General features: G+C 38.4%; 1 long non-coding RNA gene across 1 annotated transcript; it reads right to left on the bottom strand.

Annotated features, from left to right (window-relative positions):
- Nucleotides 1–52,962: 52,962 nt before the first annotated feature.
- Nucleotides 52,963–98,395, bottom strand: LOC125126477 (uncharacterized). The gene is made up of 2 exons (XR_007134644.1): nucleotides 98,300–98,395; nucleotides 52,963–54,071 (listed from the first exon to the last, which is right to left on the bottom strand). It is a non-coding gene; the product is annotated as an uncharacterized LOC125126477 (long non-coding RNA).
- Between the last annotated feature and the right edge of the window lie 35,656 nt (nucleotides 98,396–134,051).

Here is a 134,051-nt window from a genome sequence, read left to right on the forward strand (position 1 = left end):
CCATATTTTAGATTCCACATGTAAGTGATATCATACAGTATTTGTCTTTTTCTTTCTGACTTCACTTAGTATGATAATCTTGAGTTTCTTCTGTATTGCTGCGAATGGCATTATTTCATTCTTCTCTATGGCTGAATAGCCATATATAGTTGTCTCAAGGTATTTTTTTCATTTCCTTTTTGACTTCCTCATTGACCCATTGATTTTTTAGTAGTACATTCTTTAGTCTCCATGTAGTCATTTTTTCTCATTTCCTTTCCTGTGGTTGATTTCTCATTTTGAAGCAGGAGATAGATGGATCCCAGGCTGAGCAACTGTAATGTGTTCCCTGTGGACCAGATACTTCAAGATAAAGCTTATGGTAGGAGCAAGGGGGAGTTGCCTCTTGCTTGGATAAAAGATAGAGACCATCTATTTCTCATTCTTGAGGTCAAAGAGACCTCCAGAACCACACAGTCATAGAGAGCTTCCTTGGGTGTCAGAGAAAGGAGGGGCACCAGACCATAGTATATCCTGCCAACTTCCCAGAAACCCTGGTGGTAGAATCCATCCTGGCTGTAAGATGTGCAATCACACAGGGCCAAATGTGGGCTCAAGGCCAGATGAAGCAAGATGATTGGCTAGCGGAAGCCTGGAAGGACTGCTCCCTTGCAGGTGATTTAAACAATCTCTAAAACATGGGTTGCTCTCTTCCTCTCCTTCTGTTTCTGTATTTCTCTCTCCCTCTCCTGTTCCCCCCTCCCCACCAGAGCCTGCCTGTGCCTTCTCCACTCCTATCTTCTTTCTCTTCTTTCTTAATAAACACTTATTTGCCTCACTATCCTCAGTTTCTTTGCTGAATCCTTTCTCCAATGGCACAAGTTTCTGGGGACTTATATCAAGTAGTTAGGGTCTAGCGTTCTCACCCCACAGACACCTGAGATCAGTTTTATTCTGTTCTGCTCTGAGAGGATGCTTGAAATAATTTCTATATACTTAAATTTGTTGCAGTTAGTTTTGTGCCCTGGTATGTCAGTAAACTGTGTTTTAACAAGTATTGCAGTTGCTGCTGATGCTCATCAGCATTTGAGAATCACCACTCAGGCAGATTTCCAGCAATGGAAGGGCCGTGTACACATGGTGCAGTGAGAGGCCACTGCCATAGCAGCTGGGGAATGAGGAGGCTGGAGCTCTTGCCAGTTGCAATTAATTAGCAGTGTGACCTTGGAGAAGGAACTTGGCTAATCACCTGGATCTGGTTTCCTTAGCCTCAAAGAGAAAAGTGTGTAAGTTCCTTAAAGTTCTAAAAATGTAGTTTGTGGGGGTCTGGGTGGTTTATTGAGTGCCCAGTAGGCAATTTAGTTATTATGTAGATATCACAGCACATATAATAATAGGCAAAATGTATTTTGATTAAATATAAGATATGAACACAACACAACTGTGATTTTTTTAATAACAATTTGGAAATATCAGATATGAATGCTATAGAACTGTGATTCAGCATTACTGCCACATGTGCTCTGAGGTCTGGGCTGAAAAAAGCTGATCCATCCAACTCAGCTAACTCTTGGTTAATAAGGTGCAGAGAGTTTATTTAGTATATTTTCACATCATTTACTTCTTACCATTTACATTTGTTAATCTCCCATTTTTATTTGTTGCAATTACACTATATTATAATCACAATTCATAGAAATGATTCAATGGCTCATAAGTGGTTCACTGATGCATAAAAGTGCCAATGCAATCACTACATAAATGCTATTCCAGAATAACCCTGTGGATATAACGAACAGCACTTGGGGGTGAATGTAGAATTTGAACCTGATGATAAAGGGACAAGTGAATCTTCAATATAAGGATTTTGCTCAGGGAGTAGAAAGGCAGGGAATATGAGCTAAAAAGATAACCTAAATATTTTATTTTAGTCTTCACTATGTTGTCTGTTAAGAAACTTTTGAGACTATGCTTTTTTTTTTTTTTTTGGTCTTTTTGTCTTTTTAGGGCTGCACCCACAGCATATGGAAGTTCCCAGGCTCGGGGTCCAATCAGAACGATAGCCTCCAGTCTCTACCACAGCCACAGCAATGTGGGTTTTGAGCTGCATCTGCAACCTACACCACAGCTCCTGGCAACGCTGGATCCTTAACCCACTGAGCAAGGCTAGGGGTTGAACCTGTGTCCTCATGGATGCTAGTCGGGTTCACTAATCACTGAGCCACAGCGGGAACTCCGAGAATATGCTTTTATGTTTGTTGTTTTCCTTGATGCTCCAAAGGGTTAATACCATATTTTATCTAATAAGCTGGTAAATACAACATGAATTACATATAATATCTGGGTGGAAAGGAGGAAAAACTCTTGGCAGATTCCTTTATGACAGTGCTGGACAACAGCACAATCCGAGTACTGTCCTTAGTAGAAGAGCAACCATACATGCTTATGCTCAGTTGGATGGAATTACTAAAATGCAAAATATGAATCTCCTTTGTGCACACACACAGTTACTGCATCTAGGAGGAAGGAGTGCTTGATGGCTTTTAATTATGCTTTCCACCTGTCACCCATGCCATCTGAGAAGACATTTGTCATTCAGCCAAAGCTCATCTTGCTTGCCAGATGTAGACTGGAAAAGGTACCCTGTGGTCAGCAGTGATGTGACAGCAGCAATGTAAGAGCCAGAAAGGGCACTGCTCTGAAAATGGAAGAGGGCCAGGCTGCACACGGCTTCCTTCGTGGGGAGGAACTAACATTCAACAATGTGCCTTGTGATCATGATTCAGCACTGATGGCTAAAATAACAATTGTGAATAGGATTAAATTCTGGCGAGTGAGTGAATGCAGATTCAGTGGGAGGAGAAATAGCAATGAGCTCAAAACTGTTTTTTCCACATTTAATTACTTTGGTTATCCACCGCCAAAGTGCTTGTGTGAATTGTTTGAAGTTATTTTTATTGAGGTATAATTTACATACTCTCATATAAGTGCCACTGCAATCACAATAAAGAACATTTCCATGACTCTTTAAAGTTCTCTGTGCCCTTCTGTGTTCAATTCTTCCCTCTCAACCTTTCAGTTCCTGACAACCACTGATCTCTTTACTGACTCTAGTTTTGCTTCTTCCAGCCTATCACACAATATGCATCTTGAGAGACCTCGCTTCTTCTCAACAGTATGTGGAGTTTGGGCTGAAGAATGAGATAAAATACCATTTGTAAAAGGCAATAGGATTTATTTCTTTGATTTCATGTGGTATGCCCAAGAACAAAATCTCAGTAGGCTATTTATATCTCTAACACTTAAGTGCCTCACTTCATAGCCAAACAATGGGATTTATAAAGTCAACCAAGTTGCCTTGGTTGAGAAGACTGACTCTTTTCTTGAAATTAGTTGTTTTTTCACTTTTTGAAAAGTAAATCAATGATCTCACTGGCTATTAAACATACACACGCATGTGCACACATAGACAAACACAGGAACAAATGATACAAAGTGTATTAAAAATGTTTTCCAGAGCCCCTCAAAACAACAAGAGAGAGAATTAAAAACATGTTAGTTCTCATCTTTTAGGTTACTTATTTAATCTTAGAGATTTTGCATTTGATGTGCATGTGACGATACAGTATCAATGGTCTTCTATAAAAATGCTGCACATAATTTCACGGTCCATTTATGTTCAGTGAGAATATCTAAAACTGTTTAAGCTCCAAATCACTTGCCACCATTTTTACCTGAATTTTCATATTCATATTTAATCCATAGTTTATAAAACTTACTCATCTGTTTAGTTTTTCTTTCATTTATATTCATATCATCATGATTATTTTATTATCCAGTGTGGCAGAAAGATTTTGTATAATTAGCAAGGCCCACAATGTTTTTCACAGAAACCAAGGATTTCTTTATAATTTGAGGCTGTTCTTCTGTTTCCCTTTTTCTAAATAAATGAAAACCCTCAGTTGGGATTTTCAGGAAAGCACCCAACTATAGACTGAGCCAATGAGTTGCCATGAGAAATTGAATATGCAAATCATTTTTACATGCACATTTGTGTAGGAAAAACACCTGCACATCTGGGTTCCCAGCAGTCCCTGTTGATTAATATGCATGTAACCCAGAACTGCCCATCGCCGGGTAATAGGAATTTTAAATGCATTTTGGCACATTTTCAAGTAAATCCTGGGTCTTCAATACAGCAATTAAATGTGCCAGGTTAGGTGCTCATTTTACATTGTCAACTTCCTACCCTATAAAAGAAGCTCCACTTTTGTATTCAACATGTATTTTTTTCTTTATTTTGGGAAAAAAAATGACTCAAGTTAACAGCAAACAATGGTCTTTACAATAGGAAGAAAACCATCTGGTATACTAGAATGTTTTACAGTGATTAAAAAAAAGTAGAGGATATGGCTCTTGCCCAGCAACAGCTGACAGCCTAAATGTAACTGAAAAATACAAGCCAGCTGGCCAGGTTGCCACCAATGAGTGGTACCTCCTTTTTGTGTGGAGTTACTTACAAAATTCAAATTATACGTGTATTATTTCATTTGGACATTGACGAAAACTTGGGGTTAGGTAGCAACAAGTAGGTTATATTTTGAGGTGGAGAAATTGAGACTCAGCATCGCAGTGTCCAAATCAAGACCTTTCAAGCAAGTGGAAATAAAGGTCAGAAGGAGAGTTCATTGTAACTCACTGCCTTTGTCAGTCCTCTGCCACCATTCCTGCTCATTCTGTGTAGGCAGTGCTCAGACTTAGGTTTGTAGATCATTTATTCTACCTTCACTAGAAATGAAAACTTAAACATATAACCTTTTATTTAAATAAAATAATTTACATTGTCCATTTTCTTTTAAACAGGTCTCTAGGTAGAAAATCTCCAGGAATTAATTACTTACTACCATCAGACTCTGAAAAGTAATGAACTGATTGATGTTATTCACAGGAAGGGGTTACCAAATAAAAGTCTAAGAAATAATGAATAGCTTATGACACTTAGGACATTCCTCCTAAAAGCATAGTTATTGAGATTATTTTAAGAAATTATTCTTTTTATGTCTCATGAATACTATTTATAATCTATCATTAAAATCTTATATTAATATGAGATGATACTGATAGAACTTCTTTTCAACTAATGTGCATGGAGGGGTTTATATAAGTTCTTTTCATAGATCAAGCGTTACTTGATTACTTAATATAATCCTTAAAGCAAATTAATAGTATTGTTTTAATTTTACACATGAGATAAGTAAGACCTAGAAAGAGTAGTGCTTTGTTTTTTTGGCCACACCCATGGCATGCAAAAGTTCCCAGGCAAGGGATGAACCCAAGCCACAACAATGCCAAATCCTAACCTCTAGCCCTCCAGGCAACTCCAATACCTCGAAAGTGTCTGAACCAGGGTAACTTTTTCAGTCCGACTCAGCTTGTACTGCCCCTCCTGAACCAGCCAAAAAGCAACTTCCTTCCCCCATCCCTTTTTCCAAAATTTCATCTCCTATTTACTTAAATATCCTACTTCTGTTCTTCTGGATACAAAAGAGTATGTAATATAGTGTAGGAAAATTAGTAAAGTGAAGCAGTCAATATATAGTTCAAAAAATAAGCGGTCTAGTTAAAGAATATGAAAAGAGATGACAAGATCAATAAAATGTTCTAAAGATGTGATTGCGGTTTTTGAATTTTTGCTCTACTAGTTTTTGTTTTTTTTTTAACATCTCCACTAATTTTTGGAGTTACAGGCTTTATAGCATGTCAGCTACTCCATTATAACCATACTCTCACACTTGAGACATTTTCTCACTTTTGACACTGTCAACTCAGACATTCTCAGGTCACAAACTCCTTTTCTTCCAATTCTCTCCATTCTTCTAATTCTCTCCATTCTTCCCAAGAGTTCAGCTGTTTCTTCTGCATTGAGACCCAGAATACTTTCTAGACACCACCCACCCCCCGCCGCAACCTCCTTCTTAATTTCTTTAACTATTCATTCTCTAGCTTAGAATCTATTTCCCTTCAAACTAACTTGTAAATATCCTTAGTCACCTTAATCTCTTGTCCTTCTCTTACATTTGACTGACCAAAACTCTATCCACACTTGGGTGAGTCCCAGAGTCCACCTTCTCCATACCCAAATCACTGTCAAGTGCTGGATAAAACTGTCCAAACTGGGTCCAATATACGTTTGTGGTCACTAGCCTCAAACGGCTTGTTTATTTTCTCCAACAATCTTATTTTTATTTTGAGTCCGTTCATGCCCATGGTCTATAGCATCAAATGCTCTCCACTCTAGGGTTCCTGCTGTGGCACAAAGGAATCAGCAGCATCTCTACAGCACCAGGATGAGGTTTCATCCCCAGCTTATCACAGTAGGTTAAAGGATCTTGCATTGCATGTAGTTTGCAGCTGTGGCTTGGATCTGATACTTGGCCTGCGAACTCCATATGCCATGGAGTGACCAAAAAAAGAAAAAAAACAAAAACCAAAAAACAAACAAACAAAAAACATCTCCACTCTTGTCAAGTCTTCAATTCCCTATCTCATCGTCATTTTATCCTATGTGATTCTTTATATTCCAGTATTGCATTGTCTTGGGGTTTTCTGAAAACAAAAGTGTGAGGTATAACATTTAAATTCTTATGCTTTAAGGAAAGTGCAGTCCCAGGAAAGCTGGAATGAGGAAAAAGGGATGTGAGAAAAGGAAGGATGGAAATAAAACCCAAAACAATGCATCACTCAGTTGCCTAATTCTTCATGAGATGGGCAGAGAGCCAGTCACTTACCCAATGGGATGTCTCTTCAAAGGCCATATAGAATACAGGTTTTCTAGAATAGTCTGATAGAATGAGAAATGAAAAGGGACTTTCTTCATGGTTCCCATTCATCTCTTGTCTTTAACTGGCCAACATTTGTTTCATCTCCACACTTCTCTTATGGCCCTTTGCACCTTCTCAAAATTTTTCAAATTTTCTAACCTCTCCTGTGGCTGCCTGAAATTTCCCACAGTTTACTGATACCTCTCTAAATTTTTATAGCTGTTATTGCTCTGATTTATTTTGGGTAATTTCTATTTCTATGTCTTCAAGTCCCCTGACCTTTCCTTCTGCAATGTCCAATCTGTAATTATTTCACTATCCTGTGCATTTTTAATCTCAGACATTAAAGTTTTCATTTCTAGGAGTTTTATTTGGGTATTTTATAATCTGTTCTTAACACAATCAATCTTTCCTCTAGCTTTGTGAACATATGGAAGTTAAACAACTATTTTAATGGCATTTTCGAGTCTTTATCTTTGTGTAATTTCTAGATGAGTACTGATTTTGCTCATCATTATGAATTACATTTTTCTGCTTTTTTGAAAGGTTGGTAACTCACTCTTCAGCATCTATCCAGAGAAAACCATGACTCGAAAAGATACATGTACTGCAAAGTTCATTGCAGCACTATATACAATAGCCAAGACGTGGAAGCAATCTAAATGTCCATCAACAGAGGAGTGGATAAAGAAGATATGGTGCATATACACAATGGAATTTTACTCAGCCATAAAAAGGAAAGAAATAATGGCATTTGCAGCAACATGGATGGACATAGAAATGATCATGCTAAGTGAAGTTAGACAGTGAGACACCAGCATCATATGCTATCACTTATGTGTAGAATCTAAAAAAAAAAGGACACAATGAACTTCTTTGCAGAACAGATACTGACTCAGAGACTTTGAAAAACTTATGGTTTCCAAAGGAGATGGGGGTGGGGGGGATGATGGATTAGGGGTTTGGGATGGAAATGCTATAAATTTGGTTGTGATGATTATTGTACAATTATAAATGTAATAAAATGCATTGAGTTAATAAAAGAAAGGTTGGTAATTTTTTATTGGATGCCAGATATTGCAATTTTTAACTTGCTAAATGCTGGATTTTTATTTCTTTGAAATTATTCTTTGACTTAGTTTTGAGACATGGTTAAATTGCTTTGAAACTGTGATACCACACTAACTGATCCTTTTAATTCCATGTCCTCACATTCCCTCACAAAAGATATATTAGGACTAGGTTAGGACCTGTGTCTAGAGTCCCCAAACCACCCCAGGGTTCTATGATTTGCTAAGAGAACTAGGAGCATATGTCATACCCACAGGTAAGATTGATTGTGGCAGAAAGATAGAAATCAAAGTCAACAAAAGGAAAAGGGATGTGGGGCATGGGGTAAAGTCAGGAAGAAACCAAGTACAAGATTCTAAGGATCTTCTCTTAGTAGAGTCACAGAGAACATGCTTAATTCTCCCAGTAACAACTTGTGACACTACCTGTGAAATGTCCTCTACCAGGAAGGTCACTAGAGACTAAATGCCCAGAGTTTGTGTGGAGGCTGGTCACATAGATAGCCTTTATCTGGAAGTACCAGGAGTCAAGAATCTCAGAAGAAAAAAAGCCAGTGTTCAGTATAAACCACATCATTTAGACGAGGGGTTCAGGCACAATGAGTCAAACTTCTCAGGGAATGGTGGGAACTCCCCTGAGATCCAAGAGCCAATCTTGTAGGCAGGAATTTTAAGACCAAATGGTCTCAGATCTGCTATATTAACTCATCTGCACAGTGCTGGACCTTTAAATTTCCATAGCATCTTGTACTCCTCCTATAAACCTACTTGTGCAAAAGCATGTCTCCCACAGAGTGTAAACTCTGTGAGCAAAGAAGAAAGGTAGAATGTGAGCTCTGTGATAAAAGAAGAAACTTTCTATTTTGTTCAGTATTTTGTCTCCTGTGCCTAGCATGAAGCTTAGCATAAAGTAGATATTCAATAAATCCTTGGTAAATGAAGACAAAGGGTTGATACTGTGAGAATATTTGAAACTCTTAAAACTATAAAGAAAAATGGGAAAATCATGGACATAAGTAGATATTACTAGTAAGCAAATACGTTTACATTTAAAAATTGATAGTTCTTTTATGTATTCAAGTGATAAAGTTAAATGTTTATACACAAATTTAAGAACGTGAATAAGTAGTAACTGTCATACATTGGTGACAAGAATATGTACAGTATATAAATGAACAATTTAGTAATATGTCAAGAGTGAGTGTTAAAATGTCCATAATCATGTCTCAGAAAATTCCATTTATGGTAATTTATCATAAGAAACTAAACAAGAGATTAAAAAGACAATTAAAATGTTAATTTCCAAATTATTTACAACAGCAAATATTTGCAAACACCATAAATGTCTAATGAGAAGGAAGGTTAAATAAATTATGGTATATAAACACAATGGGATATTAATAAGTCAACTATATATTTCTTTCAATAATTTTTTTTTCTTTTTAGGGCCAGACCCATGGCATATGGAAGTTCCCAGGTCAGGGGTCGAATTGGAGCTGAAGCTGCTAGCGTATGCCACCACCACAGCAATGCCAGATCCAAGCCATGCCTGCAACCTATACCATACCGCACAGCAATGCTGGATTCTTAACCCACTGAGCAAGGCCAGGGATAGAACCTGCATCCTTATGGATACTAGTTGGGTTAGTTACCACTGAGCCATTACAGGAACTCAATAAATATTTTTTTACATGGATAAACACTGAGGGTTTTAAGTGAAAAACTAAGAATTCCAACAGTGAATACATTTTGATCCAAATTCTGTTTATGTATATGTGTATTTAAATATATAAATGTATTTTATTAAAAATATAATGAATTTGAGTTAGGTAGCCTAAAATACTAATAATTATTACTTCTGAAGAGTTTACTTATAGTATCACTGGTATTTTTTCTTTTATTTTTATGTACTTTATAAAATGGGAATATTTTGTAATTAGGATGTATACACACTTGCATGAATATACGTCCATACAGATAAATACGTGTGTCCTAAATTGTCTTATAATTGATCATTAACCAATAATTGCTGTTGGGAGAAGGATTTCATATTAGACATCTTATATGAAGAACCTAATGAAAATAAAGTATAAATGTAAACATGAGAGGACTAATTCTAAGTACATATGGGTAACTCACAGATTCTCAGTTGGAACTAATCCAGTATTACTTACCACTATCAATATTTTATTCAAAGATGTACTTTTGACAGTGTAATTGTTTTATTTCAGTAATTAAATATTTTTTCTATCTCTTCTTTTTATTCCCTTCCTTTATGATCTTAGGGTTCTTTATGTCTATTTCTGAAGCCTGGTATATTAAGGTATTCATAATATATTTTATATTGCCTTTGTGGTTTTGAATTTACTATCTTTCATGTTTTAAATTTTAAAGTATTTGCTTTCAAAATGTGAGTGGAATGTGCAGTCATCAGAGGTTAATTAAATTTCTCCAATCTGAAAATCTGAATATTCTGAATATTTACAGAGGATTAAAGGATTTGGGGACACATACACAAACTTGTAATTCTAGCTTCAAAAGCCTCATAAGGATGGCTATGCAACTTGATGACAAATGATTTATTAAAAAGAATCTTTCCCGACAAGTTGCATTCTCTGCGACATCTGTCATTTTCTTATCTGATTATAATTTGATTCAAACCATTACAGACCAGGGATATGTGGATTAGTGAAGCTGGGGTGGTGAATTGTCTCTCAAGCCTGGCTTCCTCTGTCTTGATTTGGGTTCCTCCTAAAACAATCCCTGAGGTGAGGATTTGGGTGCAAGGAAATTATTTGGGAGGGAATTCTGAGAGCCACGATAGGCACTGGCGAGTAAGATAAAGAAGTAAGTGTTAATGATCAGGCTACTTTGAGGGCAACCAGAGCTCATTCTTGCTGGAGACCCTGAGATTTGTGCAGAATGCGCCACAGAAATGCCCCACTGAAGGACAAGGGAGCTGGGTATGAATTCTGTCTACCCATGAACCCCTCTCTGTCACTGCTTGAAGGTCACCCCAGGGACATTAACTTTCAGGCATTTCCAGCCATCCCTGAAGCAGGCTGAAGATGGCCTAAGGCAGAGAGAAGCAAAAGATGCTCTGTGGATGGGAGCTGTCTGCCAAGGACAGATGCACTGACCACACTCTTTGGATTAAGATGGGGTGCAGGAGAAGTTAATGCTTTGGCTACTTCTCTTTTACAGGAGTTTTATGGCCAAAGTCCCTAGCTCTGTCTGCAGTCTCAACACTAAGGAGCCTTGTGAGTTGAGCCGGTTACTGAACCTCATCAAACTTCATTTCTCTCCTCTGGACTAGGGTTTTGTTAAGAAAAGTATGTGAAACTTAGAAACAGACAAAAAGAGCATTAAATGTTCCTTCGGTGCAGTTCTGAGCTTGATTTTCTATTGACTGGGCTATTTTACCATTTTGGAGGGACAGAGGGAGTTTTAAAATCTTGTTTTAGCTGTGAAATTCCACTGTCTAAGTTGGCAGAGTTGCCATTTGTGAAATAGATATTTGTGCAGGGAGTGGGACACAGACATGCCCACCTCCAAGCCTCTTAAAGCAAGTAGCGTGTTTGCCTTTCTTCTTCTCCTCCTCCCCCTCCCGCCTTCTTCCATCTCCTCCTCTTCTTCTCCTTCTTCTCCTCCACCTCCTTCCCCTCCTCTTCCTCTTCTTTCTTCTTCCTCCTCCCCTCCACCCTCTCCTCCTCCTCTTTTTTTTTCTTCCTCCTCCTCCCCCTCCTCCTCCTCTTCTTCTTTCTTTTTAACACTGCACCAGCAGCATATGAAGTTCCCAGGCTAGGGGTTGAATCAGAGCTGCAGCTGCTGTGACTACTCCACAGCTTGCAGCAATGCCAGATCCTTAACCCACTGAGCGAGGCCAGGTATTGAACCCACATTCTCACAGAGACAACATTGGGTCCTTAACCTGCTAAGCCACAATGGAAACTCCATGTGTCTTTCTGATGTTCCAAGTGCTCTTCTGAGTGATCCTTATGCCCCTTCTGGCTTTTTTTTGCTTCCCAAATAGAATAGAAAACTAGAAACAAACAGAGACCACCCAAATGAAGAAGCAAAGGCTGTTTCTTCAGAACATGCTTCTAAAGGGAGTCTTCTACCATCACTTGAGTTTGGCGGAAACCAAAAGGCAGGCAAAAGAGTGGTAAAGTTTCATAGTGGAGGAAGGGAAGCCTTCAGATGTGCTCTGACTGGAGACTGTTGGCCTGGTGATGCTGAAGGCAGTCTAATGTGAAGGAAACAGGGCATGCCTACATGATTGTTTTGGGGAGCATGTTTGGCTTCCTCCTTTTGGTCCTAACTGGGAAGTGGAGGCAGATGTTAGAGAATCTGAGGAAATACTCTCATTTATGAAGTACTGACTATGTTGGACTGATTGCTATAGAAAATGTGGTTTGTCTTCTTATACCAGTTGCTGCAGACTTTGGATCAGAATTCTATTTTATATATAGTCCAGCATTGTCCATTTGTTTATTCAATCTCTTAAAACTGAGGCTTAAGCATATTAAATTGTTTGAGGTTCCACATATAGTGGATAAGGTAAACCTCTGTATATTCTATGAAGTCCAGCTTTAGATTCGCTGTAAAAAGATAAAATTTCTTTGGTTAGGAAGTAATACAGAGCTCCAATGTTCAGACCAGCTACCAGCAAGTAGCAACCACCAAGGAGGACTTGGCCGAAATACTGGAGAGGGCAGCATGAGAAATTCAAGGCCTTCCACAAATTGAAACTTCAAAAAGGCAGTAAGAAAAACTGAGAGGGTGCTGGAAGTGGGCAAAAGTTGTGGTATTTATGTGACCTCAACAATGCCAGGCTAGCAGAACCCATAAGAATAAAGGTTACAGCAACATTTATACTTGGATACTTGATTGGATACGCCATGTTCCTTCCCGAAGAATGTGAAAACAGCCCTGCACATCAGAGCTCGGCTTCTTCCCTTATCTGAGAACAGTGTTACAAGCAGAACTAAAGTAGCTATTGCCATGGGGATGGACTGAAAGACTCTCTGATCAGTCATCCCACTCCCGTGAGTTTATCCCTAAACCAGGGATGGTAATGAAAGTAATCTAACATACATCTATAATTAATTTGTTACAATTCCCCTGCTGCTGGCAAATCATACTATTTTAGAAAAGTTCATAGAATTAATCTCCCAGAACAGAGATGAGATGGAAAGCCTGCAGAAATAAATGGATTTGTTTACTTCCAAACATGTGAGTTTTAAGAGCCAATTTTGGTGATAGTTCAGGGTTAATTTAGTGTTTCAAATTTGTCTTTTAGAAAACTGTATAAAAGCAAAGATCTTCCTTTCAGATTACAGGGGGACTAAAGTAAAAAAAAAAATTTTTTTTCTTCTCAAATGGTTCCTATGCTCTAGTAAGGGAGTAAAAATTATATATATATTTTAAACATAAAGACAATATGTAGCTAAGATATGTTACAAAAATACATTCTTTATTCAATTGTATCTTGAGGATAAAGAGAATATCATGCATCCCTGGTACCAGATGTTACTTAAGTAGCTTAGGAAACAAAGACATGTTCATTACATTTAAAAGTGACCAAAATTTGGTCACACTGTGAAGTTAGATGGTCAGCTTATGCTGGCTTGTCTAAGACTTTCCTGGTTTAGCACTAAAATTCTTGTGTCCTAAGAAACTCCTGTAGTCTGGGGCAAACTGGGATGATTTGTCAGCCTATCTAAGATTTCAGAGGATTTTTTTTTTTAAGGGCTGTACCTGCGGTATATAGAAGTTCCCAGGCCAGGGGTTGAAACTGTAGCTGTAGGCCTACGCCATAGCCACAGTAATGCCAGATTTGAGCTGTATCTGTGAGCTATGCTGCAGCTTGCAGCAACACTGGATCCTTAACCCACCCTGAATGAGACCAGGGATCGAACCACCATCCTCATGGATACCAGTTGGGTTCTTAACCCGCTGAGCCACAGTGGGAACTCCATATTTCAGAAGATTTGAGTTTAAACAGATTCAGTTTTGAAAAGTGAGGAATGGTATAATATGGAATTGAGTCAGGGCTACTCCTAGGCTATGTCCTTAAGAATAGAAAATAGGTTTCCAAGATATGGGATAGAAAAAAATTGACTAGAGATAGAGGAATTGGAGAGATTGCAAACTGCACAACATTCTCAGAAGTGGAAACATGAAAAATCATTTAAGAGTAACTTCTCATTTAATGTCTATCTAGAAATCCAAGACAAGCCATGACTTAGATTCTATAACCCTCTTTTCTGCTTATTCCATCCCACTGCATTTGTTTATTTGTTTGTTTCTAAGAACACCTAAAGCATTGGATCTCCAAGTGTGTTGCCTTGGATCAGCACCAATAGCATCACTTGGACATTTAGAAATGCAAATTCTCAGGTCTCAGAGTTACTGAAACTGAAACTCTGGGGAAGCAGCAGAAATTTTCATTTTGCCAAGCCCTCCAGGTTATTCTGATAAATGTTAAATGTCGAAAACCACAGACCAAGAGAGCAAGCCTTCCTGCATAAAACATGACCATTTAATATAGCATATGGGGCAAATGGATGGGACTACTTTCTCTGTGCCTGTGATCAGGCATTCGGGGATCCTATTTTTGGTACACTAGATGGAAATTAAATAGATGGCTACATCTATTTTCCCCACATACCTGTCACTCTTTCCCACTTATTAGACTGGCCAATCACCAGCAACTAGTAACAAGTAACCAGTAAGAGACTCTTCCCTGTTTCTAATGCTGGTCAGAATTCTAGTAAGCAAATGACTTCAAAATTCTCTTGTGCAGACAAACCATAAAAACGAAGGCAACTTAAATAATAGATATTAACCTCAACCTTATTACCAGAAACAGACATCCTAAATCCCAGGGCATCCTGGGAATGAATATAGGTCAAGGGACAGTGAAGAATGGACCAGGAGAACAGTTGAGTCATATCCCGGTTTTGAGTGATATCATATAGCATCACATCCTTTTCTGTTTCATCTAATAGATTCTCTGTTGTGTTTTAAAGAAAAGAGTTTGAGTTTCTCATCTTTTTCAGCAGCCAAAGAAAACTTGGCCCCAAGCATCTGAGAGGAGGCATCTTACTCATGAACAAAGCTCGATCTTGATCCCACTGACAACTAGAGACCAAGGCAGAAGTCTGGGAGTGAGACCTCAATGACCAGAAGGGCAGTAGAATTGGGACACAGCTCAATAGGACCCTTAATTCCTCGTTTTAAGGATCTCAGTTTCATGGAGGAATAAATTATTTGAATGAACTAATTTATGATTGAGGATGGATGATGCCAATATGTGTAGAGGAGCTGTGTCAAAAAATACTTAGCTTTAAACTAAAAAATTTATATATTCCCACACTGAAGAGTATCTAGAAATATATGTACAATTCCAACAAGTTTACTGACTTCTTCCAGAGAGGATCAAGTTTATTTAGCACATGGCTTTGTGAAGATGTTTATATCTCAGCAACAAAATGGAAACTTTCCTCAATTTGAAGATGTATTTTGGGCTATTTGAAATCATGTGGCTATGAGCTAAATTAGACAAAGAATGTCTATCCTATTAGGAACAACTTCCGAAGCATTTCTTTTCAAATCATCAAAACAATATTTTCAAAGTCTCAACAGAGCACGTGCATCTTCTATAGAGTATGCACAGAGTTTCATCATTCAGGCTAATTCAGTTGTGAGATAACTGCTTCCATAACTCTTGCCTTTTCAAATTAAGGAGGCGTAGTCATTGCCTTGGAGTGGCCCTAACATTGAAGACTTCATAGAAGGTCAAAGAAGTAGGTATACAGGTGCAAAAATAGATCAATTTCCACAAAAGAGCTGAATTCAACTCTGTGTTCAACATATGGTCTTCAGCTAGTATTTTTCTTACTTGGTGGTATTTTTAAATGAATGCAGTGTTGATAAAGAATACCTTTGGTAGAAATGTGGTTTTATTTCAAATAATACCTCTAGGATAGAGAAATTAATAAGCCTGTGGAACTCAAACACAACTTTACTTCAACCTTGTCTCCTTGAAATAAGCAAGAGAGCAACAGCCAGCAAATGCTATGCTCTACAGAATTCCTCCTACACACATTGCCAGGTGTGTATGCCTGCCTGGTATGGATTGGAGGGGCTCTAAGAATACTTTCTGCCTTCTCTTTACTGACTACATCTGTTTTTTTTGTTTTGTTTTGTTTTGTTTTACTCTGTCTGTCTGTTTGTGTGTGTGCGCATGTCAGGGGGGTGGAGAGGGGAGGGGAGGGAAAGAAAGAGAAAGAGAAAGGAAGAGGGAGGTAGAGAGAGAAGAGCAGGAGAAGGAACTGGGGAGCAGCTCTCTAAAATCAGTTGCTCTTTCCAAATGCAAAAATGCCTGGGAGGATTTTTACTTAAAGTAATCTAAAATAAAGTATGGTCAGCTTATTAGAGTTGACCTCCTTTCTGAGAGAGAGACCACAGTTAAAGAAAAAGGCCTCCATTAAAGGAGGGAGGAAAGGGGATCAAAATGCCAACTTCTTCATTTTGTTTGGGGTCTGAACTAACTAGGTACCTTCAACATAGCAGAAGCTGTGAGATGTTTTCACAAGGCAGTTTATGCAAGTAATATGACAACTACAATGCTGATGATTGGTGATGCAACTTTGATAGCATTAAATGTTTACTAAGCATGGATTATGTACCAGGAAATACACTGATTCATTGCTCATTTCAATCTTACAACTCTCCAAAACAGATTCTTATGGCTGCAATTGAAAGATCAGGAAACAGAGATTTAGAAGCAATAAATACACCACATACATGAGAAGTCCTTGGCAAAACTAAAAAATGACTTGGTGCTTTGCATGAATGAAACTATACGCTCCACCTAAACGCCAAGACCTACCAGTCCCCTGAGCTGTGGATCCTACTCAGGGAGAATGAACTGACTGGCTGAGGTGTTAAGAGAAAATTTCAAAGACCCACAGTTAACAGGAGCTGGTTTTCCTTTGAGTCAGAACATACCCCAAATTGGGGGGAGGGTTTTTCCTCACATGGGGAGGCCTCTGTTCTCCTAAAAAATCCCAAACGACTCATAAAGCCCTTGATTCAATCCAGAGCTCAAGAGAGTTTGCTCTGTGCCTTTGGCCCTCTTCCAAGAAGCTATTTACTGGTTCTTCAGATCTGACCTAATTTGGAAACAGGCAGCTCGGTTCCCTGGAATGGTTACCTCTGAGGTGGGCCTTCAGAAAGAGCTCCTTTTGCACCTCTCTCAGACAATCACAAAGCAAGGTCTCTTACTCACAGACATTCAGATAGCATTTTACCAAGGAGAGTAAAATGAATAGTTGAAGCAATGTCTGAAAACAGCTTAGGCAGAAAATTCAGATGGATGATCTGGCGTTCTCATTTTCCAAGTAACTGTCCAACTCTTGACTTTTTTATGTCTTGACAAATTAAAAAAAAAATTGAATCCAAGGGGAGAGTTTCCACCTTCGGAAAAAATGTAAACAACACAGGGTGTTATGTCTCGGAAAAGAAATGTCAGTGCCCTAATCGAGAGTCCTGACTATTGGGGGCCTGAATAAAGAGCATCCTCAATCCCAGCTGGCCATAGTCAGATGTATTTTCTTTAGATCTTTGAAGGAGAATCTCATTATTGGATGCAAGTGGCAAGCAAAAAATCCCTACGTTTCTTTTAACCCTGAGCTCTCCATCATTTGAGGGTTAGAGCCATCTGGGGATTCTTGGAAGTTGGGATGGAAGAGGTGCAGAAAGGCTCCAATGCCTGGTTCAAGGTTGACACTCCTCCCTCTGAATGAACCCAATACTTTTCCCCACAAGCGTGCTGGGAAGAATAACTAATGAGCAATCATAAACCACCCAGACAACTTAGAGTGCAGCATAAGTGATGAATCCTATTTTTCTCTCGTGGCTTTCTTTCCATTTTATGAGGAGCACTGAAAGCCTGTGTTTTTATATCTGCACTCTGTGGTGTGATCCCTGCAGCATTTTGCAGGTAACAAATGCCCCTCCTCAGCTAATGCACACATGGGGGCCCATAGGCCTGTGTTCTGTGGAGAATGCATTTATAGATGAGGTGTGTGATTCCACCTCCTGTGGTAATGACCTTGTAACTTCCGAACATGTGAAGAATGAGCTAATGAGAATCAGGGCCCCAATATGTCTCTCTGCTCCGTAGAAATAGCCACTAAGCACAATCAAATCCAGAACAGTTTTGAATTAGGTGTCTGTCACTGTCAGAGTCAAGGCCAAGGTTTCTCCAGAATCCATTTGGAGGGAAAGAGAATACTGCTTGGGGCTAACTACCTTGTTAAACAACAGGAGAGTCTCAGAATATCATATACACATAAATTCACTCAGTCTTCTGTGGAGGAAAGTACAAAGTATGGTAAATGAGACCCAGAAGCCATTTGCTGGGGACTCGGTAAACAACCATCTGTGTAACCTCAGGGTTACAACCTTCACAGTGGGAAGGAAAGGTAATAGGGTCATTTTCCTGAGTAGCTGATTGTTAACAGGAGCCCCAACGAATGGATGAATCAACCCTTTGTTTCAGTTTCCAGGAGTTTATTTCAAATTGGAAAGAGGCCATGGGAGGGATGAGGGTCCTTGAGTGTCTCTTCAATGCTATGAAACTCATTCCAGCTCTGTAGCAATTTATGAGGATTTTATTCAAGTCTATATCATTACTTTTGGTTTCAGTTTAGACATGTGAAGAATATGGGAAGCAACACTCTAGTTACGACAAGAAGAAAAACATGGGCAAGCTGAAAATCAGTGATTTTTGCTAGACCCATCAGAGTACCAATTTGCAAGGTAAACTTCCGTTCCAAAATATGGAGAGATCAGGCCACTCAGAAGGGGCATAGGTGAGATTGACTTCTCTGGAGCAGAAGCTGCTGGAACCATAAACTAAGAATTTTTCAATGGAAAGTGTGATGAGTTGCTGGAGGCTGGGTGTAGACTAGAGTGAGAGCAAGAAACTCCTGGGCACCACAGTCTTGGAGGGCTCAAATACTGTATTGAATTTTATATCTAGAGATTTACCAGGCCCTCACAGTGAAGAACTAAAAAAGATATCCTTCTGACACTGGAAGGGGTAGAGGAAGAGTCATCTTTGTGCAATATGCCCAGAGCCTTCCACATAACAAACAAAGGCCTGCAATCCACAGGAAAAGATTGGTCAGAGTTTTATTCCAGCTGGGATATGGGCCTTTTTTGTCAAGCCTCTTCAGCTGTCCTGTCTCCCCTAAAGAGGAAATATAAAGTCAACACTGGTCAGGGTTTAAAGAAACAAAATGGAAACATTTCAGCCAGGGAAGAAAATAGGAGGCCGGAGGCAAAAAGCTGTGGCACAGGAGAAACAGTAGTGGGAGCCACAGCCCAAGTGGCAGCCCGGTGAAATTTATTGGAAAGTTACAGAATTTTTGCCCTCCCCACACCAGACCACTACAGTAACAAAGCTCTAGAGTAATAGTTATGGATTATGATTCAAGGTTGTGAGACAAGGATTTTTTTCTCTGAGTAGGAGAACTTCTAGAAGCCCAAGGTCAAGAGAGGAGACTCAGATAAGGACATAGAGGAATTTGGAAGTTTCTGGCATAGATAAGTACATCAAACTTTAAACATAGCCTAATTCCTGGCCAGAGGAACATACATCCTTATACATTAAAGGCTAATTTACATCAGTTCTCACTACCTGATACAACAGGTCCAGCTTTCAACAAGACTTATAAGGCATTTCAGAAGGCAAACCAAACAAATAAAAAAGAAACCAAAAAGGTCACAGTCTGAAGAGACAAATGACGACTTAGAACCAGACTCACATCTGACATACATGTTGGAATTATCAAACAGGAATATAAAATAACTAGGATTAAAATGTTAAGGGTACTAATGGAAAAGGAGACAATATGCAACGGCATATGTGTAATATAAGAAAAGAGATGGAAACTCTAGGAAAGAGCCAAAAGGAAAGTTAGAAATCAAAACCACTGTAATTAAAATGAAAAATGTCTTTCAGGAGTTTACAAAAAATTCAGTAACAATGAAGATAGGTCAAGAGAATATTCCTAAATAGAGAGAGAGAGACTGAAAGAGAGATAGAGAAAGTGAGAAAAGAAGAAAACATACCATCTAGCAAGTATGGGGCAATGGCAAAAGTTGTAACACCAGAGGGTGTTTGTAATGCCAGAAGGGGAAAAAAAAAGAGACAATGGAGAAGAAGAAATACTTGATGTTCTAATGGTTGAGAACTTTTCAAAATTAAAGACAGATACAAAATTATAGATCCAAGAAGCTCAGAGGTCACAAAGCAATATTGAAATAAAAAATAAATAAGAAACAGACCAAATTCCGCACAAAATCCACAGCGAGGCAGATCATATTTAATGAATATGAATATTGGATGCAGAAATTTAAAGACAAAGATAAAATCCTAAAAGAAGCCAGGATTTTTTTTAAAAAAAAGAACCGCACAAAGAGGAACAAGGATAAGAATTACAGTAGAATTCTCAGCAGAAATCATGAGAACAAGAAGAGAATGGGGTGGAATTCTTAAAGCATTTGTTATGGGCTGAATATGTTTCCCCAAAATTCTTATGTTGAAGGCCACCAGTGAGGCTGTATTTGGAGATGGGGCCTCCAAGGAAGAACTTAAGGTTAAATGAGGTCAGAGTGAGGCCCTGAGGTCCTGTAAGAAGAGACAACAGATCACTTCACTCACTCACATTCACTTGCTTTCTTTCATTCCCCTTCCCTCTCCCTCTGCCTCTCCCTCTCTCTCCCTTTGTTCATGTGTATGCACCTAGGAAAGGCCATGAGGACATAAAGAGAAGGTGGCCATCTGAAAACCAGGAAAAGAACTCTCACCAAAAAGTGAATTGACCAGAATCCTGTTCTTAGGGTTCTAACATACAGAGCTGTGACAAAATTAATTTCTGTTGTTCAACCCATGAGATCTATGGTATTTTGTTAAGGCAGTCAGAGCATACTAAGACAGTGTTGACATTAAATAGACACCAGTCTATGGAGTTCCCATTATGGTTCAGCAGTAACGAATTCATCTAGTATCTATGAGGACATAGGTTCAATCCCTGGCCCTGCTCAGTGGGTTAAGGATCTGGCATTGCCATGAGCTGTGGTGTAGGTCACAGGCACAGCTTGGATCCTACATAGCTGTGGCTGTGATGCAGGTTGGCAGCTGCAGCTCCAATTCAACCCCTTGCCTGGGAACCTCCATATGCCATTAGTGCAGTCCTAAAAAGCAAACAAACAAAAAACCCCATCAGTCTAGAATTCTATATCTAGTGAAATCATCTCTCATAAGTGAAAGAGAAATGCTTTATCAGACAAATCTAAGGGAATTCACTAAATGGTGTGCCCCTGTAGGCAATGTCAAAAAAAGTTCTCCAGGTAGAGGAAAAATGATATAGGTCAGAAAACTGAAACTACATAAAATAAGGAATAGCATTAAATAAGGAATAAATTAAGGCAAAATAAAATATATTTGTTTTTAATTTGATAGAAAAGATAACTGTGAGTTTAAAGTAATATAGCAACAATGTATTGGGTGATTATAATAGATGGATATGTGAAATGATTGATAGCAATGTCACAAGAGAAGGGAGAGAGAGATTGGCAGTATTCTGTTATTACGTATTTGCACTACATGCGATGTGGTTTAGTGTTATTTGAAAATGGACTTATATTCACTAAAAATATATATTGTAAATGTAAGTCAACCATTAAAAAATTTAAAAAGAAGTATTTTTCATATTTCCAAGAAAGGTGATAAAGTTGAATCATAAAAAATATTTTTTATGTCATTTATATTTCTTTTTTTTTATAATTTTTAAAATTTTCCCACTGTACAGCAAGGGGGTCAGGTTATCCTTACATGTATACATTACAATTACATTTTTTCCCCCACCCTTTCTTCTGTTGCAACATGAGTATCTAGACAAAGTTCTCAATGCTATTCAGCAGGATCTCCTTGTAAATCTATTCTAAGTTGTGTCTGATAAGCCCAAGCTCCCGATCCCTCCCACTCCCTCCCCCTCCCATCAGGCAGCCACAAGTCTCTTCTCCAAGTCCATGATTTTCTTTTCTGAGGAGATGTTCATTTGTGCTGGATATTAGATTCCAGTTATAAGTGATATCATATGGTATTTGTCTTTGTCTTTCTGGCTCATTTCACTCAGTTGAATCATAAAAAATATTTAATTAAATCCAGAGAAAGCAGGAAAATAGGAGGGAAAAAAATAAATGCAATGAATAGATAGATATTAATCCAACCACAGTCAGAATTGCTTTAAGTCTAAATGGTCCATAAACACCAATTAAAAACAGGAACTGTCTTGGAGTTCCTGCTGCAACTCGGTGGGTTACGAACATGACCAGAATCCATCAGGATGTGAGTTTGATCCTTGGTCTTGCTCAGTGGGTTAAGGATCAGGTGTTGCTGTGGCTGTGGCATAGGCAGTCAGCTGCAGCTCCCATTTGACCCCTAGCCTGGGAATTTTCATATGCTACAGATGTGGCCCTAAAGACCAAAAAACAAAAAACAAAACAAAACAAAACAAAAAAACAAAAAACAAACAAACAAAAACAGGGATTGTCCTGTTAGGAGAATAATCCTAAAAGTTCTCATCACAAGTTCTCATGACATTGCTATTAATGTTTTTTTATTCCTTTTCTTTTTCTCTTTTTCTTTTATCTATACGACATGATGGATGTTCACTAAACCTAATTTTTTCCACAATATGTGTAAATCAACTGCTATATACTTTAAACTTATAAAGTGATGTATGGCAATTATTTATTAATAAAACTGGGGTGGAAAACCCAGAGATTGTGGCAGTAGATATAAAAACACATTGCAAGTATATGCTGTTTATTAGACACCAATTTTACATCTAAAAACTCACATTAAAAGAAAAGGATGGAGAAAGACATACCAAAGTAATACTAATCAAAAGAAAGTCATTGTGGCTAAATTAATTTCAGACAAGGCATACTTGAGAACAAGAATAATTATCAGAGATAAAGAAAGGTGTTACATAATTATAAAAGGGACAATTCTCCAGGAAGACATGACAATATTAAATGTATATGCACCTATGAAGAGCTCATTAAAATATATGGGACAAAGCCTCAAAAGAACTCTAGGGAAAAACAGATAAATCACAATTACAGTTGGAGACTCTAAAACCTCTGTCTGTAAGTGACCAACCAAATAGGCAGAAAATCATGAGGATACAATCTCAACAACACCATCAATAAACTTGGTCTAATTGGTATTTATAGAATTATCCTTCCAACAACAGCAGAATGGACATCCTTCTCAAGCACACATGGAGCACTGACCAAGATCAGCTATATTTTGGGGCATAAAACACATATTCACAAATTTAAAATGATAGAATTTATACAAAATATTTTCTCATATATCAATGGAATTAAACTAAGAATCAATAACAGGAAGATATCTGAAAAATTCCTGAATATCTGAAAATTAAACACATTTTAATTTATATTTTTATTTTTTATTGAGGTAACATTATTTATAACATTATTTAAACTGCATGTGTACATTCTCTTTCTACTTTTGTAGAGCCTATAACATGCTCACCACCATATCCCCAGCCCTTCCCCTCTGATAAACACTAGTCTATTACTTGTATCTGTGTGTCTTAAGCAACACATTTTAAGATCAATGATAGGTCACTCAAGAGAAATCTTAAAAGCTTGGGGTTAATAAATGCAGACTATTGCCTTTGGAATGGATTAGCAATGAGATCCTGCTGTGTAGCATTGGGAACTATGTCTGGTCACTTATAATGGAGCATAATAATGTGAGAAAAAAGAATGTATACATGTATGTGTAACTGGGTCACTATGCTGTACAGGAGAAAATTGACAGAATACTGCAAACCTGCTATAATAGAAAAAAATAAAAATCATTATATAAAAAAACTATTTTGAAGTGAAAGAAAATTAAAATAAAAATTATCAAAACATGCGGGATACAGTGAAAGTAGTTCTAGAGGGATATTTCTAGCATTAAATGCATGTACTAGAAAAGGAGACTCTATATCTACAACCTAAAGTTCAGCCATAGAAAACTAGAGAAAGAAGTGCAGTTTAAATCTAAAGCAAGTGGAAGAGAAGAAATAATAAAAATTAGAGCAATAATCAATGAGAGTGAAAACACAAAACAATAGAGAAAAATCAATGAAATTAAAAGCTAGTTCTTTGAAAAAAATCAATAAAATTGATAAACCTCTAGCCAGGCTAACTAAGAAAAAGTAGGAGATAAGACACAAATTACAACATCAGAGATGAGAAAAGATACATCACTCTTGACCTCCTGGACATTTACAAGGTAATAAAGAAATAAATGCAGTGAACAAATCTATGACCAAAAATTTATTAACTTAGATGAGACAGACCAATTTCTTAAAAGATACAAACTACCAAAATGTACATAGACAAATAGATAACCAGAATACTATTAATAATACTTATCTATTAAATAATTTGAATAATTAATAGCCTTCTAAAAAAAGAAAGCTAGACTCAGATGAGTTTACTAGTAAATTCTATCAAATATTTAATGTAAAAAACACCAATCCTCTACAATCTCTTCCAGAAAACAGAGGCAGAGGGAATGCTTTTGAGATATTTTGAGTCTAGCATTGCCATAATACCAAACCCAGGTAAGGACATTAACTAAGAAAGGCAAACTACAGACCAATATCTCTAAAAATACTGAGATGTAAAATCCTCAACAAAATAAATTCAATACGTACTTATAAATACATATAGGTACAAAAACATACTATAAAATCATAAAGTTGCATTTATTCCAGATATGCAAAGGTAGTTCAACATTCAAAGTCAATCAATCTAACGCATTATATCAACACACTAAAGAGGAAAAATCCTATGATCATATCAATTGAGCTGAAAAAGCATGTGACAAAATGGAACATCAAATCATCATAAAATAACTCTTAGCAAACTAGTTTTAGAGAGGAACTTCAACTTAATCAGTAACATTTTCAGAAAAGCTAATACTTAATAGAGATTGTACATATTACCTCCAAGATTAGCAACAAAGCAAGGATGTCCTCTCCCACTCCTATCTAACATCACACTAGAAGTCCTACCTAGTTCAATAAGAAATAAAATGTGTACAGACTGGAAAGGAAAAAATAAAGTTTGTCTATATGTGAAGAAGGCATGATTATCTACAGATAATCTGAAGGAATCAACAAAAATTAATGGAACTAATGAGCAAGTATGGTAAGGTTACATGACAAAATGTCAACACAAAATCAATTGTTGCCTTATATACCTGTAAGGAACACTTGGAATTTGAAAATTTTAAAATACCACTCACAATTTTATAAAAATTCACGCACACACTCTCAAAGAAAAATATTTAAATATAAATTTAAGAAGATATTTACAAGATCTAAATGCAAAATACTACAAAATTCTGATGAAAGAAATTAGAGAAGAAATAAATAAGTAGAGAGGTATTTCATGTTCTTGGAGTATAAGATTTAGTATTACAAAAATACGATACCTTTTAAAATTGCACCTCACAAAATCAAATACCTCGGAATACACCTGACCAAGGAGGTAAAGGACCTATATGCCGAGAACTATAAAACTTTAATCAAAGAAATCAAAGAAGATGTAAAGAAATGGAAAGATATTCCATGCTCCTGGGTTGGAAAAATCAATATTGTAAAAATGGCCATACTACCCAAAGCAATCTACAGATTCAATGCAATCCCTATCAAATTACCCAGGACATTTTTCACAGAACTAGAACAAACAATCCAAACATTTATATGGAACCACAAAAGACCCAGAATCGCCAAAGCAATCCTGAGAAACAAAAACCAAGCAGGAGGCATCACTCTCCCAGACTTCAAGAAATACGACAAAGCCACAGTCATCAAAACAGTGTGGTACTGGTATCAAAACAGACAGACAGACCAATGGAACAGAATAGAGAATCCGGAAATAAACCCTGACACCTATGGTCAATTAATCTTTGACAAGGGAGGCAAGAACATAAAATGGGAAAAAGAAAGTCTATTCAGCAAGCATTGCTGGGAAACCTGGACAGCTGCATGCAAAGCAATGAAACTAGAACACACCCTCACACCATGCACAAAAATAAACTCAAAATGGCTGAAAGACTTAAATATACGACAGGACACCATCAAACTCCTAGAAGAAAACATAGGCAAAACACTCTCTGACATCAACCTCATGAATATTTTCTCAGGTCAGTCTCCCAAAGCAATAGAAATTAGAGCAAAAATAAACCCATGGGACCTCATCAAACTGAAAAGCTTTTGCACAGCAAAGGAAACCCAAAAGAAAACAAAAAGACAACTTACAGAATGGGAGAAAATAGTTTCAAATGATGCAACTGACAAGGGCTTAATCTCTAGAATATATAAACAACTTATACAACCCAACAGCAAAAAGCCAATCAATCAATGGAAAAATGGGCAAAAGACCTGAATAGACATTTCTCCAAAGAAGATATACAGATGGCCAACAAACACATGAAAAAATGCTCAACATCGCTGGTTATAAGAGAAATGCAAATCAAAACTACCATGAGATATCACCTCACACCAGTCAGAATGGCCATCATTAATAAATCCACAAATAACAAGTGCTGGAGGGGGTGTGGAGAAAAGAGAACCCTCCTGCACTGTTGGTGGGAATGTAAACTGGTACAGCCACTATGGAGAACAGTTTGGAGATACCTTAGAAATCTATACATAGAACTTCCATATGACCCTGCAATCCCACTCTTGAGCATCTATCTGGACAAAACTCTACTTAAAAGAGACACGTGCACCTGCATGTTCATTGCAGCACTCTTCTCAATAGCCAGGACATGGAAACAACCCAAATGTCCATGGACAGATGATTGGATTCGGAAGAAGTGGTATATATACACAATGGAATACTACTCAGCCATAAAAAAGAATGACATAATGCCATTTGCAGCAACATGGATGGAGCTAGAGACTCTCATACTGAGTGAAATGAGCCAGAAAGACAAAGACAAATACCATATGATATCACTTATAACTGGAATCTAATATCCAGCACAAATGAACATCTCCTCAGAAAAGAAAATCATGGACTTGGAGAAAAGACTTGTGGTTGCCTGATGGGAGGGGGAGGGAGTGGAAGGGATCGGGAGCTTGGGCTTATCAGACACAATTTAGAATAGATTTACAAGGAGATCCTGCTGAATAGCATTGAGAACTTTGTCTAGATACTCATGTTGCAACAGAAGAAAGGGTGGGGGAAAAAATGTAATTGTAATGTATACATGTAAGGATAACCTGACCCCCTTGCTGTATAGTGGGAAAATTAAAACAAAACAAAACAAAACAAAAACAAACAAAAAAAAACCAACAAACAAAAAAAAGATTTAGTATTAATAAAAGGGTAAGACTTCCCAACTTGATCTATTCATTCAACATAATTTCAAACAAAATCCAAGCAAGAAATTCTGTATATACTAACAAAATGATTTTAAAGCTTATATGAAAAAGGAAGAGATCTAGAATAGTCGAAACAATAGTGAAAAAGAACAAAATTGGAAGATTCGCAATCTAAGACTTATTAAAGAAGTTAAAGAAATCAATACAATGTGATAGTCTTAAAAAAGTAGACACAGATCAGGGAAACATAAATAGGCCTACACAAATATTATCAATTGATCTTTGACAAAGTCACAAAGGTAATTTAATGGAGAAAAAACCCAGCATGGTGATTAGTCTTTAGATACAACAATAGAACACCATACATGGAAGAAAAAGTGATCAATTAACTTTATTAAAATTAAAAACCTCTGTTCTGAAAGAGTAACTGTTAATAGATTGAAAACACAAGCCATACCTTAGGAGATAATATTTGAAAATGCATATCTGATGTTGGAGTTAATACATAAAATATGTAGTAAAACTCAACAATAAGAAACAAGCAATTCAAAGAAAAAATAGGCAAATGATCTGAACAGGCACCTCACCAAGAAAGATATACAAACTTCAAATAAACATATGAAAATATGTAAAACATCATTTATCATCAGGGAAATACAAATTAAAACGACAATGAGATACCACTACCTACCTACTAGAATGACTTAAATTAAAAAAATCAACAATATCAATTTTGCTGGCAAGGATGCAGAGCAATAGAAAATCTAATTTATTGCTAAGGTGAATGCAAGATAGTATAGTCATTTTGGAAGAGATTGGCAGTTTCTTACAAAGCTAAAATAGGCTTACTATATGATCCAACAATCTTGCTTCTAGGTATTTACCAAACCAATATGAAACACATATCCACGAAAAAACCCAGCATGTGTGAATGTTTTTAGATGCTTTATTTCTAATCACCACGAACAGACAATGACCAAGATTTCCTTCAATAGGTGAATGGATAAACAAACTGTTACATCCACATAATGGAATACTGTTCAGTAAAAATGAACGAGTTCTTACGTCACTAACAGTTGGAGAGAATTAGGCAGGGGTAGAATTTTCTGTTTTAGAGCTGAGATGTCCTGTATGGAAGCCACTAGCCACTATAGTCATTCAATACTAAAAGATGGTTCATATGATTGAGGAACTGAATTTTTAATTTCATTCTCTTCTTTCTTTCCCTTCCTTCCTTCCCTCCCTCCCGTCTTTTCTTCCTTCCTTCCCTTTCCCTTTCTTCTTTTCTTTCTTTCTTTCTTTCTTTCTTTCTTTCTTTCTTTCTTTCTTTCTTTCTTTCTTTCTTTCTTTCTTTCTTTCTTCTCTTCTTTCTTTCTTTCTTCTTTCTTTCTTCTTTCTTTCTTTCTTTCTTCTTTCTTCTTTCTTCTTTCTTTCTTTCTTCTTTCTTTCTTTCTTTCTTTCTTTCTTCTTCTTTCTTTCTTTCTTTCTTTCTTTCTTTCTTTCTTTCCTTTTCCTTTCTTCCTTCCTTCCTTCCTTCGCTTCTCTTCCTTTTCCCTTCTCCTTCCTTCCTTCCTTCCTTCCTTTCCTTCCTTTCCTTTCTTTCCTTTCTTCCTTTCTTTCTTTCTTTCCTCTCTCTCTCTCTCTCTTTCTTTCTCCCCACAGCCACAGCTACAACAATGCTGGATCCTTTAACCCACTATGCCAGCCTGTGGATTGAATCCACACCTCCAGAGAAACCCAAGCCGCTGCTGCAGTAACTTTTTTTTTTTTTTTTTGGCTTCCCAGTGGCATATGGAGATCCTGGACCAGGGATAAGATCTGAGCCACAACTATGACCTTAAGGCACAGCTGCAGCAATGCCAGATCCTTAACCCATTATGCCAGGCTGGGGATCAAACCTGTGTCGCAGCACTCCCAAGACACCCCCGAAATTCTATTGTGCCACAGCAGGAACTCCTACAGTAAGATTCTTAACCCACTGCACCACAGTGGGAACTCCATAATTTAATTTTTAATTTAATCTAAATTAATTTAAATACTCACACATGTCTAGTGGAGCCATATTAGATATAAAACATCAAATTCTGCTCTCAATCCTCCCTTCAAACCCCAAGTCTAGTGGCTTTCCCCCTTCTCTCACTATTCCTTATTATGAGGGTCAATTTAGTTTTTCTTCTTACTTGATGATCTGTCACAGCAGAGGGTGGGGGGGGGTGGGACATGGAGAGTGGGGATAAATAGAAAAGTTGACTGAACAAAGACACTTCCCTGTTTGTTTGCTTGTTTTTTATAGAGTGTCAGATACTGTTCTAAGCATTCTAGGAGGGTTATTTTACTTAATTCACATAAAATTCCTTCAAATAAGTACCATTATCATTTCTACTTTTTACATGCAGCACCTGAACCACAGAGAGCCTTGCAATGGGCAAAGAGCTAGAACAGGACAGAACTGGGCCAAGTTCACATTGTAAACCACTGTGCCATAGTGTCCCCTGGTATCATCTATCTTTTTCAGCTGAGGGACTTGAGATGTCATTAGTTTCCTTCCAATGCTTGAGAGCTGGAAGCAGGTGCTTCTGGAATTTGGGGATTATTAATAAAAAAGAATGAAATAATGCCATTTGCAGCAACATAGATTGACCTAGAGATGAACATACTAAGTGAGGTAAGTCAGACAAAGACAAATACCATATGATATCACTTATATGTAGAGTCTAATAAAAATGGGATAAAATAACTTATTTATAGAACAGAAACAGACTCAACAGATCTCAAAATCAAACGTATGGTTACCAAAGTGGAAATGTGTCAGGGGAGATTAATTAGCAAATTGGGATTAACCTATGTACACTACTATGTATAAAATAGATAACTAACAAAAACCTACCATATAGCACAGGGAAATCTACTCAATATTCTATAACAACCTATATGGGAAACAAATCTGAAAAAGAATGGATATATGTATAATCGATTCATTTTGCTATATTCCTGAAACTAACACAACATGCTAAGTCGAATATACGCCAATGAAATTAAAAAAATTATTGAGTGCCTTTGTTCAAATAAGCATGTCAATTCTCTGCCTTACATCAGGATCCTGAGGGAGTAGAGCGCGGAACAGCAAAGTGTTGATGTGCACTGGAGAAAAGTGAAGAAATCCAAGGGTTGCAAATATTTTCAATGACCATGTCATTTTCTAGGTCAAAAACCTTCAGTGGTTCTGAGTAGTCTCTGCATCAAATGGAAACTCCCAGCCTGAAATCTGTGTCCAACTTACCACTGTGACTTCATCTTCCACTCCTTGGGTGCCTAAACCCTTTGTTTCACATGTTTCTAATATCCACTAGTCTCTGAGTTATTCTTATACCTGTCTCCCTGCCTTCTTAACTTGTGATTGAAGCATCTTTCCCACTAGGACATAGGGTGTTCACTCTTTATTCATCTTTCCAATCCTCCCTCTCCCTTAAGCCTGGACAGAAGATACCAACCTAGTAGAGTGTGAGTGATCTTTCTATCTCACCGGTACTGAGCTGGCTTATATCCACTTTACCCAGACCACCACAGTCCCTTAACTGCTTCTTCCCTATAACACACCTTCAAAAATTCTTCCCATAGCTTCTAGCTTGATTTTCTTAGCAAAGCTTAGCAGCTCAAGTTTTTTACACTTTCCCCGCTACATGGTAATAGCAATGTTTCGTGACTTTCTTGATCCATGGTCTTCCTGCCTTTTCCCAAGCAAATTGGGTGCTTCTTTCCCCGAGACTTTGCAAGACTGGCCTGTAAAATGCCTGGGATTCTCCGACTCCAGGTGTTTTCAGTGGCTGGCTCCTGCACTGCAGGAAAGTTTGTGCTCAAATGTCTCCCTCTTAGAGAGGCCTCCCATGAGCAGCCTATTTAATCTAGCTCCTCTTTAGTCCATTTTCCCTTACTTTGCTTTATTTTCCTTTGAAGCATTTATCATTACCTAACATTATATAGCTATTTTGTTTGTAATTGCTTATTAGAATGTAATTTAGCCCATTATTATTTATTTTATTCACTACTGTCCCCAGCACCTAGAACCATGTCTAGGCACCCAATAAACATTTGTGCTTTTTTTGTCGTTTTTTTTTTGTCTTTTTGCCATTTCTTGGGCCGCTCCCACAGCATATGGAGGTTCCCAGGCTAGGGGTCGAAACGGAGCCTATGCCAGAGCCACAGCAACACGGGATCCGAGCCGCGTCTGCAACCTATACTACAGCTCACGGCAACGCCGGATCCTTAACCCACTGAGCAAGGCCAGGGATTGAACCCACAACCTCATGGTTCCTAGTCGGATTCGTTAATCACTGAGCCACGACGGGAACTCCCCCAATAAACATTTGTTAAATGAATGGGAAAATGTGAAAAAGAAACGAGAATAGCTTTATTAATCTAACAGCACAGTTATAAGAGACAGAATCTTAGGATGGCAAAAATTTATTTGTAAGTAGAAACACCATATATACTTTACGAGTGTTGTTTCTATGGAGTTGTATTTCCCAAAATGTGCTCTATTCATTGTGCAAAATATCATGCAGACAAAAAAGATTAGTAAATGTTGCATTCTGTATCCATTTCATGGGGATTCACTCTGCACTCTACCCATATGAAGGTTCTGAGCAGTCCTGCAGTAAGTGAACTGGATTAGTTTACTTTAAAAATATCTTAAATGTATATCAGAACAGAATCCCTTCTGCTAAGAGCCCCTTAGTTGGGATAGTCACCTGACATGCAAAAATTCCACCCCACTTTCTTCTGATACAGACTCTGTGTATTCTGGGACAGGAGTAGGCAGGCTTGTGACCCATGCTGGACCTATCTTAGTGGCTCAGGATTTGTACAGAGAGTAGACACATGAACCAAGCCTGGTCAATCAGGACATCCGTGAGAATTAAAGGCTGAAACTAGGAGACAGACTTCACTTGTCTCTTAGTTCATGGATCTAATGTTTTAACTTTTAAGCAGCCTGTTCTATTCTGTTAGCTATATGAAAAATCCTGTGTGTGGCAGGAGAGAAGACAATTCAAAGACAAATCTATGTGTGAGATGTAGGGAAAGAGAGGAGGACAGAGCAAATACTAACCATAGGTCATTTATGCCTTTAAATCCACTCATCCCTGAAGCAAGGGATGTTTCTTATGTTTTGTTATATAAGAAAATGTATCCCCCAACCCCCAGTCTTTTTTGACTGATTCACTAATACACATCCAATACCATTTTTTTTTTTTGGCTGAATATGCTTTGGGAAATCCTGCCCTGTGGCAACCTCAGCAATAAACCTGAGCTGTTGACCAATGTACTCAAAATTAAAGGACAACAAATAACCAACTAATGAACCAGAACAAATGACACCCTTGTTTCTGAATAATATACAGATCTTATAAACATAGATCTACTTCCTGAATGAAAACTGCATAGACTCTTAGCTTCAAGTTGGAACACGTTGTTCAGACATGCATGATATTGTGCAAAGATCAGAGCAAGCATTACGCACATTTTGTAGTACACAATTCCTAGGGATGGCGAGGTGATGTCACAGGATGGGGTGGGTGCTGTTCACAGCAGTCTCTGGAGTCATTTTAGTCTGGCAAACCTGGCTATGCGGCTTCTCCATACCTCTGTTATCTTCTACCCAGGAAAGCAAGACACTTGCCTAACACCTCTTCATGTCCTCCAACAGTGCCTCACCCAGAGAGGGAGTTTAATTCATGTTTGTGGATTGAATGAAACTCAGACTGAGTCCTGTTCCTTATTAACGTGGTTATAGTCCAGGCTGACTTAAGGAATTCTTAATAAAATTTATTTTCAGCACATTACTTCATGAATGCTATCCTTGTAGATTCATATATATTCAGTGGACGCTTTTGAGAAATCTAAAAATACCGTCCCTTGGCGTTGGCCCTAGAACAGTGTGCTGCCTTGACATAGCCATAACAGTCCCACCATATGGGCGGAAACCTGGGTACTTTCAAACACACTCTTCTTTTAGGATCAAGTCTGCTGTCGTTGCTTGGGCTTGCAGCCTCCTGAACCTCTTTATTTAGGTTCCAAGTTCCACAGCTATTATTTCATAGGTAGAGGGATTTTTAAACAGCTTGTAGTTTTGGCTTTTCACCACTAGAGTTCAATCTTGCTCTTATCTAGACTGCCATAGCTGAAAAATAAAACAGCAACCCCCAACACAAAACATACAAAAAATTTTCAAAGTGCTTTCTCTAATTCAAATCCTGACCTTTGGCTTCTGAGAGCTGACTTTATTAATGTCCCTTTTCTTTATGACACACTTAAGATTTCCTGGCTGGTATTGTCATCAAGTATAAAATTCTTGAATGCCTTTGTTACAAGTAAATTTTCAATGCTTGATAAATAATTTCCTTTTCGATTCAGTTTGCTTATTTCTAAATACAATCTTCAGCTGTAATTACCTGGCTGACTTATGGGAGATTATGCTTCTGGTCAGTGGAACTTGGAGACTCATGGCAGGGGAATGAGAGCTACAGTAAACACAATTGCTCTTCTGGGTCTCAAAGTAATCATTCATTTTTAAAAGAATTTTTCAAAAAAATTTTTTGATTTTTCCATGAGCCAAGTTTTTCGAACTTCAAAAAATATTACTGCAGTTTTTCCCCTCCTTGGTACCCATCATCTTCAGATATATTTCTGATGAGGCTCAAATCCCAAACTTTGCTTCCTATATAAGCAGTGTCTACAAAAACTTTCATATATGCCTGGATCACCTCAATCAAATGAATTGAGAACATGCAGTCTTATGGGATGCAGGCACATATGTATCATTATTCTAGTTTCTTAGGTCCCTCCTCTTTTTCTTTCCTTTCCTTTCCCCTTCTCCCTCCCTCCCTCCTTTCTTTTCTTTTCTTTTCCTTTTCTTTTCCTTCCTTTCCTTTCCTTTCCTTTCCTTTCCTTTCCTTTCCTTTCCTTTCCTTTCCTTTCCTTTCCTTTCCTTTCCTTTCCTTTCCTTTCTTTCCTTCCTTCCTTCCTTCCTTCCTTCCTTCCTTCCTTCCTTCCTTCCTTCCTTCCTTCCTTTTCTTTGTCACACCTGCAGCATATGAAAGTTCCCAGGGTAGGGATTGAATCAGAGCTGCAGCTGCCAGCCTACACCACTGCTACAGCAATGTAGGATTTGAATTGCATCTGCATCCTACACCACAGTTTGCAGCAATGCTGGATCCTTACCCCACTGTGGAAGGCCAGGGATTGAACCTGAATCCTCATGGATGCTAGTCAGGCTTCTAAGCCTCTAAGCCACAACAGGAACTCCTAGGCCTTGACTCAACTCTTCAAGTTATCTCTTATGTATCACAGATAACACTTGAAGGATACCTTGAAATGAGTTCATCTTCACTGTAGAGAGAGTTTTCCCTGAGGCTGGACCTTGTTAGGCTGAGAGAAAACTATACTGACATACATAATATTTGTTTTTGGACAAAAGGATGAGAAAAAAATGGAAAATGATGTCTCATAATACAGATTTTGTTTTATAAACAATCCAGTCCCATTTTACAAATTAAAATATAAACAAACAAGAAGTATGATTTTCCATCATTTATCTTTTGAGGGGAGGTGGGTGGTAAGGAAATAACTTCAGTGGAAAGAAGAACATTGACAATAGAGTAGCCAAAGACACAATTTTGCATAATTTTGATAAGAGCCAAGCTAAAACTCCCAGGACTTCTAAAAATGATGCTGTGCCAAATTAGGGCTATATGTAGTAACTAATATTTACTGACATATGCTGTATGCTTGGCACTTTTTGTGGTTTATTTCTTCACAACAGCCTTCTGATTCATAGTTGCTTCTCAGTCCCAATTTACAGATGAATAAAGACTAATAGGTAGAAGTATTTGATAAAGGACACCTAGATGGCGAATGGTGGAGCAGAGAGTCAGACCCAGGTGCTCACCTGAACAATGTGATGGATAAGAGCTTTACCTTCACATGGCCTGAGCTTTGTGAAGTGACACATGAAGAGAATATTAACCACTCTGATATAGAAGAATGGCCATTTATAGGCAGAAGAGCAAAAAAAATGCAAGAGAAAACCAGCAGAAATTAGATGATAAAACAAGATGTACTAATGGTAAGTTTTATCATTAAGTGGGGTTTTGTAAGAGACACAGACATGCTACTCAAATAACTTAAGTATCTAGGCTCTTCTACCTCCAAAACAGGGAGCATGGTCAGGTGGTGAGAATTTCTCTCAGTCACTTGCCTAAAGTTTACATCATTTTTTTTTAAAGGAAAATCTTTGGGGTTAGTAGATGCAAACTATTACATTCAGAATGGAGAAGCAATGAGTTCCTACTGTATAGCACAGGGAACTATATCCAGTCACTAGGGATAGACCATGATGGAAAATAATATAACAAAAGGAATGTATGTGTATATACATGAGTCACCTTTCTGTACAGCAGAAATTGTCAGAGCATTAAAAATCAAATATACTTTAGTAAAATAAATAAATTAAAAATAAAGGAGAATCTTGAAATTGATCTTCAAAACTCACATTTGGTATTTGCCGTTGAGACATAATTATGCTCAGATTGGCTCTATGATGAATCATCTGCATTCTCATTCCACATAGTTTGGGCAGTGCCATCTAACCTTTTTGGTATCATTTATAGATTCCAGGTTAAACGATCCTGCCTCCCAGCAAAAAATACTGCAGGAGTTACCCATAATGAACTACCCATTCATTTCTTTATCCATCAAATATTTATTAAGAACCTACTACATATGAGGCATTACTAGGTGCTGAGAAGATGGAACAAAACCAAAGAAAAAAATTTAAAAATAAAAATCTCTGCCCACATTCTAGGAAAGGAGATGAAAAATTAATAAACAAATGAGCCAAATGTATATTATATATGATGGGGATAACTTCTATGGAGAAAAATTAAATTGGAAAAGGGAGATAAGGAGTGCAGTTTTGCTTTGTTTGATTGTCTTGCAATTTTAAACAGGATAGTCAGGGAAGGATACTAGTAGTAATAATAATTGTAGTTCTTATTATTTATCCTTAGAGGCATTGGTGCCACCATCATTTGTTGAATGCTTACTGTATATGAGGCCCCCTTAATTTAGACCTTACTTAATTGTAATTACCACTCTTTCTTACAGACAAGGAAAAAATAACAAGAAAAAAAAATCACACACCTTGTTCAAATCACACAGCCAATAAGAAAAAGGTGCAGACATTCTGAATCTTAACCCAAGTTTTTAAGTCCACCAGAATACTTCTCTTTGGTTACTCCTATTAAATACGTAGATGCCGACACGGGAGACTACACTAAGTAAACTAGGCTAACCTGATTTTCCAGTTCTGGTTTATTTCATCATGGCAATATAAGGAAAAACTGCTTATTTTCCAATAATAACACCTCAAATACTTGGCTACATATTTCCTAGCAGCTAAGACAAAGATAAAAACCACAATAAATTACATAATATTCATTCTTTTTAGACAAAAGGCAGAAAAGTTCTCTGATAGAAACTTTTTCTTGCAACTGAATCCTTTTAAAAAGTTCATGGTCTAAGAGGGAAGACATACCTTCAACTTTGTAGGAGGCACAGACTCCTGCAGGAATCATTTAACCAACCTTCTATAATAAATAAGAGCATAAATGCAGTTGGCATTTCTGGGGGGAAATAGCAGAGGTATTCTGTGTCCTGCATACAACATTTAACATTGGAGTAAAGAATGGAAAAATGGATAGTTAACATTTCCATAAATTCTTCCTCAAAATATTAATTGCAGTAATTAAATTTTGACAGGTGTTATATTAAAATCAGTTTCATGACTGGAAAAATTATAATAAGACTAATAAAATAATAACAGCTACCTTAAAATGACAGTAGCTGGGAATCAAGAATTGTGCTAAGTATTTTATGTTTTATAAGCATTGTTTCATTGAAAGTTTCCTATGACTCCCTAAGTTAAGTTCTGTTATATTTCCTTTTTCTTTTGGCTTTTTGGGGCCACATCTGTGGCAAATGGAAGTTTCCAGGCTAGGAATCAGATTGGAGCTGCAGCTGCTGGTCTATGCCACAGCCAAAGCAATGCTGTATCTGAGCCATGTTTGCATCCTACACCATAGCTCATGGCAATGCCAGATCCTCAACCCACTGAGCAAGGCCAGGGATCAAACCCAAATCCCCATGGATACTGCTTGGGTTTATAACCTGCTGTGCCACAACCTGAACTCCCATATTTTCATTTGTAAGGATGAGAAAAATAGACTCTGAGAAGTTAGACAAGTCTTCAAATGTTTGCCAGCTTGTAAATATTAAAGAGCTCAGATTCAGACATGGTCAGACTTATTCCAAAGCTCGTGTTTTTAAGTACTACTGTAGGATTACTCTTCTATATTCCATGGTAATTATTCCATATTTTTATTAGACAATTATAGCCTAGAGCCACAAGACCTAAATATCAGGATCAGAATGCATAAAGAGAAAAGTTCATATGTTCTCAACTTCCTAGATCAAAATAACAAGTGTAAGGAAACTTAAATAACTGGAAGTATTACATGAAATAAACTGTACTGTCAATCAAGATAGAAAAAAATAAACAAGGAACAACTCTTGGACTGGTATAGCTCAGACCAGAATCCCTCTTCAGGTCCCAGGATAATGAGAAACAGCAGTGACTCGTGGCTGATTGCTATTTCAGAACCAAGGACAGAGGCAGATATCCCCTCCACTAGAGGGCAGGGTGATCATTGCATTGAGAATGTTCATGAGCTGAACTTGATTCACAGGCAGAAGGCTAGCTCAAATTTCATAGCTTCAGAGTGACCATACTGGGGGACAAAAGCCCTTAATTGCTCCATATAACAATTTAGGACCTCTTTAAGTAGTTTTTCAGTGGACACCTCAGGTTTTGTACTTGGTAGCCACAGTGTCAAAAAGCTAGAAAAAGTATAAAATAGCAAATATTAGAAGATAGTTTTTGGACAATGTGAATTTTAAACTTCCTTTCTAGGCCTTGTACTAATGTTAGCCGATTTCATACTTACCTGTTGACAGAGAGCAATAAATGTCTTTTGTAGGAATTTTTTGGAACTATTAAGAGATGAAGAGGGTGAAGTTCTGGGAGGGATCTAATAAAATGGTTAAAAACATGGGCTTTAGAGTCAGATAGATCTAGATTTAAACTTGACTCCATCACTTACTCTCTACCTGACTTTGGATATGTGATAATATCTCTGCACCTTAATTTTGTCCACTATGAAATAGGAAAAAAAATATACATCTTTCAGACTGGTGTGACCACAATGGAGAACAATACAGAGGTTCCTTTAAAAACTAAATTTAGAACTACCACATGATCTAGCAATCCAACTCCTGGGAATATATCTGGAGAAAATCATAGTGCAAAAAATACATGCACCCCCATATTTATTGCAGCACCATTTACAATAGCCAGGACATGGAAACATCCTAAATGTCCATCTACAGAGGAGTGAATAAAGAAGATGTGGTACATATATACACAGTGGAATATTACTCATCCATAAAAATAAATGAAATAATGCCATTTTCAGGAACAAGGATGGCATAGAAATTATCATACGAAGTGAAGTAAGTCAGACAGAGAAAGATAAACATCATATGATATCACTTATATGTAGAATCTAATAAAAATGATTAAAGGAACTTAACAAAACAGAAACAGACTCAGTGATTTCAAAACCAAACTTATGGTTACCAAAGGGGAAACATGGTGGAGGGGAGTGATAAATTAGGTTGGGTTGCAGAGGCGTATACTTTATTCACTACTATGCTGGACTGAAAAATCAGAACCTCTGGATGATAATACAGGCTGTGGCACTCACTAGGGAAAATGTGAACACATCACTTATTTTTTTAAGCTCCACTTGCCGCATTGGTAAAACCAGTGGCACAGGTTAGATCATAACTGGTCACTTCCAATTCTAAGACTGTATGTTTTTAAAGTACATTTGAGAACTTCATTGCCCTCTTGAGGATACTCCAGTTCTGAAAAGTATTAGGCTATTGGCATGATTATAAATGAAGAGCTATTGTATCACTAAAAGCAGCCCAGATTGCATCAAATTCTGTGGCAGGCCCTGTTGGGCTCCCATCTCTTTCTCCTTGGGCATTACCACTGAAGCACCCTTTTAAATTCCAATGGCTGAGGGCTTTCTATGGTGGCCAGAGCTTATTCTGCCCCACTGAAAAGGCTAGAAACCAGACAAACAATGTTCCTTGGAAGAGGTCATCAACAAGGAGTGTTACTGGTTGGTATATAAATGCCGAAGTTGCCTTCTCTCCAGACAGGATAATCCTGGGACTGGAGACCCTCACAGTTCCCCAGCAGGATTAAATTCTCATTACTCACAGTGATATCAGATCTAATAATACACATTTTATTGTCTGCCTTCCCCTTCCTGCTTTACTCCTTACCCATCTAGTGGGGGTTTCTGGATTCACTGTCCAAATAAAGCACTGCGCATGAATCCTTATCTCAGGATCTGCTTCGAGGGACCCCTAAAAAAATGCAAGCACATGGGTGAATGTATTTCTACATTCTTTTATCAACTATTTCTGTAACTGTTACTAATTTACTCACATGGGTGCAAGTAAAAATACATTTTGATTAATTAAACTGACTCTGAACCCTAATCATTATTTGTGTGTCCCTATTCCTTCCATTTTCTCAGGAGGCTGACATAATCTAGGAAACTTGGAGAAAGACCTTTGGCCTTTGTGCACCGCGGTGGTCAGCTAAGTGCCACTGTCTAGACCTTCATGATGACTCAAGGGTGAGGAACTCTACTTCCTTCCCCTATGCTAACCTGGGGCATGGAAAAATGTGCAGTTGTTCGCAAATATGTGGAACGTGGTGGTCGTACCACTTCCTGGGCCCTCTCGAAACCCATCCTTTCTTTTTTCTGTAGAAGCCCTGTTCTGGTCAAGGCCCTCAATGCTGTTCCCCTTTAAATTTCTAGTGCTGTTACCCAGTTCCTCTGACTTTGGGGTAATCCAGCCTCCTCTTCCACAGGGTCAGAAACACAAAAACTATTTCCTTCATATCTGAGTTTGTAGTGGGTATGGTGTGTGTGTACGACAAAGTGAGAAACAGAGAGAGACACACAGAGACACAGAGACTGAAAGATTAAGTTCTCTACAAGGATAACTTAATTCTCCTAAAAACCCAGCGATGACCTCTCTTTCTCAGAGAGGACAAATAAAATGTCTTATACCTGATAGTCTACAGTCTCCCCAAAGAAAGTAATTAGTGCTGAGGTGTTTGTGGCTGTTAAAATAACTCATCATATTACTTTGTAAAAGTATGAAGCCCTTCATGCACCTAGGAGTTGGCAGGAATAGAGAAAACGGAAATGGGAAAGAGGCATGATCTCCTCTTAGGGTAGAATAGGTGTCTTCTAAATATGCCTTTTTCATAAGAGAGCTCAAATCTTCAAGAAGTTGCACTCCCATGGGCATTTAAATCACGAGTAGGTTGTCTATTTCTTTGTACAACAATCTTGGGAGAGTTAACCACTGATATAGTGACAGTGGTTAGAGGTAAAATGGAACAGGTGCTTTTGATGACTATGCGACTCTCTGAGAATAAGTGTTTTTAAAGTAGGTATAACTAGGATTTCAGGCCTTAACCTCAGTAACTGATACATCCATTTTAATAAATGCACTGAATACTGCTTCCCTTCATGAGGATGAAAAGAAGACTTCTTACAGGAAAAAAGAGTTCTAGTATAGGGATTTCATTCCTCTATTTTCGTTTTCAACTAAGCAACCTCTTTTCTCTATGCTCTGTAACACACAGATTCAGTGCAGACCTGAACAGTTAAGTAGCTGAAAAAAGGGTAAATGTAAATGCCTGAATAAGAATAAGGACAGTCATTTTCTGTAACGAAACCAGGCTGCTAATGATGTCAGAGTACAAATTTGATCTCTACCAAATTTATCAATTTCCAGGTGACCTCATTCTCTCATATCAATCCCTTGCTGCCTATCTCCCTAATGTTTTCCAAGAGGGGACTAGTTATGTTTTTAGTTATAAATTCAAATATCATCACCCAAGAAAAGGAAAAAATCAAAACAAAACTCTTAACAAATTCAGCTAAGGACGGAGTGGAATAGGAAATAAGCGAATAGCTAAAATATATTATTATTTTTTATTGAGAAGATGAGGTTATAAGTGATTTACTTGCTAGTAGGGCAATTCATGTGATTCTGCCGAGTTATTATGAACATAATCTGATTCTAGTTGTTATGGCAACATAAAAGAAAAAAAGTGGAAAGAGTTTATGATTAAATTTTTTTGAAATGATCCAAAATATTAACTGCAAGTATGAGAATTCTCTAGAAAACATTATTTAAACTCTTTCTCAGAGCTGCGGCTGGGTTGCAAAGGATCTCTGCCTGCAGCTGTTCAGGCCTTATAATCCCCTCTGAGAGGAGGGCAGAAAAGCGATGAACATTTGAAGAAAAATAGAAGTCTTGCTTTGCCCTCAGGACATCTCTTTCTAACTCCCCTCTCTATTAATATGCAAGGCGTGAAAACTTAAATGTCACATCCATGTCATACTCTAATGCCTATGCACTGTGGAATCCAACTGTAGAATTCTTTTGCCAACATGATTTGGGCTGAAAAATAAAATCCCATTAACCAGAAGAAAAGGTCAAAAGCATAATTCTTAGTTTTCCTTCAAATTTTCCACCAAAATGAGGACAAATTGGGGAAAAAAATTCCCAGACTTTTAAGACATCATTTTCTCAGTCTTCTAGTGGAAAGTAGTGCCCTGAATGAAAAGGTCACAGAAAACCATCAAACTCCCTTTTATCATACCTGAATAAAATCCTACAGCTTCATCCAGGAAAAGAAACTCATAAAACCTTTCAGCAAGAGAGGCCACAATTCTGGCTTCCTTTAAAATATGTTTTTATTGTTACTGTTTTTCAGAGAGAGGTCTGATATTTTTCTCACCATCATGCACTTAACAATGGTACTAAGAAAGAAAGAAAATGAATTGTCGATCACCCTTTCCATCCCCAGCAAAACAGAACTCATTCTGTCAATGATGGACCGCCAGTCTCTAATTCTCCAACTCTCTTGCACATGACTCTCAAATCTCTCTTGTTTGCATTGATGAGAATTCAATTGGCTTGAGTGACAGAGAGTTTATGGGGGAATTTGAACCAGGCTAATTTTCTCAGGGGCTTACTAAAAACTGCCTGCAACCATCAGCATTCCTCTGTGCAGGTTGCTAGGAGGGATTAACATATTCTTCTTTCCACTTCTCAGTGGATAAAAGTTATCATGGTCACCCAAGAAATACTCCTATTCCAACGAGATTACTATATAGGCTTTGGTGTAAGGACTTAAGTGACACTAGGGTTGGAGGTGATGGTTTGTGCTGGTGGGATATGTGAGCACAAATATTCCAGTTTGTTGTAAGAGAGACACCTTTCTGATTAGCTTTCCTCTTGTCTGTTATTACATAATTCATCCATATGAATATGTTATTACATATTTCTCCTCTTGTCCTCTCTAATGTGGAAAGAATTCACTCTTCAAATTCCACACTGGTGGTTTCCATCTCTCTGTGTGTGCAGCATGCTTTCAAATGCAAATATTTGAGCCATATTCCTGAAGTCAGGAATAATTGCAACCTGAGTCTTCGTACAGTAAGACGTTCTGTGGCTTCAGTAAATGTATCCATGACATGGCATTTTTCTCATGGTCACCCTCAGAGCTTGTCTTTTAAGTCGAACTGTTTATTGCTCTGATTGATTAGAGAATCTGACCTTGGGAATGCAGTAGGGTAAAAAATAGACATGGTCCCTGTCCTAGTGGAGTTTATGTCCTAGTGATAGAGACAGGTATTGAGCAGATAATTATACAAACTGTGTCTTTAGCTGCATGGTGAGCAGTTTAATGTGGAAACTAGCAAAACCAGTGGCAAACTTAAATACTATTACAGATAAACATTTTCTTTTTCCCTCTTCCTTCTCTTCCTCCTTCAAAGAGCATGGGGGGACGTGATCAGTATATTCTGTTCACATCACTAATCAGCAGCTGCTAAAAACCCTGACAACACCAGATGTCAACTCCAAGGTGAATGACATCTGGTCTAGTGCATGAGAAAGAGCACATGCACAAGCAGACTTGGGCTCTTAAACGTGCTCTGAAACATATTGGAGGATCTTGGGGAATTTTAGGACAAGATGACTGAGTGGTACTCCATCAACTAGTGCCCTGTGGGAATTTCCTATGGTGTCAAAATGCCCATAGAGATATTGCTTCCTCTCCTAGCCACTATCAACTCAGAGCGTTCACCAAAGCCAGCATGGTGCCCTTATTACCAACGTATGCTGCTGATTTTCTTGGTAAGGAAAAAACTGGAAATGATATTTGAAGCCCTTGCCACTGTGCAAAGATCTGTGAGCTCTGGGGAGGGAAAAAAAAAAGCAACTTTCAAGAGTCAGGAAAAAAGCACTGAATCGAGAATCAGATGTGGTTGTTTTCCTCGCTCAATTGCTAAAAACTTTCTCTGAAAGGGTGGGTAGACTCTTCCTCATAAGGGGATTAAATAAACTCTAAGAAAGATAGGTTAATCAAGTAACCAACCTAATAGACTAGGGAGAGGCAAATGTCTATTTACATCATTTTTCTCCAGTTTTATTGGATAGGTAACTCAGAAGGGTTACTTAGTCCTGCTAAACCTCGTTTTCTTTTCTATAGAATGGAGATGATCATACCATCTACCTCTTAGGGTTGTTTAAGGATAAAATTAAATAAAGGAAATAAAGGTTTATCACAGTGCCTATGTGGGCTATTATTTCTTACAGGTTTTTAAAAATTATATAATTGCATTGTAATTAAGGCAAGTGAGTATTAACATAACTTTTCATGAACGAGGTAGCCATAATAATGACATTGAAAAATTCTACTTGCCATTTCTTTTTACGTGTTTATACTCTTAAGGGCTGTGTGTGTGTGTGTGTGTGTGTGTGTGTGTGTGTGGAAATGCATGCATAGGTAAAGACATTTATTTATTTAATAAGTGTTTACATAGCATTTAATATGAAAATAATACTCTGCTAGTGCTGTTACCATGGAGATACAAGCACAATATAACTTTCACTGCTTAAAGTATAATTGGAGAGTACATAAGATAAACCCTCACAAAATAACTGAATCTAAAGAAATAAAAAATCAGCCACAAAATTAGAGGAAAATTTTCAAATACTATGGGATATATACAAAAACACATTTCACTATTGCTTTCCTTGTTTTAGAAGAGTATAAATCAATAAATTTGGACTTTTTCTAAAAAGGATTAATCAAAAGTATTGAAGGGCATCTATTAGAGAACGTGGCTTGTAAAATAGACCTCTGTTCCTAATTTAAGGAACTCTCCTGACTCTAAGTAAAGTATATGCCTTTCTTCAAAAAGTGTTATGTTATAAAAGGATAGAAAATGAATTATTAAAACGTTTTAAATTACATAGTGTATCTTGATTTATAAAATCAAGGGCTTTAAGGGCTTCTGTCAAATAAGATTGCTTTGTTTGTGGTTTCATGAGTTGATTAGTAAAAACAAGTGTCTCGGAGATATGTATTGGTCTCTATACGTAGGAGAAATGTTTATTACTGTTTGGAAATATACAGATGGTATGATTTCTTCCTGAACCAGTAGTCTTGGTTATGAAATGTGATTGATTTTATGCCTTTTTATACCCACATTATGACCTTAATGATACAAAGCTAGCATCCGGATTTGATTCCCCTATAAATTGCATATTGGTTTATACACATGTACCGTGATGAGTGATGCCATTCGCCTCCTGTATGTTTCTCACTGACAAACACAGCTCAGGGTTGTCAATCAGTCAAGCCAGTGGATACTGAAAAGGCCATTGCCATCCGTACAGTACCTCATCCTCCAAACCTCACGGGAATCTTGGTTCTAATACATCTTTCCACTAGGTCCCAATGGGTAATCTCCCAGACCACTGCCTCGGTGAAACTTCATTCCCTATAAGCCTGATTTTTCCAAGAAGTGCAGCTGTCATGTTTACTGCAGATGCCATCTTGTCACAAGATTTCATCTGCCATCACGTGGAGATGCAACTACTTCACTTGATAAATGTTACCTCCCGCCCCTTAAAAAAAAAGAAATAATATTCCTTAAAATATCAGTTACTGATTACTGTTCAAACAGAACAATAGCACTTTAATTCATTTTAATTCCTTCACATGCACTTTTAATTTTACCTTCTCCAGGATAAGTGCATAGCTGATTCCCATACGTAGAGGGGCAGATAGCACCTGAGTTCTGGATCAGGCTACTGCTGTCTTCAAGGAGCTTACATGATTGTCAGCTGTTTACTTCTTACTACAGCATATTTCTGGGCATTTAGTAAGTTCCAGGCATCCTTACATGGATGATTTTATATAATCCCCATGGGAATCCACAAGGTGAGTACTTCATGACTCCTGTTTTTCGGATGGGGAATGAAAGGCTCTAAAAGGTGAAGACACTTGTCACAGGAATCTCGCTAGGAAGTTCTGGCCCTGAAGCCCAGATCTTTAGCTACTTTACTGCAAATTTTCTAACTCATAGTTATACAAGCAGCCCTGCACTGGATGATCACCCTGCATTGAAATAGTTTTCCTAACTACTGTGCAGCTTATGGAGTAGGGGTCAGTGATTAAGAGAACTGGAGCTGGAGTCAGATCACCCAGCTTTTAATTTTCACCCTCTCTCTTCTATCCATATGGCCTTGGGCAAGTTACTGAACCTCTCTGACCTCAGTTTCTCCCTGTTCCAAAATGAGAAAAATAAGAGAATATTTTTCCAATGATGTTTGTGAAGATTAAACATGATAAAAACAGACCACATACTTAGTAGAGGGCCATGTGCCAAACCCTCAAACCATATTACTAATTGTCAAGTGTTCTTATTCAATAAGATGAAGATTCGACATTCACTTGTCTAATAATGATGGACTTGTTGGAGGAAGGTTGTGGAGAGAAAACCCAGAGAGAGTGCAGTATGTTGAAAAGAAAAAGGTAAAGCTGTGTGAGGGGTCCAGCCCAGATGGATGCTGTAAGCACTTGGAAGCAGGTGCTTGCAGCATCAGTCTGGGCTGGACCCCTTACACAGCTTCCATCCCAGTGGAATTTTATGTTTTTCCTTTCCTATTAGGGATTCACATCTGGATTTAAAGTTCAAATACAGACTTTGTCACAACAAGGGCTCACAGGAGCTACTTCTGCAGATACCCTGGCTGCTGTTCACAGTGCCCGCGTTTTATGTCTCTTGTTTTCCCCTGAATTATTTATCCTGAGCATCTGTGTTACATTATCTTTATGTAATGTCACAACAGAAATGGGAGAAGGGATGCTCCCTTCTCATCTGCCCAATGACAGCGAGTGTGCCTGCAGCTTCCAGGTGTTTTTCCTGCCTTTCTTTACTCACTTTTCCAGCCATCTCCCTGTCAAGTGGGGCACATGCTTTCTCCTGGGGGCTGAGAGAAGCCAGCCTCCAGCCAGCTCAGGGATGACAGACGGTCCCAGCTCCACTTAAAGATAAGGCCAATCGATCTCTTCCAAGAGCCCCACAGCAACTCTGATTGCATAAGGAATCTGTACTGCAGACTGCATGGTGCTTTTTCAGCCACCAAAATACAGATGTCCTCTGTACATTGGTTGGAATCTCACAAAGACTGAATCAGAATTTCATAAACATCTATTTGGTTAGCATTTCAGAAGTTCTCATCTAGAGCTCTACAATGAATCTAGGAACAGGAAGGACAACTCAGCAACTGTTATTATTTATCAGGCACTTAATGTATGCTAGTAACTAAATCACATGCTTTATATGAACACAAACTTTACCACAACCCTCTGAGATAAGTCACTTATCATCATTATAAACAAATGGAAGAAAACAAGGTTCAGAGAAACTAAGTGATTTGTCCACATTCACTGCCAAGTAGGCACCAGAGCTAAAATTTAATGCCGAGTTGTGGCCCATGCTCTTCCCTACTATGTTTTTTTATCAGTGTTTGCATGGTATGTCTTTTGCCATCTTTTGAATTTTGACTGGTCTGGGTCTTTATACTTAAAGTAGTTTTCTAATAAGCGCATGTAGTAAGGTATCATGATTTATGCAGTTTAACAAGCTGAGTTTTAATGAGATTGTCTAGAATATTTATATTTAATGCAGCTATCAACATGTTTGGATTTTAATCCACCGCTTTACTATTTATTTCAATCTATCTGGTCTGTTCTTTGTTCTTTGTATTACTTTTCTTCCTTTGCACTAACTGTTGTTTATTATTTCATCTTATCTCCACTATTGCCTTATTTGATTCTTCCTCTTTATTTTTTTTAGTGGTTGCTCTAAAATTCCTAATAAATATGTATCACAGTCTACCTTCAAATAATTATTAATATATTGCATTAGAAAATATACATTCTGGAGTTCCCGTCGTGGTGTAGTGGAAACGAATCTGACTAGGAACCATGGGGTTGAGGGTTAGATCCCTGGCCTCGCTCAGTGGGTTAAGGATCCAGCGCTGCCATGAGCTGTGGTATAGGTTGCAGACACAGCTTGGATCTGGTGTTGCTGTGGCTCTGGTATAGGCAGGCAGCTACAGCTCCTATTGGACCCCTATCCTGGGAACCTCCACATGCTGCGAGTGAGCCCTAAAAAAAGACAAAAGACAAAAAAAAGGAATAGAAAATATACATTTTTCCTTCTAATCTTTTGTCCTAATATTATATATTTTATTTCTTCATACTCTATAAGCCCCATGTTATTATTTCTGCTTTAAATAGTCAAGTATCTTTTAATGACTTAAAAATTAGAAAAAAATCTTTTATATTTACCCACATATTTCCTAGTTTTATATTTCCATTTTTTTGTACAGTTCCAAACTTCTACCTGGTATTGATTTTCTTCCCTCTGACAGAAGAACTTAAGTATTATAGTAAAAGACATGTGGCTCCATGGTCTGCTTGTTGCTGTTGCTATGAAGAAATTGAGTTCCCATGTCAGCATTAGAGGTCACTATGTGGTGGGTGGTGGACCATGTTGCAGCAGGCAGCTGGGCCACTTCCACAAAAGTGCCCACCCACACCCTTAAACTGGGAACTTTGGCCAAATTCTGGGGTGGGGTCCTGGAGAGGTCTCCATTGGGAAGCCCAGTTCAGTACCTCTGGGTCTTCTTGTCCTTGAACAGTCATTGGTTAAGACTAAGCTCAGACTGTAATACAATTTCAGGAGTGCCTTCCTATCCCACCTATATCTTAATGCCTTTCATGAACAAATGATTGAAAAGTGTGAGCCTCTAGCTGTGTCTTTACATCAGTTAGAGGCCCAAAGACTGAGGATGCATCTTCTACAAAGGAGCTGCCTGTCAGTCTTCCAAGGACCAGGAAGCCACTCAGTCTTAGGAAGTCTGTTCAGTGGTGATCACACTGCATGGCAAACTGGGCTGGAGCCAGGCACTGCCATGGCCTACCTCTAAGATCTAGTGATGATTATGATGGATAATAATAATAACACTAAACAACACTAATTGAGGATTTTTGTCTTTCTTTCTTTCTTTCTTTTTTTAAATGGCTGTCCCTGTGATATATGGAAGTTCCTGGTCAAGGGGCTTAATTAGAACTGCAGCTGCAGGTCTATGCCATAGCCACAGCAACATGGGATCTGAGCTGCATCTGTTACCTATGCTGCAGCTTGTGGCAGTGCTGTATCCTTAACCCACTGAGTGAGGCCAGGGATCAAACCCTTATCCTTACGGATACTATGTTGGGTTCTTACCCCACTGAGCCATAGTGAAAAATCCGTGATTATGATGTATAATAATTATTACACTAATTGAGGATTTGGTAAGAACCAAGCACTAATCTCAGAGCTTTACAGACATGGATTCATTTAATCCTGATAATAACCTTATAAAGTAGATCCTATTATTTGTTATTATCCCCACTTCCAGGACACAGAGAACTTAAATACCTTGTATAAGTTATATGGTTTTCAAGTGGCAGAAATGGAATTTCAACCATGGAAGTTTGCCTTAGGGCCTACACTCTTAAGTACTACTCTAGAATTCTAAGCAATGTGGAGTTTCCCACTTTGCCCAAAACCAGTTTGCTTCCTTCTTCACAAACCCCAGTATCTTGGGTTTTTCTCCTACCAACTCATAAAAAGCAGTGGTTCATTTAGTTCCACCTGGTCTGAAAGGATCTCATTGAACTGGAGGAAGATGAAGCCCCCTGAGGTTTAATGCTTCAAGGTCTCAGTTTTGGGTTCTCTATGCTGGATAAGACTTTTTAGACCTCTCTTTCTCTGGGGACATGTAGGGGTAAGGGAAAAGGTGAACCTGGAGTTCATGTTTCTTGTGCTTCTCCAGAAGCTAGACCAGGGCATGCAAACTGTGAAGATTCTGATTCAGGTAGGCCTTCAGGGTCCAGCAGCTGAGCCCTCTGGAGGACACATCCCTCAAAATAAATGATAGTTGCAAAGAAAGGTGCATAAAAACAGGTACAACTTGTAGGGCTGAGTTTTTGCAGAAGGCAGAAGGCACAAAAAGATATGGCCCTTGTGGATCTTGGGGCCAGGTGAAATAGGCTGTAATTTTCATTGGCATAGAATTGTTAGAGAGGATTGAGGTATCATTCTTAAAAAAGAGGCAGATCTACCTCCCTTATAGCAGTTTAGTGGTCATGGAGGCCTTTTGAAACATGATATGCAGAACCAGAGGGGGATGTGTTGGGATATGGACTACTTTCAAGCAAATAGGATAGAAATCCCAGTTGTTAATAGGTCCTTGACTTGGTAAAGTCTTGGAGTCTGGACCATGGAGACTAGGGCCAGGACTTTCTTCTGGACCCTACATGTAAAAGAGAGAGGGATGCTGGGATACCATTTCCCTTTAGTTGCTGAAAGTCTTCACTCTTCTTGGGGACTGCCTACAATGCAACTATATAATACCCCAATCCAAATCTTGCCAGCCACAAAATGCTGCTTGTAATGTCAGGCAACAAGGTGATCCTCAAGGTGTCTGGCCTGGTCTAGAGGATTCACGGGAAAGGAGAAAAAGTGCGTCATTTAGAAAGCTGTTAATACTGGCAATTTTGCTGCTCAACAGCCAGTATTTTTATTCTAGAACTTCTGTCCCAGGTACTGAATTAGGATTCAATCTCCTTTTCCAGCAATGAGAGGGGACAGCATTTACAAATAATAAGTTATTTGACTTTAGGTGTGAGTTCCAGCAGGTGTTATCAACCAACCACCTTACTATCTATGAATCACCTTCCTGAGACAGTGGGTAAGGAAAAGGGGAAATATATGTGAGGACATTTATTCTGCCAGGCTTAGCCCCCAAGGCTGTCTATGGCCCCTAAAATAATTTTGTTGATTGGGGTGCTGTGACACTGATATAATCCCTCCTCTATCATAACAAAGATTTCTTTTTAATGACAGAAATATGATGCAGGTGACCAATAATCTTGACTGGTGACCAAGAGAAACCAGTAAGGACATTGGACCTGACTGGGACCAAATCAATAAGAGGAACAAATAAAGCCTTGGACTTGGACAAGAAGGACCCCAGCCCTGAGCCTCATGTTAGTGGCATTTCTTCTCAAAATACCAACAAAAATTATTTTATTGAAGAACATGGGGGTCTTCTGTCACTCAGGATCCAGCCTCCCACATCAATGCCACATGATCTATAACCTTAACCATTCACTGCTGTAGCTGACATGTCTAGGAAAAGGCTTCTTTTCACTTCCTGTGAATTTAAAACAAAAAGTGATGGCTTCCAAGCATTGTAAAGATATGTAGGTAGTTGCTATGGACTGTGGGGAGGTTTTGAGTGGTAGAAGAGCTCTAGGTAAAATATAAGACATGTTAACTCCTACAAATCCTTCTCTAAGATTGTGAGAATCCAACTGGTTTTTGCACAAAAAAGTACCATTTAAAAGGTAAATGAAAATATGCTCACCAATTATTATGGAAATGCAGATCAAAGCCACAATGACATATCACCTCACAACTGTCTGAACCACTGTTATCAAAAAGATAAGAAATAACAAATGTTAGTAAGGATGTGGGAGAAAGCATATGCACTACTCGTGGGGAAGTAAATTGGGGTAGCCACTATGGAACACAGTGTGGAGATTCTTCAAAATTCTGTTCTATTAAAAATAGAATTACCATATGATTCAGTAATTCTAATTCTGGGTAATTACTTGAAGGAAACAAAAATGCTACCTTGAAAAGTATATGGAGCCCCACCTTCATCACAGCATTATTTACAACAGCCAGAACATGGAAACAATATAAATAAATAAAGAAAATGTGGAGTATTACTTGACCACAAAAAGAAGGAACTCTTGCTAAATGGAACAATGTGATGAATATTGAGGGCATTACGCTAAGTGAAATAAGTCAGACATAGAAAGACAAATGCTGTATAACCTCAGTTATATGTGATATCTAAAGCAAAAACCAAACAAACTAAAAAATAAACTCAGGGTTACAGAGAACAGATCAGTGGTTGCCAGAGGTGGGAAGTGGAGGGTTGACAAAATGGGTGAAGGTAGTCAAAAGCTTCGAACTACCAGTTATAAAATAAATAAGTCCTGGGTATATACTATATAGAATGATGACTACAGTTAATACTGAAATATAGATTTGAGAATTGCTAAAAAATAGTTATCACAAGTTCTCATCCCAAGGAAAAAATTTCATAACTGTGTGTCCTTGGATGTTAACTAGACTTATTGCGCTGGTTGTTTCACAAGATACATAAATATAGAATCATTATGTTATATATCTGAAACTAATATGCTATATGTCAATTAAATCTCAATAAAAAATGAAGGGAGAGCTATAATTTGAAAAAAAAAAGGTATCATCTTCCACTAGGGTTAAACGCTATTACGGTTTTCCAGTTGATGGTTCTGGAGATATATGTAAATTAGCATGGCAGTCAAAGCAATTGCACATAAAGCATATTTTATAATATTAAAATATCCATTTTATTTCTAAATGCATATGTGTGTTGGTCTACCCTAAGTATATCATGCATGAACTGTGTCATTGATACTTTATATTGGCAATTAGGTGAATACTGAAGCCAAGCAGTGTGAATATTATTTTTACAAGTGTAGACAAGATAATTTAATTGAAATAATACATTACATGACTTTAGTTTTAAAAAATAGCTTGTGACTTAACTTATAATTACTATTAATACTTTGACTCTATTTTTATTAATACTTCTGGCTAATTAAGAAAAATAACTTCTGAATGCACTTGAAAATGATTTTAAGTTCAAATTTTTACATTTAATTTGTATTCCTGATAAAATATATTTAAAATGTAAGCAGAATAAATTTCATTTTTTAATTCTTTAGTCTATGATTGTCACCAGAATATAAAATAAGTGAAAATTATAACAACATAACTAGTAATTTTGTGGAAATGAAGGCCAGAAAAATAATTTTTGCAATAGATATATAATCATTTAAAAATCTTGTCTTTATTACTCAAACTTATATCATTATCTCAATAACAGAACACCCAGAACAGTACTCAAAAATAATTAAATTCAGTTGCCTTTGATATTCCACAAACTATCCAACTTATAAAAAGATACCTTTCACACATTATTTTTTGGCCATGCTCACAGCATGCAGAAGTTCCTAGGCTGGGGATTGAACCCAAGGCACAGTAGCAAAGCAAGCCACAGAAGTCACAACACTGAGCCCTTGATCAGTAGGCCACCAGGGAACTCCCTTCACACATTTTTGATTTTGCATAATGAAGACTCATTTACCAAGGTAGCAGAATAGATTATGTTTCATTAGACTGATTTACAACTTTTAAACATTTAGACCTATTGTATGTGGGCTTCCATTTATTCTCTTGCCCCAGTTAGACTTCACAAATGTTAGGATCGTAAGTGAGAAAGACAAGAATTTTTTCCAAAGTCACAGTTTATGATATGTGTCTCTTGAGAAGTGACCATGACCACTCTCTGAAGGAACTATGGCAGTGCTGTCTTCTAGGCACACTTTCAGCCAAAAACTTTCACTTAACATGAGCAGCTCCATTTTTATAGCTAAAGAGTTGTGAATACTCACTCACTCTTCAATTAACTTTGACAAACTAAAAGGATTTTAGGGTTTCAAGAATTTAAGACTTTTCTCTACAAACACTGAGGATGAATCCAATTCACAACCTCTTTCATGATCTTGCCCAGCCTCAGGGATCTGCTGTGTTTTTGTCCAGACCAAATGGGGTCTCTAGCCCTTTACAGAGCCCCCTACATCTCCCTTAATTTCTTACTCTGAAGCTTTCTTTACCTTGACTTCTCACCATCAACATTACCGTGCTGTTTTCATTCTTCCTTGACTTGCTCTCTTCTTGGTCTCAAGGCCTTGAGTGATCTCATTAAGTTTCTCGCCATGGAAAGGAGAAAGGTGAGAGCAGCAGAGGAGGCTTGTCACATTTCTTGGAGTAGAAAGATGCTAGAAACTCCAGATTCGAGGAAGGAAGTACCCTAAGTAAAAAGTGTAGAGATTCCAACTAGGCGTACTTCCTTACATTAAGTCATTGGGGTCCCTGTAATAAAGCAGCATGCAATTACACGAGTGGCAGGAAAATTTATTTATATATCAGTTTGTGTTTATTTTCATTGTAGTTTTCCCTCTATCCATCCTGAACAAATAACCAGTCTTTGTATTCTTCCTGCTAAGAAATTTGATAGAGCAGTGAAAAATGGCAGGAAATTGATTCTTTTTTGTGAGAGCTTGAGCTTAGGGAAAAATAGGATAGTAGGTGTTTCTAAGAAGTGGGAGTCTTTGAGGAGAGCAAGAAAAGAGAGTTTATTTTTTTTCACTCCTCCTGGGAAGTGGATGGAAGTTAGGAGGCCCAATGAGTAGTTTCTTACAGTAGTTTCTTACTGAAGCCTTAAGGGCATGACTTTCAGGTACACTTAAGAAAAAATGAACCCTAGGTCTGGGATTCTCATTCTTGCCTGTGCTCCCCACACATGACGAGACAGTTGTTGATTTTAAGCAACTTTGTGGGTGTAGACAATGACGGCATCAGTAATAACTTCTGTAGATTAAAAAAAAAAAAAAAACAACTGATGCCTTGAGGGTACCAGAAGCTTCAGCAATGACAAGGACTGAATTTCCAGCCAGGCCAATAGAATGAGGGCTATGGTTGCATGTACATTATTGTTTTTTTAATTATTATTTTGAAATACTTTACACTTACAGAAAAATTGCAAATACAATATAGAGAGTTCCCATGTATACCTCACCACTTCCCTATTGCTGCCATCTTACATTTACAAGGAACATGTGTCAATACTAAGAAAAAGATACTAATACATTACTACTGTCTAAACCATTATTTGGGTTTCACCAGTTTTTTCTATTTAAGTGCCCTTTTAGTTCCAGAATCCAGTCCAGGGGACCACACTGCATTAAGTTGTCATGTCTTCTCTTTTTTTTTTAAATTGTAGTTGATTTGCAATGTTGTGCCAGTGTCTGCTTGACAGCAAAGTGATCCAGTCATACATATATATAATTCTTTTTCTCATGTTATCGTCCATCATGGCATGTCTCAAGAGATTGAATATAGTTCCCCATATTACAGAGTAGGACTTTATTTTTGATCTATTCTAAATGTAATATTTTGCATCTACTAACCCCTAACTCCCAGTCCATTCTATTCTGTCTTCCCTCTTCCTTGGCATCCACAAGTCTGTTCTTCATGTCCATGAGTCTGTTTCTATTTTGTAGATATGTTCAATTGTGCCATATTTAAATTCCACATATGAGTGATTTCATATGGTATTTGTCTTTCTTCTGAATTATTCCACTTAGTATGAGAATCTCTAGTAGTATTCATGCTGCTTTAAATGGCATTATTTCACTCTTTTTTATGGATGAGTAGTATTCCATTGCCTTTGGTCTCATCTGATCTGTGAATTTCTCATTCCTTCCTTGTTTTTCATGATCTTAATAGTTTTGAGCAGTCCTGCTCAGGTACTTCATAGGAATTCCCTCAATGCGTTTTTTCTGATGTTTTTCTTATGATGAGATTAGGATTATGTGTTTTGGAACAAATACCAGAGAATTAAAGTGACCTTCTCACAACGTCATGTCAGGGGAGTAAAGTTATTCTTTTTTTTTTTTTTTTAAGAAAATGAATGCTTCTTATACATCAGAATTTGTAGATGAAAATCCATTGCTATTTATATAATCATATATAAAAGGAGTTTAGACCACCATCTAAGAGAATCACTGCTCTAGTCCTTACAACTGAAGAAGAATACAACAGCTCCGGCAGTTCTAGTTTGAGAAGCATTTTTTTTTTTTTGTCTTTTTGCTATTTCTTTGGGCCGCTTCCGCAGCACATGGAGGTTCCCAGGCTAGGGGTCGAATCGGAGCTGTAGCCCCCCGCCTACGCCAGAGCCACAGCAACGCGGGATCTGAGCCGCGTCTGCAACCTACACCACAGCTCACAGCAACGCGGATTGTTAACCCACTGAGCAAGGGCAGGGACCGAACCCGTAACCTCATGGTTCCTAGTCGGATTCGTTAACCACTGCGCCACACGGGAACTCCTTGATAAACATTTTTATCAAAACCCCTAACAGACCTTCTTACTGTTCAGCAGTGATTCAGGAACATTTAGATAAGAATATCTTAAGTATTTGAGGAAGCCTGTTAAAATCTCATCAAAATCAACTTCCTTGCTTTCTATGTGGCTCTTTTGACCAAATGAAGTCAGTTTTGTTTGAATCTTCAGGAAAAAGGAAAAAAAAGTACATAAACTCCAAACATACTATGTATCAGAGGCTCAAAACCTCATTATCTCATTGTGGTTTCCACGATACAGGAGCTCATAATAATTAATCTAGACTGAGTTTTAATATTGTGGAATAATCTTAGAATTCCTGATAAGAGCCACAAGAAGACAATGACCAAGGTTATTTAAAAAAGCAATTATTTCTTACCTCCTTTCACCACAACTTTCAGCCCTGGGCTTAATCCAGGTCACCATGTAGGCATTAATCAAAATGTTTCCTCTAGCCTTGCTGTAAATTCTGACCCATGGATAATGATGGATGGTCCCTTCTCAGGGATTGGATAGCTGTCTCCCAGAGAGGCTGAACATCTGACCGGGGCAGAGCACATCCACAAGACTGAGCAACTGTTCAGCAAGAGGAGCACATCTGTGCTGTCAGGAAGACATCCCTCCTTTTTTTGTCAGACTACCTTACTGTTAAAAAAGAGTTTCTGGATGTTGATATACATCTCTTTTACTGGAGGTACAGAAATCTAGAGACTTAACTGAGTAGGAGTTGGTCTTAATTATTACTTTATTGTTATTTTAAGTAGAAGTGTTCTGCTCACCAAGAAACACTAAGATGGATAGTCTTTAAACAGACAAGTTGTGGTGGGTACTAATGGAGTCATTAGAGTAAGAGAGAGGGTTCAAGAGGTTGCAGATATCCGTAGTTAATGCTGTCCCAGTGAGTGATGATTTAGTACACTGTTGGTTAGCTTGGGAGAAAGGGTACCATCTTTTATTTTTCTCTGCCCAATAAACACTTATACAACAAGCTGCTCTCTCCTCCACTGGGGATAGGGAAACTCTGCCATCAATATCTTTCCCTCAGGTTATCTTTCCATTTACAAAGAATAGTTGGATTATATATTTTTTAAAGGAGAAAAAAATTAAGGGATATATGCAATGGGTGATGTCAAATGCAAATTTCACTGCAGTGAATGAGTGTCAGTTCAATGTCAGTCAGGCGAGGCCTAAACAGAGATACAAAGAGAATACATCCTAAGGATAGGGAAGCGATAACTATACCAGTAAATCAATCCCTCATCCTGTGCTGATTTTAGATAATGAATCAGTTAGCCTCTCATTTCCACAAATGCAAAACCTATACTAAATGAGGCTGGCTTATATTAATGGGCCTGCCATGTGCAATTTAGGAAAAGCCACTAATAGAAAAATAGATGAAAATGCATGTTTCATTTTGTTCTCTAAATAAGTGGAAAGAATGGTCTGGTTCAAGCTAATGCACAAGTGATGTCTGTTCATGGTAGTGCTTTGATTAACATGGGTCAGTGGAACTGGAATGTAACATCCATGCAGCATCAGCAGTGCAGACCAAAAAGTCTCCTAGAAGATAGGATCACTATGTGTTGGCATCAATGTTTTCCTCCTCACGAACTTTGTACCTGTGGAGGTTTTCAGGATGACTCCCTACACGCTAAGGAGACAGAAATGGTGTCAAGATCCAAGTCAGTTCTCCCAAGTTCCTCTTTTTTAAAAAAAAAATATATATGTTCAAGAACACAAAAGGATATATTATTGTTCGCGAAGACAAAATGGCAAGCTGATCAGAGAAGTAGTTTAAGGTGAAATGATTGTGGAGATAAATGTCTATTTACAACTTAAAGTATATAATACTTGCAGGTAACTTTACAAAATACTTACTAGGGGCCAGTTTCTACTCCGATGTACTGTATATAAATTACTTTGAATCCTTTCAACAATCAATAAGGGACATTTTATAGACAATGAAACTAAGGTGTAGAGAGGTGGAATCACTTGTCCAAAGTCACACAGTCAGAAGTGGTAAAGTAAGAAGTCACACCTGGGCAGTCTGACACCAACATCCATGTGTTTACCATGCATACTCCTCCCTTTCTCTTCTGTCCTGTAGATCACTAAGCTAAAATGTTTGAGATAAAATTACATGGAAATCATTAGTAGTAAAGAAAACCAATCCCTACCAACCAGATATTAAGAAACTGGGCCATAAAATATCTGACCAGAACTGAGTAGTAATAGAATTCTTTTGGTCTGCTTGACTTTAGCCACGACTTGAAATTAATCATTCTACTTAATCATATTTGTAGATTTGGTCCCCAATGTATTGTAAAAAATGTTACTTTCAGAGCAACTATGCTAGGCGCTCAGTCTCAACTTTGGTTAATGGAAATACCAATAACTCTAGGAGCTAGTGGAACTACAGCTAAAACTGACAAAAAGAGAAATGACTTCAGCTCCTGAGCTGGCTTTTATCTTTGTGGGAGGACTGGGATGGGGGGGTGGGGGAAGACATGTATTTGCCATTCTCTCACTTGTCTCCTTCAAAATTTATTAATTCTTGCCTTTTCTCCAGAATTGTGATTTCTTTGCATACTCTCTGGCTGGCCCAGCCACTTCACTTTCACCTTCTGCCTGGAGCGCAGAAGACTTTTCTGAAACACCTCAATTTCCATCCATCCATCTTGCACTATTAAGTGAGACCAAATGAATGAAAGTGATTTTTTAAAAATTTTGCATATATTATTTATTTTAAAATTGTAGTTGATTGACAGTGTTGTGCCAATTTCTGCTGTACAGCAAAATGATCCAGTACAGACACACACACACGTATGTACTGTGTGTGTGTGTGTGTGTGTGTGTGTGTGTGTATATATGTGTGTGTGTGTGTATATGTGTGTGTGTGTGTAAACATATGCACTGGGTCACTTTTCTGTACAGCAGAAATGGGTATATATATGTGTGTGTGTGTGTGTGTGTGTGTGTATATATACATTCTTTTTCTCATACTCTCTTCCATCATATTCTATCTCATGAGAATGGCTATTGTTCCCTGTGATATACAGTAGGACTTCATTGCCCATCCATTCTAAATGTAATAGTTTTCATCTATTAACCCCAAACTCCCCATTCATCCCACCCCCTTCCCCCTCCCTCTTGGCAACCACAAGTCTGATCCCTCTGTCTATGTGTCTATTTCTGTTTTGTAGGTCATTTCATTTGCGCCATGTTTTAGATTCCACATATAAGTGATATCATGGTATTTGTCTTTCTGTTTCTGACTTCACTTAGTGTGAGAATCTCTAGCTTATCCATGTTGTTGAATGTCATTATGGCATTATTTTGTTCTTTTTATGGCTTAGTAGTATTCCATTGTGTATATGTACCACAACTTTTTTTTTTTTTTTTTTTGCATTTTAGGGCCTCATGTACAGTATATGGAAGTTCTCAGGTGAGGAATTTAATCAGAGCTTCAGCTGCAGGCCTATGCCACAGCCGCAGAAACATAGGATCAGAGCCACATCTGTGACCTACACCACAGCTCACGGTGGCACCAGATCCTTAACCCACTGAGGAAGGCCAGGGATCAAAACCACATCCTTACGGATACTAGTCAGTTTCATTTCCACAGAGCCACAACAGGGACTCCCCAAACTTCGTTATTCTTTTTGTCTTTTTAGGGCCACTCCCACAGCATATGGAAGTTCCCAGGCTAGGGGTTGAATCAGAGCTGTAGCTGCCCACCTATGCAGGATCTACTGAGCAGGGCCAGGGATCAAATCCACGTCTTCATGGATACTAGTCTGGTTCGTTACCACTGAGCTACAGTGGGAACTCCTGTACCACAACTTCTTAATCCATTCATCTGTGTATGTGTGTATATATATATATATATATATATATATATATATATATATATATGCATTTAGGTTGTTTCCATGTTTTGGCTATTGTGAATAGTACTGCAATGAACATAGGGGTGCATGTTATCTTTTTGAATTATAGTTTCATCTGGACATATGCCCAGTAATGGGATTGCTGAATCGTATGGTAGTTCTCTATATTTAGTTTTCTGAAGAACCTCCCACCTTTTTTAATCTCATTGCACCATGGAGTGTTCAATTAGAAAATCCCCAAGCCTTATACAGAGCTTCATTCATTTCTAATTTAAGTGAGAGTGAATATAAAAGTTCACTTGTCAGATTTCCAGGGCTAAAAGATTGCATATAGTAACAAATTATACTTTGGACACTGTGTTGGCCCTGGAGTGTACCACTCTAATATTTTTTCTCTTGAAGAAGAGCTGAAAAGAGTGTAGTTGAATGATAGCCTCTAACTGCTATACCCTCAGATTTATCACACCATTCATGCATGTGTCCTGTGCTCCTATAGGTACTCACAGTGTTAAGAACATGCAGGGGTTCTAGAGATGGGCCATTTCTGCCTGATGTGGAACTCCTCCAATGGATGGTTATGCTGAGGGACTCAACATCAGTCTGGCTGAGGCTTTCTTAGAACTGAGATGCAGCTGAAAGTTTTCTACCTCAAACCCCTACCTTGCCACTCTCCTTTCTTAGGTGTCAGACCCACATTGCAGTCTGAAGTTTCCCCCCACTTATTTCTACTCCTTCCTTCCTTTATTCTTCCGGGGCATTTCCCCCATTAAATCTTTTGTTTGTTTAAATTTTATCTTGGTGCCTGGCTCTCAGAGTACCGGACAGAAGCAAACACCAACTCCTCAATTTACACATATCACAAACGTGTGTATGTGTGCATGTATGGCCCATTTTCAAGCAGTACCCTACAACAATTTTGTATGTTGTTCACCTGCACATGTATGACTCCTCACAAATTTAAAATCATATATTTCAAGCTCATTCTGAAAGCCAAATGCCTTTATCTAACTTTTTTTTATTTCCCCCCACACCTGCAGCATGTGGAAGTTCCTGGGCCAGGGACTGAACCTGTGCCACAGTTGTGACCTGATCCACAGCTGCAGCATTGCTGGATCCTTAACCCGCTGTGCCAGAGGGGAACTTCCCCTATATCCAACACTTCATGTGACATCTCTACTTGATACATTGAAACTTAATATCACAAGTTTATTATTTCTCTTGCTTACTCCACTTCAGATATATTGGCTTTCTTGCTGTTCCATAAAATGCCACACATTATTTCTACTTGGGTTTTTTGGAATCAGCTGTTCTCACTGCCTGGAGCTCTCTTCCCTCACATATTCACATGACTTACTTTGTCCCCTCATTCAGATCCCTGACACCTCCTCCAAGAAGCCTTTCCTAATCACCCTGTCTATAAGAGCACTCCTTATTACTTGACTCCCCCTTTTCCAGCCCTGTTCTATTTACATCATTGCCTTATCACTGATATTTTATTTAAAAAGCAAAGGCAGAAGGAAACAAAAGAAAGAGAAGGAAAAGAAAGATAAAGGAAAGGCTAAACTGTGCTTTTAACTTTATCATAACTGTGTTGGCTACTCCATTCAATGTAGAATCTTTAATGAATTGTCTGAAAAAGTAATATGTTCACATCGACTGAAGTTAAGTATTTAGAAGATTTTAGAGATATTATCTGCTTATGTGTCTTCACTATATGGGTGAGGAAAGCAATATTGCCAAACCGAATATCTCAAGTATATTGGACACTTTCAGAAATGACATACATGTAATTTTCGTGTAAACCCATAAATCTCAAGTTCACAGTAAGAATTTGTAAGAATTTTAAAAATCACATATGACTTGAGTCTATTTCCCATAGTCTCTAAGTCACATCAGTAAGGTCTTGGGAAAAGAAATGGACTTTTTCATGCCCCTGACATTTTATTAACAGCCAATAGAAACACAGTATAATATCCATAGCCCAATAGAAACACAGTATGATACCTACAAATGAGCACGTGCTCTGGCTTATTAATTCTACTTATGGGTCTCTATACCACAGAAATATGCTTATGTAGGTAAAGAGGTATGTACATCATGTTCCCTCCAGTACTGTTGGTAACAGTGAAAAACTAGAAACAAATGTCCATCGAAAGAAAACTGGCTAAATACATTATAGTACATAATGGGATTCTTTCCAGTAGTTAAAATTATAGAGATCTATGCTTTTTACCATGGAGAAATGTTTATAATTTATTACATGACAAATGGTAATTTAAAAATTTATGTATCTACATATGTGTGTATATTTATATACCTCCAATTACTGACTTATAAATACAGAATAAAAAGTTTGAAAAGACATTGCTTTGAACATTAAACATTTCTGAATGTGTACATTATGGGCTTTTAAAATCTTTTTTCATTTGTTGGTAATTTGTATATATTTTAAAATAATAAGCATGCCTCACTTTAAAATAATAATAATAATAATAATGTTAAAGCATACAGAGTCCACATTATAAAATTACAGGTTATAGTTGTGGGATGGAATGTAGAATTCATTAAATGTTATCTAGCTCAAGAAACTTCCATTTTACAGAAGAGGAAACTAAGACCCAGAAGGAACACTGAATTATCTGCTACTCAGTTTTATGACTCTCCCACGTTAACACCCTGGCAGGTGTTCAGCTAACTAGAAGATTGATGTAGTTGGTTGATATTGATGTGGAGAAACCCGAGGGTGATCTCATTCTGCTGTTGAACTGCAGTGGAAAATTTCACAGTGGGAAGAGAAATAGTTCAATTTTTCCCTTTGCACCAATTATGCAAGGCTCTGATTTACATTGATCAGGACATCTTTTTGGATAGCAAAGGAGTTGATAGAAATTGCTAATGTAAGATTTCCTCTGACTGGGATGCATTTAATTACTCTTATCCTCACCAGCATTTTTCAGTGTTCATTGAGAGAAACATCTGCCCTGAAAACACATTTTATTTAGCCCTTGTTAATTAATTTATATAAAATCCATCTTGATAGCAGGACTAGAGCTGAAGTTGATTATAAAAATACTAAATAGAATTTTTTCTCCTTAATTTTGGAGTATAAAATAATGTGCTGTTCAGAAAGAAAGCCTGTTGATAATGAGGAGCTCGAAAAAATTATTCTCTAAAAGAGCAAAATCATTCAGAGCTGAAGCTCAGATTCCAGCTGAAGGTTCAACACTGGGTTTGTGAAACTGATCTTTATGGTCTCTTGATGACGGTGTAGCCAAAAAAAGGGGAGGGGGGAATATCCTGTTGAAGCTTCATGATGGTCAGAACAATGTTAAAATTTTCAGTCTGAAAAGGAGGAAAATTCCTGCATTTTTGCCCAATTTCCCTGTTCAGTGGTTCACCAAGAAATGACCATAACTTATGGTAACCAGCAGAAGCATCTTCTGTTATCTTGCATTGGCCAAGAACCAAAACAACCCTGTGCATCTTTATGAAAGAGACATAAAAGCCTTCTTTTTGCCTCATCTTCAATGGCACTGGACATCAATGGAGTGGTCTGCACATAATGAGGGAAAATATAATGATGGTTGGGGAGAAGTTACTCTTTCCCATCAACTTTCTTGCCAACAGCTCACTGCCCACAAGGCTATTATTCGGAGAGAGAAAATTTTGTATTTATTAGGGAAATCAGAGCAAACCCAGGAGGTGTTTGACAGGAGACATTTAATTTCCTCCTCAGTAGGACATCTTATTCAATAGGCAGCGGGCTCAGCCAATCCTTTATTCACTGCCCTCTGTGGAAAAGTGGTGTGAACTGTAAATTGACTGCATTAAGTCATCAGAGCACTGAACTTTGCTGTCCTAGGTTTGTTTTTCTTTCTTTCCTTTCCTTATTTTTTTTTAACCTTCTGAAGAATGAGTTATCTCCTCAGCACTGTGACTCACATGTTCTGCCCTTTACCTTTTGGGACACTATCTAGTTTGCACAAAATATTCCAGTTTGAAAATTGTTGGATTGAAAATGTGGTTCAAATGCCATTGCTCTGTGAGGATAATTTAAAAATTTTCACTACATCTCATTCTCTTGCAGTTCTGTGGCCCTGGAACACATAAACACATCAACAACCTTGACAGAAGCAGGTACAATGGGAAGTACAATTTAAGGAGAGTCTTATATATTTTATTATATGCCAATGTATCTTTTCAATAAATGTAATTATGCAATATAGTATAAAAAGCCTTGGAATGGAAGGCAAAAGATTGGGTTCTGGTTTTAAGCGTGATTTGAAATAGCTGTGTAACTTTGAACTGGTCAGTATATTTAATTTTCTATGGCTGCTGTAACAAATTACCACAAACTTAGCAGCCTATAACAATGCAAATGTATTATCTCATGGTTCTATAGGTCCCAAGTCCAGTAAGCTTGACTGGTTTCTCTGCTCTGGGTTCCATAAGGCTGAAATCAAGGTGTTGGCCAGCCAGGGCTCTTTTTTGGATACTCTGGGGAAATATCTGATTCCAAGCTCATTTGTTCTTTGCAGGTTGTTTGCAGATTTTTTCTCTATGCCATTGTGAGACTGAGGTTACCTGGCTAGCTATCAGCCAGGGGTTATTCTCCACTTCCAGAGGTCACCTACACTTCCTGACTCTAGGTTTCCTTTACTTCTAAAGCCAATAACATGAGTCCCTTTCAGGTTTCAAAGCTCTCCTGCCTCTTCTGCTCCTGCAAGTCTCTGACTCTAGTCAGACAAGATATTCTGCTTTTAAGGATTCTGATCATATTGGGCCCTCCTAGATAATTCAGGATTACCTTCCCTTCTCAAGGTCCAACTTGAAACACATTTGCAAAGACTCTTGCTGTATGAGGTAATCTATTCACAAGTTTTGGGAATTAGAGTGTAGACATCTTGAGGGGGGTATTATTCTGCTTATCTCTCATTTACCTTTCTAGACCGCCTCGACTCCTTCACCTCTAAAAGAAGTGGGTCAGATAAAACCAAAGTGTGCAGAATCCTTCCTCTGGAGACCACAACAGATGTTTAGATGGGACCAGGATCTGGATGTGACATTAAATCACACTGAACCAGACCCTGAGATTGTATTCCCATGTCAGTCTCCTTACAAATCTTCATATTAAGATAGGGAAAAATCTGTTTGGTGTTAGTATTTCTTTTAGACCGCTCTAATAGTTGCTTGTTTCCTTCCTAATTTGGGATGGGGCTAGATATAAAGCAAAAGAGGAGAGAGAGTGGGACTCAATCTACCTAGTTAAATTTAACAATGTGATTTTGCTTTTACTGTATTCATTTAACTGTTATCTTCTTTTTATGCCAAGTTGATATCGGTTTTTCCATTTACAATATTCATAAAATTTTAATTTTAAATCAATGTACAGTATGTAAACAATAAAAGGAATCAATTTAAAGAAAAATATCAAGTAAATAATAGCAGGCATACAGATAAGACCCACACTGTCAAGATGGCAGAAGAATGACAGGAGAGGGGGCATTAGTATACTAGATGGATGACTGCTGAAGTTCCTACAAGCTCTGAAAAATTGATTTAACCAATGAGAAAATGTGCTAAACTTGAGCAGTACTTCTTAAAAGGAGGTTATCCACATGGCCAATGAACATATTGAAAAGGTGCTTAGATTTATTAGTAATCAGGAAAATGCAAAGTAGAACCACAATGTGATACCATCACAGACCCACCAAATTGATAAAAGGTCTGACACTACCATCTGCAGCAAGAATGTATAGGAATGGGAACTCACATGTATTGCTAAGGTGAGATAAGTCATATTTGGGAGACAAATTGTGAAAGATTTGATAAAGACCAAAAAGATTACTAAGTGTTCCCATCAAGTGCACCCTTCCAGGTTATTGCTGTCCTTGAGCTATTTTACAGCTCTGTAAACTACAAAACTGATAGCAATACAAATGATTACTGTTCAGAGAAATACAAATTGTATCCATTAAAATGGCATTAATAATTATTAATAATTACCCAATATATGTTGACCAATTTGACATCTACTTGTAAATTCTTCTCAGAATTTTTTTTTTTTTTTTTTGCTTTTTAGGGCCACACTTGTGGCATATGGAAGTTCCTAGGCTATGGGTCGAATCAGACTTATAGCTGCTGGCCACAGCCACAGCCACAACAATGCCAGATCCGAGCTGCATCTGTGACCTACACCACAACTCAAGGCAATGCCAGATCCTTAACCCACTGAGCAAGACCAGGGATCAAACCTGCATCCTCATGGTTCCTAATCAGGTTCCTTAACTGCTAGGCCACAAAGGGAACTCCCATCAGAATTCTTGATGCCTATATATTTGTGGTTCTTTGGATTCTTCTCTAAACTGACTGTGACATTTATAAATTCCTTCATTGATTAATGAGTTACATAAATATTTCATGCTATTGGCTTTATATTTGTATGACAATCATGGTTTTATATTTTTAAATATTTTAAGAGTGCAAATGAGAAAACAGTTGAATATTAAAAGTAAAGATATGCATTAGCCCAGAAATTCTATTCCTCTGTACATTGTAGAAAAACTCTCATATAGGCAACAGAAGGCATATGCAAGAATACTCAGAGAAGTATTATTTGCAAAACCCTAAAAAAGTCTGGAAAAATCCAAATGTTCCCCCAAAGAATGAATTAATATATTATATTTATAAGAGATTGAATACTATACAATAAAAGTGAATGAATTCACAACATAGGTGAACAAAAACATGATATTTAGTAAGAGAACTCAGGCACAAAAGCATATATACTTATAATTCATTTATGTGAGCTTCAAAAAAGAGGCAAAGCTAAATTATAGTGTCTAGGATGCATGCTTAGGTGGCAAAACTATAAAGAAAAGCAAGGTAATGAGTATCAGAGATGTTTGGATAATGAATACCTCTGAGAGGGACTGATGTAGTCTTGGTAACATTCTATCTTGTAAGCTAGGTGGTGGATACTTAGGTGTTTCCTCACTGTTACTCTTTAAAATGTACATGTGCATTTTACATTTTCCTAAATATATGATATATACTTACCAAAATAAAATCAATCAATCTATTGTTTTGAGACATTTATTTATTTGTTTCTGGATAAGTAAGTTGCTAATAGAAATGTTAGACCAAATGACTTCAGAGATCATCCTCTGAAGCTGGTATTCAATAATTATTCCTTCGTGTTGATAATGTACAAGACCTGACCATAAGTTCTGCCCCCCCCAAAAAAAGAAAAAACCTGCAATGCAGAAGGTCTTGTAAACACCATTATCTCTACTCTCTCTTCCATATTAATTGTGAGATGAAGGACACAGAAAGAGGAAGCCCTGGGAGCAAGCGGTGGCTTCAGTCTGTGTCAGTTCTAGAGGAGGATAAAAACAACTCTGCAAGTTCTTTTTTTTAAAATTAAATTTTACTTATTTTTTTCCACTGTATAGCATGGGGACCAAATTACACATACATGTCTACATAAATTTTCCTCCCATTGTCGTGTTGTGATGTAAGTATCTATACATAGTTCTCAGAGTTACACAGCAAGTTCTTGATCAAGAAAGAATAGAGAACAAATTGGTAGTAGCCAGTGGGGAGAGGAGAGGGATAAGATAGAGATGGGGGAGTAGGAGGTACAAGGGGATATAGCCAATATTTAATAATAACTCTGAATGGAGTATAATCTTTTAAAAAATTTTGAATCACTACATTGTACACCTGTACTTTATATAATATTATTCATCAATTATACTTCAATTAAAAAAGAAAATAATAGGAAAAATGGAGGAAGTGATAGAGGAAAAGGGAAGAAGAACCTTGGGCTCCAATTTATTTTGGGGCCTATATTTTGAATATATTCTACTGCTTGAGATAATTACCTTATCCTATGACAGTAAAAGATAAGACTAGATTGTTCCTGTCACTCTGCCTCTCTACTTCTCAATTCTTCTTGGTTTGGAATTATTTACTGCAATATCAATAGATTGAGATCTTAGATATGAATACATTTTGTAATGTCCATAACAATATATAACCCAAATGGTACAACATAGTACCTGATATCATGAATATTCCTGTTCAAATTTACCACCTCTCACCTGGATAGTTACATGAAGGAAACAGTTTTGGCTAGTGAAATTCAGGAAAACTTAGATTTCAAAAAAGCATCAAATTTACCATGAAACATATATTTATAAATATCCCTAAATATATACGTAGGTAGAAATAAAGAAAAATCTTTTAACCTTTTACACCTCAAAGCTAGTCCAAATTGTTCTGGATGTTAGTAATAAATCACGTAGAACAAGACTTTGGCTCTGTTTCAGCCCTACACTTGATATAAACTACAAATTTCTTATCTAGAATTTTCATTATTTCTTTAGATTGTACTAGAAAAGTTAATAATTAAACAACCTGCAAGATAAATGAATAGCTCCACTTGAAAAATCACAAAGTAGAATGTCAGTGTAATGAGATTATAGGTAGAACAAAGAACTGTCTCTGTAAATGACCATTTATCTCCCTCAGAGAAATAACCTCCTAAGGGAACAATCATCAAATTCCAAAACTGCTTAATTATTCAGGACAATTCCTTAATTTGAGTGCTTAGAAACCTTAAACCACAGGATGATTAGTCTCACAGAAGCCCTAATATTTGTTCACAGAGATCTTTCTTTACCTGTGTCATCTGTTACTATAATCACTACTTCTGATCCCATAACAAGTGTGATTACTACTACTTATTTGCTATGGCTCTCATTTGTCAAGCACTTACCATATTCTAAGTTTATATGTGAAGGTCTGAACAAAATAGATGAGCCCTTAATGCAGCATCACCTCTTAGGCAGAGTAAGTAGCTAATGGTTGCATGTAAGTTGAAAACTATGTATAATTAAAATTACTCTTGGAATTTCTTTAACTTGCCTATTTAATGTAGGTAATATTTTTGTCTACTGAACCATCTCTTAAAAAGTCAACAAAGGCAGTTTTCCCTGTGGCATTGGAGCTAATCATTCTACCATTACATGAAGTAGTGGATAATTTGAAGGGTCCTGCTGAAATAGAGTTTTAACTAAAGAACACCCCGCCCCCTTGGTTAAGAAGGCAGCTGTAAGCCTTTCCAGCTATGCTGTCACTATACCACCCTTCTTGTAATAATGTAACAACTGTGTGCCCTATGTCCAAGCCAGGAGCCCTGCTAATCATGTACCCAACATTGCTTATCAGTTCCACTTCTGTAACCTTGCTTGCTCAGCTTCTTAGAGAGGAACACTGTCTGCTTGTGGATGGGGGGAGGTCTGGGATGCTTACATGGGAAAATCAAGACCTTGTAAGTGTATAAAAGTTACTGAGAACAAAGACCTGGTGCTCAGACTCTGGAGGTGACTCCTCTGAGCCCGCACCAGTGCTGAATAAACCTTGCTTTTCCGTATCTCTGAGTGCTGTTTGTCTCCTTCCACTGCCACGGTTTTTGCGGTTTCCGCAACACTGTGTCCGAGTGAAATGTGAACAGGTTAGGATTCTTTTTAACATCCTATAGTGTTTAGTCAGTAGTGAAAAATCTATTCTTTCTCTCTTCCAGTTGGATTCTTTCTGTATAATATAATTCTTGTTTGGAATAAATTAACTTATGTTTTAGGGAATTTGTAAACTTCAATGTATGTGTTTGAAATGAAGGGGCATTCATATCTTCTGAGGACCCAATGGCTTTATTGTGCAAGGTCTGATAGCTCATTCATGACTCAGAACAAGATCTCAGGCATTAATTTGGATGGCTGGATACCCTGGGATTTAAACCAGTGATTAATGAGTCTTTAAATGATTGGCTGCCTGTGTGTAACTCCCCAGCTCAGTACTGTCTTATTTATTTATTTTTAAACACACCTCAATGAGACAATAAATCTTAGAGAGAAAACTTTGTAAAGAGAGAAATCACACCCATAGAACATTTAGAATATTGATCGCCATTCCCATGCCAATGTTTTCATAGTAATTATTTAATGATTTTTTTAAAAGGTACATGATCATGTATGCTTTGCAGACCATGACTTTTGATACATTTTAGTCCAGGAAGACTCTCCAAGTACTGTCTTCCTCAAGGCTAATGGGGATAAAAGCCTTGAACTCTAGAAGTCAACAACAAACAAAAAATGTAAATTTCTCTGTTCTTTCCAGATTGTTGGTTTTGCTCTATATTTCTTCCTCTTTGAAGAAAGGTATTTCAGTGCCTTCAGTACAAAATAATTTTATGCTAAAGTGGCATATTTTGGCCTGGCATATTATGATGCAGTCCCCCCCACCAATGGCTTTTAAAAATACAGGTTTATGAAGGTATAACTGACTCACTGCACATATTTAAAACATGTAACATTATGAGTTTTAGTCTGGATATACTTGTATGAAACTAAGGCCACAATTAAGATAATGAACTTATCTATAACCGCCCCACATTTCCTCTGGCCTGTGTAATCCATCCTACATCCCCCATGCACTTTTTTTTTTCTTTTTTTTTTTTTAGGGCTGTACCCATGGCATATGGAAGTTCCTAGGCTGGGGTTGAACTGGCGATACAGTTGCTGGCTTACACCACAGCCACAGCAATGCCAGATCCAAGCTGCCACTGTGACCTATACACAGTTTATGGCAACGTTGGATCCTAAACCCACTGAGTAAGGCCAGGTAGGGATCGAACCTGCATCCTCATGGATAATATTTAGGTTTGTTACCACTGAGCCACAATGGGAACTTACCCCATGTGCTTTTTAACTCCAAAATATGTATCTACCTTATCTTTACCTATTATAGCAGATTGTCTGGCCATCCACACTATCGTTAAACCGAACACCCTGCTCCTCCATATGTTATCAGTTAGCCCCAGGCATTCTGAATCCCTCCATTCTCTTCAACTCTCTGATCACCCAAGCCACTTGGTCTACATTGTGGCTGCATAAGTGGTTTGCATGCTTCTACTCTTGATTGCCATAATCCATTCATAATATATTAGTGAAACTGATCTGTTTAAAAACATATCCAATCAAGTCACTCCCTTGCTTGAAACACCCCTATAGGTTTTTCACTGTCTCTGGAATAAAATGCTTACCTATCATCATGATAATCAATGGCTACCAACCACTTTGATGCTAACCCTTTGCATTCTACTACTCTCCCCTGCCTCTCCTCCCCCCAACTCCACTCTAACCCTCTGCACTTGCTCTTCTCTAACATCTCTAGCTTTCTTTCAGTTTCTAGGATAATAAAAATATATTCCTACCTCTGTGCCTTTCTACCTATTCTTGTCTCTGCCTGCAACACTCATTCTTCAGTTTTATGTGATTGGCTTCTTATCTTTCATAGCCTCACAAAGGGCTTTGGAAGAGCCCTCTTAGTCAACATCCCTACTTCCTGTCTCCAAGTCATGTCCCATTCTATTTCTTCATAGCACTTCTAAGGGTTTGGAATTCCCTATTTATATTTTTATAGGGTTATTATCTGGCTCTTCTGCTGGGATGCAAACTCTTTGAGAGCTACTGTTCACTCTACTCTTCTCTCCTAAAACATTCTAAGCTTTTTGTTCATCATGTCATTCCATCTTCATGAGACGTCTATGAGAGACAGCCATTATCATTACTGTTTCAAAAACAAAACAAAACAAAACAGGTTCAGAGAATGTAAATAATTTTCTCAAGATTGTACAGCTAAGAATCAGCAAACCCAAGGAGCCTGTCTCTAGAAACTTCACTTCAAACTCTCAGCATATTGTCCAAACTAATGAATTTCTTGGCTCACTCTTTTATCTATTAAGCAATACTTACAACATCCTAATTATGTATTTGTGGACGAGTGGTAGACTTAACCTCTCTAAAGTGGCTTTCTCATTGAAAAATAGGAATAATGTAAAATACAACTCAGAGGCTAATCATGAGGTTACATACTAATGGGTTAACCAAGGGGTTAAATATTAGTAGGTCTGTGGTCCTCTGTGTGTCTCTGGACCAGCAGGATCAGTATCACCTGAGAAGGTGTAAAAAATGCCATTTTTCAGTCTCATCACAGACCTCATCAGAAATTCTAGGCGTGGGGCCATGCAATCTGTGATATAATCCATCTTCCACGTGACTGTGATATAATCCATCTTTTAGTGACTTCCGCTAAACTTGGAGAATTATGGGTAGGTAAATATTTATCTAGCATAAAGTAAGTAAAATAATGAGGGCTATTATTAAAACAGCCAGGTAAATAGTCTAACAGCATTCTCACTAGGGACATCACTGATGTTTTAGCAGGATAATTTCTAGTTACAGAGAACAGTTCCTCATATTTTAATTTTTAGCATCCTTGGACTCTGGGTACTAAACTTCAGTTGTAAATCTTTTTTTGAAGGTTGATAGCTTTTAATCATAATGTAATGAAGTGAGAAATATAATTAATTACACAGGGTCTGAATAAAAGAATCAAGATCACAATGATGGCTATGCTGAGGAAATATTTTCACAAGGAGGATGTTAACCAGTTCCAGAGGGCAGCTCCAAAAGCTGGAGCTGTATTGGACATCCCATTAATCTGCTGCTGGAGATCTTCTGAGAACAGATGTGTGGATTGGACCCTGGACAAGTCCCCAAAAGATGATATCAGCAAGAATCAGAATCCGGGTTCTTGTTCACGGCAATCGAAGAATGAACTCCGTGAACCCACAGGCAGCAAGCAAGAAAAGTCTTTATTAAACGAAAGCAAATAGCTCCCAGGGCTGCTGGGAGAGGGGAGAAGATCCCCCCCACAGTTGTAAATCTTCCACATTTTGTGACAAAATATCCCTCCCCTGCATTTCCGAAAATCACCTGTTGTGGATGATGGACTCTGTTATGTCAGCAGTTAAGAACCATAACTCACTAACCAGAATGGTCCTCTGATATGCTTTCTTGTTCCAAATACAAGTGTACTTCTATGAAAGGGAAATGTGGGTGTGACTTAGAAGAAATGTGAGTGGAAAGCAATGGTGACATTTTGGATCCTCTGAATTGCCTATTTATCAGACTCTGAAGGCAATACAAAGATGAGTTATAAATGGTTTCTTCCCTGGAGGAGTTTTGGTATAACTGGAGGAATTAAAGGAATTTCAAAAATAATTATATCTCATGGAATAGTGGATGTCTCTAAGAGATGCCAACTGATATCGACATCCTCAAGAGTATTAGGGAACCAGGATAGACTGCTTGATGAAGGCGGTATTTGAGATGATAAATAAATGGCTTTGGGTAAGAGACTTTAGATTTCCTCAGGTTAAGTGGATGTGAATAATGATATTATGTCAATTTTAGGATAATAATAGATAAATATGTGATGAAAGGGGAAGTGAGATACAAAGACATGAAGTAGTTATGAATTTTAAAAAATCATTTCAGAACAAATGATCCACTACTTCCCAATACAAACCAACTAACAAAGTTTTTGAAAATGCTAGAACCATCCCAACAATCTTATCAGTTCTTGGAAAGTTCTTATCAATAGAGATCTCCATGTCTACTTGTCAATCAGGGAGAAGTTCCAAAGCCTTTAAACAAATGCTACCTCCCTCATCAGATGTGGAAATAGACCTTCCCACAGTATTTTAGATGTGTTGAAAGACAAGCCCAAATGCTTTCAGCTTTCAGAATTCTCAGGCTGTCCCTGATTCTGGTGTCACTGCAGAAGTCTCAGGAAAGGGGGTGGGGTGGGAGATGGTGAATAAAGACAACCTACAATCCTCATTTGGGGTGTAGGGGTCTTTTTAAGGCTGGTATAGCAAAAATCTTGAGTGCAAACTTTAATGAATTATTAATGGCTGTCTGGAAAGGAATGTGAGGCCATAGTTATCAAGAAAGAATGCCATGAATCATTAGCAATGTCTACCATGAAATGATATTAACCTCTGACAGGGCACAAAATTTGGCTCCTATAGTTTCTATGTAAAAAAATGTCTTTTGCTATTCTGGAGGGGACATTATTTAATCAATAGGATACCTGAATCTGTATTAAATTGGGAGAAGTTGATAATGGGATTTTGCTGAAGTATTTTATTCCTATTTATACATACAGATCTCTAAAACATATTCCTCCAACCTAATAGCAGTTCTTTTCTCCATTCTGAATCATACTAGAAGTAATAAGCTATGTTGGTTCATTAATTCATTCATTCAGCCTGTCATTCACAGTCCTGGTTAGCTAGTGCTGTGTAACACATCACTCTCAACTTGGTGTCTGAATCAACAATAACTATGTTATTATCTCTCCTGGTTTCCAAGGCTGATGAATTATGGAAGGGCTCTGCTGGGTGGTTTTGGTTCAAGGTCTCTCATGTGGTTTCAAGTCAGATGGTGGCTTTGTCTGGGAGAATATGGGGCTGGGGCAGCTGGCAAAGGGTTGGCCATCTTACTCTTTTCATATAGTTTCAGGGCCTCTCCATGCGGGTTAACGTGGACTCCAAAGGCAAGATGTATCACCTTGTATGACCCAGTCTCTGAAGTTAAACTGTATTATTTTCATCATTTCCTATTGGCTGTAAGACGATCAAAAGCCCCCCACCTCCTCCCAGATTGAAGAGGTGGAGTATTAGTCTCTACCTCTTGATGAAGATATGACTGGGTTTTAGAAAAACATGTGTGATGGGAGATATTATGGTCATAATCTTTGGAAAATATGATCAGTTATAGTCACAAATATTTACTGAGAACTTACTATGTGCTATACTTCTAATGGGAATACAGTGAAGAGGACAGACAAGGTCCTTTGTCCTGGGAGACAAAGGATGAGTGAAGAGACAGGAAATGAGGTCCCACTGCATAGCATAGGGAACTATATCCAGTCTCTTGGAATAGACGATGATAGAAGATAATATAAGAAAGGGAACATATAGGAGTTCCTGTCGTGGCTCAGTGGAAATGAATCTGACTAGTATTCATGAGGAAGCAGATTTAATCCCTGGCCCTGCCCATTGGGTTAAGGATCCGGCATTGCTATGAGCTGTGGTGTAGGTCGCAAATGTGGCTTGGATCCTGCATTACTGAGGCTGTGGTGTAGGCTGGCAGCTACAGCTTTGATTCGACCCCTAGCCTGGGAACTTCCATATGCCTCAGGTGCAGCCCTAAAATGACACACACACACACACACACACACACACAAAGAAAGGGAACATATATATGCATATGACTGGGTCACTATGCTGCATAGCAGGAATTGGCACATATCATAAATCAGCTATAGTTTTAAAACAGATTAGTGACGAGATAATCAATGAATAAATAAACAAGGCAGCTGATTAGGGGTAGTGATAAGTGATGTGAAAAATATTTTAATGGTAGAGTAACTGGGTTTGGGGGAGATTTTTTAGAGACAGGTGGTCAGGATAAGGCTCTTTTAATCAGAGAATTTAATGATGAGGACATCTGGAGGGAACTGAACTCCAGACAGACATGAAGTAGGAATGAACTTAGCATGCTTTAGAAATGGCAAAAGGCCTGGTGGCAGAAGCACAGCAAGCAAGCAGACAGATGGTGTGGGATGAAGTCTGAGAAGCAGGCTGGGGACCGTTCTTGGAGAGCTTCAAGGGCTTTGGTCCACTTCTCATGCAAGTTCCACGAGGGGAGACACTTACTTTGTTCACTGTTGGAACCACAAGAACCACAGAACTCTAACAGAGCTGATGCTCAGCTGATATCTGGACTTAGAATGAATCAAGAACATCAAGTCTCAAATCATCACCTGCCCAAAACCCAAGGCAAGCTTCACATGTCAGGGAACATTTGCCGAGGTGACAGAGTGGTTGGGATCTCACTTCAAACTTCAGCTTAAGACTGCCTGGACTTCTCAACTACATCTATTATCACCTAAATGAAGATGCATAAGAGGGAGCTAATTATAATGTGTCTTGCCCTGCTCTTGAATAATTAAATGTTTTATTGTGATGTTACAGTTTGAATTTATTATCCTTTGCTGGGGAACAAAATTAAACATAATGAGGGCTGTTAGTCTCCTCTCAGTTATGTCTGTGTCCTGTACCTTATATCATTTTTACCACTTTGATTAATGGGTTTAATTTAGTTTGACTGGAGTATGTAGGAATCAGTGGGGGGGAGGAGGTGAGACTATTAAAATCCTTTTAATTAGACTAATAATGCCAAATCTGCATATGTTAACAAGGGTGCACCATTAATTAGCTTGTGTAGGTGGTTTCTGGAAAGGTAGCAGAATATCTTTGAAATAGCCTCTGAGATACCAGGAGATCTATGAAGTTGACAAACAGAGTGTGATGTTATATATGCCCCCAAGAAGACGAGCCTTTGGTATCTATCTCATGGTGTAGAGAAGCACACATGACAGATGGGCACATCCTTGACATAATGTGTGGAATGACTTACCCCTTCAGGTCCACTTTTCCCTCTGCTCCCTGTCCCAGTGCTGCCCAGCATGAACCATATCAATGGGGCTACCAGGCACTCTGCCTCTTGGTTGGATTTGGCCAATGGAAGTTCAGCAGGAGATCAGGGTATTTTTTCCTTGGCTCCCATCCTTTGCAATTACTAGAGATGGCTGGGTCCCTGGACCTAAAACCACTTTACCTCAAGGCAAATTGCCTTACTCAACTCTCTCCATGTTCTGCTAATATCTTTCTACTTTTGTCCCTTTCAGGTCTAGGAGAGGTAAGAGCTCTTCCTGCACTACTTGACCCAGGTCCTTGTACTGTCTCTGTGTCTCTCCCATCCCCACTTTTTAATAGCGCCACCTTTGTAAATAGTTCCTTTGAAAACTGATCCTCACTAAAACAGCCTGCTTTGAGTGTACTATTTCCTGTTGGGACTCTAATCGATGTCCCCTTGCGAATGTCAAGGTTTGATTTATTATAATTTTCTACAAGTTTCATTAAAATTGACTGCATCATTCAAACAGGCTTCCATGTTCAGTTTTTAAGATGAGGTAAGATTATATTTAAAGGATTACGCATTTTTATATGCCATTATTTCTCTACTGTCCATATTTGTTTTAACATGAAATCAAGAGTAATCGGGGTACAGGGTGTGTGGGATACCATCTTTAATACCTGAAGTACTTCTGAAAATGAAGTAAAAATTTTAAAATTAAAATTTTAAAATTAAAATTAAAATTAAAATTTCCCCAAATAGATTAAATAAATATCAAATCCAAACAACAAATTTGCCCTTGAGTCACTATTTGAAAAACACCACATCCTTATTCTCTATGAGAGGAGGGCACATGCTTCAATGTTTATGTGAAGAAGTAGATATTAGAAATCTGTATTCATACAAAACCCATGTATGTTATGCACATGCATTTATAAAAAGTGTTCTTTGAGGTTTTCAGAACTCTAATTATTTGAGGAGAAAAAGGTGATGAAGATTCTTAGCACCAACTTCTGGAAATTAGTCACACATTTCTTTTTAAGTTTGCCAGAGTGAAGCTACCACATGGGTCTCCATGGGGAGTCCTAGGACTTGGTCTTCTTTGCTTGACTTTCAATGGCCATGACCACACCTAATCCTCCAGCTAAGGATTCACTTAGGCAGTACTCCTGAAATGGGATCAGAATAGAGATACCACCTTGGTTTTCCACCTGAGTTTTTGTACTAACCATACTAGAAAATTCACTGATTCTCAGAATCTCTTTATAAATTTTTATGCCTAGATCTTCCCCCAGGTTCTTAATATACTTTTTCATCCTAATGCTTCTTTTATATGATTTGTAATTTTTTCAATAGTCTTATTAAATATGACATGCTATGTTGGAATATTTATAGACTAGCATGTGTAATTCTACTTCTTTTTGAAATAGGAATTCACAATATGCCCTGCAAGATTATAGATCAATGAAGGCAGGGAATGTATGCTTTTTTCTAAAATACCTAGGATAGCTATCTCAATAGACATATGTTGAGACAATGAATGAATAAAAGAAGAAGTCAATTAACAAATAAAAGGAAATAAGAACAGAAAATTTTGAAAAGCTAAAGAAATTAAGGGAACAATAAAATAGATTTTAATTTTGACTAAAGGAGGGGGGCAGTGGGTAAGGGGCTATTAACTGAATCCTGTGTGTAGTGGGGTGAAATAAGAAGTTTGGAGACCAGGAGACAATATCTGTGAGCTCTATCTTGTCTTTTTCTAGAAGCCAACATGTGACAAAGACCCCAAGCCAGAAAGAATGGTCTCAACAACCCCAAACAATCCCAAAATTCTTGACAAGAATATTTAGGCCCAGCACAACAAGAAGAACAAAAAAATTTTCAGTCACTCTTCAATTAACAAATAACTTCAATCAGTGTGTACTAACACTGGGGAAACACAGGCAACAATAACTCATTTCACAACCATGCCTGTCACCTGAGACCCTCCTGGCTCCTCTGCTGATATGTTCTAATTCTCTTCAATATGGTGCTCTCAAACCCAGGACCAAGGCATATCTGGACAGTGCCTCCTGGGTTTGACAGTGTGTTTTAAGCATTGGTGCCCTCTGGTTTCTGGTTCCACTGGCTCCCTTATAATAAACATTATGTAATCACTTGACCCTGAGTCAAGGACATAGGCTGTCAGAAGCCCTGGTTGATGTGGGAACACAGCTTTCAGCTTTGAAGGCTGAGTGTGCTGGGCTAAGAAGAATCCTAAGACTATCAGAGGGTTGGTGTTACCCACGTGCAGTTACTCTACCATATTCTTTTCCTAAGAGATGGATGAACCTTTGCAGATTAAGCAGGTATTTGCACGCTCCCCATTTCACATGGGCTTGTTTAAAACACACCATCAAAATGTGTTTCACATGGAATTCTGACCAACACAGGGCTTATGTGGTGATGGACAGTTCCTCTTGCCTGGAGTTCTGAGCCACCCTGTGATTTGTGTGAAGCAGCGTTGCTCTCAGATAATAAATAAAACTTATAACTGCTAGTATCTAAGGAGTAACTTTGTTTTATTCATTCTTCTGTGTCTGCTGCCAGGCAATGAGTAGCCTGGCATTAGCTGGCTGCCAGTCAAATAGATGGCCCAGAGTAAAGGACACAGAATTAAAAGCAGGGATGCCTGTTTTATGGGGCTTACTGCTCTGTCATCCAGCTTCCTGATGCTGAGGTGATGCTCAAGCAACTCCTCTTTGGGCAACTTTCCCTAACCTCACCACTCCCTTCAATAGCTCCAGTCTGGGTTTCCTACTTCTCATCTTTGCTCCTGTATTACCCGGAGGTTTACTTGATGAAGCTTTCTTTAGATGATAAAGCAAAAAAAGCTACAAAGCTTTAGGAACAACTTCAAAGTGCAAGCAGAGTGGAAGGCAGAATGAGGATATAACACAACTCCAAAACAAGGAATATTTATCACATCCAGGTAAAATATGATCTCTGACATCATGGGAGTTCCTGCTCTGGCATGGCTGATTAAGAACCTAACTGCAGCAGCTTTGGTTGCTACAAAGGTACAGGTTCAATCTCTGACCCAGCACAGTGGCTTAAAGGATCTGGCATTGCTGCAGCTGCAGCATAGGTCACAGCTGTGTCTTGGATTCAGATCCTGGCCTGGGAACTCCCATCCTTCCATATGCTGTGGGTATGGCCATTCAAAAAAAAATTTTTTTTTTGATCCTTTAGATCCACTAAGTGCTATACTTGAAAGGAATAAGATTCATAACTATGTTTTAATCAGGTTTTGAAATACTTAACACATTACATTTTATTAATAAACATTAGAGTGTATTCCATTCGTAGAGGTAATTATAAATACTGTTATTTTTAAATAGTCTAGGACTTCAAAAGAAAACCTCGAGGAACTTTAAGTCATGTTTTTCAACTTGTTTTACAAAGAAAAATAGATTTCATTCGCATAATCCACTAGTCATATTTAATTATACATATCTACGTTTCAAAGAACATGTTTGCCTTGAGCCAGGGAAAACAGAGTCCCAACATAGTTCATATTGAATGCCTTCATCCTAGAACTGCACTGAGGTTGACATTTGCATTGGAATTATCCATATTGCTTATATACTTTGGGGTATGAACATGTTGAAGATAAACTCAGAATTAGAGTAAGTAAAACATCAATTTTTTTTTGTAAAAGCTGAAAGTAGAAGGTTAAAAAATCCAAAGCATCATAGTCTAAAAATAACTTATATTTACCTGTGAAATATGTTAAACATCAAACCTATTCCAGATGCAGGTAATTATGTTTTACCTGAATTCATACTGAAATTAACTGAAACACTTACTAGTGGGGGGCAAGCTATATTATCAGGTAAGAATGAGTCTGGAGTAAGATACACAGGCAAAGTAGATGCAAAATCCAGATACAATTCTGTTACTTTTCAACTTCCTGGCAGGTCTATTATTTTAAAGAATCACATACTTTTCACATTGTTCTCAGAGGACAGATCATTTTTCTGTATTTCAGATGTAAGCAACCGAAGTGTCAAACAGTCACAAAATATAGCCAAGTATTAGCTTTTATCTTATCAATTCATAGCTACAATTAGCCCACCAATATATTTCAACCAAATTTTACTATTTGGACTTGCCCCAAATGACCTAGTTTTCCAGTTTGGTATTATACTATTTTCTTTGCCAGGCACACTTTCTCTGCTCTTGTCACACAATTCAACTTGAGAGGATGTGGTAGAAATAGCTTCTGAGTTTGGAGTCTGATAGAAATTATCAAAAAGAAAAAAAAATAGTAGTGATAACAGCCAATAATTACAGAGCCCTTCCTCTATGACAGCCATCATGGTAAGTGCTTGAGCTGTGTCTTCCCAGGACACTTTGCACTGTGTTAAGGTTTGGAAACTGTCAGAAATGTATAAGACCCTGCAGAGCCAAGACAAACTGTCTCAAAACACTCCTATATTCTGGGAAATATAAGACTTGGAGCAAGGCAGGAAGAGAAATACTAATGTCAACAAAAAGAACCAGATGAGTAATTTACCTTAAGTAAACAAACAAGGACTCATGTATAAACTAGCAGTGCCTTCCACATCCACCATGTTTCGTGACTTCATGCCAAGAACTAAGTGCATTTCACAAACCTCAGGGTCAACACAAACTTGGGACTAAGGGTAGCACACTTCACATGGATGAAGCCCAGCTTTGAGGTACAACTGACAAAAAAGTCTTTTTGTTTCTTCATACTAGATGCTGAGAAACACAACAAATAGGATATACAACTGATAAGAAAGACAGGAGAAAGTCACTAAACTTTACCAGAGACCATTGCAACTTGTTTTACCTTTCTCATTACAGTGTTATGCTTATTCTTCCACCATGAATTTCTTTCTGCATACTTGGCATACTTATCTTAACCTCTCTCTCAAAGCAACTTAAAATACGGGATGAATTTATTTCTCCCTAAGAAAAAAAATCATGCCACATCAGTTAGCCCAGTGTACACACGAATGAATCTCAATAACTATTTATTGAGCTGAATTTTACTTGCAGATCTTATAGACATGAACACACTTAACAGTCACTTAAATGGTGTAGCCTAATGGTCTACAGCAAACTGCCTGGGTTCAAATCCTGGCTCTGATACAAGCTGTTGCATCTTGGACAAGTCTCCGAGTCTCACTTTCCTCATAAGTAAAATTGTATTAATGCCACTATGTCTTTAAATGTCAGTATAAATAAAATATTTCAAACAGTGCCTGGCATGCACATAGCAAACATTTTATAAGTATTAATTATTATTATTACTATTATATTATTTCTAATTTAGTTCTCCATGAAAACTACATTGTTTGTAGGTTCCAAAGGAAGGGGAAATAATAAAAATGTTTTATGCCACAATGAAAGATATTGTTTGCAAGAGATCATAAACTTATATATCTTTACTCTCCTTTTCCTCACAGTAAAATCTAGGACCCACTATGGAAATGTCACCTCCTCCTCTCTGTGAAGAGAATCCCATGACCCATCTCCCCCCAATATACTCATGCAAGTTAAATAGACAGTACTTATGGGAACAAAAGAGACAAAGCATATTTTGCTTCTCAAGGAGACAGTCTGAATTTTTGTTGGGTTTTACTTCTGATTTCACTTCCGTTTGGGTTCCAAGACCCAGGAACATTTTGTGGTTGGTGTCTGATCCAGGATGGAAGACAAATACAGGGGATAGCCTATCTTCCCAGACAGCAGAAAATCATGACAATTGAATAGAGCATCGGACTGGCTGGTTAGCAGTCTATAGATTACTCTTTCTCTTTCTAGTGCTGATTAGGAATAAGATGCTAGCTTTTACTTTGAAAAGTCCAAGAATAGCAGGTGTTCCACCAACAGGTCAGTACTGATTTTTTTCCTTTTCCAACACTTGTTTCTCTTCATCTCCCATCTTACTACACTCTTTAACATCTGTGAGGTGATTATGTATTGGAGGATCACTGAGATGCCTAAAGGGGCCAAGTTCTATCCTTTTTCTCTAACTTCTTCTTAAATAAAGGCCTTGTTCAGCTTCAACACTTCATTTACCATAAATATTCCTTGGTGGAGTTTTAACACACTTGGTTCAATCTTTAGCAGATCCAGCAGACCAAAAAATAAGGATACAGAAGAAATGAGAAATAATGGATAATTTTAGTTTTATAGCTATGCATTAACATTTATTTCATAGAGAGACTACACATTTTTACAAGGCTACTAAGAATGTCTCAACGAAATTCTCAAATAAACTGTATAGCCTTGTCAGATTAGCGGAGAGGTAGCAGGGTGCAGGCTGAATAAATTTTGAGAGGGCTCATCAGTGTCATGGTAGGGGAATGCCCCTCAAAACAGGGCCATGGGAATGAGCATGAGGTGCAGCAAATGCATTCTGTGGGAGGTGAAACCTACAAAACGGTACGAACATTTGATTACCTTTCCTATTTGTCTTGTGGACAAAGATTAATGCTTCGACTGCATACTTCCTATTGTTTTCTCTAGCATCTTTTCATTTTAGCCTCAAGTGCTGTCTCAATATATTACTTGAAAAATTGTTAAATGGTGACAGTTCAGGCAAACTTGCTCTAGTGCAGATCTGGGCCCACCACCCCTTCCACTCCCAGCCATGCATCTGGGTCACTTCTAAGTGCTTTCACAGGAAAGGAAGAGGGTGAAACAGAACTATGAACAGGGCTGGCAGACCAATGGAAGTAAAATTTTGCTGAGCAGAGCTATTTATTTTTATAGGCAATTCAAATATTCCTCTCAACATTAGAAATATGATGATGATTTAAATCTGGTTTTGCCCCCAATGTGGTAGAGAAGTAAGAAAAACAAACAAATAAATATAGTCCAATCCAGAGTTATAGAAATAGCAAAGGACCAAGAAAGGAATGCCAATTAGTAAGAGGTGGGGAAAGAGGTTTAGGGGATACAGAAAAGAGGCAACTTTTTAGCTGGTCCAAGGAAAGAAGGGTGAGCAAGAAGACAGTTCTGACTGAGGGAACAGTCTGAGCTACATCTTGCAAACAAAAAAGAACATAGTCTTGTGGATAGTTTGGGACACCCCAAGGACCTCCGAAGTGGTTAATATGGAGTCTAGTAATAGTATATTTATATTAAAATAGTAGTATATTTATATTAAAAAGTGTGTTTATCCTAATGCTTCCTTGACACGCCAGAGGAAACAATCTAAACCTTTTCTCTTAACATATCTCAGTTAAAGCAATCTGCTTCTAAGATTTTTTTTTCCAAACCTAATGGTGGAAACACCACATATTTACCCAAACACTTCAATTTTACTTAGGAGAAGGAGCATCTGTTTTCCTCTTCTGATTACTCATAACATTCCTAGTTGTGTCCTTTTTATCTCACAAAAAAGAAACATCTTATGATCATAAAAGTAATACATTCTCACTGGGAAAATATAGCCAAGCATTAAAAAAAAACAAATAGAGTCAGACATAACTTAAGCACCCAAAGATATCTACTCTCAATATCATGATATATCTTCCAGTGCTTTTTTCTGTATATACTTAATGTATAAGTTTTAAAAACAAACAAAATTAAACATATACATTTAAGAACCTGCTATGTCTCATTGTAATTGCCTTTTCCTTTATAATATTATTAATTCTGCCTAGTGTTTCACAGTAGGATATTCTATTTTTAACTTGTTCCTGACCATTTTAAAATATTGCCAGTTGTCACTATTTTTGAACATCTTTGGACTAATCAGAACTTCTTGAGTGCAAATCTCCTCAGGGCCTACTCATATAGGGTGGTCTGGGCCCCCTCTTTTGGAGACTAAATAAATCCATCCACTTAACTGAGTTTGTTGAAGGTGAATTTTGGGCTGGGCAGCTTTCACTGCATAACAAGCAGTTTCTGTGAGAAAGGAGGATGTATGATTATATACATTATATGATCCATCAACTAATACGTCTTAAGGTGGGAAACCACCCCCCTATCCTCTTGTCCTCCCTTTTCTCTACACGCAGGAAAGTATAAGATCTCTGACTAGGCATGGTGTTCCTTTGATCTGAATTTTATTATGTGACGGTTGCTGGCTTTTCTAAACTGTAAATGCCTGGGACTCTTTCTTTAGCAGCCAGATAACCATTGTCCTGTGGGAAAATTTAAGGAAAGAAATTCAGGTTATATGAAAAGCAATGTGAAGCAGCAGTATTTGGCTATAATAATCTTTTTACTAGCTGAGATCTAAAATGCTGTACTGAGTTAAATAACCTGATCAGAGCTAAATAAATAATGAGAGCTAAGAGAAAGATAGGCTAGAGAAATCTTCTTGCAGCCCATTCGGAAAAGAAATGAAATGCTGCTCGTAGGAAAAAAGCCTATATTGAAAATCATAAAAGGAAAAAAAAAAGAAGAAGGAAAAAAGAAATAGATGAAGCTGGAAGAGTATGCTCAAAAAGGGGGATGTATAATTTTAAACAAAATATGCTCCACAATGGGGTCTAATGAATGGGACCAGGTATAACTGTGTGTGAGCAGTTCTGGGTTTCTTGTAAGACCAGGGAGCTGCAAACTCTTCCTCAAAAGAGCTAGACAGGTGGTCAGTATTTTAGGTTTGGCTAGTCAAACAGTCCTCCCTCTATACTACTTACTCAAATCTGTTCTGGTAACAACACATAGGTGTGTCTTTGTTCCGATATAATTTTAGTTATAAAATCTGATGGCAAGATGGAGAATGACCACAGGCCATGGTTATTAAACCCCTGGTTTATATGGTCAAAATGGTTGCAGCTCTCAAACTTGAGTTCCTGTCTCTATAAAATGGAAGTCATATTTTTCTGGTTTTGATTGTTTTAAGGATTAAATAACAATCCTGAAAGATCCCAACCTAGTGCTTGGCTCGAGATGGGCTCTCAAATGATAGCCCCTCCACCCTAGCCCTCAAGGGAGCATAGCCTTATATAATCATGCATAAAAACGAAAGAAAAGCATGTAGAAAAGAATGACATGATAAATGAAAGGCAGTTATTGATTTTGGTTGTGGTTTTTCTACACACACAACTCAGGACACATCATTGAAAAGCAATGTCTTGCAAATTAAAGAAACAGAACAATGTACAACTGCAAAAACAAATTGAATCAAGTTGATAGAAGGTAATTTCCATGACAATAAGATGGTCTTTTTTTTTCAATTTTCAGACTTTTAAAAATACTTTTAAGGAGTTCCCGTCGTGGCGCAGTGGTCAACGAATCCGACTAGGAACCATGAGGTTGCAGGTTCGGTCCCTGCCCTTGCTCAGTGGGTTAACGATCCGGCGTTGCCGTGAGCTGTGGTGTAGGTTGCAGACGCGGCTCGGATCCCGCGTTGCTGTGGCTCTGGTGCAGGCCGGTGGCTACAGCTCCGATTCAACTCCTAGCCTGGGAATCTCCATATGCTGCGGGAGCGGCCCAAGAAATAGCAACAACAACAACAGACAAAAAGACAAAAGACAAAAAAATAAATAAATAAATAAAAATACTTTTAAGAAATGGAAATTATAGAGTAGAAGAAAAAACTATTGGTACAGATGAACTGAATTTCACAAAAGTGTAAAATAGTTTACTTAGTATTAATTTCAGTCAGTGTGACATCTTAATTGTGACTTGTAGTGGAGTCACAGTGGCTTTACTTTAGGAAGTTTCCAACTGCCTATCTGCAGAGCACCACTACAGATTTTTGAAAGCATTTCTAAATGAGATAATTTTCTTTTACACAGAGTTTCTTATAAAAATTATTGTCTTTCTGCATATCTAATTAAAATAAAGATGTAATAAAGATTTTACTGTTTTAATTAGGGCATAGATCTTAAAGCAATTATCATGTCATTAATAATTCTTTAACAGACTTTCTTGCACAAAATGAATAAAAACATTGTTACACCATGAAAAATCAATATGCATTACTCATTCACATTAACAAAACTACACAAGCAATCTGAGTCTTCATTAAATATTGCTCCTGTAAACCAGAGGAGTTTGGAGAGTCATGAGCTATTAATAACCAAGTGGAACTTCACTTAAAACGGAGAAATCTAATCCATGATTGGTTCTGGTATCAGCATCATCTAAATGCAGATTTATATAATATCAAAAATGATAGTGAGTGGAAATAGGCTAATAAATTCTGTAAGGAGACCTAAATGAGGACAGACAGCTACTGTGAAGGTTTTATAGTATAAATGATTCAATACTCTATTTGAAAAGTCAACATCTTAAATCTTTTCCCTAATGTTGTGCTGAAGGTTCTCCCATGGCCACTGTAGCCCTCCTGCCCCTCCCACCCCAACACACACATCTGGGCTGTCTTTTGGACAAATTAGCATCTAGGAGACATGGACAACAATGACCTTACAATGCAATCATGAGATCATCTCAAGTAGTATTTTCAAAGTTTAGTGTATTTTCTAATTTCATCTCGTAGTGTTATAGGAAAATCTGGAAGCACACACACACAAAACTCAAGATAGCTTTTTGTTTTTTGGGTTTGGGGTTTTTTTGTTTTGTGTTGCTTAGCTTAAAAAAGAAGAGATGTTATAAAAAGCCATTAAGGGAAAAAATATGGCAATTTTAATTTTAGCCACATTATCCTCACTTGATCATTTGGAAGACAATGTGGAGCCCTCCGCATAAAATCCAAAGGCCCAAGGTCATGCCGTGTCCAATTCCCTGGGGAAGAATTGCATAAAGTACTGAATGTGCAAATGTGTTAATTGCAACAGCGACTGTGGGTCGTGGTTGTGTCTGAGTTGTTTCCTGAGCCCATCAAAGTGACAAATGATGGAAAAGATGTTAATACAAGCTCTTGTTGGGTCATTTGGAAAAGCCCTCAGTCAGCATGAATAATTCTGATGAATGGCAATTAATGATAATGACATTAAGACCACTAATAAAACCAACAAATTATCAAACCAGTCCGTGAACTTATGGGTAAATGAGCTGTTCCTAGGGCCTAGTGACAAATGTTCCAGGAGACTTATAAGTCTTACAATTTGTGAATTGTTCACCCACTTTTCCAGAAAAAATATTAAGTTGCAGATTTGTAGTTACTTATCTCAATTCTCACAACAATGCCTGGAAGAAGCCTATTGCGGTGGTGGGGGAGAGGATGGTTTGCAGCAGGGCCCCCTGGAAGGCTCTGCATATCTCTGCAGGAAAAGCTGCTAAGATATGTTGTGCAGTAATGACATGAATTTGGACTCAGAACACCCAAAGGTGTTTTCTCCTGCCTGAGGGATAGGAGCAAAAAAGATGCAAGAAGCAAAGTTCATCCATATTTATAATTATTTTTTATTAACTCTAAAGTATCAGATAAATAACACTACTGTTTATAATTCTGCTTGCCATAAGTGGAATTAGCTATAATATTAGCGTTTTTTTGAGGATCATGAAATACCTTGGTCAAACCAACCAAGAAACACAAATGCATGCATACTAACAAAAAAACTGTTTATTATACTCAGAGAGGGTAACAAAAACTGCTGGTGGTCCTCTTAATACCCATTCTCCCATTCTTTCCAAGTGAGAGGATCCATGAATTCTAGATGAGTTCATTCTAAGTACAGCCTGGTGTGTAAATTTTGTCCAGTTGTACACTTGGGGAAATCTCTAGAGGTATCTTCCTTAAAAGCAATCAGAAGACACATTTTATCCTCTCCTTGTTTGCCCTACCTTCCTTCCTGCATTTAGAATGTGGATGAGATGGCTGTGGCTGAAGTAGCCATATCAAAACATATGTTGACGTTAGAAACAGAGGTCCCACACAGAGAGAATCAAAAGAGCCTGGCCCATGAGAATTTCAGCAGAGCCCTGACTACTCTTGTAGTCTGGCTGCTAAGAGAACAAGTTCATGGTCTGCTGTGGGAAGAGAGGATTTGCATTTGGATTCTGCAAAAACTAGACTTCCACTGTGGCTTTAGCATAACTACTTGGTATTGTCTCTGCAATGGCTCTGGTTTGATCCCTGGCCCAGGAACCTCCATACGTCACAGGTGCAGTCATTAAAAAAAAAAAAAAAAAAAGTGAATACAGGAATCTGTAAAAAGCTTAGCAGTGATCATGCTCTGCACCATTAAGGATGTGGTTTCACTTATGACCACTTTTGAACCTGTGCCAAATTTTTCCCCCTTTTTTTTTATAGTTTCAAATTAAAAAAAAAAATTTTAGCTAAGGCCTTTTTTTTTTTTTTTTTTTTCTGGGGGAGGGAGTGGATGGAGGGGCTGCGCCTGGGGCATACGGAAATTCCTGGTCATCTGTCAAACACGTACCACAGCTGTAACCAGAACCATAGCAGTGTCAAACACTGGATCCTCAACCTACTGAGTCATGAAGGAACTTCACTAAGGTCTTTTTAAGATTTACTGAAAATGAAAACTATCCATAATTTCCTTCAGAACTGTTGTGTTTTCTTTTTTGACATTTAATCTTTTTATCTACCTGAAATGAACAGTATTGGCGTTTACACAGTAGAGTATGTGTTTTATACTAAAATTAATTTCAATGGTCTCAGGTAAATATGTTTCAGTATCCCCGCCCCCCATCCTGACTACAATAATCAATTTTCTTTGTTCTCAGAAGGACATGAATTTGTATTTCAAAGAAACATGAATAATCAATAAGCTTATGAGAATTTTATGTACTTATTAGCAAAGCTAATAAAAATGTTTTGCTTAATAAATTAGTCAAAGTAAAAAACAAAATAAAACAAATAAAAAAACCCCAATGCTGACTTGAGTATGTTGAGACAAGTACTCTCTTATCCTAATGGTAGGACATGATTTATTTTCTGAAAAGCAATTTGGCAAGATAATGCCAAACATTATAAAAGTTGCTATTCTCTGCTCTAGTCATTTCACTTTAGGAAATCTACCCTATGGAATTAGAGCTTGATTTTTTTTCTTCTTGGCCACACCCACAGCATGTGGAAGTTCCCAGGCCAGGGATCAAACCTATGCCACAGCAGTGACCAAAGCCATAGCAGTGACAATGCCAGATTCTTAATCCACTGATCCACAGGGAAACTCCAATAGTTTGATATTTTGACAAAGAAGTTCAAGGATATTCATCTCAGAATTATTCCTAGTAGTGAAATATTACTAAAAAAATAAATACATGTCTCTCAACAGAAAACTGATTAAATTATGACATATTTATCACTGGAATGTTACGGAGCTATTACGATGGTGTTTTTTAAGAATTTTTAATTGAACAGGTCTGTGGTTATAATGTAACAATGAATAAAAAATAGCATTTATACTTTCATCTTCAGTAGGCACAGAAAAATTTCTTGAAGAAAATATATTATCAGTTACTTCTTGGGAAGTGAAAATACAGTTAATTTTTATTTTCTGCTTTATTTGTGTCTGAATTTTTGATTTTTCCAAAATGACAATAGGTTTTTATTTTAATTATAAAGAAGAATTAAAATACAACTATGACTCTGCATCTCAAAATTGAACAAAACGAGAAGCAGAATCATTTATCAAAAATCAACTTAACCAAGATCGTTCCTGTCTGGGTCTGCTACATGTAACATTATTACTGTTTTGCTGCCAAATCCAGCATTAATTCTCTCATTAATAACTTGATGAATATGAAATGAGTTATAAACCAATTATACAAAGCTCATTACCATCTAATAGAAATAAAGTAACAATAATACAGAAATATATCTATTTGTGCAATAACATCCTAGATGATCTGTCAAAACTGCCTGGAAAAAGAGCTCCCATCATTTAAATGTACCAAATCAAGAAACCTCACCAGAAAGTTAGTCACTTCATCATCGAGTAATACTATTTCTTGGTTGGTTAAGTACCAAATGATCATTAAACTTATTGAGTAAAGACTGGTTTTACCTAAAGGGGTCTGAAAATTCAGTAAGTCAAGAACACAAAAATAATGACATTTTCGTAGGCCAGAATCAGATTGAGGGCCTCAGTAAAGAGTGACATAACCTTGGAAAGCATGACAGTCTGTTGATATGGTTGAGTCCAGAATAAAATAATAGTGTTATTATAATTCATTCTAGATTTAATTCACTATGAAACCCCAGAAAATTCCTTTAAAATGAACTTAAAGCATGCCTAAAGATTTATTTACAAAATATACCCTCTAGCAATATTAATATCAATAAAAATAGAAAATTTACCTAACAGTTGATTTTTAAAATAAAAATTATGAGAGTTCCCATCGTGGCACAGTGGTTAATGAATCCAACTAGGAACCATGAGGTTTCAGATTCAATCCCTGGCCTTGCTCAGTGGGTTAAGGATCCGGCCTTGCCGTGAGCTATGGTGTAGATCACAGATGAGGCTCAGATCCTGCATTGCTGTGGCTCTGGCGTAGGCCAGCAGCAACAGTTCTGATTAGACCCCTAGCCTGGGAACCTCCATATGCCGTGGGAGTGGCCCTAGAAAAGGCAAAAAGACAAAAATAAATAAATAAATAAAATATAAATTATGATTTTATTTAACAAAATTTTATGCTGTGATTAAAAAATGTATTTTCAAGGAATAGTATGTGAAATGCAAAAACGCAAACAACTTAAATAAAAATAGCTGTCAGATTGATATCTTTATACATCTATAATATACATGTATATGGAGGTATAATCTTACTCTTTTTCTATCCATGTAAATTCATATGTATTCACATAAAAGCAAAATTTTGCTCCCAAACATCATCTCTAGGCAATAGTAACATAATTTTATTTTCTTCCTTTTTATTTATTCTTGTTTCCAAATTACCTGCAACAAAAAGATGAGCTTAAAATCTTGGCAGTCTTCTAATCCATGAACCCATTAAATAAACTATATCAATAATGAGAACATACTTTAATATGAATTACACCATTGTAACTGAGGCTAAATCTCTGTAAATTTGAAATACGTATTTACACAAGTGGGGACAAAAGCTATTTTAAAACTACTGAACAGTTTTTCTATTAGTGATAGGATATCACTCTTCCATAGAGAGGAAGAAGCATATCAGCCCTTCAAAGAGACTTTTCATCATGCAAAGGCAAACCATACCGGAATGGCCAGGAGTGAAATGAGATTAGGAGAAATTAAATTGTTTTGTATGACTTTGAAAGAGTTTGTTTCATTCTGTGTTTAATTGTCCCTTTGAGGTTTTGTTTTACTGAGAGGTAAGTACAGAACATGGAGGAAGGAGTAGTGAGAGAGCAAAGTCTCTCTCTCCTAGCGGGATGGAACAAGGGTGAAGGGCTGGTTATTCAGAGCCTTGAGGACATCTAGATTCCAAGTATGTGGAGCACAAAGGCATTCTAAGTGTGGGAGATGATCAGAAAATTCCCTGTGACACCTTGGCTTTCCACCTTCCAGAGCTTCCAATCTACTCTGAAACCTAAGACATATAATAACTCCTTGTCAAGGAGTATTAATGACTAAGGTTTCAGAGGCCTGATATTATAGAAATAACCTGGAGGATTAATAGTCACTTAAATTTAGAGGACAGGGCATAAAAATGTTTGTGCCTCTTTTCTTCACCATCTGACATTATCTCCTATATAAGCTAGGGATGTGTTTAGCTGCAGGTAAGAGAAAACCCAATTAAGAGTGGCTTAAGCAGGATAGACATATAGTATTCCACAGAGTAACAAGGAAGCTGCTGACACTGATTTAGTTATTCAGTGATGTGACCAGAAACTCAAGTCTCTTCCTTTTTTCCACTTTGTTATCCATAGGATGCTGGAGTTTTGTCCTTGAATTTGCTGCCTCATAATTAAATTACAAGATGGCTGCCAGATCCTGACATTATATTTCCATCTAGAGAATAAAAGGTAAAGAGCCAGGTGCACTTGTGTCTTTTAGTTAAGAGCAAAAACTTTCCCAGAACTTCCATCCTTACCACAAGCAACTTTCTATTAGATCTGTCACCTGGACACCCCTGGCTTAAAGAATGACCGAGGAAGTGAGTAATTCATCTTTTTGCAACCCTTTAGGGAGGTGAGTCAGGGATAGTGGGCTTTGAAGTGACTCTTTATAGCTAAAAAGTCTCTCAACCTTCTCCCTGTGGTTTTCACATTTACATGACAATTTTTCCATCATTTCTGCTTTTTGCTTTGGTTGCTCTCCAAAATTGTTACAGAATGTCTCTATTTTTCTACATTGTTTGATAGGTCCAGGCAAATAAATACATGAACTTTGCTAACTTGGAATCTTTAAACACAATGACACATTTACTGATAGTTTTGTAAATCAGAAAATGAACAAGGGCAAAGCCCCAGACAAGATAACATCAAAAACATTTCTTTCTGCTATGGTTATGGGAGGATCAGAGGGTGGAGCACTGCCCAATTACAACAGTACAGCCAATATTATCTTTTCTCTGCCTCTCTTGTTTTATTTACTTCAGGATACTAAGAGGACACAGCTGCTAGAGAGATGACTCCTGTGCTGGAAACAAGGACTAGTCTATGCTCAGTGTTGCTCAAGTTCTCTCATTATTGTCCCCCAAGAAACTTTTTAGATATTTTTTTTCCTAATTGCCTCTCCCATAAAATCATAAGAGACAAACATGGTGACTATCTGTTTATGCATATTATACATATTTTTTACACCCCTCCAACTGTGAACCAATTTTTTCTCCCTTGAACAAAATGATAATATTGTTCCCACTGAGAATGTATGTCAATAACATAAATAATTCTTCTTAGGAGAGGTGAATGGAGGGAATTAAGGAAACTATCAGAATTGGAACCAACTCTTTGGATGATGAATAGAACTTTACATGAAATGATAGAAGGAAAAGCATTAGATGTATGGAAATGCAGGAATAAAGATGAAGAGGTAAATTAATGTTAGAAGTAACTCAGCTAGTATCACAGGTTTAAATGGGCAATAAAGATGCAGAACTCTCAGATTACGCACTTGGGGATCTCAGTGCCAGGCTTAAAAGGGTAAACTGTAACAAATGGAGAATTCATTAAAGGGAAAGGAATCATTCAGCAATTGCAGTTTGGTTGATGGCTTCCAATTTGACTGTTCTCCACACCTTTGTTTGTTGTTTTTTGTTTGTTTGTTTGTTTGTTTGCTTTTTCAAAAAAAGTGCTCCCAAGTTAGAATAAGAGAGTCTACTTTAATGATCTTTGGAGTTCCTGTTGTGGCGCAGTGGTTAATGAACCTGACTAGGAACCATGAGGTTGCGGGTTTGATCCCTGGCCTTGCTCAGTGGGTTAAGGATCTGGTGTTGCTGTGAGCTGTGGTGTGGGTCGCAGATGCGGCTAGGATCCCGTGTTGCTGTGGCTCTGGCGCAGGCCGGTAGCTACAGCTCCAATTAGACCCCTAGACTGGGAACCTCCATATGCCGTGGGAGTGGCTCTGGAAAAGGCAAAAAGACAAAAAAAAAGAGTAAGAGAGTCTACCTTAATGATCTTTACTAGTGCAGACAAGCATCTAATTTCCTACTGAATAAGAACAGCTTAATTTATGCAGATAAACAATGGCTGGGCACCTACCAAAGCAGCACTTGAAGACCTAAGAGTGTTGTGGAAAAAGACTGAGTCAGGAAAAGCCTGTGTGAATTATCAAATGCTAACCTCTCCCTTCTAGGAAAACAACTAGAAGTTTGGACATGAATAAAATTTGCTTTGTGTTGTACTTTTGTCCCCTAATGGTCTCAATTATTTTTGCTGACACAAGTACAAAAGAGGTTAGAGAGGATTGGCACCATGTCGGTGAGAAGACCAACCCATTTATGCTAATGCCCTGGAGAAATACACCCAAGTCATCCACCATGTGAAAGCAATCTTTCTCTTACCTCCAAGGTCAGTAAGACCTTAAAAACAAACTAAAACCCTATTGCATGAGTGCAAATACACTAGGGTCATATTATAAGTTAACCAACATTTCAGACAAAATTATGTAATAAAAATGAATGTGAAACTCATAAATAGCTCTTTCATTTGCTTTCTCTAGTATTATTTCATCCCGCTTAGGTCAACTCCCACTTTGAGAAACACACACTCACAGAATAGGATAATTTCAAGAGATGGGCATTAAAAATAAAAGTGATGTCTGTCTTGGGAGGTGTCAATTAACACATTATAGATAGATAAATTCCTTTGTCTTTGAGACATTAGATCAATAAATCAAAAAAGAGGAAATCTAGGCATTTTCCCCTCACTAAATTTATGACTCTGGCTGTTAGAAAGAAAATTAGAGATTATACAAGAGTATCGATTGATCCTTTTTTACTTCAGTGAGGGAAAAAAATCTATACCATGCAAAACTCAAAGGCATCCAACTCTTTTCTGAGGGGAAACCATTACATGAGATGCACTATCTTTTTACCCCCTGACCAGAATGCAAGACTTATAAATACACGTACAAGTTAACATTTCTTAAGTTTAAAAGGGGATTTCCTAAACTCAGTTTGAATCTCGGAGTGGGTCCCAGACAGAGGGTCTTAGAAGAAAAACTGGTGTCATCCTAATCAAGTCTGTAATTTAGGTAATGTATCAAAGTAGTGTTTTATTTTGATAAATGTATTTAGTCAAGTATGATGTTACCATTTTAGGGGAAACTGAATGAAAGATATGTATGAACCAATGTATTATCATTTCAACTTTTTCTGTAAATGTAAGGAGTTTCCGTTGTAGCACAGCAGAAATGAATTCGACTAGGAACCATGAGGTTGAAGCTTTGATCCCTGGACTTGCTCAGTGGGTTAAGGATCTGGCATTGCTGTGGCTGTGGTGTAGGCCTGCAGGTGTAACTCTGATTTGACCCCTAACCCCCTGGCCTGGGAATCTCCATATGCTACAAGTGTGGCCCTAAAAAGCAAAGCAAAAAAAAAAAAAAAAAGTATGCCCAAGTTAAAAAAAAAAAAAGATTTCTTTCCAGTTTACCATCCCTTGAGAATTTGCTCAGTATTCTGCAGAGAAAACTAGATGAGGAAATAGCGGTACAGAGAAGTTAACGTACTTGCCAAGTACAAAAAACTACTAAGTGAAGGGACTTGACATGTGTACCCACATTATTGGCTCCACAGTGTGTAGTCCTAAGACACTAACTTATCATAGAACATATTCTACTATGGAGATGCTTAGGTTCAGATTCTCTTGTGCCTTCTTCACTTGTAGTACTCGTGAGAGTGCCAAGTTGGTGCTGAACACACGCAGGCAGACTGAACCAATGCACAGCAGCCCCCTCTAAAGACTGGGGTACTGAATTGAATATCTGCCCATCTATTTCTCAGCCTCCCCAGCCCTGCAGGGGATGAGAACTGACATTCACCAAGGCCCTCCTATGTTCTAGTCCATTGTGTTATGTTAGACTCTCATTCAAGTCTCAAAACCACCCTATAGGGTGCATCAGAACATTTCCTTTTTCCACCCAGAGAAATCAGAATACATAGAAAGAGAAGTTAACTTCCCCAAATCATATAGCTAATCAGAAGGGCATCCAGGATCAGAACCCCAGGATTCCTGCTTTCAGAGATCAGCCTTTTTCCAACAGACTTGCAGGCTCCCAAATGAGATCATCACAGGGTCTGTGTTTTCTCAGAGAAGTGGTTCTTTCCTCAAATACCATCTCAGGAGGTCATCTCCTGAGTTCCCCACATTACCTATGCCCCATTTACTTGCTATCCTGTTCATCTGCTTTATTCTTCATTGTATTAATATTTCGCATAATACATTGTTTGTTTACCTTCTGCCCTGAATCAAACTGGTAAGTTCTAAGAGGGCAGGGAATTGTCTGTCTCAGCCACACTGCATTCCAGAGCCTAGAATAACACCTGATGCAGAGTACTACTCAAAAAAATACTGCTGAATAAGTCAATGGACATGGAGGAGATTCCAATAAGAACTTGTTACTATCCTTGCTATGATCAGTACTCTTTTTATTGGTTAGGTAACTCAGTTGACAAAGGATTATTTCAAAAGATAAAACTGATGGGAAATTGAGTGAACGATGTTGGTTTCAATCAGATCAAAGCACAAATTTCAAGCAAATTAGGAGACCAAACATTCGTGACAAGGATGTTCTCCAAACACAGATCAGTCAGCACCACTGAATTTCCCAACACAGCCCCAGTTTTCATTGCTTTTAAATCCCTCTAAGTTCAGAAATAGCCCTCTGCTGCTGATCATAAATATTCTTAATTCATCTCTCATTTTTCTATCAGGAAACAATTGACCTTGGGTTTTTTTTTTTTATCATTTTATTTACGTGTTCCCTGCAAGGCTGGGAACATTGAATTTCCTAAGAGATGATGTTAATAAGATCAATAAACCACAGCTAGCATGTATCTAAGTGCCATTTCTTCACCCTTAACCTGAGGCACCTGGTGCTGCAGGCAGACAGCCTCTGCTGAGATCCACCCAGCACCAGCAATTCTGAAGATGGCAGGAAGGCACCTTTGCTTATAAATTTTGAGTGAGCTCAAGCATTTTGATGACCGAGATAAGCCAAATACAACGCAACAGAGAACTCAGTGGGGAGTCTGGAAGCCTGGAAGCCTGGAAGCCTGGAGTCCTCAAGTAATATTTGAAAGCTATCTCTCAACATAGTCCACACTAGGGGCAGAATAGGTGGAAGGGAAGCCAGGGGCAGGGCTCAGGCAAAAGGTTAGTTCCTTTGTTGGAATCCTGTTCTGAGTGATGGGGGTAAATCAGAACAAACAATTTCCCAGGGGGGTCTTACCTTACATCTGCTTTCAGAAGTTTCTAGTTCTGTTGTATCCAATGCAAGCAGTGGAAGGAAGCCAGAGAGCTCACTGCTTAATGGCAGAGCTCCTTGGGCCTTGAGGAGAGGTTATTTGGACAATACAAATGTGGTATCATTTCCTGTGGTCTCCAGACTCCAGTGCACCCAGGCAAGCAGGCTTGCTATCCTGCAAACACACGGGCCAGAGCAGTTCCCCCTGTTCAACCCCCCACGGGATATGCCCTAGGTCACTACCACACAAAGCATTCAGTCTGACTCACTGGCAAAATTCAGTGAGGTGTCCCCTCAAAACACTGGCCTGGGAGCAATGACTAGCCCCTCCCACCCGAGCCCTTATCACTCCACTCATTTGTGGTTCCAATTCAGAAGTTCAGTAGATTCAGCTGGAGGGCTCTGGGGAACTGTGGATTCCCTGCTTCACTTCAGACCTACTGGTGAAGAGAAGGGGCCAGGGAGAGTTTTAATTAGAGTAGGAGAGTCCATGTTTTTAAACACTCCCAAAGGATCTTCATAGGCCTCTCAGCTAACATAGGCCTAAGAACCATTTCTCCAAAATTCCAGTGGTTTTCAAACAAGAATGCATGTTATCTGAGTTATTTGAGAAGATTTTTAATAAACACTGATGCCTGCCTTTCACTCTAGATTAGGGTTTCTGTATGGTGGAGGCTGACCTGGGCCCCTACCCAGTGATGGCCAAACATTCTCCCCTTAAGCAAAAAGTTTTCCAGACATTGCTACATGTCACCTGAGAGACAAAATCCCCTGCCCTTCCTCCCCATGGTGGTATGACTGGTCATCTTATGTTTTCTAGCTCATTTTCATGTGAAATCTTTTCTTATTTCATTTTCCTTGCATCTTTCTATGCCCTTATAATTGCTGGTCGCTTTGCTTGATAAGATATGCTATCTTCGGTATATATGGGCACATGTGTTTTAGGAAAATATCATGTCCATATCTTTAGCTCAAGGCAGATGTCCCATGTATCTTACATAACATGTTCATGGCCAAGATTTGTATTTGCATTGACTAAAGAAATAATTCACAAAAAGCAATGGACAACTGTTAATACATTGCAAATGAAATTAGCAATTTTTTTAAAAAGCAAATTAAAAGGACCCAGAACATTTTTTTTTTTCTCTTCCAGTTTGGCAAAATGGACTCACTCAGTAAGTGTGGTCTCCAGTGTCTTGTGAGTGTTTACAATGTGCCAGGGAGGGAGTAGCACAGACAGGATTGTTGCCATGATGTTGCTTATTCTCTAGAAGGGGAGAGACAAACAGTATGCAGAATTACACACCAAGCAAGCTAATTTTACAGTCTTAGGTGCCATTAAAGAAACAAAAATGGGTGACATGGGTGGAGAACATGGAGCAGCAGTAGGCTACTGTAGAGGATTAGAAAGGGACACAGTGGAAGTGACATTTGAATATAAAACTGGTGCTGTGACACTCTGCTGGTGACATGAAAATTGGTCTAGCCTTTTAGGAAGGTAATTGGTCAATATAGATCAGGGGTTATAAAATGTTCATTTGATCCAATCATTTAATAAATAGGAGACATCTCTGAAAATGTGCTACATCAACACCACCTCTGGGACAGTAGGCCAAGGAAATTTCCAAAACACTGTGAAATAACCCAATACTGTAAAAACTTCATATTTTTTTTACAAAGCTATAAGCTACTGAACTGTCAACAGATGGGGATGGTTGGATGAATTCTGATAGATCTACAGAAATGTGGAGAATGCTTACCATATAATGTAAAAAATTATGTAATATGTAGAATGCATAAATACAGTCTAAAAAATATGTTACTAATGTTTCTATACCCATTGATTTTATCTAAGCCTAGACAGGTAAGAAAAGATGGAAAGTTAATTCAACAAAATAAAACAATGATTGTATAGGAGGTGGGTTTTTTTAGTTTTTTTTTTCCTTCTTTTTTAAGTTTTCTGATTCACTTTTCAAACAGATTTCTAAGAAAGTGCTTCAGACTTTTGATCTTGCCTTTTGCACCAGGGATATGAGCAAAAAGGAAAGACTATGTGAACATACAGTGAGAAGGGGGCCATCTGCAAGTCAAAGAGGCCTCAGGAAAAAGAAAAAATCTGGTAACAATGTGATCTTGGACTTCAGCCTCTAGAACTGTGAGAAAATCAACTTCTGTGGGTTAGGTACCTAGTCTGTGGAATTATTTTTTAAAGCAGCTCTAGCTAACTAACACCTCCATATTGCTGTTCTAATATGATTACCATTAGCAGTGTGCTTATCTTTCTCTTTCACTAGCTAATTTGCTGATAGAGCAGAGGGCTCTGTCTTATTTGCCTTTGGAGCTAACTTCAGTGTCTTTTACAGTTCCTTGCACATTGTAGTCATTCAATAAATGTTGGCCAAAATGAATTTTCTGAACTTTTTCCCTTAACATATCTGGGGATATAATATCTACAGAATGTTAATAAGCAAGGTCAAAGAATGTGACCTTCCAGTCATAAGCTGATTAGATTCTGGGGATGTAATGTCCACTATGATCATTATAGTCAATAATGCTGTATTATAAACTTCAAAGTTTCTGAGAGAGTACATCTCAAATGCTCTCACTACAACAAAAGAAACGACAATTATGAGAAGGAAGGGTTAGAAGTGTCAGCCTACTTTGTAGTGGTAATCATTTTGCAATATATAAATGTATCAAATCAATATGCTGTATTCCTTAAACTTATACAATGTTATATGTCAACACTATGTCAATGAAGCTGGAGGGGAAAAAAGAAATCTAAACAAGCAGAAAAACTAATTAAGAAAAAGTCAGCTCAAAGGGGAAATTAATATGTTGTAAAAACAACAACAAATAATCAGGTGGTAGATATCCTCTATAAAATATGTGCATGATCAGGAGTTATTTCTATTCCAAAATAAGCACAAGTTATGCCTCAAGAACTAGACAGTTGTGATAGCCATTAAAATTTTTGTAGTAAGTTTCAGGAGTATCAAAATGTCTTCCTAATGTCTATATTAGCACCAGTGATGTAGTTGCAAAGGGATAATTTGGCATATAATTTGCTATAATTTTAATATACTGAAAACACACTTTTGAGCAAGTTCTGAATTCTGACATAAACTTTCCTATAGTACTATTTTTCAATAATATATATAATTTATTATGTATTATATATAACTTTATATTTTCCAAATGTGTAGCTCAGTTCAGAAAATAGCCTTTTATCTCTGTATTTTAAAATATTTTAGATCCTTGCATTTTGAAGTTTGGTCCCTGAATCAAAAGCTTTCTAATCACCTGGAGATTTGATGGAAATGAAGAATTTCAGACTCCACCCTGACCAACTAAATCACAACTTGCTTTTTAAGGACATCTCCAAATGATTGGTATGCTTATTAAAATTTGAGAAGCACCCCACTCTGGAATGTGGGCTCTCAAGATTAATTGACATGTTCAACCTTTCTATCTTTTCTGTTTGTCTGAAGAGATGAAAGGATTAGAATTTTGCATAGTTAGAACAGCACCATTGTAAAATTCTTCATGGTCTTTGTTTCATTTTTAGACAAAGGGAAGGACAATCAGGCAGAGTCATTTTGAATTTAAGAACTATATCTAGCTTAGTCTTTCTGGATTTATCTGTAACCTGGAGACAGTGTCCTAGATAGGGGAATGGATGGTATAAAAAAATCCAGTGTCTTTCAGATAAATCACAAAGTCAACAAAGAAATAGGTGAAAGTACAAATAAAAAACTCTTGAGAATCTTCCTAAAATGACTTAAAGCCAACCTAAATATGACAGTCCAATTTTAAAACAACAGGGAAATCTCGAGTTTCAAGGGTAACAGTGAAGGTGATTGCTGGAAGTTACTTTTCTTGAATCTGACATTGGTCAAAAGCCTTTTAAAGAAGGTTTTGTGTTTTGTGCTCTAATAGTAATTGTAAATAGATATTCAAATGGATATGAACAAACCTCTCTATGACATATAAAGCCAAAATAATGACCCCTCCTTTTCTCCTACCTCCAGGCACTGATTTCACAGAAGAATTCAATTGTATTTATGGCTCATGAACAAACATAATGGTAAAAATGCTATGTGGGTATAAACACATTTCTTCCCAGGGGCTCAAACTGCATTCTAGACATTATCTCATTAATTGCTCCCTTAAATCTTTCTCATTGATTTTTATATTTTTTGAACCAACAAATTCACTATTGTTTGCATATGAAAGAAAGAGTTCACTTCAGTTAGAAATTGAGATCTTAAGCATTTTTATAACTGCGATGTTATATTTCAATTGACAAGGAGCTGCTGGAGTAGCTTCAAAAGAGAAAAAAAAAAAAACAAACCAAAGTGACCTAACAGTATTATTTATTTATTTATGTATGAACTAGCCAAAAGTTCTGAGGATGTCTTGGGAAGACTGTATCAGGAATGCAAATATTTGACTAATGTCCTTTGGCTGTATCCACCAGGAAAGATGTGTCTGAAGATTAGAGATGTGCAAATGTCTCGTTTTGAAAAGGAAAAACAAAACACTAGTATACATTATTAAATAAGCTATTCAACACAATAACGCAGTGATCACTAGGGGCCAGTAGGGATTTGCCAAGAGCAAGGTCATTCCAAACCAGCCACATTCCTGATTTTGACAGAAGTACCAGTCTGGTAAAAGAAGGGAATGCAGAGGTGCCATACAATTCAATTAAAAATAATCTATTCATTGAGCATGTCCCACATGCCAGAAACTGTGGGAAGCACTTTATATCTTATTTAAGCTTTTGAAACCTATGAGAAAGTATTATCACTGACAATTTACGTATAAGGAAGAAGAGGCCACAGTCATATTGGTAGTTCCCAAAGATAACATTCCCAATCAGAATCATCTAGCACTTCGTCCACAATTTCTGTGACAGTATTTCTGTTTGCAAGAAAATATATCCAAACAAACTAAGATGATAAGAGTAAGGCATAAACCACAGTGAGATACTGTCTCACACCCATTAGGATTGCTACTATAAAAAAAACCAGGACGTTCCCAAGTGGCACAGAGGGTTAAGGATCCTGTGTTGCTGCAGCTGTGGCACATATTGAAACTGTAGCTTAGGTTGCATCCCTGGCCCAGGAACTTCCACATGCCCTGGGTGTGTGGTCAACCGCACCCCCCCCCGCCGCCCCCGCCGCTAAAAGAAAACAAATGTTGGCAAGGATGTAGGGAAAAGACTCTTGTCATTGCTGATGGGTATGTAAAATGATATAGCTACTATTGAGAACAATATAACGTTCCTTAAAAAATTAAAAATGTAATTACTACATGATTCAGCAATTCCATTTCTGAGAATATATCCAGAAGAATTGAAAGCAGGGGTTCAAAGAGACTGTACACCTAAAAATGACTAAGACGGTATTTTATGATGATTTTATGTTCTGTTTTTTTTTTTTTTAATTACAATAAAAAAAAGAGTGAGGAACATAAGAATGAAAAACGCTGGCTAGAAATTCTAAAAATAGTTTTTGCTTGTCTCCATCAAGGTGACTGTGATACAACGGAAGAATAAAAATGACTAGGGTAATCGTTCTATTATTTACTAGCTATGGTTTATATGATATCATTTTTTTATATTATTCAGGCTCAACTATCACCTGCAAAAGAGGTTAATACTGTCTATCATTGTCCCCCTCTTGTAGGCTGTTTTAAAGATCCAAATAGCTGGAAGGGTTCTGTAAACCTCATTCACTTCCTCTGGTTTTATTACCATCTTTGCACGTCTGTCTTCTTAGTCTAGATTTCGACTCTCATACCCCTCTTCGAGTCATGCATTCAACTGACTCTACTTTGATGTCTCAGGGATAACCTCAAATTTGAAATATCTCAAAATAAACTCATGATTCTCCCCTCAACCCCACTTCTCCTCCAAAGATTCTGGTCGTAGTGAACAGTGCGTTTCCCCACCAAGCTACCTTTCCTCCTTCTTCTGAATGATGCCCACATCTAATCAAAGAAGGCCTGTCTATTCTCTGGCTCACCTCTGCACCTACTATTTCTTGGAGTCTTTTCCTAGCCATGCTGCAGGGATCAGCTTCCATTCAAAGAGCTCCAAGAAGCCTTAATTTATATCTCCAAACCCCTACCGGGTATGCCTACAATGTGCTCCCATTATTAATAAATGCATTTATCATTGTATTTTTCACAGTGTATAGGAATTAGTTGTCAGAAAACCTCATTAACCTGAAAGCCCAGAGGAAATGATATAAGCTATGCTCATTTCACCACTTGGTCGCCTGAGCCTTCTGTTGGCCTGCAGTATACCATGCACAGGAATGTGAATTGTGAAGTTGTGAACAAAACCAGTATGATCCCTGCCTGTATGGAGCCTGCCATCTAGATGTGAGACAGACAAGGGAAAGTGAAACAAAAAATTCTGAAACAGATAAATGCTATGGTGATAATGCATAGTAAAATATATAGATATGGAATGATACCTGAGACGTGTATTAAAATACTCCAAAGGTTGGAGGTGGGCGGTAGCAGGTCCATCAAACAAACATGTCAAATATTGATAATTCTGGAATTTAAAAAGGTCACCTAGGAGTTCCTGCTGTGGCACAGTGGGTTAAGAATCCTACTGCAGCAGCTCGGGTTGTTATGGAGGTGTGGATTTCGATCCCCGGCCCAGTGCAGTGGGTTAAAGGATTTGGTGTTGCTGTATCTGTGGCTCGGATTCAATCCCTGGCCCAGGAACTTCCCTATGCTGCAAGTTAGGCCATAAAAATAAAATAAGATATAGTTCACCTAACATGTGAAGAGAATGAATTAGAAGTGTACAAAAATGTAAGTAGAAAAATTACTCCTGTGGTCTTTGTGGGAAATCATGGTGGCTTGGACTGAGGGAAGCAGCATATATTAAATTGGGTTGAATGAAGCAATAAAAAATATGTTTTACACTTACATAATTATTTATGTATTTATTTATTATTATTTTTCTTTTTGTCTTTTTGCCTTTTCTAGGGCCACTCCCTCGGCATATGGAGGTTCCCAGGCTAGGGGTCCAGTCAGAGCTGTAGCCACTGGCCTATGCCAGAGCCACAGCAACGCAGGATCCGAGCCGCGTCTGTGACCTACACCACAGCTCATGGCAACGCCAGATCCTTAACCCGCTGAGCAAAGCCAGGGATCGAACCTGCAACCTCATGGTTCCTAGTCAGATTCGTTAACCACAGTGCCACGACAGGAAATCCACTTACATAATTTTTAAACAAATATAAGAAAATAGAATGTGTTCTTTTTGAAAACCACATTAACTTCCAAACAAAATCTACTAGGAAAAGGGCTCCTAGACTTAGGGATCCTAGAATTGCTAAGGTCATCCTCCGCCCAAAGAAATCTTACCTATTAGGCTGTCAAAGTACCTGGAATTCAACCATTATGAGTATTTGGACTTTTTGGTAAAACATGTTGTTGCTAGGAGCCCTTGGTTGATAATGACTGTGGTGATTGCCTTCTCAAATTATTAGACATGAGGCAAGTCATATCGAAGATCCTCCTCTTACATGATTTACCTACTAAGATGCTCTTCCTGGAACACACAAGAGTAAGGCTCCTTCATTGCCTGCATGGGATGTGTATGTATCTTAATCACATATAAAGCTTCAACATGATCTTCTGAAGACTTTATTTGACTCAAATTAAAATTTAATGTTCTTGGTTTGTCCTTTGTCCACTTCGTTCAGTGAAGAATTCAACTGAGTACTCTTAGCCTCATTTGGTTGGGTCTTTTTTAACGGTAACCACCTTGTGAAGTCAACCCCAGGACCTCGGCTACACTGGAAGCCTGGACAGGCACTGCTTCTCCCTCTGGGACAGGCACCGATTTGTGTCAGATTCATTTGGTGGAAGCAAACTTGGCCACTCTTCAAGAGGCCAGCCTGAAAATGTTTACTTTATTGAATTGTTGGTTCTGGGAAAGGTCTTCCTGCTTGCATTTTGCCGTAATTTTTTTTTTTTTTTTTTTTTTTTTTTGCTTTGTAGGGCCGAATGTGCAGCAAATGGAAGAACCCAGGCTGGGGGTCGAATCACAGCTACAGCTGCCAGCCTACACCACAGCAGCTTGGGATTCAAGCCACATCTGTGACCTATACCACAGCTCCTGGCAATGCCTGATCCTTAACCCACCAAGAGAGGCCAGGGGTCCAACCTGAATCCTCATGGATACTAGTAGGGTTTGTTACCTTGGAGCCACAATGGGGACTCCTTTGCTGTATTTTTACAAACCAGTTAGAGACCAAGTGGTAAAAAACACTATTTTTCCACCTGTAAATGAAATAAAGGATTCGAGTAATGGTCATCCTTGGAGAAAACTACTAGAAGAAAGGAACTAGATAAAACTACTAGATGACCAGGGGTCAGATTACAGAAACTCTGTGGAGGAAGGTGGTGTGAAGCCTGACGAGAAAGAGGAATATAGGGCAGCTGGAGGCAACTGTTCATGTGCAGGGAGGCCCAGGGTTGGGGGCAGAATGGTCTTGTGAGTCTTATAGATCTTGAACACAAAAAACAAACATTTACGTTGAATGATATGGACAACAAACACACCAACCCTGCAATGCCACCCCATGGAATTCTTTCTGGTTGAATAAAGGTAGAAAGAGCCCAGCTATCTGACCATGGGAGATCTGCTTTTAAATGGCATGAGACCCATACAAGGATCACACCGCAACCGTTAGACAAGAAAAATAGGCTTTACTTACTTACTTTAAATAATGCCCATTATTAATTTAAGAGAAAAAAATCAAGTTAACTAGCAGATTGCATGCTAAAATTCTACTTTTACATAAAATGGCTTATTTTCACATGGGACATTCTGAAAGAATTTATCCTGAAATACAACAGCTGTTGTCAGGGGGTAATGTTTCCTGTGTTCAATATTCTCTCTTATTTTTGGTTTTCTAAAATATATTCCTTGCATACGTTAGAAAAATTATACAATTGCTTATTGCGGCAAATTTACACATTTGAAGAAACCATGCATTGTAAGGAACAACAGAAAAGCTATGCTTTGGAAAATAAAGGAAAAAGTGGGTTCTAAGGTCAACTTTTTTTGAGGTATCAAAATATATAAAGCAAGGTTTCCCAAACCAGTTCCATGAAATGTTAAATTTTTTTTTAGAGGGGGAGGGGGTAAGCCTGTGCTCAAATAATATTAGAAAAACTGAGGAAAATAAGTTTAAATGATTTTCTTCACTGCAAAACTTCTCAGAACCTGAGAAAAAGAAATACTTTTTTATTATAGAAGCCTTTCCTCTCTCACATATGCATTACTCATTGGGACAGAGTTTGGGAACCCCAAGAGCATGAAATGACTAAAGGAGGTATTATGGGATGAGTTCATGTAGTCCTGTGAAGCAACATTTTTTTTTTTTACGATTCAGCTTCTTTTGTAAGATGAGAGCATTATAACCTGACTTTATATATTAATAGAAAGCAGAAAAATTCCATTTGTGTAAAGCCTTTCAATTTCTGAGGCAACTTTTTTTCATGCTACCTTAGGTGATGTTTCAAATGAAATATTTCTAAAGGTGCTTTGGATGTCTGAAGGTAACATGCGGTAAAAAATAATGTTTAATAACAGCTACAACACTAATGATATACTATCATCTAATCCAGAGGTCACTGAGGTATTTCTGGAAAGAGCTGGATAATTAATATTTTAGGTTTTAAGGGTGTGCAGTGTCTGTTGCAATTACTCAGCTCTTCTGCAGCAGCATGAAAGTACATAGCTGTATGTGATATGTAAAGTAGTCAGTGTGGCCATGTTTTATTTACAGTGAGTGGGCTAGATTTGGCCTATGGGCTGGAGTTTGCCAATCCCATATAATCCTCTTGGGAGACCCCAAGACTTGTTTTGGTCATCACACTCATGGGATTTGAGACTGTTCATATTTTCTGAGGAAGAGATTCCTTTATCAAGTCTATGTGTTGACTATGGAATAAAAGTACATTTGCTCAGTCATGCCCTTCGAAAGAAGGAAATGAGAGAGGGGAATCCCAAACAGTGATGAGAGACATGGGGACATGAACACTAATTTAGACCTAAGGAAATGAAACTAAGGGTGTTTTTCTGAATAAATTTAGGAGTGTTTGATAATTCATGCTAGTAATTTGGAGAAAGATGGCTGTCTCTAAGTATGTTTATTTTTAACATCATTACTTACTGTTTGTGAAGGGAAAGATACATAAAAATTGTTGCTCAGTTAATTAAAAGAAATAAGATCCTAGAGGGGGGGAAAAAAGGTACAGAATTTTGGAGAGGCACTTTAATCTGTGTTGACATGTACTAATATTTTAAGGGTTAGATTGAATTAATTAAATATAGCCTTTTCAGCCAATTAGTTAAAAACATTGAATCACTTTTTAAAGTTTCAACATGTTTAAGATTTTCACTTTATAAAAACTTAAGTGCAGACCCATAGCTTGTAAACACCTATCTTCAGGTTGAAGTTCCCTCCATTTCTACCCTGGTTCTTCCTTAGATGATACTTGATTTATGTGTTTCTGTGATAAAGCCAGCTGATGTGCTTGGTGAAAATTCCAGATGTTGGATGTGACAAATGAAATAACTATTTCACATCCACCAATGTATATAGTTTAAGCATACGTATCTGACATAAAAAGTTAAGCTATAGTACCCACTCTATTTCATTAACATGAATAAAATCACTCATATATATTGATTTTAAAGTGTTCAACATGCATCTGGCTACCGTATAAAACCTAACCACCCACTGTATTCTTCAGGGCACCTCTATACCCAGGCTGTGGCTTTTCAACACTCTTACCCATATCCCCACAGCAAACTGTGAGGCAGCCCATCCTGATTCTCCAGACACATCATGCTGTCTGACCTCTTTGTCTTCTTCCTGTCCTTTGCTTATCAAACTCTAAGCATCCTTCAGTTCAAACTCAAATATTTTCCCTAAGAAACCTTCATGGGTAACACGAGCCCAAAGTGATTGTTTTCTCATCTGAATTCCTAAAATATTTACCTCTTTCCACATTACAGGTAATCATTGTTGAGTTTTTTTCTGTTTTTATTAGATTCTGTACATGTTTAATGTATACAATCTGGGGAGTCTGAATAGATTCATAGTATTTGGGAACCATGCAATGATAATATCTATGTGGTAATACCATCACTATAGTCAAGGTAATATTTGTACCCATCACTTTTGTTTCTTTCTTTTTTTGGTTACTCCGCAGCATATGGAGTTCTCAGGCCAGGGATAGAATCCAAGCCACAGTTGCAGCAATGCCAGATCCTTAACCCACTGTGTCAGGCAGGGAATCAAACCCATGTGGCTGCCACTACAGAGACACAGTCGATCCCATTGTGCCACAGTTGGGACGCCTGTATCCATCACTTCTAAGATTTATTTGTGTCTTTGTGTGTGTGTGTACATGTGTATTCATGTGTGTGTGTGAGAGTGTACATAAGGTTTACACTCTTAATAGATTGTCAGGTTCACAATATTGTGCTGTTAATTGCAGGTACAATGTCATACAGCTGATCTCAAGAAATCATTCAGCTTGTATAACTGAAACTTAGATACTTTGAACAACAACCCCCCATGTTCCCCCTGCCCCCACCCAGATACTGACAACCAGCATTCTATTCTCTGCTTCAAGAAGTTAGATTATTTTAGATACCTTGTATAAGTGAAATCATACAGTATTCATTCTTCTCAGACTGGTTTATTTCTCTTAGCATAATGTCCTCCAGGTTCATTCGTGTTGTCGCCCATGGTAGAATTTCCTTCTTTATAAGGCTGAATAACATTCGATTGTAGGTATATACCATATTTACTTCATTGATTCTTCTGTTGATGGGCATTTGGGATGTTTCCCTATCTTGGCTATTGTGAATAATGTAGCAATGAACATGGGAGTGACATCTGACTTTTCATACAGTGTCTTACCTCTAAACTCCCAAAAGGAGGACCATCACTTTTAAAGTTTTATCCATAGGATCTATCATACTATCTGCATCTGGTGGTAATTTTCTTAATAATTATTTGTTGTCAAGACATCTGGATGAATGAATAGGTTATATAACCCAATGAGACTGTAAGGGCCCAAACTGGCAATCAATACATAATGACGTGATGGTTATGATTTATCAACTTGACTGGGCTAGGACATGCTGGTAAAGATTATTTCTGGGAGTGTTTGTGAGGGTGTTTCTGGAAGATAAGATTAGCTTTTGATTCAGTATAGTGAGTAAAGAGATATGCACTCACCAATGGAGACAGGCACCATCCAATCCACTGAGGGTCTGAATAGAACAAAAAGGCAAAGAAAGGGCAAATTCCCTGTTTCTCTTCTTGAGCTGGGATGTCCATCTTCTCCTGTCTGCAGACAACAGAGCTCCTGGCTCTCAATCTTTTAGACTCAGGGACTTACCAAGTTTAGAGGCCTGAGAACTGAGAGGCTGCTTTAAGTCCCAGAGTCTAAAAGCAGCCTCTCAGTTCTCAGGCCTCTACACTTGGACTGAACTCACCCCTAGCTTTCCTAGTTCTCCAGCTTACAGATGCCATGTTGTGGAATTTCTCTGCCTTGGTAAATGTATGAACCAATTTCTATAATAATTTTTTTGTACAAAGCCACAGCAGTTCAGGGACTTATTTTGAATCCAACAACATATAAAAAAGATCATACACCACGACCGAGTGGGATTCATCCCAGGTTCACAAGGATGGGTCAACATATCCAAATCAATCAATGTCATACACCACATTAACAAAAAGAAGTAAAAAACCACATGATCATCTCAATAGATGCAGAAAAAGCGTTTGACAAAGTCCAACATCTATTCATGATAAAAACTCTTACCAAAGTGGATATAGAGGAAACATACCTTAATACCTTAACATAATAAAAGCCATTTATGACAAGCCCACAGCCAATATACAATAGTCAATGGAGAAAAGCTGAAAGCCTTCCCACTAAAATCTGGAACAAGACAAGGATGCCCACTCTCACCACTTTTATTCAGCATAGTATTGGATGTCCTAGCCATAACAGTCAGACAAAATAAATAAAAAGTATCCAAAATGGAAGAGATGAGGTAAAATTGTCACTGTATGAAGATGACATGATACTATATATAAAAAACCCTAAGGAGGAGTTCCCGTCGTGGCACAGTGGTTAACGAATCGGACTAGGAACCATGAGGTTGCAGGTTCGGTCCCTGCCCTTGCTCAGTGGGTTGACGATCCGGCGTTGCCGTGAGCTTTGATGTAGGTTGCAGACGCGGCTCGGATCCCGTGTTGCTGTGGCTCTGGCTTAGGCCGGTGGCTGCAGCTCCGATTCGACCCCTAGCCTGGGAACCTCCATATGCCGCGGGAGCGGCCCAAGAAACAAGAAATAGCAACAACAACAACAACAACAAAGACAAAAAACAAAACAAAACAAAACAAAAAAAACCCTAAGGACTCCACACAAAAACTACTTGAATTGATCAACGAATTCAGCAAAGTAACAGCAAATATTAACATTCAGAAATCAGTGGCATTTCTGTACACTTACAATGAAATATCAGAAAAGGGAGTTCCCGTCGTGGCGCAGTGGTTGACGAATCCGACTAGGAACCATGAGGTTGCGGGTTCGGTCCCTGCCCTTGCTCAGTGGGTTAATGATCCGGCGTTGCCGTGAGCTGTGGTGTAGGTTGCAGACGCGGCTCGGATCCCGTGTTGCTGTGGCTCTGGCGTAGGCCGGTGGCTACAGCTCCGATTCAACCCCTAGCCTGGGAACCTCCATATGCCACGGGAGCGGCCCAAGAAATAGCAACAACAACAACAACAAAAAAGACAAAAGACAAAAAAAAAAAAAAGAAAAGGAATACAAAAATACAATACCTTTTAAAATCACACCGCAAAAAGTTAAATACATAGGAATAAATCTGACCAAGAACATGAAAGACTTATATGCTGAGAACTTAAAACATTAATCAAGGAAATTAAAGTGGATTCAAAAAATGGAAAGATATTCCACACTCCTGGTTTGGAAGGATTAATATCGTAAAAATGGCCATACTACCCAAAGCAATCTACAGGTTCAATGCAATCCCTATCAAATTATCCATGACATTTTTCACAGAACTAGAACAATATTTCTATAATAATTGATTCCTCTTTTATATGTTTTGCTTCTCTGGAGAAGTCTGACTAATGGTGATTTAGTTGATTTTAGTTGATTTTTAGTTGATTTTAGTTGATTTTATATTTATGATTTTAAATTCTAAAAATGATTTAAAGATATATACATTGGATCTCAGTGAAATAAAAATTCCAATCATAAAGTCCAAGATTTAGATGATCTATACTAAAAAAAAAAGATACATGGAACAAGAGTTTTTCAAAGTGATAAATAATCTAACACTTTATATTTATAGAGGACTAGAACATTTCCAAGAGAAAAATTATTAAAGATAAAGAAATTATACCAAAGTTTTGTGAGAACAATAATTTTAATATTTCAATTTTTTAAAAAAAGTTAAAATCTACATATAAAAATCATTTGGATTAGCTAAGCGCTTGTTCAGATAACTTAGGCAAGAAAAGTTGCTGGAGTTCCCAACGTGGCTCAGTGGTTAACAACACCGACTAGTATCCATGAAGACTCAGGTTTGATCTCTGGCCTTGCTTAGTGGGTTAAGGCTCTGGTGTTGCTGTGAGCTGTCGTGTAGGTCACAGATGTGGCTCAGATCCTGCGTTGCTATGGCTGTGGTGCAGGCTGGCAGCTACAGCTCCAATTCAACTCCTAGCCTGAGAATTTCCATATGCTGCGGATGTGGCCCTAAACAGACAAAAGACAAAAAAAAAAAAAAAAAAAAAGAAAAGTTGCCATCAAGGAGGAATTATGAGAGTGAGGAGGATGGCAGAAGTTAGGAGAACAAAGTATGCCATGGCCAATGGTTCATGCTAAACACTAATCATACTGTTTTCTATTTTTACTCTTACCAATGGTCTAAAAACTGTTACCTGGTTGAATATGGTAGAAGAAAAAACTATATTTGTAAACACAACACTGTGGTACAGGATTCTTCTTTTCCATAGGGAATTACTCTTTTTAACCAGGAGAATTAATTCCATCCCTAGGTTTTCATTTAATTTTACAATTGACCAGAGAATTTTTGAGCTTGTTTCCATTTCTTATTCCTTATCAAAATGGATTAAAGTATTAGAAAACAAGAAGTTTCATCCCGCACTAATAGAACTTGAAATAATTGACTGATTTTGCTTTTTGCTGAAGCCTCTTAAAGAACACACAATCATATCATGGTCTAACTTATGCCTCAGTTGTTTCCTATGACTATAAACCACCACATCTGTTCAACTTCTCACATAATAAGAGTTCTGTGCTGCACAAATGCATATGTAAAAATAAAAGCAACACGAATTAAATTAAAGCATGAATACAAATAAAGTTTGCAATATTATAGATAAGGTAGCTGAGATGACCTTAAATCGGCGACTTCTGTTTTGCTGTTCCAAGACTGTATGATAAGTACACAAAACCCATGTCCTCATTCCTGAAAAACAATCAAAATTAGAGCATTCTGCAGAGATAATATGAACCAGAATGGGAAATGCATGCTTGAGTTAACTGCCATTCTCCATCAAGACAGGAAGGCATAGTTTCTTAGATTTCCTGTTGTGGCTCAGTGGATTAAGAGCCTGACATTGTATTCATAAGGATACTGGTTTGATCCCTGGCCTTGCTCAGTGGGTTAAGGATCAAGTGTAGCTTCAAGGTACAGCATAGGTCACAGATGTGGCTTAAATCTTATATTGCTCTGGCTGCAGCTCCAATTCAGCCTCTGGCTAGGGAACTTTGACATGCCATACATATACCCCCCCCAAAAAAAAAGGCATAGTTTCTTAATATTTTTATCTTTTTATCTTTCCTAGGCTAACTGAAGTGCAGGCCCAGAAATGACTGGAAACTTTAATTTGTAGGCAGTTGGTGAGCTCTGCTTTGGTACATATTTCTCCCTCTTAATGTCTTTTTCTCCAAAGAATCAAAAGAGTAGAAAGTTAACAACCTGAGAAGGATAATGCCGTGATCTAGGGAAGGGCAGGCCAGCACAGTGATAATGAATAATTGAATAATTTATACACACCCTCCAAAGCTGAGCACAAGCTGCCCAAACTCCATCAGCATCAGTGTGAAGGCAGGTGTGAACCAAGGAAGGTATTCTGGAAAATTTGACTGGGTTTCTCTGGGAAAATTCTGATTAAAGAAATGATTAAGCATAGATTGGCCCATTTTATATTATCCCATAGGTCTCTTATATTGCTTTCATGTTTTTTCACTTGGTTTTCTATCTGCTGTCCTGATTATATCTGGAATCGAATATAAGGCACAAATGAACCTTTCCACAGAAGAGAAAACCATGTACTTGGAAAATAGACTTGTGGTTGCCAAGGGAGATGGGGAGGGAGAGGGGTGGTTGGGGAACTTGGGGTTAATAGATACAAACTATTACCTTGGGAATGGATTAGCAATGCGAGCCTGCCATGTAGCCCTGGGAACTATGTCTAGTCACTTATGATGGAACATGATAATGTGCGAAAATGGAGTGTGTACATGTACATGTAACTAGGTCACCATGCTGTACAGTAGAAAAAAATTGTATTAGGGAAATAACTATTTAAAAAAATAATAATAATTAAAAGAAATTATTAAGAGGGACTTCAGGGGTCAAAATGAAGCCTTTTGTTCTTTTTATTTTAAAAAATATCATCCCGTCATGGCTTAGTGGTTAACGAATCTGACTAGGAACCATGAGGTTGTGGGTTCAATCCCTGGCCTTGCTCAGTGGGTTGAGGATCTGGCGTTGCCATGAGCTGTGGTGTAGGTTGCAGACATGGCTCATATCCTGTGCTGCTGTGGCTCTGGTATAGACTGGCTGCTACAGCTCCGATTGGACCCCTAGCCTGGGAATCTCCATATGCCACGGGAGTGGCCCTAGAAAAGACAAAAAAAAAAAAAATCATCCAACTCAAACATTTTTAAAAGAAAATACATTAGCTATTAAATATGTATTTGTCTAGCTGAGCAGAAACTATAATTCTCTCTTAGTCTTCTAAATGCAGCTTTCTGGTAGGTTTAAATCACTAGGAGTTTCCATCGTGGATTGGTGATTAACTGAAGATGTAGGTCTGATCCCTGGACTCGCTCAGTGGGTTGGGATCCAACATTGCTGTGAGCTGTGGTGTAGGTTGCAGAAGCGGCTCTGATCCTGCATTGCTGTGGCTGTGGTGTAGGCCAGTGACTGCAACTCCAATTGGACCCCTAGCCTTGGAATCTCCATGTACCGCAGGTGTGGCCCTGAAAAGAAAAAAAAAAAAAAAAAAAAGATGCCACTAAATATAAGTGTAAGTTCCATTGAATGTTAATGAGTAAAACTGTCCAAATTGTCCTGAGGAGGTGGCACAAGGCTTGGTATAGAACATTGTTCTCATGTTCAATTGATACATTCATAGACTGCTGCATACATTCATGCAATATATGCACAAATAAGCTTTAAAGCTGAAAGGAACATTAGATAAAAATGATTTGGTCTAATTTCCCACACTTTGCAAAACTGAGGGCCAGAGACACTAAAAAATGTACACATAAAAACTTGTGCAGTATCAAAGAAGGAAAGGGAAAATGTGAAGTCAGGTTTTCTCCCATCAAGATTAATGCTCTTTTCCTACTTTCTGCATCCCAGTGAGGAGAATCTGAAAACGCCACTTTATGTACCAAATGTCTATATTGTGTCAAATCTTCAAAATTGCCTACATTCTCAAATAAATGACTTCCTTCACTTCTGGGCAGCGGATTCTGGTTTCAAATCACACTCTAACTCTCCAAAATCAAGGTCAGAATGTAAAGACCAAGGACTGCAGCTACACACAGGGAATTCTGAATCTCAAATCCAGAGTCTGGTTTTGTGTGTGTGTGTGTGTGTGTGTGTGTGTGTGTCTTTTTAGGATTGCACCCGCAGCAAATGGAAGTTCCCAGGGGAGGGGTCCAATTAGAGCTGGAGCCACCAGCCTACACCAGAGCCACAGCAATGCTGGATCCAAGCCATGTCTGTAACCTACACCACAGCTCACGGCAACATCAGATCTTTAACCCACTGAGCAAGACTAGGGGTGGAACCCTAGTCCTAATGGATGCCAGTTGGTTTTTTTAACTGCTGACCCATTATGGGAACTCCTCTTTTTTTATTTTGGCCATACCCACAGCATATGGATGTTCCTGGGCCAGGGATCAAACCCATGCCATAGCAGAAATAATGCCAGATCCTTAACCCACTGAACCACAAGAGAACTCCCGGAGTCTGTCTCTTTAACTGACTGTCTGAATCACTTCAACATTAGCACTGCTTGAAGTAATAGGAAAAGATTATATTTTATTTTCATTAGCATCACTATCAGAGTACCAGGGACATTATTTTATGGTTTCAGATGATGAGTTTTGTATTTTTTTCATTCATTCATTCATTCATTCAGCCTTTATTGTACATCTGGCACTGAGTGCAAGTAGGAAAAGCAGGTAAGAACACACACATGTAATGAAAAATTATAATCAAGTGAGAGAAGACTTTATAGTCCAGTGAGGGTTCCATGCGGGTAGTGTCCTTAAGTGCCAGGATTTGTAACAGGAAGAACTAGTGGGAGTGTAACCAGAACACAGATGTGTATGACATGTCAGGACACTCAGAGACATGTAGGAAGTGGAGCCCAAGGGTTCCCTCACCCCATAGGCATGGCAAACATGACAAACCATCCTGTCTGCTGGGGAACAGCCCCCTGCTCCCAGCACCTAAAAGAGGCTTTAGGAGAGGAGATATGAGGGATTCATGTGGGTAAGTAGTAGAGGCCATGGTGCAGGGCCACCAGTGGCCCATCAAGAAATTAGACTTTTTTCTTTTTCAGTAGTCAATATGAAGCCACTGAATGGAGCAGCGTGATCCTAGGAAGCTCATTCTGGCAACTCCTTGGAAGTTGGCATCAAGGAAGGAGTTAGTGCAGGGACCACTAGACAAAAAAAAAAAAAAATAAGGCCAAGTTTTCAGTAAGATCTGCCTCTCCAACCAAATCAGAAGTGCTTTAATGCCAGGACTTATGTCATTCTCAACTTTTATATACCGAATATTGGGCATATAGTAAGTGCTCAGTAAAAAATTTAGTCAAGTGAATGAAAAGAGAAATATATTTCATTTTTCTTTCTTTTTATGGCCCCAACCTGTGGCTTACAGAAGTTCCTGGGCTAAGGGCTGAATCTCAGCAGCTGACTTACACCACAGCCACAGCAATGCCAGATCTGAGCCTCGTCTGCGACGTATGCCACAGCTTGTAGCAATGCCGAACCCTCAACCCACTGAGGGAGTTGTATTGAACCTGTATCCTCATGGATACTAGTCAGGTTCTTAACCCAGTAAGCCACAACGGGAACTCCTAGAGAGCTATATTTCAAGTGCTATCCTCTTAAACAATGTGGGACTTCCCATCCTCTCTCCTTTCTTTTGCCTTTGGAACCTTTGACTTGGGGTACCACTGGCACTCAGAAGCCCAGGCGACATTGCTTTGCCCTGCTCATAGCCACTAAAACAAGGACCCAGTGATCCTAGTGGTTTTCATTTCAAGGAGTGCAGCTTTGTGAAAGCTCCACGGTGCACAAAGCTGTAAGATGGCCACCCATGTGGGAATGGGGAGCAGACTGCAATTCAGAAATGAGTCAGAGCCATCAAGGCAGTCTGCTGCCTGCTACAAGCCATGAAACACAGCATTGAAAAACCATTGCTGAGGTCTATACTAGGGCCCTTCAGTGGCCTCCTTCTGGCTAAAAGGCTTTCACTTGAGTGCTCTGGTTTGTGCAAGTTGGTTTAAGATGAATAATTCATAAAGTGTACCTAGCACCACCCCTGAGTAACTTTTCACTCTCTACCTGCTCAGAAGGATTAGCTGGACTGTCTGCAAGCCACAGGAGGAACACTCTTGAAATCTGTCATTATCACACTTTATGGGCAAGGATGGGCCACTAGCGACTCCTCTATTCATTCTCTTTACTTCATGATTGTTCCCTTTGGATATCTGTAGAAGCATGTATTCCTGGAATGTTCTTGCTTCCCTGTGTGTGGTTTCAAACAGAGTGGAAGACAACGAGAGCATCTCTGAATCAACCATGTTCTCTTTCACCATCACTATGTCAGAAGCAGGAACTAACTTCCCCTGACTCTCTGTTTATTGCATTGATCAAGGGAGTGGGAGATTAAAAAGGCAGAGCATAAATTCACCCCTGAATCTAAGTACTTTGTTTGAAATGACATGAGCAAGAAAACTATCTCCTTGGAATCCAGGAGGTTTCCCCAGATTATTTGTCATTCCCAGGGCTCCAGGATGACATAATAGTCAATTTAGAGGAGATTTATGGCACTGCTGGCAGGACTGATAAGGAGCAACTGCACAGTAGGGGTTATTTGGGGGAGGCACTTTTAGTGCTCCAACCTGCTCCAAATATCCTTTTCTTAGCACACGTTGACGATTTTTTTTATTTTTATTTTTTAGTATGACAATACCAAACACTTTAAAACAATCCGTCAAACTAAGCTGGAAGACAAACATAACTTCATGTCCTGAAAAACTTTATGTTCTGGGTCAGCCAACAGCCATCACTACTAATGGTTCCCTGACTGCAGTAGTTTTCCAACTGGTCATTATATCTCAATCTAGATACAGGCCAAATGTGTAAAAAGTAAGAGATAGCAGTAAGATGGTTGTATTAGCTATTGTTTGTAATAACTGTTCACTTAAGAAGCTCAACACACTGTCCATCTATACTATTCCTTCCAGTAACTCCAAATGGTAGATTCTCTTATCTTCTCTTCGCTCTAGTTTTCTCATCTAAAAAAAAATCTAAGAGTTCCTGCTGTGGCACAACAGGATCTGTGGCATCTCTGCAGGGCCAGGACACAGCTTCGATCCCTGGCCCAGCACAGTGGGCTAAGGGATCCAGCATTACTACAGCTGTGACCTGGTTAGCAGCTGTGGCTCGGATCTGATCCCTGGCGCGGGAACTCCATATGCCACTGGGAGGCCAAAAAAGAGGAAAAAAAAAAAGAAAGAAACTAAAATGTAATAGTAACCGTAGCAGAAATAACAATGACAGTTAAAATAATAACAGCAATCCCCTTTTATGAAGTGTTTACAAGGAGCTGGGCACTGAGAGAAATTGCCCATCTCTCAATTCATTATTTCTTTCATCCTGACAAGCCTGGGGTAGGTATCATTATGATTATCTCTGTTATTCAGACAAGAAAATGAGTGGGGGAGACCACACACCTTGCTTAAGAGCATGCAGCTAGTTAAGTTGCAGAAAGGACCTGAACTCAGGTCTGAGAGAACCCACAGATAAAACCAGTTTGTTTGCCTTGGAAGGGCTCTGGAGAAAAAATCCTTAACACAGTCTGGATGACAGAAACCATGGCAAAGGAGATGCCACATCAAATGCAGATTTGAGTTGCTGAAAAAGAAAGCTGTTGATGAAATCCACCCAAATCCCAGGAACCCTACTCTCAAGGTGAGCAGCCTGGCAGTATGAATACCCCGTGGTCGGCACCTTTCCCAAAAACAGAGGGTTGGCACCTGGGACAGACCTCAATCTCAAAGGAACACACAATGGGTACTGATGCTGCCCTTTGAGGGAATTTTATCAGCCTGACTAGAATGAAATAAGCCTTTTCTGAGTCGACATGGACCTTTGTCTCTGGCTGGTTTGACTGCTTTCCTTCATGAAAAGCTTCCACTTATTGAATACTTACTAACTGCCGGTCACTGTACTAGAAACACTGTATATGTTATCTCAGTTAATCCTCAAGACAGCTTAAGGAGAGAGATTTCCTTATTATGCCCTGGTTTGTTTATCTTTCAGTCCCCACACCTGCTTTTCTAAAATTTTTCAAAAGTTATAGAGGAAACTTTAAAAATCCCATTGCCTGTGTGGGCTGAGCACATAGACTATTGCTCTCAGGCCCCCAGATGACTGGGGCTCTTGGAAAGGGTTCAGTGAGCAGAGGCTGGTAGAAAAAAAATAACTGGCTAAGTAGCAGCACTTAAGCCAGACTCTTCTCTTGACTAGTATCTAAGCCGAGAGTTGTTTTCATTGAAAAAATCACTTGGGAAACACTTGAAAATGGAATTTGGTCAATCTTGGTCGGGGCGTGGCTCCCATCTCAACTCTTCCTGAGGTAGCCTGATCTATTTTCAGAATGCAGTAAGGACTAAGGGGTCATGAGCCCTCATTTAAATGTTACTTCAGTCAATGAAACCTTCTCACCTCACTCATCCTATCTTCAATTTCCTCACCTGTGAAATGGGATTATTATAGTCATGGTGGCAGATATGTGTCTGAGTGCTTATCATGTGCCAGATACTTTTCTAAGTTCTTTACATCTATTATCTCATTTAAATGTCACAACGATCTGATGAAGAAGGAACTATTATTTCCCTGCTTTATAAATGAAAGAATGGAGGGAATGGTGATGAACAAACTTACTAAGTTCACACAGTCAAAGAGTTATAGTCTTGGGGGAGTTCCTGCTGTGACACAGTGGGTTAAGGATCCAACTACAGCATCTTGGGTGGGATATCCAGCTAGGCTCTGTGGGTTAAGGATCCTGCATTGCTACAGCTGTGGCTTAGGGTTGCAGCTGTGGCTTGGATTTGATCCCTGGCCAAGAGCTTCCATATGCCATGGGTGTGGCAAAAAATATGTAGTTATAGCATTAGGATTCAAAACCCAATGGACTGAACCCAAAGTTCACCTCATTTCCCTTAACCCTGGGCCCACCAACCTGAGTGTCCACCACAATCACCTGGTCAACTTGTGTTGACCAGCTGTTTACTGACCAACCCAGGGCTCTGTACCCAGGGTCAGTGTTGCAAATGTGATGATCGAAATGGAGTTGAGAGTTTGCAACTAAGGACAGCAGTTTATATAGAAATAAATACATAATTTTTGAATGAACTCAATTCAAAAAGTAGATGAGTTAGTATTTAAAGCTGTGGTTTGCCCAGTACACAAGATGACCTAAATGTGTTTCTCTGACTTACCAGTAAACTTGGGCTGAAATATATATTCACAAATCTGCTGGTCTGGAATATTTCATATTGAAGTAGTAAATTTGGCTTATGCCCAGTGGCCTCATGTGCAGAGCAGACTTATTTTTGCCTTGAGGAAGAAATATGACTTTTGACACTAAGCTTCACTGCTAATAACTGGGATATTCATCTCATTCTACTGAGATAGCCTTTCAACTGAGCTAGGGCTAGGGACATATCATGTGTGAATTATGAGGATCTATGTGCATTTCTATAAAGACCTCCTTCTCATGTCATCTCACTTGCAAACTAGAGAACAGATTTCCAGCAAGAACACTTCCTATAGCCGTGAACCACACGGACATTATTAGGGGCTCTTGTGCACTGAGTGCTTACTCTGTGTTAGTCATTGTCTTAAGCACTTTATGTCTCATCTAATCCTAACTACAGCCATAAGAGTCAGTTACTGTAATGGTTAATCCCCATTTTACAGATCAGAAAATAAAGGCAGAGAAGTTAACACACTGGTAACAAATGTCAGAACTAGAATCTGACTAAGGCTAAAAGTCCCTGGAACTGTTCATTTCAACCATTTCACTGACTTCCATAAATTTGCATTGCCCTCTTGATGAGAAATGCTGTATCTTAATGAGATAGTCGATTAGTAGCAACAACAAAAACAACATTGATAGTTAACATTCATTGTAGTCCTGTAACCCTTCCAGTGTGCCAGGCATTTATCAATTAATACTTTATCAAACTGATATCCCCATCTTAAAGATAAGGAAGGTTTTCAGAGATCAAATAACCAGAAATTGGAAGAGATAGTGCTCAAACCCAAGGCTGCCGGAAATAAAAACTAGCACATGTGGAAAGTTTAGCTCCCAAGGTCACCCCAAGTAGGCAGCATTCCTACCCTCTCTACATGGGTACTATACACTGGAAATGGAATGGTTGGGAGTCCAATGACAGGTGATGGATAAACTCCACATTTTTGTTCTTTTCCTCAGGTGAAAGCAATTTAGAAGACATTTTTGTTTTCTCAGCTCACTGACTGTAAGAACATTGTCTTTCTTTGGTCACACCTGCAGCATATGGAAGTTCCCGGGCCAGAGATGGAATCTGAGCCACAGCTGCGACCTACACCAAAAGTCGGGCAACACTGGATCCCTAACCCACTGCACTGGGCTGGGGATCAAACCCAAGCCTCAGCAGTGACCTAAGCTGCAGCAAAGACAGCGCTGGATCTTTAACCTACTCCACCACAGTGAGACTCCCATAAAAACATTTTTTAGTTGAGTGATATTTGGCATGGTATTAATGAGTAAGGGCATTTTTGCATTTCATACTATATGCAGAAACTTGCCCTCTTGGAAATTTGTGGTATTTTTCAAATATCCAAATAGATGATGATCAAATGCAGAGAACCAAAGTTTTTTTAATTAAAAAAGAAAAGTTTTTTTTCCCCTTATTTTTCTCTGCTTCCATGCTTCCATGCTTGTGTGACACTATTTTGGGGTATCTCCAGGCCTCCACCCTCTTCACTGAGCTTCCCATAGGCATACAGTTCAGCAGGTATGTGTTAACCTCTACTCCCCCAACCTCACCCCTCATCTCTTACCAGAGATGGATCAGAGATGACTTCTGACTCAGTAGAGCCAATTAGGGCTCCATCCCCAGAATTTGCAGCTAGCTCCAGCATCACAAGTAAACTTGTAAGAATTTAAAAAAGGCAAGTCTCCTGGCAGGCAGACCAGTCCACACCAGGACACCTAGATTGGGAATCAGGCACCCCAGCACATAAAAAAACTCCATCATCACAAACAGCCTCATCTGGGAGAGGATTGGGTGAGAAGCAAATTAGGTAAGAAGGAGGAGAAGGAACCTCCCAGGCAAAGGGATATGCGCAGAGCAAGGTCCGCAGCTGGGAGTGATCACTCCCAGGAACTCCCTGCTTTCAAGAAAAGATTTAGGGAGTTCCTGCTGTGGTGTAATGGGGTTAGTGGCGTCTCTGCAGTGCCAGGATGCAGGTTTGATCACTGGCCAAGCACAGTGGGTTAAAGGATTCAGCATTGTTGCACCTGCAGTGTAGGTCACAACTGAGGCTTAGATATGATCCCTGGCCCTGGGAATTCCATATGCTGCAGGGTGGCCAAAAAAAAGGAAAAAAAAAAGGAGAAAACTTTTAGGATCTTGGTGCAATCAAGGCTACAAAGATAGGTAGGGAAGAGGAGAAATGTGAAATGGAAACACTGCAACTATCCAGTGCCAGGTAGCCATGTGAAAACCCTAACTGTAACTGGGCTCTGCCATTGGCTAACTATGATTTATTTGTGTTTTAACCTAAGCCTCAGCTTCCTCTTTTGTAAAATGAAAACCACCCTATATTAGAGGATTAAACAACATTTGGCAAATTAATACATAGGATGAAGCCTTTAATAAGTATTCATGACATATTTCTTCTTGTGTTCACCTTTATCTCTGAGCATTTATTCATTCGTCACCATCATCATCATCACCATCATTGTCAAGGCAGCTAACACAGCCCAAACAATGCACCAGGCACTCATCTGAGCACTTCCTGTGTACTAACTCATTCAATTCTTACAACAGCTTTTTACAATACAGGTCCTATTGCTGCCCCATTTAACAGACGAGGGAACTGAGACATGTGAAGTAGTTTGTCCAAGAACACACAAAAAGTGTATGAGCCAGCAGTCTGCATGCTTAAACACTGCAGTATCGCTTCCTTCACAAATAGGGAAAAAAGAAGAATCCACACATTTAAAAGCCCAGATGCTCCTAAAATGTCCCTTCTACATCACAGCAGCTCTAAGATGCACTCCTGAGGCACAAATGCCACCACATTACTAACTTTGCTATGAACACTTTACTATTTACAAATCCCAAGGGCTAAAGGCTGCTTTAGATCTTTTCTATCCATTGCAACAACTCCCTCAACCTTGAAACAAACCTGAGCTGGGAGAAAAATGAAATCTGCTCTTTGGAGTGGCAGCATCAATTTTTAACCACCTCTGTCACTGAGTGCTAGAGCTGCATAGCCTGGGAAAATGTGGATTGGTCATGGGCTCCTTGGATGACACAAGGCTGTGAAATAGCCCGGGGTTTCAGAAATGAACTGATCTCTTCTCTTCCCCACTCCCCCCAATTTGAAGGAGCCATTTGAAGTATCTCACTGCCTGATCTCAAATGAAACTGAACAGTTTTCATAATCCTGGGCTCCATCAAGTTAGGGACCAGTTGGAAGAGCTAGTGGAATAGAAACATTTTGATGGAAAGAACTGTGAACTAGGAAAAGATGATTACCTACAAAAAGGGGGAAGGGAAGGAGATTCTAAAAGGCCCAGAAGCATCAGAAGCAAATAGCACCTTCTCCTTCCAGGCTCAGGAAGGGTGGGTTGTGAGAAAGAAAGGACCTGAGGCCATGCTTACCAGGCAAAGCGCAGACCCCTTTGCAGGGGATGCAGCTACCAGAGAGCTTGCAGTTGGCTAACGGCAAAGAAACTTGCCAGGGGCCACAGACCTGCTATGGCCTCTAGAAGTGACCTGTCAGGTCTGAGCAGGCAGGGGAAAGAGCATTGGCCTGGGGGCACCACTGGAGCTGGTCCACACAGATCATTCAGCTCCCACACAGCAGAATAAATAACGAGACTGAAACCCTCAAGGTATGTCTTCCTGCCTCTAGACACTTGAAGGACCATTCCAATGTTCTCTTTTGACAAAGCTAACGTTCTGCCAGTTAGCAAAGGGAAATGTTTACAGGGTCTAGCACCAGTATCACAAAGCAGTGCAAAGAAGGGGGATTTGCAGCTGAGACAATAAATTGATACCATCCATGAAGGAGTTGAATCAGCAGACATAAGCACTGGTGTACTGTTAAAGTGAGTCCTACCTAGGGTATCTATATCTATTTTAGTCTCTTGTGAAGAAATGAAGGAGCCCAACAATTATAGAGTATGTGTGCTAATTTCTTCCTTGCCACCATTGTGTTTAAACCTTATAATACTCTGTGAGTGTATGTGTGTGAGTGTGTGTGTGTGTGTGTGTGTGTGACATGCTCAAAGGAGGTGCCCTGCCAGTTCCATGAAGACTTTGTTTCACTCCACTTTACAGTCTTAGTGCTTAGTACAGAGCCCTGCATATAGGAGATGCTCCATGACTATTTATTAAATGTATGAGTAAATGAATGAATAAGTGAATGCTATACCCTTGGCTCATCCTGTGCTATATTCTTGAGTAACTTGAGGAGGTTATAAAAATCAGTGGAGGAGTGAAGTGTTGGCTGATTGTGCAGTGTTGGGAACTTGGGGCTTCCTGGGCCATGACCTCTTGAGTTAGCAGAATGGCCACCCAGCTTCTCAGCCAGACTGCAAGCATCCCCACTTTGGCCTGGCAAAGGACCTCCTGGAGCAGGGCTCATGGAGACTCTTCTCTCACCTCTTCTCAGAGCTGTTTCTTCCTCATCTTTCAGGCCTGAGCAGAAACATCACTGCTCTAAAAAGTCCTTCCCATAATGATCTTATTGAAAGTGGCCTCCTCATGCTGCTCCTAGAATTATTTTTTATCTGAATGATCCTCCAACTCTGCTGTCCATTAGAGTTACCTGGGGAAGTTTAATAAATCCTAATTATTATAAAAACCCAAGATAATGTGGTACTGGGCATAAGAATCCATATGTGGATATATGGAACAGAATTGATAATCCAGAAATAAACTGTTGTGTGTATGATCAATTGATTTTAGACACAGGTGAAAAGATAAGTAAATGGGGAATTTTTTTTCCAATAAATGGTGCTAGGATAATTGGATGGCCACCACAAAAAGATTAATTTAGACCCTTACCTCATAGTATATACAAAAAATGTACCCAAATGGATCATAAACTTAAGTGCAAGAGCTAAAACTATAGAACTTTTAGATAAAAATAGAAAAAAATCTTTATAATCTTGGGTTAGACAAAGAGATTTTAGGGATTTTTTGTATTTTATATTTATTTTTTATTAAAGTATAGTTGATTTACAATGTTGTGCAAACTTCTGCTGTACAGAAAAGTGACCCAGACATACATACGTGTGTGTGTGTGTATTTTACATATATACATATATATTCTTTTTATTATATTATCTTCCATCATGGTCTATCTCAAGAGATTGGATATAGTCCCTTGTGCTATACTGTAGGACCTCATTTATTATCCTCACTGCATAATAATTTGCATCTACTAACCCCAAACTCCTAGTACATCTCATTTCTTTCCCCTTTCCCCTTTCCCTTCCCCCTTTCCAGACTCACAGACTTAGGGAACCACAAGTCTGTTCCCTATGTCTGTAAGTATATTTCTGTTTTGTAGATAGGTTCATTTGTGCCATATTTTAGAGTCCATATATAAGTGGTATCATATGATATTTGTCTTTCTCTTTCTGACTACTTCACTTAGTATGATAATCTCTAGTTGCATCCAAGTTATTGCAAATGCTATTATTTTGTTCTTTTATGGCTAAGTAGTAGTCCATTGTATATGTACCACATCTTCTTAATCCACTCATCTGTCAATGGACATTTAGGTTGTTTCCATGTCTTGGCTATTGCGAATAGTGCTGCAGTGAACATAGGAGTGCATGTACCTTTTTGACTTATAGTTTTGTCCAGATATATTCCCCAGGAGTGGGATTGCTGGATCCTATGGTAGTTCTATATTTAGTTTTCTGAGGAATCTCCATACTGTTTTTCCTCGTAGTTATACCAATTTACATTCCCACCAACAGTGTAGTAGGGTTCCCTTTTCTCTACACCCTCTTCAGCATTTGTTATTTGTAGACTTGTTAATGAGGGCCATGCTGACCCGTGTGAGGTGGTACCTCACTGTAGTTTTGATTTGCATTTCTCTAATAATTAGTGATGTTGAGAATCTTTTCCTGTGCCTGTTGGCTATCCATAAGTCTTCTTTGGAGAAATGTCTACTTAAGTCTTCTGCCCATTTTTTGATTGCGTTGTTATTTTGCTGTCGAGTAGGTGAAGAGTTTTTAGATATGAAACCAAAAGCACACTTTATAAAAGAAAAAGCTGATAAACTGGACTTCATCAAAATTAAAAGCTTTTTGTATTTCAGAAGATGTTGTCAAGAAAATGTAAACAGAAGCCACAAACTGTGAGAAAATATTTCAAAAGTTTATCTCTGATAAAGGGCTTATATCTAGTATACATAAAGAACTCTTAAAACTCAATAAGAAGACTAATAATCCAGTTAAAAATGGGCAAAGCATAGGAATAGACATTTGACCAAATAAGATATATATATCTTATATATCATATAAGATATGGCTAATTATATAGATATATATACACACACACACATATATATATACACACACACACTATATGTATATACACACTATATGGTTAATTAGCATGTGAAAAGATGCCCAACATCATTAGGTATTGGAAAAATGCAAATATAAACCACAATGTAATACTACTTGATATTCACAAGGATGGCTGTAATCAAAGGGACAATAACAAGTGTTGGTGGGGATGTGAGGAAACTAGACTCTTTCTACATTGCTGGTGGGACTGTAAAGTACTACAGCCACTTTGAAAACAGTTTGACATTTTCTCAAAAAGCTAAACATAGAGTCACCACACGACACAGCAAATATTGTTTTACATATACCAAAAGAAATGAAAATAGATACCCTTTTAGAGACTTGTAAGTAAACATTTAAAGCAACATTATTTACCAAAAAGTAGAGACAGTTCTGCTGTCAGTCAACTGATAAGTGGATAGACAAAACAGTACAGCTATGTAATAGAACCTATAAAGTAATAACAAGGAAGTATTGATATTTGCTACAACATGGATGAACCTCAAAAACATTATGCTAAGTGAAAAAAGCCTGGCACAAAAGACAATATCTTGTATGATTTAATTTATATGAAATGTCCATAAAATGGAAATCTATAGAGAAAGAAAGTAGAACAGTGTTTGCCTGGGGCCTGAGGGTGAGAACAAGAACTGACTGCAAATACATACAATAGATGTTTTGGGATGATGGGAAGAATTCTAAAGTTGTGGTGATGTTGTCAAAACTGAGGATGTACTAAAAATCATTTAATTGCATGCTTAAAATGGAGACTAAAATGAATGGATTTTATGATATATAAATTACCCCTCAATAAAGCTGTTTTAAAAAATTCCCAATGTCCAGGCCACTCCGAGTCAAATTAAATGAAAATTACTAGGTGAAATTAGATGTCAGTAATGTTTTAACTTTCTTTTGTAACTTCAGTGTGTAGACAGAGTTGAGAACCAGTGGTCTATCTTCATACTACTGTGGTAACCCATGGACCAGCACCTTCAGCATCATCTGAGTGCTCGTTGGAAATCCAGAATCTCAGGCCCCACCCCAGACCTCCTGAATCAGATTCTGCATTTAAAGAAGATTCCCATATGATGGAGATGCCCATTAATATCTGAGAGTCCCTTCTCTATTACAGTGCATTTGTCATAATCTTGACTTGTTTTATGTATTTCTTTTCTTTTAGATCTACCTTCAGGACAGTTGGTGCAACTCTATGTAGAATGCAATGGGAACAGAGCTACAAGTTCTGAGAAGGCAGGGTCCTTTTCTATCTTGCTCACCGATACGTCTCCATGCCAAGCAGAATTCCTGCCACATGGCTGGTATTAAATTACACATTTGTGGAATGAATAAATAATTATCACCCTCTACTCCATTTCGCCTTTTAACTATTGAGCTCCTGCTAGTACTGAAACCTAAATGAATTTTGCCCTTTACTAGCTCCCTGGGGAGATGTCTGTTTCCCCCTCTCTGTGACCTTGTTGGTCTGCTGTTCAGCCACCAGGACAACAATGAGAGCATTCAGCCTCCCCCACCTCACCCCCATCTCCAACTGAATGGGCATCATTAACAATGAAGCCATCAAGAGAGTTGGAAATTTTTCTGCACTAATTAATAAGTTAGTACATAGAAAGTATTCTACTGTTATGAGCACTATACTTAATATTATTTTGTGTCTTCCTTTTTTTTTTTGGTCTTTTTGCCTTTTCTTGAGCCGCTCCCACAGCACATGGAGGTTCCCAGGCTAGGGGTTGAATTGGAGCTGTAGCCACCGGCCTACGCCAGAGCCACAGCAACGCGGGATCCAAGCCGCGTCTGCAACCCACACCGCAGCTCACGGCAATGCGGATCGTTAACCCACTGAGCAAGGGGCAGGGATTGAACCCACAACCTCATGGTTCCTAGTCGGATTCGTTAACCACTGCGCCATGACAGGAATTCCTTTTGTGTCTTCCTTATGGGGACACACTGGTAAGCAAAAACAGTATGATCCCTTATTTTTGGGGGGAGTTACACATCACTGTGAGAAAAAGACCATAGCCACGCATAAAGATGTCGGCCATCTTTGTATGTTGGCAGATGTCAACCTTCTCCTTTCTTTTGTTCATCCACCTATTTCTCTATATTTTCTTTGCTTTTTGCATGCTTTCTAGGGATAGTCATTGCTTCCTGGTAAAACAAAATCCAGGGCAAAATGAGGCCCCAAAATGCCCAATCTCATAATCTAACCTGCAAACCCTCCTTACTGCATGGAGGTTGCTTGCCTTAGTTTGGATTCTCCTAAAGTAGAGACTGAGAGGAGAATTCTATTGGAAATGATTTATTTCAATAATTTATTTGGGAAGTACCAGGAAACACCAAGAGGGCAGTAGGTAAGTGAGGTAAGAAACAAATGAGGCACATAAACAATATGCTACCAGCTATCATGGCAGATGGCATGGTGGACACTTGGAATTCAACCCCACCAGGAACTATGAGAAGACTATAGAACAAGCTTGAAAGACTGTCCCAACCAAGGGACAAAGAAGCTGGAGTGTTTTCCACTGACTTCCCATCTGTTATTCGCTGAAGGCTGTTCCAAGAACTAGTAACTCTCCAGCATTTCAGATCTGCCAAGGATGCTTCCTTAGCCAGGAGGGGAAAACAGATTTGCAGGTGTTTAAAATAAGCATCTTTCCATAGGTAGGGTGCATGCTGAGAAGTTCAGAGAATAGTGGAGGACTGAGGTGCTCAGAATCAGAAAGTTCTAGTGAACCACAGAAAAACAACATTGACTCACAGAAGCCCAATCAGTAACTGGAAGCATGGAGGAAAAGCAAATTGAGTTAAATGGAAATGACATCTCATTTACCTGGCCATGCACTCAGATGGCCACCTACAGGCCCTCCCAGGAAAGATCCAAGGACCACTGGCCTTGACCTTTGTTCTTAGGCTAATGTTACAAGTTTGTGGATGTAGTCCAAACCTTATCTAGAATGTGTGTTTGTGAACCTGTAGTGTTTTGGGAAGGGAGAGGTAAAATGGGCATTTTGGGGCTCCCAGGGGAGTCCAGGACCCAGCCCACTGATAGGCAGTTATAAGTAGAGCTGAAAGATTAGAGTCAGCCAAGCAATCCTCTCATTCAACATGGCAGTCTTCCCAGCTAAGGTCTTTCGTGGCAAATCAAATATTCTATTACATTATTTTCCAATTTCAGGCATTTCCCCAGATGGACTCTCAAGTGGTATATTTTCCAAAAGTTCAGAAACACTGGCCTGCTCGCCATCTGCCTTGATGGCCTGACATATTGGACACTGACTCTGGGACCAAAACATGTGTGGTCCAAGGACACCATCCTGCTACCGGCTTATGGCACCTGAGAGATGGTGGGAACCCAGACCTCTCAACCCAGCAAACTCCGTGACTCCAGGCAAATGCCCTCCCCAGGCTTTATTCAGCACTTGTTAGGTGAATGCAGATTAGATTCATCCTACCAACTTCACTAACCCCCATTCTCCAGTGATTAATACGACAATTTGGCCTTTTCCAATACGGCCATGCAACATCTGTAAGATACCAAAGGCACTTACACGCAGTGTTTTAGTACCAGTTTGACCTGATTAGGTGTGTTGCCAACAATGGGACCTTGAATCCTAAGCAGGTGGCTTGTTTTTCACTCTTGCTGCATCTCCAGCTCTCCTGTGAATCATTGCCTAAATTTTAGGGGACTGCATCTAAGAATAATTTACATTCTTTAAAGCGAGAAATGAGGAAGGGGCACAGCTGGAGCCAGAACTCTGCAGCTCTCCCAGGAGCTAAAATGGCATAGCTGAAAGGAACTTGAGCCAAGAACTCCATACCCATTAGCCAGTGTGATGAAAAGTGATTAGCATTTAGCACAACCATGGCAACCTTTAAATTCAAACAAGCCCCTGTTCCCAGCTCCCCATAAACTTGCTCAGCTGTAGCTCTTCCTGATTGTGATGTCACTAATTGGTGACGGTACTCATTTCTATGAGTTCCCCCACCTGCACTTCCTATTGCCCCTGGATTTGCTCCTGGAGGGATGTGTCTGTGTGTACAGCTGGACAACAACCTGCATGGGGGGGGTGCAAATGATGAAATGAAGATGCAGCTTGAGCTCATCACCTAGAATCCTGAGGACACCTGGTACAATCTGGGCCTGTGAAGACCTGGGAGTTTTGTCACTGAGGCAGTGCTCCTTCTGATGGATTGATTGGGTTGAAAGAAGTGCTTCTGTGTTAGTTGAACCAGACCAGTGCTGTTTTTATTCTGATAAACAAGGCATGGTTATTGTCACTGAGCCAAGGCATCTAAGAGTTAAAAGTACAGTCCATTCTCCTTTTCAACATGGAACTACCTTTACCATACCCAGGATGTGGTTAGCCACCACCGCTGTTTTAGCCAAGGGCCACAAGCCCAGCTACATATACAGGCAAGGAAGAAAGGACTGATGAGTGAAATGGAACTGAGTCTAAAATAACAGGGTGAAGTGGGGTCTGAGGAAAACTGGAAAGCACATGTTTCATTGAATGGGAGAAGCATCCTCTTCAGTCAGTTAATTGTTGAAGTGCAGAACAGAGAGTGCTCTACAGTAGCTGTGTGCGTGTATGTGTGTGTGTGAGAGAGAGAGAGCGGGGGTGGGAGGGGAGGGGAAACACAATCATCTCAATTAAAATATTTTCAAAACCACCAAATTAAAGAAAGCAATGAATGGGGAAGCAGTACCCAACTACATACAAATGATGGTCTACAGGCCACCAGTTTATAGAAGGTAACAGGGCAGATAACATTACATAAAGCCACCCATTGCCTGCAACAGTTTCTCACATGTATTCATCTCATTACAAATTTCTTGCACTATTGATACCATTCATTTTACTAACTCAAAAATTTTTATGAAGCACTGCCTATGCTCTAGGCATAGTTTCTCAAGCAAGGGTTACCCGGAATCTCTGAGGGTAACCTAAGTAATAGAACAAGCTCTCACAGAGAGTTCATTGTACCTACTGAAGGATAAGTCCTCTGTCCTGAAAGTCTTCTCTTTCTAGATCCAACAGCCCATTTTCTCCAACCCTTCCTAAAATATTAGGGTTTTGCAGTTTGTTACTATCCTTCTCAAAATGTGGCAAATTAGTGTAAAATACTAGTTATAGAGCCCCACTCTAAATGCATTGAAATTCAAAAATTTTCTTAAAAACCTTGCTGAATATGTGAATTAGTGCTGTTTGGTACATCTACCACCTTCTCAGGTTTATCTGGGTTTTGCAGTGGGCACATATCTTCATTTGTAAGAATCCTCAGTCATAAAGTGCTTTGTGTACTTCTCTACATACAGCAACTACAATCTGTTTTCACATTCTTTATAACTTAATGGAGCACAGGACATGCACAGCCCAGCTTATTTGCTTTCTTGTACTTGTATTTTCAAAGGTCACAGATTTCATGCCAAAGTGCCACATGATATAAGCATTTCCAGGAGCTCTTGAGGAAAATAACATTAATTGCCTGAGACTCTAATTGGCTTTATGGCAGTAGCTAGGCCAGTGGCCAGGAAAAGACACCCCAGAACAGCTGTCAAACACACAACCTGGCAGAAAGTTTTATCGAATGCCAAGAGCCCTTCCTGCATAGAACTGATATTCCAGAGGCCCACATAGACCCCATGATCAAAAAAAATCTCCCTCTATGTAATGATTTTCAAACCTGCTTAATTTAAAATGGTTTGCATGGAACACACAAAACATGCCACAATTCAGCTCTGGCTGGCAGGAAGCTGCAGTTGGAGGCGAAAAACCCCAAACCTGCTAGTCATTAGCTGAGTATTTAGGAATGTACACAATGATTAGGCCACAATTACATTATTTCTCCAGATTTTGTTGGTGTAGATTTTTGCAATTAGAGATGATGTGGGGAGGACCAAATGTAAATCAACAGCTCTGATCTGCCAGGAATAACACAATTTACCAATCATACAAACATCCTCTCACAACTGTCTTCTTTCTATCCTACCTGAACATTCACAAGAAGGTGGATATGCGCTCTGCCTCATATCATCGTCTTTTACCTCTTGATTAGGTATGAGATGAAAAAGCACAGGCCTATAAGAAGTGTGAATGCAGGGGGTTAGGCATTCCTGCCCCATCGTTTGTGTTGCTGGAGGAAAATCAGGCTGAGAATTGGGAGATCAGGTTCTGAATCTTGAATCTGACTGCTTAGTACTGACCAAGTAATTGCACCATCAAAATGATTTTTAGGGAGATTCAAGTGCCCATACAGAGGAGAACTGAAAAATAGGAAGCCCTATGCAAAAGTATTGAGCTACTACCATTACTGCCATTTTAGTTCCCAGAAAACCCTATTCTAAAATCTTAACAAATAGTTACAACAGTCTCCCATTGTGTCCATTTTTTTTTTCTCCCAAAACAGAACCTCAAGATCAGTTATCCAAATCCAATCTTACTCTCTTTCCTGGTTGCAAACTACAAATCCATGGGCTAGACTGAGCCCACAGAGACATTTTAACTTGCAATGCTTTGTTTGTTTGGTTTTTTAAATTGCCTTGCTTGTCAGGATTTTATATATGGGATTTTTCAGATTGATATTTTCATTTTGGTATTTTCACAGGCAAGTTCATATTTCCTGATTTTACTGAAAAAAAAAAGGGTGCAGTTTAGGCAACACCGACTTGGATTCCCTACAGCTACAGTTGCTGGAGCTGAGTGGTGGCTTCCCAGAGGATGTGTACTCGCCACTGCCCCAAGGTCCTCCAGCCCCCACCATGATTTGCTTCCTTCAGTATGTCTTCTAAATCCCTTAGACATTTGGATGTCAACTTCACATTTCCTTTTATTTTCAGGACTGAATAGCTCTATAAAATATTAAAAGGGATAAATAAGAATACAAGGAAGCAATGAGACTGAATAATCAACTTATTGGATATTAATTAATGCAGATATGCCAAACAGATGCTCTGAGAAACAGTGGAGCAATGTGGTTAACAGTCTGAATAAAGGAGTTCCATGGTGGCACAATAGGATTGGCAGTGTCTTAGGAGCACTGGGACACAAGTTTTATTCCCAGCCTGGCAGAGGGGGTTAAGGATCCTCTGGCATTGCTGCAGCTATAGCTTAGGTTGCAACTGTGGCTGGGATCTGATCCCTGGCCCAGGAACGAAAACAAAAACAGAAAACAAAACAAAACAAGCAAAAAAAAGGGACTTCCTGTCGTGGCTCAGTGATAATGAACCCAGCTAGTATCCATGAAGATTCAGGTTGTATCCCTGGCCTCACTCAGTGGGTTGGGGATCCCATGTTGCCATAAGCTGTGGTGTAGATCATAGAGGAGGCTGGGATCCCATGTTGCTGTGGCTGCGGCTGTGTTATAGA

Source organism: Phacochoerus africanus, chromosome 1, assembly GCF_016906955.1.
Source record: "Phacochoerus africanus isolate WHEZ1 chromosome 1, ROS_Pafr_v1, whole genome shotgun sequence".
Taxonomy (NCBI): Eukaryota; Metazoa; Chordata; class Mammalia; order Artiodactyla; family Suidae; genus Phacochoerus; species Phacochoerus africanus.